General features: G+C 37.8%; 4 protein-coding genes across 10 annotated transcripts in view; 1 reads left to right on the top strand and 3 right to left on the bottom strand.

Annotated features, from left to right (window-relative positions):
* Window positions 1–20395: 20395 nt before the first annotated feature.
* On the bottom strand, window positions 20396–21142 carry LOC145985577 (uncharacterized). Its single transcript, XM_083119647.1, has one exon. The coding sequence runs from the start codon at window positions 21140–21142 to the stop codon at window positions 20396–20398; it is 747 nt and encodes a 248-aa protein (XP_082975773.1).
* A 28232-nt stretch (window positions 21143–49374) lies between these two features.
* TrpRS (Tryptophanyl-tRNA synthetase) lies at window positions 49375–76631 on the bottom strand. Its single transcript, XM_083118867.1, has 7 exons — window positions 76362–76631; window positions 67877–68105; window positions 64564–64746; window positions 62165–62375; window positions 60439–60612; window positions 57760–57900; window positions 49375–52063 (listed from the first exon to the last, which is right to left on the bottom strand). Exons 1-7 carry the CDS (start codon window positions 76510–76512, stop codon window positions 51905–51907), a joined length of 1248 nt encoding a protein of 415 aa, XP_082974993.1. The 5' UTR covers window positions 76513–76631; the 3' UTR covers window positions 49375–51904.
* A 296-nt stretch (window positions 76632–76927) lies between these two features.
* LOC145985855 (protein FAM50 homolog) lies at window positions 76928–98216 on the top strand. The gene is made up of 7 exons (XM_083119957.1): window positions 76928–77037; window positions 79158–79360; window positions 83736–83900; window positions 84597–84842; window positions 85287–85389; window positions 93856–94010; window positions 97648–98216. Exons 2-7 carry the CDS (start codon window positions 79181–79183, stop codon window positions 97867–97869), a joined length of 1071 nt encoding a protein of 356 aa, XP_082976083.1. The 5' UTR covers window positions 76928–77037; window positions 79158–79180; the 3' UTR covers window positions 97870–98216.
* A 16502-nt stretch (window positions 98217–114718) lies between these two features.
* KrT95D (phosphofurin acidic cluster sorting protein KrT95D) overlaps window positions 114719–144179 on the bottom strand; it is a 325608-nt gene continuing 296147 nt past the window's right edge. For all 7 annotated transcript variants that reach the window (XM_083118860.1, XM_083118863.1, XM_083118866.1 and 4 more), the window contains 5 exons: window positions 137918–137960; window positions 134212–134402; window positions 128009–128217; window positions 116880–116996; window positions 114719–115500 (listed from right to left, as the gene is read on the bottom strand). In XM_083118860.1, the coding sequence (XP_082974986.1) occupies window positions 115382–115500; window positions 116880–116996; window positions 128009–128217; window positions 134212–134402; window positions 137918–137960 (679 nt within the window). In that variant the 3' untranslated portion in view covers window positions 114719–115381. The remainder of the gene's footprint in view (window positions 115501–116879; window positions 116997–128008; window positions 128218–134211; window positions 134403–137917; window positions 137961–144179) is intronic.

Raw genomic sequence — 144179 nt, 5'->3', positions numbered from 1 at the left:
GGAGAGAGATAATGGATAAAGAGATAGAGGGAGAGAAATAAATAGAGAAAAGAGAGCGAGATAGAAAAGCAAGAGATAGAAGGAGAAAGAGAATGAACACGGGCCAGAATGAGAAAAGAGAATAAGAGATATAGTATGTGAAAGAAGAGTCAGAGAGAGAGAGAGAGAGAGAGAGAGGTGTACAGTAGATACTGGGTGATCCTGTAAATTGAAGCAAAGTTATTCTTCATCCATTGTAACGATGAAGCAAAAATAAAATCATGGAACCTTTTATAAGTACTTGCATAATGGTTCAAACACGTGATGGATAAAGTTAACTTTTAAAAGTATAATAATAAATATTGATAGGTAGAATTCAAAAACTGTCTCCGCAAAAGAACGTTCTTCGCAATTAGTGGTGTCATGGCACCACAGGTGCTGCCGATGTAAGTACATGCCTATGGTTGAAGTGTGATTTTTACAATACTCTGTATAAATAAGATTCTTGAAGTAGTGCGACAGACTGGGATGCATGAATAGTACCAAGTAAATTGTCCATGATCGTGATTGTTCTCTTCGGTTGACGCAATGAGAGCTTCAATAATTGGAACAATAAACCAAAGAAGCTCCCGACAACCTCTGCAGCAGCATACGAAAAAATATTCCTTAAAAAGCAGGTAGAATGCAAGAGAAAAATTAATGAAAATAGTCATGGACAATTTATCGAGCAATACTTAGTGCATCCCACATAAAATAACGCCCTCATGTATGAATAAAAAGAACTGTGCTACGAACTCCGGCAACTTAGAGAAAACGAAAGCGTGCCACGTCGATTCCTGAAAGTAGAAACACTTTCTTTCCAACCTCCGTCCTGATGTAGTATTCATCAAAATGTCACCGTGTGACTCGCGATTGCACTTCCCTCTGCATTCCCAAAAGGTTGGTCCGTAACTTTTCGCGGGACAGAAGGGGAAAGGGCCCTTCCACTTTTGCTTGATTCGATTTGGACTCATAGAACTCAATCACAGACGACCATGTTTCAATCGACTGCTGCTAATTTCTACGGGACGTGGTCAGCCTCCTGTGCGAGTCTCCGCACAAAGGGAACAGTCCAATCAGCGAGCCTGCAGCGAGGCAGATTGCCACCCTGCCAGGGGACAATTGTGGAATCCACGGGGGGAAAAGACGGAAAGAAATGTGAGAGACTTCTTTCAGGATGACAGAAAACACGTTACCAGTGTTTCAATCTAAATGTTTTATTCTCCTAAGATAGTAACTTTGAAAAATAAATCTGCAAATTTCGTCTTTCACAATAAACTAGGTGTTTATTTAGCAATACTGTCAGTGTGCACCACAAAGTGCATTTTTTCTGGTGGTAAGCCGTACCACCACCTTGTTTCAGGTGAGAATACAATTAAAGGCATGTAATTGTAATGAAATAAACGTGTGTGTGAAACTATGTAGATGCACGATCAGTTACGAACATAGCACAATATTTTGGGTAATTCTTATGATGAACACAGTAATTATAACAGGCCTCCCCGATGGTGCAGTGGTAGCGTCGTCGCCTTGTAATTAAGGGGTCCCGGGTTCGATACCCGGCGGAGGCACATAGTGGTTCGGATTCCACTTTCAACTGTAGGTTCAGTCCCGATTAGCCTTTCTGTGCATAAAGTGGACTTAAAACAATTCATACCATATCAGATATTCATACCATAGTAATTATAACAATACGCCTAAACCAACTTGAAGAGCACCTTGCTTCCCAGAAATAAAGCACACTGTATACATATATAGTTTTCTAGTCTGTGAAGCCTAGCCTTGAGCAGCTAGTAACACCTACAAAAGCTTAGACATAAATGCTAAAAGAAGACCTGCATTACCTATTCAAGTATTCATCTAATAGCAGAAATAAACATGTGAATAGGTTAAGCAGCTTAAGTTTTGCTTATTTCTACTATTCGATGTGTCTGTGAGTAGGTTAGACATGTCAGGTTTAGTGCTTTGAGCATTTATCTCCGAGTTACTATAGATACCGTTTGCCACCACTCGCTTGCTAATCAGTTATAGTTCAGTTCAACACGTACAGATGGAATTGCACGTGCAGTTTATTTATCAATAATAATAAAAATTAACACTCTTTAGAATTAATTAATTTCGTTTTAATGCTTATTTATTTACTTCATAAACATAGTGTTTAATCAACCTTGGTATCGATTACATTAGTAGCTTATCCGCGTAAAGTATTAAAATTTGAATAAAGACAATTATGTCATGACATATATCACTCCGGAAGAGTTCAATATCTTTGACACGAAACACCTTTTTCTTCAATTCGAAACAATATAGAATAACTATTTTATGCACATGAAGACACTAAAGTTATAACCGCAGTTGACGAATATCTAAATTGTATCGCCTATCTCTGAGTGTAAGTAATCAGGAGTGACGTTTCCAAAATTGACACTGCTCTTGTGAGAAATGCTGATATTATTGCTGATACTGATGACCATAGTACGAAAAAACCAACAACGATCAAATCTTCCACTAAAGTACAGCAAGTGATCCTAGAATATACATGCAAAGCATTTTAGGAATGTCAGGAAGTTGAGATATAATATGCGACAAGGTATTGGCTCGTAAAGAACAAGGTTGGTCAGCATGACTGCGCACCAGCGCACAAAACAGCATTTGTATAGTGTACACAACCTTAATGGTCGTTGTCCATAATTCTTACTTGCCAGACTTTGAACCATAAGTAAGAAAACTAGTGAATGGGGTTTGTTCATGCATACAAATACAAATGTTTTCTTCTAAAGACATCCACTGCTGGTAGACATCGTTTAGTGTGTCCAATAGACATGCGTTCATATTTCTTAAATTTCACATGTATTTTATCGGACATTCTCTCATCGTACAGCAGTGAAGACCGCAAGGAAGTACCGGTACGTAGGCATGGGATCCTTGTATTTTTCTTATTTTGGATTGCTGTACTCAGTGACGTGCGGTGACGTCGACACTTGGGGTAGCAATGAGTGGCGTGCCCAACGGGTCATAACCCCCACCTTTTAGGCCCCAGTATTCCTAAAAGAAGAACGTCAAATACAGGAAAAATTGCAAGGTTAGGAATGACTACAAAAAATTGTACACATAACTTCCACCCACTTTCGAAAATCAAAAACCATTTGATATGACTACTGAGCCAGAGATGCAGGGTTTGAATCTCGGCTTGGCAATGGGTGATCTTTGTGTGTGTGTCCCTTCATCAATTTTATCGTATCGTCTTCGCGATTAGCCAAATATGGCGGAAAGAGAAGTAAAATAAACCAAATCAAACAATCAATCAATGAATGATTTGATTTGATTCGCTTTTTTGATACATTTGGTTAATCGCGAAGATGATACGACAAAATTCATGAAGGGACAAACGCAAAGAACACCCATGTCCAGGTAGGGGTTCGAACCCGGAACTCCTGGTGTTGTAGCGTGCTGTGGTAACCACTCCCCCACGGTTGGTTGATTTGATGGTTGATTTGACGTTTTAAGTCCATTTTATACACAGAAAGGCTAATCGGAACTAGACCTATAGTTTAATGTGGGATCCGAACCACTATATACCTCCATCGAGTACAGATCCGGAACCACTTGCACTTCGCCGCAGAGGTCGGCCGACAACAAACATGTGAGGAAGGCGCTAACCATTCGGATACGTGGGTATCGGTAAAGCAAACTGCATTTTTCCTGAGTAGTAATTTTCAATTAAATTTTTGAAATATTATCTTTATGATTAACGTTTTTTTCAAAAATTTTGCATTGCTTGATTTCCCTAATTTCCCCATCTCACGATCTCGTTACTGAAGGATCCGGACTCGAGCCCTGGCCTTTGCATGAGTGTTTCTTTGCATCCACTCTTCACCTGTTTAATTTATTCAACGTTCATCGTCATGGCAGAAATTAGGTAAAGCGATGGAAAAGAGAAGAAAATACAAATAATTTCTTCCCAGTGCATCTGCAGGGCACTGTGAAATCAGGAGCCTAGAATTCTTTGTTTATGATTGTCCCTCACGACTTTCCAAGCTCTTAGCTACTTATTCCGATTAAATCTATACAGCTAGAAAAAGCGATGGGTAACAAAACACACCTTTAAACAAACCTTTTTTCTACTTTCTTCAATGATATTCATTTGGCTTTTGAGTTCTGGGATACATTTTTCAGTTCTAATTTTTTCATTATTCACTGCAGGCAGAGTACAACACATAAGAACAAGAATGCTGGCTCGTCACGAATTCCGGCCTGAATTGTTCTTTGTGAGGTCCGTTCATCAGTTTCGTCATATCATCACTCATCCTCATTTACGCGATAACCAAATGTGGCAGAAAAGCGAAGTAAAATAAACCAAACCAACAACAAGAATTAGAACGCGCGTTCACTTGCCCAAATAAGTACATCCGTATTTATGATTGTTTAGCTTATCCATTTTTTTATTTGAGGCCAAGAGATTAGTATATTTAAATAAAACACTACTAAAACGAGAGCAAGAGAGAGCGTGAGCAAATATTTGTTATTTAATCATTATATATTCCATATTTTAAAAAAAGCATAAAATTTTTGTCTGCACGTAAGACGTTCCAATTGCATAAATATTAAAAGTACATCCCATATTATACATACATATTGTACAACGTGTAAAAAGTAGTGTAAATACAGAGATCATAAGTACTGCAGAAAAAATTCCCCTTAGTTCTTTAGAGGATTTACAAAGGAATCGAAGGGAAACCAATCCCCTATCTGTCCTATAGGAGATAGACTGAGGGACCTGAAAGCACGGGCTTTCAACCATTGCAGCGGGGGCGAGGGGACAAGGGAGGTAGAGGCAGAAATCTTTGCTTTCCCTTCGAAAACCCGTTTCTACCTGGAACTGTGAGGCGGAGAAAGAGCGAGCTAGGCCGCTGAACGCACCGAGGGACGAGAAGCGCGTGAAAAAAAAGTGTTGCATATGAACTGTGGTTTCAACAAAACAATAAATATTGTGATTTGAAAATAATTAGAGATTTGAGATTGATTGATCTATCTCTGCTAGACTAGCTACTCCTCAGTGCACGTCACTGGCTGTACTGTATCTCCACGCTAATCATGACGACGAAGATGAGTGATGAATTTGAGTGCTGATGTACAGCCAACAGCAAAGATAATAGTAAGCGAATTGTTCATTCCCTCTTCTTTCCGCTATGTGAGGGTAATGAATTAAAATAAATCATGCCCATAATCAGATAACAACATCTGATTTAGCATCGGTATAAAAGAAGAATGACAATGGTGATGGGCAATATATCTATTGTTATCTGAGTCGTTGAGATTGTGCACTCACTAAGAGAGAGGAGGGGGGTCGAGCCTGAAACATTCATGAGTCGGATGCTTAATACACTTGGCCACTAAGACGATAATATCATTTCCACTTACAACGAGCAGTGGTTCGCGAATCTTGTGCCCGGTAAAAACACTGACGATGTTTGCAAACACATTTTCGTATCGATTTGCAATCCCACCCATGAACACATTTCGAGTCAGTAATATTTTCGCATTCGCATTTGGCAACACTGCAACTCTCACACTGAAGTACATCTCCATCTGCTCTGCCGCTGGAAATGATGTCCTTTTGGTTTGGCTCCTTTGGTCGAACGAAGCCCTGGGAAATTATTACGTTTCCAGCTGCGACTCCAAAGAACGTCCAAAGCGGGACTCGTTCGTCATTTGTCCGGTAGAGATTATCCAATATTAGGTCTGGCGGAGAGGCTAAACCTCTGGCGGATGAGCCCAGTGCAAGAATTGGCCTCCTGCTCGTTTGCCGTGCCCTTTTGGCCAGCGCTCTGCTTCTCGCAGCTGCGGTTCTTCCTTCGAAGAAGATTAAATTTTTAAGCTGAGTCACATTGGATGTATCTGTCTTGTTCTGGCGTAATTGAGCTCGTTGTGAACTTTCGAGGAACTAGCAAGAATGGGGTTATTCCAGAAATGTTCACGTTCAGGGCCATACCAGAAATGTTCACGTTTGATTAATAATCATTCTTCAGCACTAATAAACTTTCTAAGCATTAATTAGGCCGAAAGAAGAAAGTACATAGTTTATGAACTTATACTTGAAGCAGCGGCGGCGAATAGGTGACTCAGAATATACAGCACCGCCATCTTGAAGTATCCTTTGCTATGCGCAAGATGGATGCGTGAAACCCAACGGGTATAGCAGGCAGAGTGATTGAAATCGATTGTGTTTTGTTGAGACAACGTACATGGCTGCCAGATAAAAGCTATTACGATCACGAAATTTAAATTCATAAATTATGACGTGCACTGTAAAACACTTTACTTCCGAGGCGGAAAGTACATAAGGGAATACGGTACAGATATAAACCACAACCTGCTCGTCTGCTTCGTGCGGCTACCGTTCGAGATTTCGTTCTTTATAGACAGTCAACTTAGTCGATCACCTTTGTGCAGTGGTAGTGGCTAACCTTGAAGACATCCATGGAATGGAGAGGCCAGCATGCTTTCCAGATCTCAACCCAAAAGAGCATGCTGGGGAATTGAGGAATGTATCTGAGAGGCAGTGGCGACTCGTGACTTTTTCGGAGTGTATGTAGAAGTTATTGTAAACCGAAGAAGGTTTTAAATATTCGTTCAATTACATTCACACGTATCGCTTGTACTATTCTTTGCATTTAGAATGTTAGCTGCAGGCCTATGCTCAAGGTAGGACAAGGAGCCCTTGCTCCTCACTTTGAACTATGAATGTATTTAAATGTGAACCTATAAAAACCGACGAAAATAACATTAACGATATTTCAGATTTTTCAAGAATTTCGATCTTCTTCTCCCTCCCTGTCGACGAGTGGATTCACGATAACAAAAAGTGCTGCTTAAACTTCGAAATTATGCTGAATGTTTCTAAATTGTGATAGGATTTATTATTAATTACTTTTTTCGGATAATTATAATTCTGCATCTACTTTTCTAGAGTTTTGAACTTGCGTTACTTATTCTTAACAGTTATGTAATAGTGTAAATTTCCCCCCAAAATTGTTAAAAATTGTGCAACAAACGACATGGGTTCAACATAGAACTTAAAAAGGTTTGAGAACATTGTTTACCTCCAACTTTCTACAGATTTCATACCATAAAATCTCCTGACGAACTAAATCGGGCAGAATGAAGAAAATATAGAGGATGGATCGTGGCATGGTTGTAGAAAAGCTTGCCGCTGGATCGGCATACTCCCTTTCGTTTGAAACATGTCCGCTGGTGAAGTAGAAATAAGATTTGGACATATTATTATTTCTATTTCCTGAAAACATATTCCATTGAATTCGATTTCCTTCTCCCAGGGACTGGCGTTTGCAGATTATTCTAGATTTTACCATTGTGCCAAAAGCAGGGTGCTAAGTGTCAACAAAGATCAAACTGTGCTTGGTTTAGTACCATTTTGCTGGGATTGGCACCGCTGATTGAGGAAAAACTTGCTGGTTCCTCAGTCATCGCCGATCTTCGCAACCTCGCCGTCCATCTCTTCACTGCCCCTTCCACCCCTGACCAATCTGTCTATAGGATGACCGCCGATGTTCCTCAACGAGCGGCAGAAAGCCTATTACCATCGTCTTTGGGCTGCTGCCGGTGTGTGCGAAAGCAGTCAACTCTTGACAGTAGCTAATCTAGTCAATTGTACGTACGTACATTGCGCTCATAATTTTATAACACGCATTAAACTCTTTAAAAAGTATAGAAATCGAAATAAGTACAAATGAACTGTATGAAGTTCTTCACTTCCTACATGAAGGAATCACCCCTGCTGAGAGGAGACTAAAAACCATTAGTGCCAAACCTTTCCTATGGTAGCGCCAGCATAGAGAATTTCAATTTCGTTCGTCATTTGGTTGCCCTAAGCTTTAGATTGGAGAGCGATGCAGTGTGCTATCCCACCATTTTCAAACGTTATATTCACGGAAGTAAAAGAGTTTCTCGCCTAATCGATGTTAAAAAAAATGTGTTTCGTAAACCTTTTAGATAATGACATTCTTGTGAAGCTAAGAATTAATATATTAGCGGTTCGGGAATAAAATTTGATAACCCACACTCCGTTCAAAATTGAGTTAACATTGGATCCAGTTGCTGCACAGTCGAAAGTTATGAAAAATTCAAGATGCTGACCAAGGCAGAAAATTATTTTATTTTAAAACATAAACTAAACGTAACGTTTCAACCTTCTTGCAAGGTCTTCTTCAGACTCTGTATCAAGTACAAATGAAACAAGGTACAAAACAGGTGCAGTAGCTAGATTGTGAAACATCCATGATATTATTATATCTTTGAATATAGATGTACTTCTAATAACCTTGGATGTACAATTGTTTTGTTGATTTGGATTGTCAAGCACAAAGTTAGCCATGTTGTATATTCTTAGTTATGGATTAAATTATTATTTTGTATAAAATCGAACCCACATGATTTATTATATCATATTACCGTGGTTGGGAATACAACAATTTGGCGACTATGTATGGGATTCAAGGACAGATTCTGGAACCTTTCGATGTGGATAAAGGTAACATTGATTCGTATTTGGAGCGGTTTGAACAGATTTGTGTTGCTAATGGCATTCCAAAGGAAAAGCAAATTAGTCATTTTATTGCATTCTGTGGAGAAAATTTATATGATGTTTTAAGGGATTTAGTTACTCCAGATTCTGTTGCTAGTAAAACATACGAAGTAATAAAAGATGTATCGTTGAATCATTTTCAACCGAAGCATAATGTAGTCGCAGAAAGATACCGTTTTCATCTTCTGAAGCAAGAGTTAGGTCAACCTGTGTCTGAATATATAGTTTCTCTTAAACATGCAGCTACTAAGTGTAACTTTGGAGCATTCTTAAATGATATGCTAAGAGATCAGCTGGTGTTTGGAGTTAGCAGTGAAGTTACAATAAAGAAATTGTTATCAGAAGGCGACGTTTCCTTTCTTCAAGCTTGCGACATTGCCGTGAATATGGAAATGATTGAGAGAGATGTACGGCTATTCCATCAAAAATAAGGTTTTGCTACTGATTATAATGTACATAAGCTACATGAAAGCAAGTCTAAACCATTCCAAGCTTTCTCCAATAGGAAAACTAATCAGACTGAAAAGAGAACCGTTAATGAGAAACCGGGAACTTCAAGACAAGGGATTTGTTACAAATGTGGAAAGACGCATGAAAAAGGTAAATGTTATTTAAAGCAAGTTAGATGTAATTATTGTGGATTCCTTGGACATATTCAGAAATTTTGTAGATTTCGTAATAAACCGACAGATAAAAACTTATCAAGTTTACAATTTAAATCCGCTGAATCTAACAGTTGCTTAAGTGAACAGGTTAAAAAGGATATAAGTAAATTGGATTCCGATGGTATACTGTCAGAAGTAACTTATTCTAACTGGGCATCATCACTGATAGTAGTTGTCAAGAAGTCAAATGATCTTAGGTTATGTACTGATTTTAAGACAGGACTGAATACTTTACTTGAGAAAGTAGCTTATCCATTACCGAAAATAGATGATATTTTGAACACATTAGGTGATTCTGATACATATGTGGTTCTTAACATGAAGAATGCATTTCTACAGTTGGAAGTAGATGAAGATTCGAAGAAATATTTGGTAATAAATACAAATTTTGGTTTATTTGGTTACAACAGATTACCTTTTGGGTTGCAGTGTAGTCTTTTGATATTTCAACATGTAATGGATCAGATATTAACAGGAATTCCATTCGCTAAATGTTACTTAGATGATATAATTATCTGTGGTAAAGGACTGGAACAATGTTATAATAACGTGAGGAACGTTCTAGATCGTCTTCTGAAATATAATGTGAAGGCAAATGCTAAGAAGTGTCAATTTGTTGCTACGGAAGTTGAGTATTTACGATTTTGCATTTCTGGTGAAGGAATTAGACCATCTGTGAAGAACTTAGAAGCAATATTAAAAGGTGCTGTACCTAGTAATGTCAGTCAACTAAAGTCATTTTTGGGAGGTATTTCATATTACCATAGGCATATACCAAACTTGTCAATGCATATACCTCATTTGCATGAATTGCTGAAGAAAGGACATAAATGGGAATGGACTGATATTCATCAACAGGTATATAAATTAGTAAAGGAAGTGGTGAAGAAAGCAGATGTCATTTTTCCTTTCGATCAGAATTTGGAAGTTGTACTAATTACAGATGCAAGTCATGTAGGAATAGGTTGTCAATTGTGTAATGTGTACAAAAGTAATTTACGCACAGTAGTTTGTTCATCAGCAACGTTAACTGACGCTCAGAAGACTTATTGTCAGTTTGAACGGGAAGCTTTAGCTCTTATACATGGCGTGAAGAAATTCAACACATACTTGTATGGATGAACTTTTACTGTACATAGCGATTCTCTTCCTGTGAAATATATTTTTGGAGAAAAAGCTAAAATTCCTTCTACGGGTAATAGTAGACTTCAAAGATGGGCTTTGCTTTTATCAACCTATGATTTTAAAATTGAGTACACTAAGCATGTGGAAGTAGCAGATCCAGTGGCGGCTGGCAGCTAGTATGATGGGTAGTGCCAACGTGATCAAGGAATCGAAAACTTCTCGCTAGCATATGTTATAGAAATCTAAGGAAAGAGGTAATTTTAATGGAGCTTTGTTTACTAAAATTGCAGACAAAAATTCAGAGTTCCTAAGATTGGTTTATTTTACTTCGCATTTTTACTACTTTTGGCTAATCGCGAAGATAAGGATGAGTGAACACTCACAAAGAACACCGATGCCCAGGCTGAGATTGGAACCCGCAATCCCTGGCGTCGTAGCATGCTGTGCGGAGGTCGGCCAGAGTTTCTAGGAAATAAATGCGACTATTAAAATTTCCACGCCTGTCACCTTTACCATTTTTTTGGTATTTTTAAATAGAATTGATGTTTAAATCTGGCGTGGGACAGCCAAGTTGTTTAACCTTTAATTTAATATTGCATAGTACCTTGGAAAACGGTGTGTGTAATAATGCTCTAATCTGACTCATCTTTACTAACTATCCTTCCTTTCACACACAATCGGACACTTTCACCTCACTAAAAAGAAAAGCACTGAATAATTAGAGACACTGAGTCGATCACGGTATTCTCGCCTTGCTTTGTTTATAATTTGCAACCCCAGCACCGCAGACGGTACATCAACAATCGGTGATACTAAAAACTGAAATATGATTATCTGCTAAATGAACTGTAGATCTAAAATTTTTAGAATTCAATGCAAGAAATTGAATTATATCTGCAAGTGAAATTGTTATACTGATAGATTTTCCGTGTGATTTTTTTCAAATATTAAAGTAAAAAATCCCCTGGTGATGCGAATTCCCTTTGATATTTAGGCAATTCTTTTGTACAGAAAATGACTTTAATATTGTCAACGTCAGTTGCAACACGTGAGTGTCTACGTACGTAAGAGCAAGGGATATATCTTTTCTTAAGGAAGAAATCGATAACAAAAAAGTCAGGATGGCTCTTTAGACGCATCTATCTAAATGGTTATATAAATTTGGGGAACATATTACGTTCGTTCTTGCCAAGTATGCAGGAAAGTACTTTTCTCGATAATTACTTCTCCAACGAGTATCACAAATCGGTCAGGATTAGTCACTTCTCTGTGAAGTTTGCAACTATGTCAACACAATGCGAAATCTCTCGCGTCGTGCCAGCCGAAAAGGGGCACGGCTGGTTGTCTTATGGCTACCACTGGGCTACCAACTCCTCGCTCGTTAACTGCGGAAACTTTTTCATGCCTCCGCGCATGCATCTGCGCACAGGGCAGACTATGCTGGCCCAGAGCAAGTGAGAGAACAGCTGGAGATGTGGCGCAGGAATTGAGGCGGCCTTAAGCTCGAACGCTTACGAGATTCGAATATCCTCGTTCGTAAATGTTTTAATTTAACTATATTTTGGCAAAGCAAGTGTTCTTTCTTTTTCTGAGGGTAGAGCCATGGCACGGCGGCTCTCCCCTTAGAGCCGCCGCTGAGCAGATCTGTTATCCAGATTACCTTTAAAGAAGTACTTGAAAATGATGTTTCTAGCGTTGAGTATGTATTCCATTTAGAATGTGAACCAGTCTTGTTACAAAGTATTAAGGAAGAAACAGCCAAAGACTTGTTGCAGCAGATAAAGTTGTATGTTACTGAAGGATGGCCAGCAAACCTCAATAAAGATCAACAAGCTTCACCATTTGCACATTTTTTCCGGAGAAGACACGAAATAGTGATTGTAAAACAATGTTTGATATGGGGCAACAGGTTAATTATTCCACGATCGTTTCATGATACAGTCTTGAAAAAACTGCACGCAAATCATCTAGGTTTTTGGAAATGACAATAATTAGCAAGATCTATGTATTGGTGGCCGCAAATTGATATTGACTTAGAAAGATAAGTTATTAACTGTCCACAGTGTCAAGCACTTCAGAACAATGGTCCGCAAAATAAATATGTATCTTGGGAGCAAACAGATAAGCCATTTCAAAGAGTTCATCTGGATTTCTTTTATTTCGCTGGTCACACATGTTTATTGCTAGTTGATTCATGCACATGATGGATAGAGGTTTGGAAAGTTAAGTCCACATCTAGCGAAGAAACGATAAATTGTCTCAAAGAATGTTTTGAAAGATATGGATATCCTAGTGTAATCGCATGTGATAATGGACCTCCATTTTCTGGAAGCGTATTTACAAACCCTAGAGTGCTGCAGAACCAGAGGTATATAATGCTCTCTTATTGGCTGTGCACGCCGGAAGTGTTCATGTTCGATGACCCTCGTTCCTTGTTTGTTTGTTTACAGGGGAAATAAGAAAAAGGAAATAGACTGGTAATTATTTAGTAATATGGTGTGTAATCAAATGAATCGCTCGGTGCAAGAAGGAGCTAACCCTCAAAAAGTTGTTTTCGAGATATTAGCATTTGAAAGTTTGAAAAATTCCATAAATCTGAATTTTGTTTGTATTGTCTTTTCCAGTTTACATGGACACATTCAAATGTGGTACAATTATTGCAAAGATGATTAAATTAGGTTTTTTTCAGTTCATTGTTTCCCATTGTTGGTTAGATCCTTATTGCATCACAATCTTCGGTGTCAGTTCTGTGGAATAACAACAAACAGGAATGCATAACCATTATATTGTGAACAAAAAAATATACATAAGAATGAAAAATCAAAGTTAATTTTGTAGGGAGAAAAAAATGACATACAAGTTTAATTCACATGCAGTGTCAGCCGAAATATTCTCAGCACTGACACCAAATAGTGGCATATGAATGCAGGTCGCACAAACTATTCTGAATTGAACTGATCCAGGCCCTCCTAATGCATCAGTCATCAAGTCCGTCCAGAATTTCTGCACTCTCCTCGGCAGCTACTTCCGTCGGAACAAGGCTGAGATAAAAATTATGGTATATTGGAGGGATCCATTCCAACGGGGACATTATGTCTGAATATTTTCGGACATCTGGGAATCTGTTCCTTGTACTTGCATGGCAAATCACTTAGGGGTACCTCTGGCAGTGGACAGCCTCTTTTCTTTAGGGTGCACCTAGCCCATACTGCCGCTTCTTTCTGGTATGAATAACTCTCATGCAGAATATGGCGAGCAGCGAATTCCATCATGAACACCGTAGCCTCTTTAACCCTGGAATAGTACCTAAAAAAATCTATGTTTAATGGTACCTATACGTCCCATAGACGTACACATAAAAAAAGTTACTATACCCTCTATAAATGATTTAATTTTTTTCCATACCCTTCTCGCTGCATTTTAGATACTTTTTATCGTTAATGAATATAATTAAAATAACATTTTTCCGTAAACTCATACATTTTAAACATTTATAAACTAGGTTGCATAGAAAGAGTCATAATATATATGCAAATACGAGTAGGTAACTCGAACAGCAAGAAAATAATAAACAAATAAAGATTATACTTAGGTATAAGACAATCCCTTTAACTAGGAAATGGATGTAAAAGTATTAATGAAGAATACATGAACTAAAATTTACTCTCTATCACTAACAAACAGTCATTTAGACTAGCCACAATAACTAGAAAAAACTTCATGAATAAAAATGTTCACCCCTCCTTCCACATCCAGAACAGTAAATAGTTACAAACAAATCAGTCTTTAAATTATCATTTTTTACAAATGTGGCAAACGATGAAAGAATGCTCGCCACAGATAGGCTTTTTGCAGTTACAGCAGATCATTTTACTCATCCTTCTCTTTTTATACGAGCAGTAAGTACAGTACTGCCTCTTTCCAGATTTCGCTGCAGGTTGAACCACAACAGGTGGATCCACAACGCCAAGGCAATTTTGTATGCTGCTTCTTAGAGTGTGAGGCATATGTGGCTGTTTCATTCGTTCCTTCATCCATGGAAACGTTAGTTGATTTGCCAATTTGATGAGGAACTGAAATCTTGACAAAGGCTTTGCGTCGTCATCTTTTTTCTTTTTCTTGTAAAAGTTGAGCACATATATTATGTAAGAGTTGTAGCATGCAATATTGAGCATGTTGTAGAACTGGTTCATTGGCCACCTTCTTGTTTTTCGTATGCAAGAAGTATTCGTGACACACTGGTCAAAGGCATCAACTGCTCCCTTTGTTTGATTATAACACAGAATTACCTCAGGCTTCATACTGTTTTCATTTATTGCATCGTCGTCATGCATTGTGGAAATAAGAGTGACCAGTTTGTTAACACGTGGAGTAAATGAAACTGCTGTCAGATCCTCATGAAAAAGAAAAAGCGATGACTGAGGAGGTCGTGAAAGATAACTGGGGTCCACAAACTCCTTAGGAAACTCAGGTTTATTTTTCTTCGTCGTCCCAATCATTCTGAGGCCTCTTTCTGCCATTTTCTTAGCTAACTGGATGCTGGAAAACCAATTATCCATTGTAACATTACGACTTGAATTTTGGATGATGTCTGTTAGCTTTTCAACAAAGTAATCTGCTGCAGGCGTGCCTGAAGGTGTAGTTCCTTTACCAAGGTACAGGATCGCATTTACCATGTAATTCGTTCCTTGGTCGCAAAGCATCACAATTTTTATCCCATACTTTGCTGGTTTGTTTGGGATGTACATTTTGAACCCGACTCGTCCTCGGAATGGCACTAGTTGCTCATCAATTGTCATGTAGGCACTTGGTTCATAATTTGATATGCATTGCTCAATCAGCATGTTCCATATATCCCGTACGGGTGCAAACTTATCAGTTATCTTCCTTTCCTCACGAGTTTCTCGAGAATCAAAGCGAAGAGTGTTGAGCAAGAAGTGATGTCTCTGCACAGAAAATGATGCATGATATTTTTCGCCGCATTCCTTTGTGTCATGTAATGTTTGTAACTTCATATGGTTGTCTTTCTTGGCCCCTGCGAGAATTGTCACACCGAGGAGTGCTCTCAGTTCAGTCAATGAAACGTCCTTCAAAGCAGAAGCATTCTTGTTTTTATAAGACTCCCTTTGTCTTGAAATTTCCTCATTTGTGTTGTGCAGGATCATGTCCAACATTGTTGAGGTAAAGAAGACGTTAAAACATTCAACAGGGTCAGAAACATCTACAGCTTCGTTTTTTGTTTTTCGTTTGACATGTACAATGTTTTTAGCTGCGGCTTTTCCAGATGTGTTAGAAATGGGAACAGTTTTCCAAGCAAACCCGTTACGCCCGAACATATCGTCACATTCAGGTTTTAATCTTTTGTTTGTTGAATGGTCATCATTTCCTTCGGCTGACCTCTTCCTCTTTTCACCTGACTTTGGAGGTTGTTTTGCAGGTCCTGACTTTTGCTTGCCTTCAGCTCTTGACGAACTTGATTTAGAAACAGCTGAAGGCCGAGATGATTGTGCTGCTGATTGAATGATGGCCTCCTCGATATCTTCTTCTTCTGACGAAGGTTCATAGTCTGGGTCCAAGTCGGTATCGTCAGGATCCTCAGGAAAGGCATCTTGATCCACTTCAATTTCGTCTTCAACCTCGCTGCAATCGGATTCATCTAACTGAAGTTGCAGTTCTTGTAAAATCTCATCTACAGTAGTGAATGTTTTGTTTGTGTTTGTGCCAGACATCTGGAACAATAAGGTAGGTACCTATGTAATCATAAACTCATCAACGGTACCAACACGCCTGGCAAACGTAGGAACACTACCTCATGAATGGTACCAACACGTCTGGCAAACGTAGAAACACTACCTCGTGAATGGCACTAATACGTCTGGCAAACGTAGGAACACTACCACATGAATGGTACCAATACGCCTGACAGGCGTAGGAAAATTTACGTTAAATGGTATCAATACGTCTCACAGGCGTACTAGGCTTTGGAAAAAACAAAACACTGATCTTGACGTGAACTGCTCGGCAATCTGAGGAACACTGACTTGCCAAGAGAGTTTCCGTTGAAGCATACCTGGGAGGCGGGAGTAAGGTTCCCCCCGAAACAAGATGGCCGCTGTTCTTCCACTGAACTACGTCTCTTAGACGCATAGGTACCATTCCAGGGTTAAACTTGAGGGTCTCCTTACCATCTGTGGTGGTTTTCTTGGTAATTGATGCCACAAGTGGTGTGAGATCCTTGAAGTCGGTTTGCTGCATGCGTGTTACATGAAATGTCTTCTTCCTGTTTGCACTGCTGATCACATCTGCCCATTCATCTGTTGTAAATTGTATATTATAGGAAAATGTGAATGACCTCCTGGAAGATTGTCCCTTTGTGTAGGAACATTTCGTATTCTGAATTCTAATATTTTGCATGAGGTATGTGTTCTGTGTTGCATAATCAGCCAAGTCCTAGAATGTGTGAAAAATGAACTCTGCATCCCCCTTAATTTTGTTCCAGCATTTCTTTGGACAAGTACATGGCTCATCTATCTTCCTGGCTGGAACAACATCCTTTGTGTGCCCGGATGTGTATTGCTCCCCTTTATTTCTTCTTCTCTTACGTTTCACTCTCTCCCAGTTATCTTGGTCGCATCGTCTCTTTCTGGCTGGAGGATGTTTCACAGGAGATCGCTCTGCCGTCCTTGTGATGTGAAGGTCATTCTGAAATGGATCAGAGTTACAAATTTATTCGAAAATGTAAACTAGCACTAAGCAATAACAGACCAATCCACTCGACAAACAGAAATTTCCGAAACACATCATTTTTGCAAATGACAAAACAATTCTGATTATTTATCTTTACATTATTTCTACAATACCTTTCCTGTTGATTGATTGATTTGTTGTTTTAAGTCTACTTTATGCACAGTAATGCTAATCGGGACTGGACCTACAGTTTAAAGTAGAATCCGAACCATTATGTGCCTCCACCGAAAATTGCACCCGGGACCCCTTTATTACGACGCTACCACTGCGCCATCCGGGAGGCCACCTTTCCTATTCTATACGATTGATCGCAATGTCCTTGATGGTACGTTGTCAGAATTTGTCATTATTAGGGAACCATGTCGATTTCTTCGTGATTAATCATTTCAGCAATATGGTGCTAACCTACATTCATTATGTTAGCAGCAGTTGTCATCAGAATAAGTTCATGATTTTACTGTACCAACTTGCAAGAGGCCTGACGAATGCATAGTGAGCTGATTTGCGCATTAACATGCACATCACGACGCACACTTACCAACCGTTTTCACCGTGCCCAAGTCTGAGACAATAAGGTGTTAACCAACATTTTCAAAAAATATCAAAAATAAAAACTTCTTTCTTATCTCAGAGTCGGTGCTTTCGCTGCTCGACACTCCACACACACAGTCTGGGTCATCAAAGCTGTTGTCACCGCACAGAGGGCCATTTTCCTCATCAGAATCACAAATATATGAGGAGGTGCTCTGCAGACCTTCCTCGTTATCCGACATTTTCCTGTGGCTTGACACCTTGTTGCAGAGAACTTTCCGTTCGCACGTTCCAATTAACCTTAACATTGTACTCATTCAAACGGTTTAAAACTTCAAGTGTTCTGGATACTGATTGTTCTAAACCCTTGCTAACAATAAGTAAGTCATCTTGCTATGGAATGACAAAATTTAATCCCAGTAGTATGCCTTCAATAGTTCTTTGAAATATTTGTGATGCGATCCGTACACCAAATGGCAATCTAGTATGTTGTACCAATCCCCATGGGGTATTCATTACTAGTAACTGTTTGGCTTGATCATCAAGTTTTATTTGAAGGTAAGCACTTCTGAGATCCAAGGTAACAAATACATCACATCCATTAACTTTTGGAAACACTTCGTCTATCCTGGGCAATGGATAAGTTACGTTTTCAACATATTTATTCACAGTGTTCTTGAAATCACAGCAAAGCCTCAAATTACCATCATTCTTACACACAACGACCATAGGACTCGCCCAATCACTTGAGTCAATCTTTTCTAGAATGTATTGCTCAATCAATTTGTCTAATTCAGACTTAACTTTGTCACGTAAACCATACGGAGCATTATAAAATTTCTTAAAAATTGGTGTAATGCCTTGTTTCATTGGAATCGTGGCGGTAAAATGTTTAATTGGCTGCGACAAATCATTATCGAATAACTCTTTATATTCGTGCCTAATAAATTTTATTATTCCTTGCACATCACAAGATGCAATCAGATTTTCACACTTAACCATCTGTGATTTAATCAAGGCTTACCCATGCACAATTTTCAACTTGTCAGCTGTTAACACAGACCAAGCATTAGTCGTATCCTTCGACTTAACCAAAGTTTGCCCTTGAACAAATTTCAACTTGTCAGATGTTAACATAGACGAAACACGAGTCTTGTCTTCATACACTTCCAACGATGACCTAAGTTGAGATAGATTAATGTGACAATCAGGCAATAAATGGTTAATCCATTTTCTTCCCATGAGTGGATATTTTAAATCACATGCGACTACATACAAGTCTAGTGTTTTATCTACATGTTCATAACGAACTCTTACAGCAACCTTTCCTACTAACGGCAAAGTCATATTGATAGCACATCGTAAAACACAGTCTGCTTCTAGATATTGCAAACCATGCAGTCGACTGTCACAAAATGTTTTACTTGCAATCGCAACTTGTGAACCTGTATCTATTTCAAAGTTCAACATAGAATCATTAATATTGAGAGCAATTACATATTCGGACGAAGAAACAAACTTACTAGTAGCTTTATCACAATGAGCTATTTTCATAGGCAATGAAGAATGGTCAGATTTAAGATATGGTTGCGACGAAACTGAACTTTCATTACAGTTGGACAAACTATATTCAATCGATCTTTCTTGCATAAATTTACTTTCTCCATTTACTTCCATAGTAATCATTCCAATCCTTAATTCATTTACATCTAACACCTCGCTGTCCATATCATCCAAAGAAGCAGGTTCAACAGCCTGTACAGCGTTAGCCTTGTACTAGCTATAAGGTTTAGTACTATTAGTTTCTTTATTGCGCTGTAACTTGAAACATTGGGAAACTTCGTGACCGAATTTCTTACAGTATCTGCAATGCTTGAAATATTGTTGATTTCTTTCCCGTTCATTTTTACTTCCCTCATTATCCGATTGATTTTGTCTGAACCTAAGATTGGATCCACTTGACACAATATTTTGGAATTTCCAGCTATCCTGTTTTGGATTAGAATTGGCACCGGAGTTCAAACGCGTATCGCCCTTGCACTTATTTACCTTTACGCGGTTAGTGTTCACAAAATTTACATTGGACTGGACGTAATACTCCTTCATATCCGCTTCTAATTTTTCCATCTGCTTAGCTACCTCAAAAGCTTTGTGAAATTCCATTACATTGTCAGCAATGAGTTTCTTATGAATAGTGTGAGATCTGATTCCGCTAATTAGTGAATCAAATAAAGCAATGGAAAGAAACTCACCATAACCACACTGCTCTCCTATCTTTCTTAATCTCCTTACAAAATCTTCTATTTGTTCGTCTTCTTCTTGTACACATTTTCTAAGCTTTAACCTTTGCAGAATATACCTAGTCATATCATAAATACTGACACAACATTGAAAGTGAATTATGACGAAAGTGTTAAAGATACTTTAATGTCCTGATTGTATAGGTTACTTACAGGTCTAACGAACACATAACACCAATCATTTTTCAAAATGGCCGCCTTTGGCCTTCACACAGGCCTGAAGTCTCTGCAGCCACTCATCTACAGCATTACGCACTGTCTCCGTAGGGAAAGTCGCCACTGCCTTCACCAGGGACCGTTTCAGACTGTCAATATTGGCATGCCTCCTCGTACAGACCATGCCCTCAAGCACTGATCACAATTTGTAGTCTAACGGGTTGAGGTCAGGGCTGCTAGCAGGCCAATCAGCTGGAGCAATGAAGTCCGGGACATTGCTCTTGAGCCACTCCTGGGTAGTGTGCCTTATGGGCTGGTGCGGAATCCTGTTGGAAAGTCCAATGTTGGTTCCTGAACAAAGTGTCACTCAAAGGCTTCACAACAGAGTTCAACACAGTATTTTCGTACACTCTGGCTGACGTTTTCACCCCTTTTTCACAAAAATGCAGCTTGGTGGTGCCATCATACGCCACGCCCCACCAAACCATGACTGAGGCCGGATGATGACCCCTCTGGATCTTCGGGGCTTTCTCCCGAGCTTCGTGGGATGTTGACGCATACACCCAGTCATTTTGGCGATTGAAAGTTTCCTCAATGTTGAATATCTTTTCATCTGTGAAAAGAATTTTCCTGTGGCCATTGTTGGCGTAACGCTGCAGGAGGCGTTTTGCTTTTATCACTCTCTGCTCTTTCAGACGTGCATTGAGGAAGTGACCTGTACTTCGCCGGTAAGCCTTCAACCCCAAGTCACTTCTTAACACACGAGACACTGACATTTTGGGAATGTTCAGCTCACGAGCAAGCACTGCCTGCTTTCGTACAGGATTTCTCCGAATACGGGCTGCCACTGCTTGCACTAACTTTTTGGTTCGTACGCTGCGTGGGAGGCCTTGCCTTGGGCGATCATCAACTGTCCCAGTCTCTGTGAATCGCTTGATGGTCCGACACACGAAAGATTTGCTGATATTCAACTTTTTAAGTGTTCTGAATATCATGGGGGCAGAGGCGTGGCGTGCATGTAGCCGCTGTTACCGCAGGTAACACCAAAATATAAAGAATTGAAGAACCCGTCTTAAAATATTATTACGTACATAAACTGGTAATATTGTCGTAAAGTAAACATTGCAGACTGACATTTTTTCTGACACCGGCAAAAGCGAAGAGGTCTGATCCGGTACCCTCCACAGACAACATGAGGAAAGGGCCCTGAGCCCACGCAAGGAAGACTTCACGTTGCGGCAAAGACTGACCGCGGGAGGAGGAGGCGGGTTTTTGGCATGCCTGTTTAGCCGGCGCAGTTGCCGGTGATCCTTACCGGAAACATACCAGTGTTGCCATATTCAATTGACAGAAAAGAGCTAAGTCGCCTAATCGGGTCTATCTTACTCTGAAGGTGTCCAGTCACACTGGGGAACGATGGCGCAGTGGTAGCGTCGCCGCCTTATAATCAAGGGATTTCGGGTTCGATACCCGGTGGAGGCACAAGTGGTTCGGATCCAACTTTAAACTGTCCCGATTAGCATTACTGTTCATGAAGTGGACTTAAATCGCCAAATCAAAATTTAAAAAAATCAAATCACACTGGGGCAAAAGCAAACTACCAAGTGATATTTTGTATTTACACTAAATATCAGCGATTATGAAAGTCCTCTTTGTCCTTCTTCGACATCATGGGCGAGAAGGAGAGGAGAGGGATGGGTATGGTCAATGGGTCCGCTGTCCTTCTAAAAATGTCAACCTAAAATTCTATATTTCACACATATATTATTTCGGTTACAGGAATTTGTGATAATTGTTGATAATACTGATTGAGATTGACATATGTTGTCGCAGGAATGCAATAATGTCGGATTGAAGCAATGTTTTTGAGGTGGTAGAACTGTTTTTGTGTGAAAACAATACTTACAAGCATAATTTCCCGATTGTTATCTTAGCACGCTCTGAAGTGTCAGGTGTCGCAGGTTCGAATCCTTAGCAAGAAATGGTTATTTCAATGCTCGTTGTTATTATTTTACTTACATAATTATAAAAATTAATAATTACATACACAAAGAAATAATAATTTTATTTCAGTAATTCACCATGCATCCTCATCGTCACGATTATCCTATAAAGCGAAAGCCTTAAAGGTAGCAAAGGACGTAAAATATACGAAATAGTAGTGGTGTCAGAAATGAGATTTCAGTGGATTTAGCGAAACATGGGAGTGGGAGTAGTTAGAAAACAATGAAGACTACATCTACTCTACATACGTCTTATTTGAAACGAAAATTTTCGCGATTTGGGCAAATCTGGTTTCAAAAGAACTAAGATGGCAACATTAGTAGAACTGGACTTCTTGCAGGTTCCGAAGGAAATATTGGGGAAGGGCCGATGCTGAGAGGGGAGGGGGCAAGGAGGGTGCTTCACGTGTTACAAAAGTAAACAACGGTTTGTGGGAGGGACTGTGCAGTGGGAGTTTTGTGACTGGTGTCTTTCGTCTTTATGTTGTTTTCGGGCATTGTCAATTAATTAATGAAGCTTGCTCCGAGTTCCGAGGTGGCGGGTTCATCCTATCTGGACAGTGTGTGTAATCGTGCGATAGAAGATATTTTGAAGCAATCTTTCGGTTCGTTATTTTGCAGAAAAAATCGAAATTGTGGCGAAAGGGAGGCCAAAGCCTATTTTGAACGATTTAAGAACCAAGTCGTCTGCTGGATATGACCGACAATTCAGTGTTTCGTGGTATAACGACTATCCGTGGTTATGTGGATGTGTGCAGTTGTCGAAACTCTTTTGTTGGCCATGTACTCTATTTTCGGGGGAAAAAAACGTGTCGAATTCAGATGTGGATAACATGGACCATGACCATGACGCACCCAAAAATTCAAATTGAAATGAAAAACTTCTCTTTATGACAGCATCATAGAAGTTTTTTGATTTGATTTGATTGATTTTGCTTCGCATGTGCCACTTTTGGCTAATTTGCGAAGATGGGGATAAGTGATGATATGATTAAATTGATGAATAGACATCACAAACGCCCATGCCCAAGCTAGGTTTCGAACCCGGGATCCCAGCATCATATAACTATTTTCAAAGTCGGATTGATCTGCTCTATAAGTAGCCTTCGATGTTTCTGTAAGTATCAAATTACGTATTATTGTGTCAACAACCAATGTTTGCGATTTCACTTTAGTCCTTATGTCAACATTTTTTTTCCTGATTAATAACTTTACCAAAATCTAGTATTGAATTGCATACGTACCAGATTAATATTATATGAACTACTTGGAAGACATTGGGGGGGGGGGCATGAGGTGGGGAGGCGCCCAAGTCTCCCTTAAATGTCCTACTGATAACCGGTAACACTTTTAAAAATCCACGCCACGCCACTGCATGGGGGCTGTTTGACCCACTTTATGAAGCGCTATTACTGCCACACGATTTTCGTAATCGCCCCACTCCATAGCTACACTTTTACGAACACACTTCCTCTATGACAGCTCAACTCACAATGGCCCACTCCAGCCTCGACCTTGAAAACCGGTTGTACACACTGCCTCAAACTTTCTGTCAGTATTTATGATACGACTAGGTAGTTGCTTGATGGACTATAATAAGATTTTAATCTTTGTGCAATTTCCTGATAGGATTTATCAAGAGGCAATGTAGGTGCAAATAATTCACGCAGAACTTCATATGGTTTGTTTCCAATGACAGATATTAATCTAGGAACTTTCTTGTCCTCTGGAATAGCTTGTGTTTGACAATAATTATCAAAGCGCTCTAAGTACGCTACTATCGATCCATCTTGGAGATCATATTTATCAAAACCAGCAACTAAAGCCATTATACATTTACACTATAACACAAAGCTTAGAAGTGAAATATACTTATCCTCGATTTCTAACTAAATTCTCGTCGCCATGTATAAATCTCTGTCGTGTATTCACACGCAGAGGTTAGTTGATTCGCACACGTAGGTACTTCACAGTATAAAGATAAAAACGAGGATACAAAATAACGATTTAATACTAAACTTACAATAACCATTTCTAAGATGGCTGAACTCCCAATTTTATCAATAACAACTTTACAAACAATTGAATATCGATTCAGATATTATGCACACTTAACAGACTTCTATCCCCTTTTTTGCGTAATTTATGAGGATAATCACGTCTTCGATACTACTACTACTACTACCATTAGTAATAATAATAATAATTATTATTATTATTGGTACGTTTATCCTGGTACTTTCCCCCCAGACAAAAATTCGTGGTTGCGACTCTGAGTGACGTACAATATGCTATTCAGATTTTAACAATTTTTATAGTTGCGATATATTTTCTGTTGTGTCAACGATCATATTTTTAAAAAATCGTGCTTTTTAAGCACTGATTATTTATCTGTCGTATTCCGACATAATTTCTCAGGTTAAAATCAAATTAAATGCGAAATTTAATATAGTAACAGCATGTCCAGTATCAAATTCCACATGTATATAACTGGGAGAACAGGACAGTTGCCTGTCTGGACACAACTACCGAGGTGCCACCTACAATTAACTTTGCCTGACTACCCCAATCCTGCGCCGCTTTCCAGAATTCACAGGTGTGCAGACTGATGCATCACAAATGCTTGCTTCAGCGTTCCGAATTTCACTACTGGCCACCAAAGCTTTCACCAGATTAAATAATGACGTCAACCCTTTTGCACCATCCCGCAGAGGTGGCGCGGACTGTTGATGCTTGTGGCGTTTTATTGATGACAACATGACCAGTGCACAATTAGAAATCGCTTACAAATATTACAATACACAGAGTTCACTCCTGGCTACTGAAAGTCAAGCGACAGTACTACCATGTCTGCTACAAGATTCTCACTGATGTGCTACAGTGAAGCAAAATGTTTGATATCATCACACAATAAGCAAACACGTGATCAGTGGCGGCGATTAGGGGTGCGTGGGGGCATTGCACTCCCACTTCTTGCTAATTTTTGCTTCCGCACTATGGTACCAAGAGAAAGCAGCACTGACGTGATTATCATGCACGGACGATGCATCAGAATAGTATCGTTTCATTGAAACTTGCTGGTGGCTCAGTCGGTAACGCGTCTGACTACCATGCTCAAGGTCCCGGGTTCGATCCCCGGCCGGTTCAAATCCGGGAACTTTTCTAACGTTGGAAGCGGCCCCGGCCCCCACCCAGCGTCGAATAACATGGGTACCTGGGGGAAACCCTGGGGGGTAAAGGCGGTCAGGGGCGTGATGCTGATCACATCACCCCCACTCATGACCGGATCAAGAAAGTGTGGGGCGTTACCCCCTATACGCCTTCAGGGCGTGGTGCTAAGCACAGGGGAGCACTTTACCTTTACCTTTTTAATAATAGGCAGTATTAAAGGATGTCACACTGATTTTGTTACACTTGAGGCGAATAAAATGGCGGACATTCTCTGTCCGTATCATAAATATTAGTACTGACTGAGTCCTCGATTGCACATAAAATGAAATCAAATCTTCTGATCCATTCTTGAGAAGTTGTTCCGCTGCGACACGAATGTATTTCTGAAAGCAACCGTGCATAACTGTCCATAACTAAAGAATGTTGATTAAGTTTCATCATTAAATGAGGACTAAAAGTGGTAAACGTTGTAAGTGCCAAAAGCGAAAGTGTTGAGAAATCACATCGTTCCGCACATCAGCCCGTAAGAACGTGCACACTAGTGACCTCTTTACATGCCCTTTGAACTACTTAGAGGGCTACCAGCCACATTTCACGTTTACCACATTATAAAGCATGGCACATTTCACAGTTTAACTTGAAAAACGGTGTTCGAATTATTTTGGCACTTACAGCGTTTACCAATTTTAGTCTTCAAATTATTGCTTGCTCAAGTCTCGTCGAAGGGAGCTTTTGATACTGAAGCGAATAGCGACATGGGTCCCTTCAGTCTGTAAGAAAGCATTTACTGCGTATGAGCGACAGACAGAGAGAGAGAAGGAGAGGCGTTATTGAGAAAACGCACCAGTTCGAGCGACATGCAAGCGATAACCGACACGTGCAGGTTGTCGTGTTACCTTAGTACGAAAGGTAAAGGTAAAGTTCCCCGTGCACATAGCAGCGTGCCATGAAAGCGATGTGGGGGTAAGGCCTCACAAATTCTCGATCTCGGCCTTAGTATCTACGATTCCCTTAGCATTTTTGCTAGCACAAGTGCTTCCAAAAATCTTGTAGCACACAATACTTCCTTTAACAATCTGGTTAGCAATTGCGATTGCGATGCGAACCGTGAAGAGAACGTTAGATAATATGTACAGCACGAAAGGCATACGAGATGAGCCAGTGTCCGGTGTTTACAATTGAAACAACTAATTTATTCTTCTACACGTGTAATGTATACGTTATAAAGTATGTATTTAAGCAGCGCCATTACTTTGTACCTGATACCTTTTTCTAGGAAACGTTATTCCTCTCAGTTGAATAGTTATCGGCTTTTAAAAATGTGAAGTGATAGATTGTTTACATTTCACTCCGCCGCCATTACAACTGCACTCGTGACCTAGAGATCGCTCCTAATTGACTATGCTACGAAAAATGCTACGGAAATACGACCGATTCTATCGTTGAGAAATGTCATGAAATATGCCATGGTATCTGAAATGCAATAAGATTTTTCACTTTACACGGTAGCTTTTTGGTCATGGCATAAAATGATAAGAAAAATTCCGAGGAAAATGCTTTCGTCTAAAGCGGGCCTAAGTCTCGGTCTCGTCCCTGTTTTACACCTATCTCGTTCTCGTCTTGAATGTGGTCTCGGTACCAACCCATCCACGACGATGTAACGTTCAGTCACTGTGTCTGGAGCATAATTTGACTAATGCACAACAGTATGGAAGAACAACAAACTAACGATTCTCTTGGAAAGAAGCGCAGTTGCAAACAAGAAGACGCGAATTCGGAAGAGTAAATGCACATTTATACGAAATGAAAAACTTTTTTATATAGTAGGTCTTCATCATCCTTTTCCAGACAAACTTCTTCCCCTCTTCTCCTTCTCAGGTTTCATTGTTGGAAAAGAGAAAGAAGAGTCGTCCCTTTTCCCAAAGACATGATTCCTTTAATGGAAACTTCCCATACAAATGGATTCTCGTGAGTTCAATTATTTCAAAGGCGAAGGAGGGAGGGCAGCACTAATGGAGAGGGCGAAATATTGGAAAGATGGGGAATCTTGAACTCCACTCTTATTGCGGCTCAGAGATTATATGGAAATGTCTGACTTTCATATCGAAAATTATTAATTTAATAAAAGTTCGGTAACATTATAGTATAGGGGTGACGGATTTCTTCAAATTTACAGGAGAAAGTACTTACGGAAATCATTTTCTGTAACGTTGTGGAAGTTCGTGAATGTAGTTTTGATCCATTTTAATGCGAATACATGTTGTTTTCTGCGAAAATCTCTGTCCGACACGCTGTTTTCTGCTGCCGCCATTTGCTTTCTGCAGGAGAGCACAATGTTCCATGTGTTAAATGACGTAACCTCGTAGTCAGTGTTTCAAACTCGCCGTGTTTTCACTAGAACATGACGTGTCGAGTATTTTTTTTTATTTTTTTTTTAACTATGCTTGCCTAACCTAACTTAACCTAACCCAACCTCACCTTACCTTACAGAAAATGGTTTTTGGGGCTAACGTGAATGGTTTTTGGGGCTAACGTGGATGGTTTGTGGGGCTAACGTGGATGGTTTGTGGGGCTAACGTCAAGAGTTTGCAAGGTATTAGCATAATTTCAAATCCGGGCACGAAAGTAGGTATTTTCCGGTGAACGAAGTTGCAACACTGCATAAATCGACAAAACACTCGCACAACGCCCCCTGAACCAGTACGCTTCGCCCGCCATAATGTGTTACAGAATCGAAATAACAAGTAACAGTAAGTACTCGTAAATATAAGAAATAGACATTATCTTAGTTAGAAATGCATTATTTCACCTTAGGAAATTTTCCGCATTCCAAAATAGTACGTCAGCAATGTAAAAAAAGTGCGAAATATATGATTTATAGGTGTCACCCCCATACTATAATAATACCAAAAGTTTTGTCAGGGTAAAGAGAAAATACAGAATTTACCATGACGCTTCAAGAGAGATCTTTGCACTTCTTGATTTTCTTTATCTCGTGTTTGATGACACGTCAATACAAAAAGGTGGGATTCACGTAGTCATCACAGAAAAACCTAATCCCGTCGTTCATTTTCGAGCGACTTACTACATATTGTCACTGCATCCATAGTGGCGTACTGTTGGGGAGCCGTCAGCCTTCCCAACCGCGAAATTTGGAGTGCTTAAAAGTGGTTTCAGTCAATAAACGGAACGCCAACTACAAATAAATAGACACGAATACTACGTATTACCACCACCACAACCACCAATAATAATAATAATAATAATAATAATAATAATAATAACAACAATAACTGCACATTAAAATGTTAATGGTATTGATTATTATTATTATTATTATTAACATTGATCTTTTCTGGATAAGAAAGATTTCAGTACTCTTAAAGTTGGTTTGTTATTATTATTTGTTATTTTGTCCATCATAAGATGTACTCTAAATATTGTGCTATGTTCGTAAATGATCGTGCATCCATGTTGACACACACACATTTTATTCGTTAAAATGAACTGTCTTTAGCTTTTCTCTGACATACAAAAATATGCCGGTATGACGTACCGTTGCGTACAACGAGAAAAAAAACAGTCATTATTATTATTGCATCCAAAGTAAATACATATAAACAAAAGATCTATCACGTCTGTATTTCATGAAATTAGGTTCTCATTTACGAATAGCACTTATCAAAAAAAATATTTTTTTTCCTAAATTTCCGGGCCGTCAACCGACAGGAGAAAAATTTGGTACACGAACGTTCTATTTTTTTATTTTTTTTGTTTACAAGAATTAATGTAATAGTACTGAGTTCCGGTACCGAATTGCGTTTCGGTTCACTTCAGCCCTTGTGGATAAGATGTCCACTAAGTTGTTATGAGCACGACAATACCATTCAAAAGTTCACTTGCCAATTTTCAAGCCAGGTGTGTTGTTCTTAGTGTTCCATCAGCGTCGCTTTTCTGCCATTTTGGCTAATCGCTGTGATGAGGATGAATGATGCTCGGGCGAAATTGATGAAGAGCTACAAAGAACATCCAGGCCGGGACTCGAATCCTAGAACTCCAGCGACGTGTTGGAGAGTCGACCACTCAGTCGGTGTATTTTTCTTAGTGCAGTAGATGTTAATTTGGATAACAGCATGAACTTTGGCACAATGGCCCCCTAATTAGATAAAGCAACGTCGAGAGCGAAGTCAACCACGCCCAGAAGGTGTGAGAGAAGGGTAATATTGTCGTTATATTACTTAAGTAGAGTATATTGGTTGACACAATTGAATTTGGAAAATATTATACATAATAATAATATAATTAAAATACGAACGAGACCCAAGTTCACCATGGACCTGGAGAAAAGGGAAAATAAAGGTCGCGTTCTTGCAGTGGGAAAACGCTGGTGTTCGTGACGTCATAAACAGTATCACATAAAACCAACCTTAATTCGCTGTTAACGCATCTCCACGAGCTAAAAACAATAGAAAAAGTTCACATTCCGCTTCCTCTAGGAAGTGGACACGGGGGTCACCAGAACCTTTGTATTATATTTCGTTTTTTTACGTATCGTTTCTATCTTTTGGGGTAATCGTGACGATGGGGATGGATGAAGTAGATGATAGGACAAACAGTGTGCAACATCCATGCCCTAAGCAGGGTTCGAGCCTAGGACCTCTGACTTCGTAGGGCGTTACGCTTACGACTTTGCCACGGAATTCGGCTCTCGTACTTGTATTTTACGTCCCTTTTCTGCCATTTTTGACCAATTGCGACGGTGGGAATGTGTGCTGATTAATATCATCCAATCATCACTCATCCTCATACGTCGCGAGTAGTCAAAAGTGACAGAAAAAGCGACGCTAAATAACAAAAATGCAAGTTGAAGGTTTTTACAAGGACTAAGGTGGGCCGCATAAAACCCCATGGATGATCGGATGCGGCCTGCGAGCCGTACTTTGGGCGACCCTAGCGTAGATATTTATTTTTGCAATATTTTCTAGCGAGCAGAGGAATTTTGGTGCAATAGAAACATTCCTACCTTTCGACTCCAGTACCAGCATCACACGCTTGTTCACAGACACCATAAGGCAACTTCGAACGTAACTGCTGCCACCTACTGGCGGGCTGGCAATGTCCACCAGTCTGCTTGCTGCATCAACGCGGTAGCTATCCCACTACGATATGCAAGCACCCAGCAAGGAAGAAAAATTACATGCTTCTTTAGTTCAAATGCATAGGCGTGCGCACGAGAAGGGGGGAAGAGGGGGCAGTTGCTCCCTAATACTCTCACTTAGAAATTTAGTGTAGAGGAATCCTATCACAGTCATTAAACAATAATATACATATATACGTATTTTCAAACCGACGAAAGTTCCAAGCAACTACGGAGGGGGAGAAAGGTGCATTATTTCCCATGAAATTAAACTATCCAACTTCGTTCTCTGGCAAATTTCTTGTTATTAACGCTCTCACACACTTGATTCGTTAGTTGTGTTACCTATATGTGCATAGGAAATCAATAGCGGGGATTTGGTTCCAAAGCTTGAAAAGAGAGTGGGGGGGGGGGGAGCAAGGACAGTTTACTTTTTTTTTTGTAGACAAGGCTTAGCATTAAAGGCCATACTGCTGGGAAAATGGGGACAATTACCCCCACGCCCCCTAATCGCCACCACTGTTCGAAAACAATAAATTATGTGTAGTTACTTTAAATCTGCTGTACGAAGTCATGTTTATACGGAAAATACTCTCTGAAACACAAAGAGGGGAGGGAAATAAAGGAGGGAGGCAAAGAACGTTAGTGTCACGTAAGTTTGCTAATTCAGTGACTTTCGGCGAGTCCGGACACACTCTATATATGCCCCTGTTTCGTACCCATCAATAAAAGAGTGAGATGAAATTAGGTTTTTCTTTCTCAGATTGAACTTTCATCAAGGCTTTTGCCCTCCCCACCCCCCTTCGCACGCCTATGTTCAAATGTACCTCCTTGTGTGGTAATTAGGCGTACTTAATGTTGCTGTGTTGTTTCGATTTGCCATCTCAAACAGTTCCCACTCGGCGGATATCCAGAATGCTTTGCTCTTGAGAAGACCATCATGAGAGCCTGATTTCCTGGGGAAAAGGTAATGTGTGCTTTTCCATTGGCTTCCACATTGCAATATTTCCATAGCTCCTCCCTCAATCAGGAACGGCCCCCGGAAAATGAATGTCTACCTAAAATTATATTTCACACATAATTTCATTTCAGTCACAGTAATGTAAATTATTATAAATTCGTTGAAGAAACATGATAATTTCAGACTGAAGTAATGTTTTTATTGAGGGGGCATTACTATTTTAGGTAAAAATATGTGTCCTTTGCCCCGCATAAAAAAAATTACCTTGCTTGCCCCTCCCTGGAAAAAATCCTTAGGACGTCCATACGGCGCTACATGGAGGGGGGCTAGGGAGGACTGATTCCCCCAAAACACACCTCAGTCCCCGCTTGTAGCTCTTCTAAATTTTTTATAGTATGGTCGACACAGAAAATAAGAACAACTAGAAGGTTCTTTTTACACAATATTTCTCATTATGAAACTTCCATTAGGGCAAAGGATATTACAATGTTGACGTACGTCACTAACTTTAGTAAGATCACAAGATTACTTTAATACGACGTGTTCTAACATCGATATTGTATCCCTTACGTTCAAACCCAACCGTTAAAATATGAGTTTTACATTTTTAAAATGCCCCCTCTATTATGATATGTGCCTCATTTGTGCCAATTATGGGTATAATCATCAGTATTTTACCACGAATAGCATTTATTGGTAGACGTTAATGGACTTCATAATGGAAACAGACTCCAAAGCTAATAGAAGCATGTTTTCTACTTATTGTTACATGAAACTTAGCGTACTCGTATGCCATCTGAAAGTTTTGGGACTACTACTATGGATGGAATAGGTTGGCACAGGCCCGCAGCCAGGCAGGGGCCAGGGGGGCTCAGCTTTGACATTAGATAAAACTATTTTGTATGATTTATTTGCAGTGAAGAGTGAAAATGTATACAGCTCACAACTTTAAGGATAAATCCACAGAACATGAACAGCAGCTATTACTATTACATTCGCTCATCTTTTTTTATGAGCACAAGTCTAAGTAGCTGGAAGTATTTATAAGATTATCTAGACTTTGTAAGTTCTTTCATAGGGGAGCTTCTTTATCTGTACCTTCACTGTCCCTGTTGCGACCTGTGACTTTGACGTTATCATCCACATTACTTCGAAATCTGCATCAAAGGTCAACAGCTCCCAAGTTTTGGGAACGAAGGGGAGTTTCATTGCTTCGGCCGGGGGTGGAATGTACTGTAGGCACTGTGATGGAATACTATGCATTTCTTTGTGTGTGATCTAAAGTAGTATGGAGTGTGTAAGTGATGATTTCAGTATCAGTCGATCAACACTTAAAGTGATGTCTTAAAAGATGTAGAAAAGTGCAGTATTTGTATGATATTTATAAATTGTATATAACTTAATGACCTCCCCCGACACACATCATTTACCTTCATTTAATACTGTTAAAGTTTTGAAAAATGGACTTGGTTTACAAAGCCCCTCCCTGGAGATCGATTCTAGCTAAGGGTATGGAGCAGGAACCAAAATTAACTTTCCCAGAATTCAAACCTTCGATTCGTAAATTGTAACACGAAACGCTAACCTTTGAAGTTTCCCTAACTCGTTATCGTATTGATTTACAAACGTTAAACATAGAGACAAACTGCTATTCCATGTTCTTGTACAGTCAACGGCAAATATAATGGTAAACAAATTGTCCACAGCTATTTTCATTACTTTTTTTATTTTACATCCTGTGTTGTTTTAAGGAACGAAACTGGGTTTCGAAGAAGGCATGGTTTTCTGCTTATTAACGTCTTTATTTCAATTCATTGTCATCACATTGTGTAATTCAGACCGAATGAAAATTATGGTGGACAATTCGCCTACTGTTTCTTTCGCCGTTGGGTGTACCATGGAAACTGCGCACTCAGAACTCAGTTTGAAACAGATTCTCGCGAGCACAACACACGTTACTGCTGTCGAAAAAACATGCTTGCGTTTTTAACCCCCTCACTGGATGTTTTCGTAGACTGGCCGGCCTCGTCTGGACTCCCAGGACCCAGTATCCGCGCTTGGAGGATCCACTTGCGATAATAGGCCCTGACAACGAACTCCACTCCCAGGTAATTTGATGGTGCTTGCCTCGACAGCCGCAATTTGTCCACAAATCGTGAAACACAGACTCCTGATGAAAAGGGCAAAATTGCTGCAATTTCTGGCTTGCTTGGCGGGGGGAACTTGGCTCAAATCCTGCACAAGCATTTGCCGAAACAGCTATTTACGAAGACCGATCATCAAATAATATTGTGTTTACGTTTAATTTTCCATTTCTGTTAGACTTTTACTTTTGAATTATAGGAATTTACACTCTGTCCCAGCTATCTGTGGAGCAGGCGAACGAAAACAAGTCTCTGTGCAAGTAGTGACGCGGGACGGTTCCACCAATGAACAAGAGAGAGGGAATGAGTGGAGGGGGAAAGCGTCTGCAGTTACCACCCTTCGAGCAGCGTGTACTGCTTCGCTCTGACTATGCGCGGCTTCGCTCCAGATAGCTGGGACAGGGTATAGCTATCACACATTATCTAATCTACCCTAATGTAAATCTGGCCTTCCCGATGGCGCATTTGTAGCCTTGTAATCAAGGGGTCCCGGATTCGATACCCGGTGGAGGCACAAGTGGTTCGGATCCAACTTTAAACAATAGATCCAGTCCCGATTAGCCTTTCTGTGCATAAAGTGGACTTAAAAACCAAAACTCAAACTAATGTAAATCAAGCGTAACTCCGGCATCTCATTTCAAATTTGGTACAGTTATTGAGTAATAGCGTACACATGGCATATTATTTAATAAATACATAAAATAAAAGACCAGATTTTGAGAAAATGAATACCCAAATTTTGATTACACCACCTTCACAAAATTTCCCCTCTGACCAGGCACGTATTTAGAAATATGTTTCGGGGGGGGGGGTCCGAACCAAGTGTCTCAATAATAATAATAATAATAATAATAATAATAATGTTTGATTTAAAATAATTGCATTAAATCAAATTAATACTAATTACAATATATACATTAATATTGTATTATTATTACATGAATAGGTAAAGAGACGATATAAGAATAAAGATATAACAACGCATATTCATTATGTAGTTTACCTGTAGTTAATATCGGAATAATTTATGTAAAGACAAGTGCTCTGGCAATGAAATTAATGTCTAATACATGAAGAATTGAATATTTATTGAATAACAAAAAACAATGTTAGATGCAGTTGTAGAAAAGTAAAGTTTCTGATTAATATTTTATGCACATTATTATGAGTAGTCGAGTGTATAAATGTTTCTAATGTCATTCAAAGCTGTATGATCCCAATATAATCCTTGATTTCCAATAAGCTCCGAGGCAATTAATAACCATCGACTATACAACAATTGCTAAACAAGCATATTTTCATTATTTAATTTTAGTACTTGGTAAGCCTTTCGGGGGGGGGGGGGTTCGGCCCCCTGGACAATACGTCCTTGCCTCTGACATAGCATGTAATATCTCGTGTGAAAGAGCTCTTCAAGTCCTCTCCAACAACGCCTCAATCACTTCTATAGGTGCCATTAGTGCCGAAATATTGCAATTTAAATTAACAAGATGGTGAAAAAAATTGGCCCAAATCGAATATTTTGCACCCCTGTAATTTTGAAATTACGAAAAAAAAGAATCTGCAACTTTGAATAGGTTCCTATCTCAAGTAACCCCTTCAGTATACGAAATTAATCAAAATATTTGAGGTTAAAAAGTGCATCTTCATTGGTTGAGTACTAATTTACTATTTCCCGAACAGATTTCTTCATTTTTACACAACAAACTATTTACGGTAATAAGTTCCTGTAGCATTGTCTAACATCTGGAAGGTGTTTTCTGTGATGTGGGAATGTATCATAGAGGAAATTCATGTTTTTTGTTGAAAATTAATTCTCCGACGGACAATAGCCTTTGGCGCGTAGCCCTATACCTTGGTAGATCATCACGCGTCGTGCTTGTGTTTTGTTGATGTTTATTGGTATGCAGTGTTGCAACCTTCTGTGTTTCCAACCAAAAATACAAACATGACGTGTCGTGGATGCGTGGTGAAATTCATACCGTTAGCCCCACAAACCATTGACGGATAGCCCCAAAAACCATTCACGGATAGCCCCACAAACCATTTCCGGCAAGATTAGGTTAGGTTAGGCAAGTATAGTAAAAATTTTGTTCGTAAAACAATGCGAAAAAGTTTTACAAAAATCAACTTAGTATTTTTTTCGGTTACGAAGGTTGAAACACTGCATAGCGGATGAAAATCGACAAAACACAAGCACGACGCGCGATGACGCACGAAGGTGTACGCGACATATTGTGCTTTCCGCAAGCGAAAACTACAAGAAAGAAGTACTCGTAATGTGAAAAATTGTAATTACTTTCATCAAAAAAACGTGAATACATCTTAAACAATGTTCCGCGAAGCAGATAGGTAAGTACGAATGTTAGAAATGACGAAACGAAGAAGTTACAGGTGTTCGGGGAATAGTAAATTTTTACTCCATTAAAATGTGAACGATTAAACGGCTTGGAATTTAGTCTCTTTTCATCACACAGCGAACACATTACATTAAAGCAATTCTATCCACTTCCGGAATGTAGCATTAACGTAAATTGTATCTAATTTTCATTAAGTGAGGATAAAAATGTGTGTAAGTTTACAAAATTGGTCAATATTTAGCTACGTCGAAGAATGCACAATTAATAACAAAACTTACCTTATAGGTTCGGAATTACCTCTGTTCGTCACTGCAACGTCAAAAGCTTCTCTCGACTATCGGAAATAAATCACCTCCACTGTAGCTTCTCAAGTTACACGTATTCAACCAATAAACAGCACAGTTTAACCAAGACTATACAATTAATTTGCACTAAGTAATTTCACAAAACACGTTAAAAAGCGTAAATGTTGGCGACCTCAAAGCACAATCGAACGATGACTCTTTCCACCGACTTCAATTTCCAAGTGCATGCTCCACAACGCCACCTTTTAATAAGGAAACGTACTAAAACAGTCGGATTGCTGTAAGGGGCAGTTGCCAAGGTCGGTAAGGTCGACGACACTTGTCAAAAGATTCGTCGATATCTCGGCAACTGCTGTAAATATAAAAATGAAAATTGGCGGAATGATGAATGACAGACCGGGAAATGTTAGTTTAAGACATAAAAACCACCACGATCGGTTCATTTGTTCATTCGTGGCCGACAATAATAAAAAAATACGCGATCTATCAAATATCTTGCAAATTATCAAAAGTACAACGATCAATTCCTCTGGACTGAAAGATACATGCAATACTATTATCATGTTCCTTCGTCGGTCCGTCTGTCAATTACAGGCAAAAAATCAGAACTTAATTAATGACACATTACATTTTATAACAAAAACTATGAAATTATTTCCAAAGTTAACATTGCCTGCCATTGATACATTCTCTTCTCTTGAAGCATCTTTGTAAATGCGGAAATCTTTTAACACGACTACACCCGGAAAGTAACCTAAGTCTTACTATATTGTCCACCAAAGATCGGGGGGGGGGGGGGGGAGGGGGAAATCATTCAAATGTATGGTTTTCCTCCAAACCCCTCATACACGTTGAATCAATCCTTTCAATGTTACAAGAGTTCTAGCTTGGTCAATTTCTTGCTTCACTCTAAAAACAAGGATTTCGGTTTTGCATCTACATAGTACTTTCAGTGCTTGTCCAGTAGGATGTAAGGGATTATCCTTTCTGGACACCCAAATAGATAGCTTTGGTTTATTTTACTTCGATTTTCTGCCACTTTTGGCTAATCGCGAAGATGAGGATAAGTGATGAAATTAATAAAGGGGCATTCACAAAGAACATCCATGACCGGGCTGCGATTCGGACATCGTATACTCTGTCCAGGCTATCTCTGGAGCACGCGAACGAAAATAAGTCTGTGCGGAAGTAGTGACACGAGATAGATAGTGAACCCGTGAGAGGGAACGGGATTGCGTGGAGTGGGGGAAAGCGACTGCAGTTACCAACCTTCCCAGCAACTGCTTCCCTCTGCCCACTCGATTTCCTCCCCTTCTCTGCCGCTATGCGCGCCCTTGCTCCAGAGATAGATGGGACATAGTATAGCACAGTGGTTTGTAAGTGTGCGCCGCCAAATGTTCGAATATTTTCACCGAAATTCAATCAATGTTCCAAATATGTGCTTATTTAGTACTTTTCAACACACAAAATCTTTCTGAATTTAAAATGTTTATTTTTTAACTTAAGGCAAGCAACCTAACCACACTAACAGTGTTGCAAGTGTTAGATAGGCTACATTCTGACGTTGGGCGGCTAGGAAAAATCTTGAAACACTAAGGCTGCCGTGAAATGAAAAAGTTTGGGAACCCCTATTATAGCACGCTGTGCTAACCACGCCGCCACGTAAGTCGGCTAGACATACACACACATTTCAACCACACTTCCACATAGTACACCCTGGACTGCATTGTTGTAGACTAACGAGGGTCTGGCGTCTGGGCTCACAGCCAGTATAATCATCTGTGGGGCCTGTGTCGTGTCCTTTCCATGTGTGTTAGTGACTGTCCTTACCAATTCCATTTATCAGCATTCATCCCTATCTTCACGATTAGCCAAAGATGACAGTCAAGTAAAATAAATAATTCAAGTACTTTGTAGGGCATCGTAAAGTGCAGCACATTCCATTATAAATAACTAACTTAATAATAATAACTCGTGGTGCAACAGCCTGTGAGGGCCAGGGTCTACCTCCCTACTGCCGGCCTCGCTCCCACTTTACGAGCTGGCAGATCATCCGACCAGTTATGAAGTGATGTGTGGTCAGCATGACAAAACCCCAGACGTTGTTGCAGTTTTCTGTGACCTGGTTACGCTACTCATTCGAAGCTCCCCAATTTCCTCACAATGGTGGGTGGCCACAGGTCCCATACTCAGGCCGAAATCTCGTGATGTCGAAATCTCCCCCCAAGGAAACTCGAACCATTATAAATAACTATTCCCTCTGTCCCATAATTATAGTCCGGTATGCCAAAATGGTAGTACAGGAATGACAGACGAAGAGGTAGATGGAAAGCACAATTTGTACTGATCCTTGAGTAATAAAGTTGTAGGCTATGACTCATTCCCGTGATTCATGTTCTTCTTCTGTATACACCAATGTCACAGTTTGAATATCGGGCAATTATTATGAGACAACAAACAAAGGTGTACCGGACAATAATTATGGGACAGAGGGAGTACATTGTCAAATGTTTTAACAGTCCTTCAAACTTGAACCTTTTGCGAGTTGATAGGAAACTATCACGATTCAGTTTTTTTTAAAAAAGATACAAAACACTACAGCTCCCCCCAAATGCTTGAAAGCACTAAAGGACAAAGCGACCCAATATTATTCAAAACACAGCACAGTTTTGGTATTAGATGGAAAAGTGGTCTGAGAAAATAACGAACACATGGCTCTTGTAATCAGGGACGTAGCTAGGTTGATCAGTTTGGGGGGCCCAAACGTAAGATTTTTCTATCAAACTATTATAAATTAACAAATTTATGTATACACCATATAGGCCTATGCTGTATACATGCATTATATATGTATGTATGTATGTATGTATGTATGTATATATATATATATATATATATATATATATATATATATATATATATATATATATATATATAGTCTTGGAAAGAAAAGGATCAAGGGCTTCTTAAGTGGCGCATGGTAGCATTGTCTCCTTGTAATCAAGGGGTTCCGGGTTCGATACCCGGTGGATGCTCAAAGTGGTTCGGATCCCACTTTACACTGTACAACCAGTCCCGATTAACCTTACTGTGTATAAAGTGGATTTAAAACACCGACTCAATCAATCAATAAATTGGAAAGGAACATCATTTACTTCTGTAGCCCCCAACAGCCTACGGATATACTCTCGCGAAATACACAGCCATTATTCGGGAAACTAAATGCAGAATGAACTCATTAGCTTAATGGCCGATACACCAAGAACAATGTTATTAGTCTTTAGATTTGTAAATTTGCTGGAAAAAAATTGAGAAGTAGATAAAACCCTTTTCCGTGGTTTTGGATATAAAGTGCTGGAACCAGGTTTACAAGTATTGGCAACAGTGCAAATATGAAATGTGTGCGTAATGAGTTCAAGCTAGGCATCTCATGTATACAGTTCATACCGGAATTGAATCCGGTATCTCTTAGTTCAAGCGCGGGCCCAAGTCTTCTATGGTATCCGATTGTTCAGTTGGAAAATGATGAGGATAAGAATTATATGCACACGTCTAATTTCTTAAAATTAATCTTATTTGTGTGTGGAAAACTGAATATATGATGGCACTGGATAAAACAAAGTTCCCACACGCTCAAATAATTACGCTCTCGTCTTTGGTTCGGCTGGTTCAACAACCTGCCCGGGTTCGATTCCCGATGGAGGCACATAATTGTTCGGATCTCGCTTTAAACTGTAGGTTCAGTCCCGATTAGCCTTACTGTGCATAAAGTGGACTTAAAACACCAGTTCAATTAATCAATCAATCGAAAGGTTCAAGGTTCGATCGCTGGTGGTCAGGCCGGTAGCCAGAATTTGATTTTAAAAAAAGGAGCTTATCCCTTATCGGCAGCCGCCATCTAAAGACGAAAAGGTTGGGGGGAATTGTAAATGCTCTGAAGATGAATTTCTTGGTATATTGCAAGTTACCATATACAAGATGTTTAATCCTGTTAATAAAGTAAATTTAATTACTAATACACATTATTAAAATCAGATATTTGTAGGATTTCGGGAAAGGACTGCAGCCCCCGAGCCCCTTCCCTGGGTATGTGCCTGCTTGTATTAGTTCCAAAATGTCTGTGCTGTTCCAACATCGCGAGGACAATTTGGGAAGTACTTGAAAGCGATATGGAAGCAAATTCTGCTCTCGAAACTATGGGACTCGATGTGATGACCACGCGCAACCGAATGAAAGAACTCTTCGCAGGCCTTGTCCCTCAATATTAATTTTACTAACTAATTGTAAGTTTTTCTCGGCCTCCTCGATGACGCAGTGGTAGCGTCGCCGCCTTGCAATCAAGGGGTCCCGAGTTCGATACCCGGTGGAGGCACATAGTGGTTCGGATCCCCGATTAACCTTACTGTGCATACAGTGGACTTAAAACACGAACTCGATAATTGGAAGGTTTCAGAAGAACTAAACATGGCTTTTTATGCATCGTACAACTTTGCTTCTTTTCACCCTACTTTTAAAGTTTTTCTTGCTAAGAATTCCACTGAGTATAACACGCTACGAAACCAGATGTCCAAGGTTCGGACATTGGACAGGTATGGTTGTATCTGTCTGTCCCATCGCCATTCCTTCGGCTCATCATTCATCCTCATCGTCGCATTTAATCCAAGAGGTAGAAAAGCGGTGTAATATAGAAATATATACCTAAATGATTGAATTGGTTTATTTTATTTCGCTTTTCTGACACTTTTTGGCTAATCATGAAGATGAAGATGACAATGAGTGATGGGAAATTGATGAGAGGACCATCATAAAGAACACACACGCCCAGTCCGGGATTCGAACCCAGAACCCCTGGCATCGTAATGCACCTTGTTAACCACTGCACAACAAATAGAAACAAAAAATGCTTGATAAGTTATTTGCTTCTCCATAACTCATGATTATATTACAAGCAGTGCTCGAAAAATTTTCTTCAAAGCTAGGCGCCAGCTCTGAAAATCAGGCGCCAGGAAACCACCTACTAGCAATTGTGCATACTACAGTATGTTTCAAAAGTCGCGCAATCCAAACTTTGAAAATGTATATCATGAAAATCGTAAGATATATTTACACCGGGTTTTCTGCACTAAACTAATCCTGTAGGCTATCACTGGGTTCATAAATTTATGTTAACATTTATCTAAATAAACGCAATTACATTATTTTAAAAAAAACATTGTTAATTTGCTGAAAACATCTGAGAACTGATTTTCAACAATAAATACCAACTCAAACAATTTGTGGGATCATTTGTTGGTGTTCGACTGGTTGTAAAACAGTTGCTTTGTGAGGTACAGCAGAAGCAGGGCATTTTTACTGGAAAACCCCTTGCACATGAGTGTAAGAATGAGTAGTAAAATACTCTTCAGCAATGCACACGCACTGCTCCAATGAATACGCCATGCTGAATCAATTTTAAAAAACAGGCACAGTAGCGGCGAAAGTGAGCGAAGAGAATTCAATGTAACCAGGGGCAGCCTAGGATTCTCTCAAGATTCCTATTTCGGCACAAAATCTTGATTTACGATTTTTGACGTAAATGTTGCATGCGACTGTTGGCAATATTTCGACCTGCTAGTGTTGCCATATACGGAGATATGTCCCAAAAATGGCACTTTTCACTCAACCCATAAAATCGCCAGTCAAAAATTCATCAAATGTTGCACATGACCAATATTTGTCGCAAATGACAGACTGACATGGCATCAGTCATCAAATGTCTAATTATGAACCTCTTACATATTTTTCTTGCTCAGAAGTTCATTTCTGGAAAAATTTAAATGCTGCTTTCCATCAGTTATTAATTTAGCCTATATAATTTCATGATATAGGCTACATTTCCAAAGTTTGGGTTGTGCGACTTTTGAAACACACTGTATAAGATGCTGAGTATCACGGTATTCAAAACATCGCTAAATTATTTGATAAAGCAGGAAATGGGGTGTTGGGGGACAAAGGGTAAGAAATAGTTACTGACACTATGGAATGTTCACAACGTTGATAAAAGAAAAAAATCATTTGCTAACTTACGCTCTACTGCAATTTGAACTTAGAATCATCAAAATTTCGTACATATTACAGCAAAAGATCACAGTCGCCAGGCTGAAATTTTTAGTCGCCATGGCGACCGGAATTTTTCGAGCCCTGATTATAAATATTATTCGCTGTATGACTAGGGATTAATTATATTTGTATGTCTAGCCAACCTAGCCACCTAAGCAGCAGCAGATTCCGCATTTGCAGGTGGAGGCTAAATGAAGAAAAATCACAGAAAGTCAGAAATATATACAAATTTTGTAACATAATACCTGTAGAGCATGCAGACGGCTGTAAAAACAATTGCTACATACCTAGTTTCCTTCCTTAATTGAAACGTGGTTATTATACATGAGATCAACCACCCTGGGAGTCGAACCCAGGATCTTGTGTGGTAGTCCGACTCTCTTTTAGAATGCCAATATGTTGGATATTTGGTCGATCAGTCGATCCTGATCCATTGTTTCCAGAGGAAGACAATCTGGCAGCTTCTCATTCGACATTTTACTCGTGATGTAGAAAAACGAGATCACAAACACTTCGTGATGCTATCTTCTCGCGTTTACAGAAGTTTACCATCGCTCGGACAAGAAATCCTACTTCAAACTGACAAATATCAACTGTCCACCAAATCAACAGATGAACCGACCGCTTCGATGTTTCTCCGAATTTTCAGAAAGTTTATTTCTTCCCTCCTTGCAGGGCAGGTCATTAGCAGGAGGGTTGAGTGCATGTGAGAAGAATCGCTATGTCATTCATTCCTGAAAAAGGGATAAGCAATAGAATTCTGTTCTTGGAATTTGAAACGCATGGGGATATCTTTTCTGAACCATAAAATAATTAATCCAGAAAGTTCGAGCCACCCGTAGCTAAATCTTCCTGTTTGTGTCGTCCTTTCAGCACCCATGGAGTCAGTGCAGGGCCAGATGAAGAGAAAGTGCAGGTTTGGGGGGGGGGGGATCATGGATCTGGTGTGCAGCAGGGAGGAAAAGTGCATTTTCAATAGGCCTCAGACTTCCCTGACTGGGACAGACCACAAAACCATTAACTGCATCCCCTTCCAATGCATCTGTTTGTGTTCAACAAGCAAGGAACAGGGAAATAAGAAAGAAATGCCTTGCTTGGGTTAGTGCTGCTGAAAATTGAAGAAGTGTTTCAAACTGCAAGCAAAATTTACTGAAGAATTATTTTGCAATATTTGTCATCAAAGTAAAATTTCCAGCAAATACAGAACAGTTTCCCGAGGCCACGTGGACGTTTGCCGGGGCCAGTGCCCCCCTCCCTAACGACGTCCCTGCTTGTAATAGTCTTTTATAGATATGGTATGATACACCTCTGCCATAAATTGCTCAACAATTTTTTTACATACACTAATGTAGCTTTAAAATTTAATTTAATGATATAGTTTACTTATCCAGTGCGTGTAAAATAATTATCGATGGTTGGGATGCATCATTCATAACCAGAGTTTGGGATATTCAAGAAATTTCCCCCTTCAAATGGCACTCTACATTCCTGCACCACTGCATGGAATGACCCAACTGTTTTGATAGCGAGATTTTATCAAGACCAAGACCAAGAAAAAGGTCATATCAACAACTCAACTCAACAAAGTTTTATTGGACTTGCAGCTTTACAGGTGGTTGTTAATGCCCAGCATACATTATAAGTACGTAAGATATATTTTTAATATAAATTTTACACTCAAAGTTCAAAAACGCTCTTAAATACAATTTTATATAACTACATTAACTCATTCAGTAATAGAAATATATTACAATTTTATATCGGCTTTTCTCAAAAAAAAGCAAGTATAACATATCCAATTCTAACATCTGGAGCATACAACATTGAAGTCATATTAATGGGAAAAGGAACATTAATTTTAGTAATGTTTTGTATAAAGTCTTTGTTTTCTCTGAGTGAATTGGGCATTCCAAAATAATATGTTGAGCATCACCCCTTAAATCAGCACAGTCACAATTCGGAGATTTTAAAATGTGTATTTTAAATAAATGATGATATGTTCTCGTGTGACCACTTCTTAGTCTATTTATTAAAACAATTGCATTTCTTGAACCTTTACACTTATAAAGCCAATGTTTTTTTCTAGTGTAATAAATAAAAGGATGATAACTTTCACCACCACTTCCTAATGAATTATGATACCATAAGTTCCATTCCTCAAAACGTTCATCTTAAAACTCGGCAAAAAATCTGTGTAATGTAATGGTAACTGGATTGCTTCATTCATCTGAGCAGCTTGTTTTGCATATCTGTCTGCTTGTTCATTTCCGTAAATATTAATGTGTGATTTTACCCAGACACATAATTAACTATATTTCCATTGCTAATTAAGCTATTAGTTGCATGAATATAATTGATGACATATGGTGCCATTTTAAATATTTTTTTTATAAATTAGATTGTATTGCTTGCAAAACACTTTGCGAATCAACTAGTACTAGCAATTTCTGTTCAGGAACTGTACCAATATAAATCAAAGCTTCATAAACCGCATATATTTCTGCTGTAAATATGGATGCCTCCACTGGTAACCTAAACATTTTTGGAATATTTCTTTCAGTATCATAAAGAGCTGCTCCTACTCCACTTTCAGTTTCAGACCCATCTGTATATATGTGATAAAAGCCTTCCCAAGATTCTCTAAACTCACCTGAATGATTATATTTCGGGTATAGATTTTGAATTGGTTGTAATGGAAATTCTAACGAGTACACTGGCAATGTTCTTGCTATGAGTACTTGACTACATTCATGGTCATATTTACTAAATAGTTGTAACCCAGGCATAGCTGATTTATCATTGGTTATTCCTTAATCATGCAGCTCTAAAGAATGTAAAAATTACATATTTTTACATAACATGCTTAGTGCATTCTGTGGAAGATTTCGTACCATAGAATAAGTAACAACATCAATGCCAGGAGCAGAGTCTTTAGACCCTAAAAGAATTTCATGGATTTCATTAACAGTGATAGAGGATGTGAACCCCTTTGAGTATTTTGATGTGAGAACGTATAGAATATATTAGGAAGTTCACAGGCTGATGTAAAGGGTGTAGGAACTACTTTATTAATAAAATCGGTTTTCCATTCAGTGAACAAAGGTAAAGTCCGACTTGCATGTGCTTTTCTAAGTGATCTGAACTTGCGCCAATTGACGTCTAATTTTGTGTTAGGGTTTATTTCTTCGCAATATTTTTGCCATGAAAATCTCTTAGCCTTTATATATACGAGGGCCATTTTTTTTTCAACCTTCAATGGACCATAAAAAAAAAAAGTGTAAGTAACAAAATGAATTTATTACCAACAGTTATGTACATACCTGGTTACTTTTCAACATAATCGCTGTGAAGATACAGGCATTTGTCATATCGTGGGAAGAGTTTCCGATCCTGTCTGCGAAGAACATTGCCGCCACTGATGTGAGATGAGCCTGAATGTTGTTCTGAAGCTCCTCATTGGTCTGGAAGCTTTGGCCTCCTAGCCAGTTCTTCTATCACGAGCCGGAAATAAAATGCTGTGTAATCAAAAATGCCAACACTTCAATGCAGGGAAGAGATGAAAATCACTCGGCTCACAGTGCTGCTGTAACCCAACACCTTCTGGAGCAGTTTAAATGGGAAGTGTTTGATCACCTGGCATATAGCTCCGACGAACTTTGACCTTAAATAATGTAACAATTACAAGACACACAAGACTCAAAATTTTCATAGTTACTAAGTTCCATGCATAGTTTCAACTCCCCAAATTTCATGAAAATCGGAGTTGGTCAGGTTGTGGGCTGTGTTGATTTCATATGGAATGACTCTTTGGCAGTTAAATCTTTCTTCAGTGTGAACAAATTCTCCTCAGTGAAGAGGATCCTGCAATGCAAATTGGTGCTGTACCACTGCAAGAGTCAGTTCCCTCTGATCTTCAGGTGTGGCATCAGGAAATGTCCAGTACTCTGTTGGTAAACTCCAAGTCCAAGGTCTTCATTAAGCACCCTGGACATTGATTGTTGTGAAATGTTCAGCTTCCATGCCATTGTCACTTGCTTCCAGATGGGATTTCGGCAGACGCGAGCCACCACTCCTTTAACAGTCGCCGTTCTTCATACAGTGTGAAGTCGACCAACTCTGGGGCAATCTTTCACACTACCAGTCTCAGTGAATCTCTGCATTGTGCGATAAAGCCTTTTGCTGATCTTCAGGGTTTTTAGGGACTGGAAAATCTCAGTGAGTGACTTTCCAACCATATGCAAAGCAATTACGGCTAATCTGTTTTCATATTTGCCCTGCTCCATGCTAAACACAAGAAGATACACACTTACTCTTTCACAGTTGAACACACAATGGTCAGGAGTAAGCTTCAGCACAAGCATGGTTCATGAGTCTGCCTACAGGAGGTATAGTCCAAATCAAAATTTGTAACAGTATTTATGGCAAGACTAGATAGTAGCAAATTATTTGTTTCGAGAGAGAATAATACCTACTATCAAGAACATAATCATTAGCACGGGAAACAATCATGTGGGGCAGCACTGACATATGGAAAGTTTAGGAGGAAAATAAGACAGTGCATGCAAAATGAGAAAACGTTAATGAGAACTAGTGTATGACATTTAAAACAATGATCAGAATCCAGCAAGGAAACCAAAGGGAAGAATATAAACTGGCACCCACTAGAGTACTGCATTGGACCACTTTCGCTCGAAAATTCTCGATTGAATCTCCCAGGCTCGATCGTACCGCACTCGTAGTGGAATGATTGACAATGTCCCGTATTTCAGAGCTTAATAAGCAGCACTGTCAACCTAAAACACATACATGGAAGGAAACCACTCTATGCAATTACAATTCTAAATCATAATTCCGTATGTTATTATGCAAGACTCAAATACAATACATATTGTGAAAGTATGCAATATCTACAGACCGAAACGTAAAATGGATACACATGCTGACAGACCTGCCTAAGCAATTACAAATATTGTATCACAGTGCAAAAAGTACGTGTCATCATTGTTCACTTATCGAAAAGGATAATCAGATTCTGCGAAATTATAGCATGCAGTTATGACATTCAATTGAACATCATTTCAATCTGAAAATAATCCTAGAAACATAAAATGTCAGTCTTGGTAGTTTCAGCCCATAATCATTTATTTCATTTTCACATATTTCGGTAAGATACACAAAACTAAATTTTAACATGGAGATGATAACTATGTTCACTTATTTTTAAATTTCACTTGATCTTTTACTTCACAATCCATATTCGAGGGCCCACTACCACAGACAAATGTCGGAAATACGTGGACTAATAGAGTTCAAGTGTATTTCACTCAAGCAGAAGACCTATCAATTCTGTATGCCATCTAGCGTTCTCTGTGCGAACTATTTGCCATTCGAGCGAAACATGCTCATTGCAGCACTCAAGTACCACCAAGTCTACCGGGATGAACTAGGGATCCATGCTAAAATCATGGGAGAATCAAGAAACTGGGACTTACAACTCATTCTGTGTCCATCTTCAGGATACTATGTATGTAAGGAGTCACTAAATACATGGTGGTGTGTGGGAGGATCATTTACTGGTGGCTGAAATCTGGGCAAAAAAACCTGGTAATACATGGTATTAATTCCTGCAATTAACATAGGCTCTTAAGAGACTTTCATATTTAGAACTAGTCATCATAGCTATATACAATACAGAATAATTTTGGTCTTGTTTTAACACTGACTATTCTTTATTCTAATTTGTGTCATGAAAATCACAGCACTTCTGAACGATGCAATTAACAGAAACTGCACCAGATCTCCCACCTTACAAGATGTCACAACAGTAGCACTAAAATTGGTTTGTTTCCCACCAAAATGAACCCCACATAAAGCACTCATGAAACACCGATCATTATCTGCTAAATATCATGCAACAACATGCAAGTTACAATTTGCCCTATCTGCAGCTTACATGTTAACTGTATGTAGTGATAAGTCTGTAAAGTTATTACATCTTGAAATAAACTGAATTTACCAATTAAATGTGATTGTACACGTGATGTGTAGTGGATATCCATGAAAAAATTAAATTTCCAAACTCCAGTGCGAGTTCAAAAAATATGTTTTCTAGTTGCAAATGGCACTTTGTATTCTTATGCCAGGTTTGTAGGCTGTCTTGAACCTTTGTTTCTTCAACAATCTATTAATTTTCTTTGAAAACTCCTTTGATAAAGGGCTCTCCTGCACATTATGTTTTCCTCTTTGTTCAACTTATTTCTTAAATGAATTTTCTGGAGTCTGTAACTATGCTTTCTCTCATTTTAATTTTTCATGTGCATGATGCATCTGTGTTTCACAGCTAAACTTTTTAAGGTAGTATTTTTCCCCCAAAAATATTCTTTTTATGTACAAGTTACATGAGCCAAAGTCAAAGTTTTGTCTTTGGGTTACATTATGCACTGATAGGCTAATTGGGACTGGACCTACAAATCAAAGTTGTATCCAAACCACTATTCACCAGGAATCAAATCTGGAACCACACTGATTATAAGGCTTTAACACTATGCCATCAGGAAAAAGAAGATGACATCAGCCCTATATACAAAGTTGCACTCGATATTGATTTTTTGTTGTTTGGGGTGGTTGAACGACTTGTAAATAAAAGCCGAGCCCACTTATATATATATATATATATATATATATATATATATATATATATATATATATATATATCTTAGTATATCTTGGTATATCTTAGTACATATAATCAATACAGTGAAACCCCAATTTTACATTTTCTGGCATTAAGTATTCAATCCTCAAGGTCCCAATAGAGCAAGACATTGTAAAATTTTCCCAGGTTTTAAATTTTTCTAGATTTTAAGTTATTTCACCTTGGTCCCATGAAAAACGTGAAATCAAAAATTCACTGTAATTCTCTGTTAAAGAGTCTTCAAAATTGTTTTTCAGCATATGTAAACTTCATGTAAAAAAAATATATATATACATTTTCTCTTACAAACGGAAGGAGTCACAAAAGAAATAAAATACACCAACACTATACTATACTCTTTAAATCTTACTGTGTATTATCTTACTGCATACAGTAATGTGACCAGCACATAACAACGTTAGATTAGAAATTTTGCAGCAAGCAGTATAATAAATAAAGCTGAGGTTCTATATGTTCTTATTATGATAGCAGTCATAGTTATGAACATAATGAAAATTTACAAAATATATCGTTCATTGCATTGAAATGGGTTTTTTTTCCAGTTATGCAGGTGATAAAATAGGACTACTATATACAAGGCTTTAAACTTTGATCTCTGTAATAAATTTTTCACCTGTAAACACACTTGAATCACACATAGTTGAGAGACATGGCATATTATTTTCAGACATAAAAACAGAGTTAATTTCATATCTACTAATCAAATCCATTTCAAATTCAAATTTGTGAACACCCCTAACGGACATGATGAAGATTTCAAATAGATTATTATTGAATGCATAACTCTTACAGTTTCAACAAACCAGTATGCCATAACAACCATCTACATTTTTTGTTTCTCTCATTGCTCAATTTTCTTAATCAACAAGCTCCTTTCAAATATATATATTATGAAAGTTTCTCTGACACAATGCATCTTAACAACTTTGAATCAAATACATATTTGTTTTTTTTAATGTAATTGTGAACCTTTTACCATACAATCTTTTTATAATCTTACATGAAAATAAAACTTGTTTAGTATACCTTCATATTTCTAACTTGTGACATACCTGAGACATTTCATCTTTCTGGGATAACCACTTGAAGTAAGAGTTGTATGATTTTGTCACAGTGGTTATACAAGTTCTTAACAAGAACAATCATTGAGAATGCCTCACGAAAGCATTTCTTTCACAGCATGGACATATTTAGTGCAATGGATCTTCATAAGCTGATACACTCTAACACAAAATATCTACGTACACTTGAAAAGTGTTTGTTCTTGAATGTCAGATATCCGTTGGTAATAACAGTTCACGCGAAAAATTGATGGCATTGTTGAGACACCTTAATGTGCATTGTATGTAGTAATAATTGAAGGAAGCTGGATATAACTGGATATGAAGGATAAGCCATGTCTGATTTTAACTGTAGATTCAATTTTGTTTGCAGTCGAGATGATATTGAGGAGAACTGGCTACATGCCTTTTTACACTTATCGAGGATGCACTGCGACATGAAGATATTTCTTCACATCATAAAACGTACACGAGGTTTGTTCAAAAAGTATCAGACCTCAATTTTTTGGCATAAACAAATGTAGTTAGGGAGGTGTGGTTTGATGCACATATGTAGGTGATCCTAATGCACATTTTTGTTGTTTTTTCGAACCTGCAGAAGCAGTTAGTCACCGGCAGACTGCCGATGAGTGAGGAGGTGTAAGTGAGCAGCGTCGGAATTTCGTGACAAAATTACTGAAAAATTTGAACAACGCTACTGCATTAAATTTTGTGTCAAGCTTGGAGAATCGAAAGTGGAAACAATCCGCAAGATTCGACAGGCCTTCGGGGGCAAAGCAATGGGCACCACACAGATAAAGGGGTGGTACAACCGCTTCAAAGAGGGCCGCACGTTAGTGGACAGTGAAGCACGTTCTGCTAGGCCCTCAACATACAGAAATGAGATCGTCATTGACCAAGTGAGGACCCTGGTGATGCAGGATCGTGGAATCACGATCACACAACTTTCAGACGAGGTGGGCATCAGCATTTGATCCGTTCATTCCATTTTGACTAATGATTTGGACCTCAGGAGAATCTCAGCAAAGTTTGTGCCGAAGCTGCTAACGATCGAGCAGGAGAAACTCAGCTTGGAGATACAGACTTTCCTGGCCAGACACGGCATACCTGTGCTTTGTCAGGCTCCCTACTCTCCCGACATGGCTCCATGTGATTTCTGGCCTTTTCCCAAGCTGAAAATGCCCCTAAAAGGAACCAGATTTCAGTCCAATGAAGACATCATGCAAAATGAGATGGACCAGCTGCGTGCAATCCCAAAAGAGGCATTCCAGCACTGCTTCCAACACTGGGAGAACAGTTGGAAGAAGTGTGTGGTATCTGAATACACAATTTTTTTATTAATAAAAGTTGGATACTTTTTGAACAAACCTTGTATTTAAGGGCAATTTACTTGAAATGACAAGCAATACATGTTCTCGAAGATGAATAATGAATTGAAACTTTAACACCATAGCATCAAGTCGTGCTGCATGACCGAGTTGGATTGGTATGTTTTGACACAACATGTACACTTCAGTGCTAAACAACGATATAAATTTTCATTATATTCATAATAAATAAAGCTCCTTTGTACAATCAAGTCCACGTTTCTTACAATACCAGTATTACCAAAGTGCGTTGGGCAGGTGGAGGCATAATACTAGAGAATTCCCCACAAAGCCGAATATTATGCATTTCTATGATAACGTATACTTTCAGAATGCCAAAGCATCATAGTGTTCTTCGATGCACACAAACGTTGAAACCGTCACTGCACTTAAAACACTGTAAACCCAGTCACTTATCAATAGTGAAGTACTTTCTAATAGTTGAACTTTAACTTCCGAAGCTTCATGAAGGCAAGCACAGTTTCATCCGTGACCTTTGCTCTCCTATCCTGATGTTCTTTCACTAGTGGCTGGAGTGTTTCTATCAAGATTTTCTTCAGTTCACCCGTGAGCAGAGCTCCACTAGAGTAATCCTACAACATATACAAAGATAAAATAATGTCAGTAAATAATGAACATTTTTTTTTTTTGTAAATGCAGTGAGAAAATCACATTTTCACAGCTTGCACCAAGGACCTCATTCTTGACATACATAATAACCACTACAATATGTCAAGTAATAATATATGAACTTAAAGCAGTAATTGAGTTGGTGCTTAAGTCCACTTTGTGCACAGTAAGGCTAATTAGGACTGGACCTACAGTTTGAAGTGGGATCCAAACCACTATGTGCCTCCACCAGGTATTGAACCCGGTACCCCTTGATTACAAGGCGACGATGCTACCACTGTGCCATCGGGGAGCCCCTAAAATTGTAATTAGAAATACACCATATCAATGTTAATCAAGGGGTCCCGGGTTCGATACCCAGTAAAAGCACATAGTTATTCAGATCCCACTTTAAACTGTATGTCCAGTCCCGATTAACCTATCTGTGCATAAAGTGGACTTCAAACAAAAGCAAGGTATACAGCATGTTGCTGTGTGAATAGGTCATTAAGACAAAACTTTTCCTAATAACGTTTATATTGTTTTATTATTATTATTATTTGAGGGGATAGGGGGTTCTTTGGTGCCTCATTTCAACATTATGAAGCCTCGAAAAACTAAATTTATCCTGGATTATGCAACCGTGGTTTACAGGTTCATAGTTGCAACTATTGAATTAATTTTGTGGCAAGGAACATATGTAATTTGTGTAAACAAACAGGTACATATACGCTTGGCATGTCACTTGGTTGCATAGTCAAGTAACTTTGGTTTAGGTAAAATAGTCAAGTGTTAGATACCGTGGGCACCCTCTTAACCGGCCACCATGGGACCAGACCATTGACGGTTATTAAATGGCTGGTTAAACCGAATTATGTAATGGAATACAGTAAACATCACTTCACAAGATGAGCAGACAAAAAAGCACAGAATACTACTGTATATGTATCACTGTACAGAATGTACACATTTTTAAAACTGAACAATTGTAGAATATATCTTTAAAATACATACAGTACTACATGTATTTAAAGAAGGCTGAATCGTATTCTAGAGTCATTTTCACGTTCAGAAGACACAACGGCGCTTATGGAGAAACCTCACAGTGTTGCCAATACAGCGCTAGCTCATGTCGCCGGGAAATGATGACCTTCCTTCACAATGAAGGTGTTACATATTTTGTATATATAATGATAATTATATGTAATTATTAATATTAATATTATACTGTGAACGTTACAGTTACCCTTTTTACTATGATCCATTGCGATCACTACACACGCGAGTGTAATGCACGAATATGACACTTCAGAAATCACTTAAAAAAGTAAAAATCACTGAGAGCCCACACAACTGAAAACACTTTTTCGGGAGAGGGAAAAAGTCTAAACAGACCAAAGTAGATCTCTCACTTAAATAAGGGGAACCTGGCGCATGGGTTAAATTCAAGTTGCAACCCAAACAAACAAATGAGTTATGGCCCACGTGAACTGATAAGACGTGAATGACTCAAGCAAGGCATGTCATATTTCTATCTTGAAGCCCCATATTTTGTCACGTGTTGGAAAGCCTTTCAAAGGTTAATGTGGTGTCTATGAATTTATGTGTACGTTGGAAACTGAAAGGTGATCTTCATTTCAGTATTAATGTCGACAGTAATGTAAACGAAAACAACGTGTATTTGCGACAGCACTAATGTTGCTCACAACAGCAGCATTGGAAATAATTGTCAATTATTAAATTTAAGTAATTTCAATTCTATTATAACAAACTGCATGAAGTTCATATTTTTACTGAATGGAAATAAAATAACAACTCGAAAACTTGGTGGTGATAGCCGGAATGCTGCGGTGAGTCGGCTCAAGATGGCCAGACGTCGTCTCCTTACTTCGCGCGCGGTTCAGGTTAAAAAGAAAATCCAAATGCATGGAAGTAATATGTCTGGGAACCTTTGAGAGGTTATAAAAAATAATTTCATTATTTTCTCCACAACTTTGTCGCTGGAAGTTTTTACTTGGAATTACAGAACAAAAAATGGCCAGCGACGACATTTTCTACTGCACGAATATAAAAAATCTCCACATACTTTATTTGAATATTTTTTAATGCGAATATGCTTTAAAGTATTGATAAATTCTGATAAATTCATCACCTATGACAATTAAAAAACAGTGTCAATTTTTTTAATAATGAATGCTTCAATTTTACGGCATGTTTCAACGTTAGGAATGAAAACAATGTAAAAATTGTTTTTTCACGGAAAATTTGCATTTTTAATTTATCTAAAATTATGTAAGCAAGTTACCAGTTTTTTGTGTTCACCATCGTATTCTCTACAAAATTTCCTGCAAAACTGCAGGTACCAATTTTACTTAAGCTAAATTTGTAAATCCAGAAATTTCACAACAGCGCGCTCGTATTTCCCATAAGAGCCCATTGTGTCTTCTGAACGTGAAAACGACTCTAGAAGTATTCAATATTTTTTTTCTCAGCTGAGTGGCCGGTTAAACCAACAATCGGTTGAACTGAGACCGGTTAAGAGGGCAACCACTAGAGTGCTCCATCGAGGCCTTTTTGCTCGATCGTCTAATAGTTCACACGGATGACGCTAGATGGCTCACGGAATGGACAGTTTCTTTGCTCAAACATTCAAACGACCGGTATACGCTCGAAGCCCAGTAGTTCACGTATAACCGCAGTTTGTCTGTAGTAGTGGGTCCTCAAATATGTATTGTGAAGTGACACACACAGTGAAATTGAAACTAAAGTGAACATTGTCATCCTCTCCATGTAAAAATGTGATTTAGTCTATCTTACCAATACATATCAATATATGAAAATAAATAGATGATTATGGGCTGAAACTACCAGGACGGATATTGATACTGTACGATTATTGTCTCACTGAAATGATATTTGGTATATATTCGAGCAAATTACGCTTGAGCGTGGGAGATTCGATCGAGTATTTTCAAGCGAAAGTGGTCCAATGCAGAACTCTAGCACCCACTGTATGACTGTTTATCAATCTTTGATTGGTTTGTTTTATTTTACTATGCTTTTCTGCCATTTTTGGCTAATCAATCATGAAGATGAGGATGAATGGTAAGCTAATACGGATGAAGAGACAATCACAAACAACAAACATATATGGATAAAACACAACACAAGGATCACAGAGGATTATCCTGGCTTTAGGTCATGAGTTTGATACCAAGCGGAGGTGCAGAGTGGTTCAGATCGCACTTAAAACTGTAGGTTCAGTCCCAAGTAGCATACCTGTGAATGAAGTGAACTTAAAACAAAAACTCAAACTCAACTGGATGCAGGTCCAGGTGGCAGAGCCTCGTTTGTGTGTAATAAACAGCTTAGGGTGTACAGCATGGAAGAGAGGTTGACGTTTGGGTGTCTTCTCCAAGGGTCACCCCCTTACACCCCTAATGTCTTGAACAAGACAAGAGACTCTGACAATAAGACTGGTCTCATATACATTTTATCAAGGTATGTCATGTTGTCAGCCCCATTGTGACCAGTCTGAAAGGATCTGGTGATGTTCACATCTCGAGTTTTAAAAGGCCATCTTGGTACCACTTCTAGCCAATAATTGTTCATTCGGAGCTTTTGGCTTGCATTTTATAACATTTCATTTAGGGCTGAGCTGATACCGATATCTAGAGGCATGCACATTTTGCTTTTCACGAAATGTGAAATAACACATGGCAATCATCATTTTTCATGTTTCTGAATGGTGTCAGGTGCATTTTCCTAACATATTTTGTCACAAAATGATGAAAAAAAAACTCTTAAACATGAAATTTGGATTATTTTTTTTGTATGTACGCATTGCCTGCATTGTAGAATTATTTTCCTGTAATAAACTGTTTTCTTATGCTTGTAATAACCGTAAACTACAGGAAAATAATGTAATTTAGAGTTTATTTATCGACACAACACTTTCTGAGGTCTGAATTATCCTGTGAATTATGGAAATAATGCAAATCATGGAAAATTGATTATCTGCTGTAAATATTTGAGAAGCAAAAATCGACTCCTTTAAGCAGGAATAAACTTAATTCTCAGACAACTACATAAATGTGATATTAAAAAGGAAAAGTTAATTTAGTGTAATAAGTGTAGTTTCTAAATCAAATTTAGACTTTTATTCACCATTCTAAAGCAGAAATGCAATTTTATGTACCGCATATGTTATTCACCATAAATATGTGGCTCTACTGATACCTTTACAATACTTAAAAATTGTAATAAGTCAAAGTGTAAATTATAATACATAAGGTTTCCACCAGAACTATACCCAAGCAGTTTTGCTTTTAAAAATTCACACATGAGATAATTTTTTAATGACAATATAATTTTTTCACACAACGTCATTGCAAAAAATAATAAAATTGTGCATTTTAAACTATTTCTAGGATATTTAGACTCCACGTAAGATTTCCAGACTCTGAAAAAGTAACGGTGATTAAATACAGTTGAGCCCGAGTTATACATATGCCAAGGTGTAGAGAAAATAATATGTTAAACTGAGAATTACTTACAAATCAGATTTAGATACCATGTCATATCATTATTAAAATACTGTAATTGTATCTATTTTTAGGAACAAGATACAGTTGAATACACGCTATCTTTGTCATAGTGGTAAATTAATTAATCTAAAAGTTTGATTCTTGAATACATTACACTTTATTAGTCTTACGTGGATTAGCATCCACTTCCCATATAAATTTTACTTTCTGACCAAGCGAGTAACTTTTCCTCTTTCTATTCTGCATGGCCGACCAGTAGCAACTGAAAAGGTTCACTGGAGGAACTGCTGTTCTATTTATATTAGGAAACAAGCATGGTATGTCAGCTATCTGCTTCTTTCTAATGTGTGTAGTTTCGTGTCCTGATTACGTAGAAAAGAAAATATGCCTTATGTTATGTGGCAAATCTTTCTCCTCTGATTTCATGCCGTCTCTCCTTGCCTTCTCTGCGACACCATCGCGCAGCACTCGACTCTCTCTCGCAACTTGAAACCAACCACCACCATGCCTGCCTATCCTGCTTCTTATACTCTTCTGTTTTTGTAACGACAAGAAATATATACTTCTGTGACATTTTTGTAGCTTGGTTACGTACAAATCAACTGTATTCTGTGAAAATTAGTATGTATAACACCGAATTACGTACAAATAAGGTGTAATTAACACGTTTTTAAATTATACCTTCCCGGGACCTACAGTAATTTACGTACAAAACAGAATTACGCAGATCTGAGTTACATATAAAGCAGTCTCAACTGTATCAACTCATACTGTTGCAGCAACATTGGCATTGGGTCAGCTATATATACACAGAATTTCTTAGATAATGGGCTTGATGAAAATGCATTGCATGACATTTTGCTGACCATGCAACAGTCCAACTTTAAACAAAGACCCAAAGACAGCCCTACCAACTTTGGCAACCAATTTTCAAGAAAATTACATGCTGACAACAAAAATAACAAGACACACAGTGAATCAAACAGAAATCAAGAGCAACGACTAAGGAAAAAATAGGGTTGCAGTCTTTCATTGATATTGATAGGCAAATAAAGTATGTTTTATCACAGGTTATGTGGAATTATTATTAACATAACCAAAACTTGCAAGAAAATTTAAAAAAATACTATTACCTGTCTTAGTTTCTCTAACTGTTCATCATCTTCTAGGAAAAACCGAAGATACTGATATGAAATATCCACGTCGCAATTCCCTCCTAATTCTCGATGTTCTTCCAGTGTCGCTTGTCCACCAGAGAATGCATGTTTGTTTACCTGTAAATAAAATCAAAGGACTTTCATGCATTATATGTATACTCTATTGTCTCGAAAAAAAAAAAGTAGCGGTTTGTATGGCATTGTTTCCATGAACAATTATTATACTTATGAGAACTTTTATAACTGAATGTGTAATTATAACAGCCATTAAGAATAGTTATTCAGTTGTAAATATGCACATGATCTTTCTAATACTGTGTTCCTCCCTTTGCAAAATTCAATGTAATTAGGAATTCATAATAAATAAATAAATTCAGCTAAAAAAATTTAAGGATGATGATTTTATCTCAGATCATACAAGTGCTGACAACTCACCATCGCGGATTTTGCTGAAAAAAAGATATGTTAAAGGACCACTTGATACATGTCCAAAAATACAATATTTTCCTTTTCTGTTTATTTGTTACAGTGTTACAAGCTCTCAAAGAAAGACAGTATTTGATAAAAAAAAAATTTACACAAGGAAAATAATGCAATATTCAAACTACTATGAATCAAAAACCAAATATGGTAGAGACTTAAGGTTTCCTTTATTTGAAAGCTTGTTCAAAGCACTTCCAAAACCTTATTAAGGAACATACCGTATTTACTCATGTATAATGCGCACTTTTTTGCAAAAAATTTGCCCCCAAAAACTGTGGTGCGTATTATGCACGGAATAATTCAGACAGCCAACATGAAACCGTACAGGTTTCATGTTTACGGAACCATATCATGTTATATATCGTTGTAAAGCTTGAATCCTGCAGTTTCTGAATATGGAAACAGTATTCCATACAAGATAACGACACTAATGTGAATGCTGCTCCTGTTCGTGAGAAACTCATCGAATTTGGGTGGGAGGTGCTCCAGCATCCACCATACAGTCTGGACCTGGCACCATCAGACTTTCATCTGTTTGGTCCCATTAAGAAATTCCTGGCCTGCCAACACTTTGCGACAGATGCGGAAGTGAAATCAGCAGTCCGCAGATGGCTATACTCCAACCAAACAGACTTCTACGAACAGGGCATATTGAAACTAGTACCACGATGGGAGAAATGTGTGAGAAATTTGGTGACTATGTAGAAAAGTAGGTCAAAGATGTCAGTTCATTTGTGATTTGTTTGGTTTTTGTTACATATTAAACTTTTTGCGCAAAAAATTATTGTGCGTTACTTTCCGATCTGCCCTCGGCCAACTCAGGCCGTTCCCCCAGATACTGCGAGCAAAACGAGCAAAATCAAAATTTTACAGAATATATTTTTATTTGTATAAAATTTTATATTGACTGGGGCAATTGTCCCTCTGTGTCCCCCTGCAGGTGCTCTTGGCTGTCTGGAAGAAATAATGAAAGACGTGAAAACTAATTCGAACTTGAGTGTGCTTTTGTTCTGCTACTCTTACATTCTACTAGTCTTGCTTTCTTTTACCTCAATGTTTGCCCCCTAGAATTGATTTCCATTTATGATTGGGGAGGGGCAATGCCCATTGTCCCCGTGGTTGTTGCTTGAACTATAATTGGCTTCAAAATACTTAATTTTCTTTAAGAGTATTATATCGTTTAATAACGGTGATAAGATTCCTCTCCACTAAATTTCTAGGTGAAAGTAGTACAATAATGTAGGAGGGGCATGGACATCTGGAAGGAGGAGCACCTCCCCCTTAGAAATTGAATGTCATCCTAAAAGCATATATTTCACACGTATAATTTGATTTCAGTCATAGAAATTTTCATTAATGCGATAATTTCAAATTCAATTGGTGTTTTCTAAGGGAACAACACTATTATTGGGGAAATATACCCCGTGGAAAAATACATTGCTTGACAATCCGTGGAAAAAATCTGTGAACTTCTATGATTAAGGGGGGGGGGGCAATTGACCCCTGTGCGCATGCCTATGTCTATTATACCAGCAAAACTCATGTCCTGTTGTACTTCACTTTTTTTTTAAAAAAAAAATAGAACTGGAAAAAAATTCAAATTTTAGAATTTTCATTCTTAATTTTAAAGTTAAAGAGAGTTTCATAAATATATTCCTTAATAAGGTTTTGGAAGTGCCTTGAATAAGCTTTCAAATAAAGGAAACCTAAACTACCTACCATTTTTTGTTTTTGATTTATAGTTGTTGGAATATTGCATTATTTTCCTTGTATAAATTTTTTTACCAAATAGTGTCTATCTTCGTGAACTTGTAACACAAACAAATCAACAGAAAAGGAAAATATTTTATTTTTAGACATGCATCAAGTGGTCCTTTTAACATATATTTTTTTCAGATGTATTTGAAATTTGAATGTGACACATTTATTACTTACCCGTACGATTTGAGATGAAATGGCCCGGGAAAATATTTGTGAACAACAGAACTGACATTATTACTTTGTGTAATAAGTGTAAAATTCGGGAAACAAATTTGAACTTTTTTTAAAAAAAATTAAAAACAATTACCTCAAGCATTGTCTTTCTATGTTTACATGTTGTCAATACTATATCAAACTAATTTTCATAACAGAAACAGTGCTCTGTTATATTTGAAACTTGAGGACATTTACCTTTGTTTTGATTTGCTTTGGTGTATCTGTTAAAAATATGGATGTGTTTGGATCACTGGCAGACATTTTTGTCTGTGCCCCTTGAAGGGCAGGGAAAAATGTTGAGTGTATCAAGGCTGGTTTGTGATAACCAATTCTTGGTGCAACATCCCGAGTCATCCGAAAATAAGGATCCTGCAATCAAAGAGAGACGAATTAGATATTTTAGATTGACAAGAACATGCAGAAGTCTTGTACTTTCAGAAATTACACTGTTCATTAGTACTATTTGTAAACACTAGAATGAAGGGAAGAAATTATAAGTGAACCAGCTATATGAAACATTTATGTCACACAAAGTATATGCTGTACCTTATCAAATCGAATGTATTAGAAAATTTGAGTTTTTCCCTAACATGGTTTACTGATGATAAGAGACTTTTCCTAACATGGCTTACACATACTTATGTTTAGAAGCACCTTAGGATTATCACTGTCTAGCATCCTCACGCTGCAGTGCAATGACATCTAGTTCATGTTGTCCTTAAGTGGCAGAATCTTGAGGCATAACGATAAGTGCTTAGAGGAGGACTATGATTTGCCTTAGTCCTTGATCACTGGTCACCCAGAGGTACCAACTCTAGTGCTTGGATCATAAAACTCTCTCTGGCATCAGAACCAAAAGCCCATTCTGCTCCAAAAATTCTACCTCCTATTCCAGGGCTGTGGTTCACATGGTTTGGCAGCATTGCATGGCTTCTTCGCTCACCTGAACTTTCCATTTCAGATTTCTTCTTGTGAAGATATTTGAACGATAGGGTACAAGAAACGTGTGAGGTTTAAGTAGGAGCTGAAAGAAGCCATAATTGAAGTAGCAGCAGCAATTTGTGTGTGTGACTTCATTGATTTGGTGTTTTAAGTCCACTTTATGCACAGAAAGGCTAATCGGGACTGGACATACAGTTTAAAGTGGGATCCGAACCACTATGTGCCTCCACTGGGTATCGAACCCGGGACCCCTTGATTACAAGGTGACGACGCTACTACTGTGCCATCCGGGAGGCCCTTTGTGTGTGAAATTTTATGACTTGTCTACAGCAATACACTGAGATGAAAGCCATGTATGTTATGTTGAAGAAGGAATTTTGTATCTAGGAGTTAATAATAATGGCACGTTCTGTACTTTTAACTGGTATGTTCACTGTCATCTTCACCTCCCCCTGTCACTAAATAAAAGCCTTGTATATGGGGGAATCGGTCACCTGTTATGAAGTGAAAAAATTCTGGGAATGTAAAAACTGGGATGCTGCCTTATCACCTCAGCACTCCCCACCTCGTCTTTACACAAACACACCAAAAAACACGTACATTACATGTGTTCTTCACTTTGGTGCATGTTCAAACAACAATAATATGTATAAAATAAAAATTATGTTTCCTGGTGTCCCTTTTGAAGCAAACAATGTTTGAGAAGTCCTACAGAGTTTCCTCTGCAGGTTCCCTACTGTTCGCAAAGGCATAAAAGAAAGGGTTCTTAAAAGTTTATGATGTTAACAGACTTGCACTAACTCAGTCATTGACATAGACAAAGAACGCATGACAGAAGGTATGTCATTTTCTCTTTCCACACATCAATTTAAATACATAAAGTATATTCTCTGTACACATTCACAAAGATATCCCGTTACACATTTTGTTTGAACTGGAAGGAAAGATAAAATGTGTGTAAAGAGAAAACATATCTCACCTGATCGATTGCACAAGGAATAAGGCAAGGGATGTTGGCCTTGTTGAAGATAAAGGGGAATGATGTTGAAAATGATGGTGCAGCCTGGATTGCAGGGAAGCTTATCTTTCCAATTACATCACTGTCACCAAACCCAAAAATTCCTTTCACTTGGTTAAAAGTAACACACTTCTGAATTCGAACCATATTTTGGTAGAACTGCGGACACTGCCTGCAATTACAAAAAAATATATGTCAACATATTACTCACAGGCAAAATCAAGTTTATATACAACGGTTACAATAGAAAATCAGTTCATATAATAGTAAACAATTCACACTACAGGTACATAGCTAAAGTTGCAATAAAAATCATCTTAGCACATGCCATTAATATCCCCACCCTAGTATGAATTTAATGATGTTATGAAGTCTTTGTTGTAGTATATGCTATGTAAACAAGCTTGTATTTCATTGAATACTAAGATGCATTGTTGGCACATGTAAAAGATAAACACTGCTATTGTAGCAAATATGAGATATGTCACCAATTCAATATTCAATACAAGTTAGTAACAAATTTATGCCAATGACATGAAAATACGTGGGTTGGAAATTTAATAGTGGCAACACTATGAAATGGAACTGGTGCTTCTCAATTATACCACATGTTAGTTTGATATGTACGTTATCTCCCAGTAAATGGACTCCAACACTAGACGCATGCACAGTGTCGAAAGGAACAGAGTATCCTTGGGGTTGGCGGTCTAAAGTTGTGTAGTCAGAACCCCACTAATGTGAAAGTTCTGGTAATTCTCGCCGTACCTCCAGGACAGACCGTCAATGCACAGTATTACTGTTCATTTTTGGAACATAACCTGCGACCTGCATTGCGAAAGAAAAGGGGACACTTTCTGCTGAATCCTCCCATCATTTTGCAGGGCAATGATCGGGCTCATGTAGTGCAACCTGTGGCTGATTTGTTAACAATACCAGCCCCTATTACTTTGTTTTCATTCCTAAGATGAAACTTCCGAACTGTTCCAGAGATTCTTCAGGCAAACCATCAACAGAACAGGCTCTGCTACAGAAATACTACGACTTCCACATAGCTGGCAACAGTTGTACACAATGCTGCTTAATACATCGAAGGGCTTCCAGAGGATCTCTTTAGTATCATTTGAAAATAAATAGTTGCCACTAAATTTCCAACCCACGTATGTTATTAAAATTGGTCCCCTTCATAAACAAGTGCATTTTTGAAGCTTATAATGCAATTGCTTAATCATTAAAAGAATAATCAATGAATCTACGACTAGTTTATGAGCTCCAGAACTGCTTTTGTTGATATGAGGGGACTAAACTGAAAAATTTACAGATTTTTCCTGCCAGTGGCATTAATGGGTAAAAATCGTTTCATTTAAAGTTATTAAGTGTTTCACTACAATTTACATAGCCTAATCACAAATTATTATTTTCTGACATTTGGTGATGTAAAAATCCTGATACACTATGGGAACTGCAGAAATATTCCTCTACACTAAGGATATTGGAAAACAAGAAAGTACACGAACCAGTGGTTTGCAAAATTACATTATTCTGAACAACTACCACATGAAGATACCAACATACTGTAAGTAGGAACATTGAGTTTTCATTAGGGCTGAGCCGATACCAATGGTTTTGAGGAGCTACAAATGCAGCCAAGAGAAATAATTCATCTATCAACATTAGACCTTTTCAAAGGTTTGTTCACCCTTACTTGTGACAGGTTGGAAGGCCAGCGCAAGACCCATGTAGATTTTCCGAGAAACGCTGGTAAGCCTCCACTTTCCTGGGAAACAGATGACAAGATCAAAGGCACAAGTAGTGAAAGCTGCAACCAAACTTGACTTTGGAGGAGTAACAAAAGTGGAGGTATTTAAACCACCATTACTATCATACTGGGCCAAGCAATTACAGAGTTCTTGGGAAAGAGAGACAAATGTTGCTATTGAATTTGCTTTGTTTTTGTCTACGTTCAAGCAGGGAGGGAGAGTTTCGGATTCAGCAATTTCTTCTTGTGCTCCTACCTTCTATGTAAGTCTATGGGCAGATATTGCAAAGACGTGTTTTTATTACAAATAGCAACGAATAACAGACAGCAGGGCATAAATAGAACCAGCCAAATAAGCATTATTTTAATAACTAACTGTATTTGTATATATTTTTATGTCGCTTTTTCTCTCTCCAGGTTAACCCAAATGACGGAAAATGCTAACAATTCTTAAAAATTACCATCAATGAATTCTATAGGAGTGAATTAATTTAACAGAAAAGGGTATTTAACTGCACTTTTTTTGCCTTTTCTCTTAAAAATTGTTTCAAGACTTTGAACAATAACACCACGTCAAAGACAGAATACAAGCAATATAACATACCCTATGAAATCTACATCCGAAAAGATAAATGTCTTTTCCATGTCAAATCCGCAAGCAATTATGTCTTTGGCATTTTCATACGCCATCTGATTGGCTTCTTCTAGCTTTATGTCTTTCCACAGGAACTTCTCATCATCTGTGAGCTGGATCACCAAAGGAACATCAAACACATCCTGCAACCACCTAAAAAAATATTAAAAACTTAATGAAACGTACCTGTAGAGTCCTTGAACGGTGTACTAAAGACCAACAATGTGTCTTAATGCTAAAATGTTATATTATGCCATGTGTAGGACAATCATGTCTGACTCATCTTGGAGCAAGTACATGAAAAACAAAGCACTCGTAAAATCAAAACTTTAATTACGAGCTATACCCCATTTGAAAGCAGTCATCAGGCAAAAAGATATGCAGGTTGAAACAGGAAAGAAATGCTAAGATCACAATTAAAGTTTACTTTCACGTGTGCTGTGTTTCTTAATGTACTTACTCCAAAGTAAGTCAGGCATAGTTTTGAAACATGTGGTACCAAATGTATATTTTCCTTTTCCACTATAGATATTTGCAAAACCAGTGATCAGGAAGTTACAATTTAAAAGTAGCTTCGCTACAGCTACATTCACCAAACAGTAGCTTGCTACATTACTCCTATGCGGTACTCCAGGGTGGCTATTCTACGATCATGATAAAATTCAAGTATAATTCCCGGTTTTCAAGGCAAACTGTCCAAAAATTCAAGGGTGCAACCAGATGTATTCTCTATTTCAAACCTACATATTACCGCCTCTCACCACCCACACAGAAATATGTATTAACAATATGAAGGGTCTGCGCGATTCCAATGTATCCAAAAATTCAAACTCAGTTCAATTGAACGGTATATGTATTTAAGGTGCGGAGTTTATATTTCACATATTCAGACTAGAAATACATCTACAAACACAAGTCAAAAATGTTACGGGATATACTGTAATAATCTACGAAAAATTCTTAATTGCATAAGTATTTCAAATTTACCTAATCAATATAATAAAAAAAAATCAACTTTCAGATATCTTATCTTGCAATAATCCTCCATATGTCAGATAGACTGTTCTGCAAAGGACACTAAGAAAGCAAACGGATTGAGAGAATTTGGTTTCATTTTCCAAGTAGCTTTCTTTTCTTTTCCTTCCTCGATTAAAATAAAAGCTAAACTGTGAATAACTCACCTCAGGGCATTAATAAATATGTATAATTTCAATGGGATCTGGATTAAGAAAAGTTGCAATTTTTCACATCTACAAGAAAAATTCAAGCAGAATTAACACATAATTCCTGGAATTCAATGAATTCCCGGTGAGTAGCCACCCTGTACTCGCTACTTTTGCATGAAAACAATATGGATATTCAAAAGAAGCCCTTAGCAATTGTACTTACTACTGGGTGGGCCAAGATTAACCGAACCCGACATGGGAGAAGATATTCGATGTAGCAACACGCAATAATAATAATATTTCGTTTTCAACGTAGGGTGCTGTGAATGACGCACATTGACATTGACCTGACCTGATCGTGAACGGAGAGAGGGAAGGGGCCGGGAGGGGTAAACCTACACATGTGAAGGCAACCATCGAGGTAAAACTAATCACCAGTGCAGACACAAAAATGAAGCTGGCGAAGGAGGCCAGGATATTCATCGTAAAGGAATATTGCTCAAAGGGCAGATCAGTGAAAGGAGTAGAAGAAAAATTCCGTGTCAACAGGACACCATCCGCCAACTCATCCTTACACGAACTCATAAAGACATTTGAAGGAACAGAATCCGTGGTTGATAAGAAGGATAAATACCCACGTTTGAAAAAGGAGACGGAGAAATGCAAGTGAGTAGGCTTCTGTCTGTGATCTAATTGTATAAAAATAACAATAAAATAGTCTTGCAGTTCATATTTTCATTACTTGGTTGGGTTCGGTTTATCTTGGCCCACCTGCTAGATAATATATACCGTTATTTATTTTCATACCTGTTATTGGATATATTTTGATAGCAGTGTTGCCTCTGTGACTTATTTCTAACATGGTGTTTGAGAACTAGAAGGTGTGCCATATCAATTCAAATTTGATATTTCAGTGCTACAACTACGAGTCCTGCCCAAATTAATGTTTAGAACATACCACAGCAGGTTAAGATGCTAGGGGTCGCAGGTTCAAATCCAGACCTGTACATGGGTGTCCTTTGCGAGTATCCCATCATCAATTTTGTTAGCCAAAAGATGCAGAAAAGCAATGCTAAATAACAAAATTAAAATTGTCAGTGTATCTAAAAATCATCTACCGAATGCTGAATAATAGTAAATCCTGCAGCTTTGAAGATGTAATGTATCTACAAGAAATGAATCGCTTGATTTTTCGAGTTGTGAGGTACTTGTGTTTGAGACAGTCAGTAATCAATGAATTTTTCTGCCGTTTACACTGTCCGCAGGATTTTTCCAGGGAGAGGCAAGCAAAGAATTTCCATCTGGGGGTCGCAAACAGGGGAATATTTCTTCTGAAAATAGCATTGCCAGCTCAAAGAAACACTCCTTCAGTCTTAAGGTACCATGTTCCTGTAATGCCCTTATAATAATTTAAATAATTTCTTGGGAATGAAATGCTATAATATGTGTCAAAAAGATACTTTAGGTTGACATTCACTTTCTGGGTGGTTGCCCCTCCCTGCATCCACCTTAGGATGCCAAAAGGCTTGCACTGCACACCGTCATGAGTGGTAACATCAGCAATCAGATGATGTTTCTATTTCAGTTACGCAGGGTGGGAATTTCAGCAATGTTTGAAAGTGTATTTCTCAAGAACCAAAACAAATATTGCTGCAATATTTTGCACAACTCATTTCTCTATCATTGACCATAAAATGAACGGATTTAAAACATATTTCACATTCATAGAGTAATGCCCATTCATAGGGTCAAAATATACATGTATGCTGGATATCTAGATATTTTTATCTGAGTCTCTGACATTTTGATTTTCCATATAGTGATGCTACAAATATATATCAGTTGGTTATATGGATATCAGAATTATTCGGATACAAGTGAAATACATTAAGCAGCTATCAATAACTGGACATCTATCACCTCGATTATCCATACTTCCATTAACTTGTAATAGGCTTGCTGTTTATGAAGCTCCTGCACAAGTAAGTGTTACTGTTGACAATTTCTTGACCCTATTGCCACTTAAAAAAAAAACAAAAAACAACACCTCAAAGCGGCGAGAAGAAATGTAGCTGTAGCGAGCTACAGTAGTGTGCTACTTCCAACCACATACTTACTTGGTAAAAATAAAAGGTATCAAGTGACCCATGTGCATTGCTTGGGATGATGGACCTCGTCCTGTGTAGAGATAGAAAGGCTTTCCTTGCTCATATTGGTTAAGAATATTGTGTACATCCCGATGAGAGAAGAATATCCCACGGCGCAACAAATGGTGAGCTGGTTTTCCAGTAACTTTCTCAAACCTCTCTACAAGTGCTTGGTCAACCTTGGAGCTCCCAAACCTTTCTGTCAAAAGCAATACACAATTATTAGTACAATTTGATTGATTAACATGTTGAAATACAGGGTATCTATAAATGAACTCCTGGATTTTGAAGCTAAATATTTTATTAAAAATTGAAAACTCAGGAAAAAGTAAATACATAGTTTTGAAGGTAATGCTATCAAGTTTTGTTTACAATTTAGTAAATTCTAATGTGTGCCCCGTTTGTAGCACGGCACACATCCAAACGATAATCGACTTTGCCACGTCCTGGCCAGCATGTCTGGGGTGATGGTTGCCACAGATGCGATAATTCTTTGCCTTAGATGGTTGACATCTTGAATTTTCTCCGCATAAACCATGTTCTTCACATGTCCCCATACGAAAAAGTCTAAGGGAGTAAGGTCCGGACTTCTTTGAGGCCATGGAATAGGCCCTTTTCTTCCAATCAACACTTATAGTATCTTGAAATGCCTTGAGCCATTGACGAATGGTTTTGTCCGAAGGCTACTCTTCCTCATCTCCCCTGCCAGACCAACCCCACCCCCGGTCGGAAGTGGCGAGGGTACTTCCTTCTCTCCAGTAATTTCCTGGGGGAGTATGACCATTATCTTCCCCTTCCATCCCCACCCCTAGGGGTGCAAAAAAAAATAGGGGGTCCAGGAGTATTTTCTTTTCTTCTAATCCTCAATCCCCCAGAGTGAGAAAGCGAGAGAGAGAGAGCTAGGGGGACAGGGTTTGAGGTTCTTCCCTTTCCACGGACAAGAAAAGAAAGCAGAAGAAAGAAAGAAGGCGGCGATGGGTGGGTTATTGATCCACTCTGCCACCAGGCAGGAAGGAGAGAGAGAGAGAGATAAAGAAAGAAAGAGAGGGAGAGAAGGAAATAGAGAGACACTATTCATGACTCTCTCTCTCTCTCCTGCCCATAGGGAGAGAGAGAGATATATATACTTTCTTCTTCTGGTAGGAGGTGGAAGCCCTAAAGAGAGAGAGAGAGAGGCCCACCCTGATGGAGAGAGAGAAGTTAGCAAAGAAAGAAAGAGAAATTAGAGAGAGAGAATATCCTCCCACCCCCAATTCACTTAGTGGTGTAAGGGGTGTGTGCTAAAAATGGATGGCCACCCTCCCTCTAGTAGAGGGGGAAACCTCACTGGGTAGTTTCCCTCTCAGTCCCCATCTGTGTCACGGGTGGGATACCACTCTTTCTTTTCCATTCCATTTCTCTCTCTCTCTTTAATATTTCACCCCCTCTCTTCCTCTCAATATATCTCCCTTTTCTTATCTCCTCTCCGTCCATCCCTCTAAATTTTCTTTCTTTCCATCCACCCCCCCCCCTCCAAGTTATGTCCTCCTGTGTCTCATTTTCTTTGCCTCCTCTTCCAGACATCCCTGGCACCTCTAGGGGTGGGAGTTGGAAGGGGGTGGGGAGCAGCCACATATCTTATAGGAAGTGATACTTGCCTGTCACTCGGCACATGGAGTTAGAAATAGAACTAGCTCCACATGCGAAGGGTGAGCACACAGGAAGTTGATTGTGACTTAGCAATGGATTTAACCAAGGGCAGGACACTGGCCATGAAATTATTCTAGGACGTGTTTCTGCTCACCAGATCTAGATACAGTCTGGCCAAGGAAGACGAAACTACCTGGAAAGGACGATTCCAAACGCGAGAGGGGAAGCAGGGAGAAGCACTCGCCAAACTACCCTGTGGTATTTCGCTTGCGTGGGTTCGCTTGTTGTGTTTATTACCGCTTTCTGTGTTGTGTTTGGGATTTGTGATGGCTCTTACAATTGACAACAAACTGTTTCGAAGTGGAATGAGGAAAATTGGGACGTTTTGGCCCCTGTTGCACATTCTACAAAACACCCTAGTTATGCTAGAAAATGTCACAAGCCATTCAGTTACTACATTTATATTTATAATACTATATACAACAATATTATTATTATTGAATACTATCCTGATTAATGTTGTGTACATTTGTGCTAATTATAATATTTACTAAGAAGATCAATTTAATTGACTGATCTAAAATAAAGCTACTGGCTTACAAACAAGTTTATCTACTAATGTGACGATATGAATACGTTCCTGATATGTTCTGTTTGCTGATATAGTATATGACTGGCCACTGAACGCGTCCCGTTGGCGCATGCGAACTTCCGTCCATGGTCTCAGCTAAGGCAGCCAGACAGTATCACTAAAGATAGCATATTCTTTCTTTGTTACCAAGACGAGATGTGTGACCTGTGAGGTAGCATTCTGGCTTGAATTTGGACTAACTGCAAAAATGGACACGAGGTTTGACCAATAACAATTTTGAAAGGCAAGTTGGGCATCTAAGTAAGGTTAAGACTAATCTACAAATACTAAGGATTCCACTCTATGCCATCCTATGCGAGCAGAAGCACTGCCCATACTGTTAGTAACATGAAATCTTAGAGATTATCATCTTTTCAGAACTTACCATAACAGATTGGGTTAAGAATATAGTTCTTATAAGAGGTTACCAGTGGCATGCCCAAAGGGGGGGGGGGGGGTTGGTGACTTTTATAACCCCCCTCCCTTTCGGTCCAGTATTTCTAAAAAAATGTAAAAGGCAGAAAAATTTAGCAAAATGAGGACTGACTACTTAAAAAATGTACACATAACCCCTCCCTTTCGAAAATCCTGGACACACCACTGGAGGTTACTAACACTTTACATATTACACAGTAACAATAAACAGTTCATCTGAACTGTGAGTGGCTCTACCATTAACCAGACATGAGTTATTGACTTACAAAATATTGCTCACTCTGAGAGCTGCATTTCAATGAGAGTGAAGTGACAACAGCGGTCAAGAGAAACAACACTGAGTGCCAGGAGACCAGAGTTATGGCTATTACTACATAGCCTACCCTTTGTAATGATTAAAATATAAAAAAACTGTGCTGGCATGGTGTATAAAGAAAAGGTACTGCCATAACAGCACAAGTGTAAACTGGTATAAGAAAGGGAAAGAAGAGCTTCCTTTAGTTCCTACAGTTTCCAAAAACTATATATTCTTGGCAAACCATGATCCTATGAGTTAGGTACCCTTGACCCTTTGTACAACCACTAGAAAGTGGGAAAATTTGCATGGTTTAAGAATGTTTTTTGTTGTTTTCAGCTTGTGGAAATATGCTATGGAATGGAAAACGTATTGGAAAGCAAGTAGCATGTGGTTACATTATGTTTAAGTTTATATTGTAGCATTAAAAGTACTTTTATGATTTTGTTAGGTTAGGTGCTTTGCTGTTAGAATCTCCACGCATTTTATGTTTTCTGTGTGCACATAATGATATTTTGTTGGAAGAAAACTATCAAAGAAATGTGCTCTGGAATATGATTGTGGCTGTATTTGCAAAACATCATTCTTGTGCTTCTTTCACCCTGAAACCAGAAAGCGAAAAATGTATATTCTCATGATATGTATGTACATTTAATGATTATATTTTCAATTAAAAATATTATTCCTAATAACACTGAAATTATGATCGACTTGACTTGGTTTGTCTTGTAGATATGGTCTGTTTTATTTGGTTTAGGATTGTTAGACTTAATGGTGTTAATAATTTTACATTGTTATGTTAGGAGTTCTGGGTTTGGTGGTCTTAGTATTTGCACGTTTATTTATTTATTTCTTGTGTGTGAATGTACTTGGAACTGATTTTCACACTTAAAAAAATGGTGACAGTAGTGTGTGGTTTCCACATCACCCTATAAATTTTATGTTACGTAAAAAAATGAAATCTATAGATTGGAAAAAAACTGTCACAATTCTAGAGAGGGGGGAGGGTTTACAGTCGTAAAGGGCCCCCAGCCAATTGTACAGTGGGATCCATGAGTATTACCCTACAAATTGCCCATCATCATGTTCGTGAACCAAATAAGAGTTTCAAGAACTAAAAGAAAACTCAAAACAAGCTGTAGACAACTTCTGCAACAGCACACAAAAAAATCCTTTGCTTAAAAACACATAGGATGTAAGGGAAAAATTAATTACAATAGTCATGGACATTTGCATGGTAATACTGATGGATCCCATTGTACAATGGACATTTCCACTCAATTTTTTTTTACAGCAATTTTAAAAACTACACTCTGGAAAAATGACTCCTGCAAGTTCTCGCGTTTCTCTGCATTCAGTTAAGGCAAAAATGAGACTTCCAAAGTTGAAAGGCTATCTTTGGACTCAAAACATGCTCCGCCATGTTAATACGTCATTGTTTGACATCTGCTCTTCGAGAGTGTTTACGGGTGGCAGCCATGGAGAGCCAACGTCTGGCCAACATGTGCAGCAGTTTTACAAAAAGCAAATCACAAGAAAGAGCAATAGTGAAAGAGAAAGGTATGCTTTGTAATGATCATTCTTCTATTAAATATCCCTGCTGCTCACGTGCGAGATAAATGAAAGGGTTCTGATGCGTGCATGTTCTCAGGTCATGCGAAAAATATTGCTTGTAAAATTGGTTACTGACCAAATTTTCAAGAATATATTTTAAACTTATATTTATCGAAATTTACCATAACCTATGTAGTGCAAAATAAGAATTTTCACATTCTTCACTTTACTTATAAAGCATATTTAACTTTATTTTCCATAAAGCAATTTCAGTTTGTGTTTCATTTCTTTTGCGCAAATGATGATAAAATATTTTTTTTCAGATAAGAGAAAATACACTGAGAAGATTACATCAGTTGCACTGTACATTTCAAAGCTTAGTTTATGAGTAATTATTACGAAGAAATAATGAGTAAAACATCTATCACATACTGAAATTGTATGATATATTTTGAATTTTGTGCGAAGAAAGCTGCCTCATCTCTTTGCCACGAACCTCGCCACTAGGGATCCTATCGAGACGAGACATGGCAGTCTTGGTCTCATTCTCGTTGAGAGTTGTAAATGCGTTTATTTGTAAATGCCTCGTTGACAGTCTCGTTCTCATCTCGGTTTCCGAGAGCAAATCTCGTTCTTGTCTCAAGTCTTGAAAAAATATATAGAATTAACAACGTATGCGAAGGCTTATCGTACAAACTTTCACAGTGCATAGAGATTATAAAGACAAAAAACTTTTCTCAATGATTTTTTTGTTTGCTTTACTCCTAGTTTCAATGCTACGAGCCCTCGAAAACTTGATATGATCCTGCTTATATATGCAAAAAAAACTGCCAATTAAGAATTACCATGAATGTACTGGCGTTGTAATTTTTATGCACAAAATCCATGATTTATCTGAGGAAGTTGCATGTTCCAGGTTTTGACTCTCGACCTGGACATGACTGTACCTTTGTGAATATCCTTTCATTGAAGTGGAAATTATTTGGTGGTGGTGGGGGGGGGGGGTTGCTCAAGACTTTGGGGACAGCTAAGGGAATGCTTCTATGGTTAACATTAGTGTTGCTCATGAGACGAGACATTTCTCGTCTCATCTCATAAAAGGAGACAGGACAAGTGAATGTTTTCGGAACAAGACAGGAGAGACCAAAGTCTCATCTCGTGGGCAGATTGGAGGATACTTAAGATTGTGCTGGTTGTTGGTGGTCTTAGTGTGGGGAGGGGTAGTTTCTCCTCGAATATTGCTTGTAGTCATTCATCTTCATTGTCGCGATTAGCCAAAAGTGGGAAGAAATGTGACGTTAGAGAAGATAGGTACATACTAAATTAACCATGCATTCTCATCGTAGCAGTTAAACAAAGTGACGGAAAAGCAACATAAAAGTAGGATAAATACATAAATCTTGCAATATATATATTAACTGAAGAAAACTGCAGGAAATTTAAAAACTCTGCGAACCTCTCTCTATCTTTTTTTTTTTTTATTATTACGTATTCTTATTTTAAAATTTGCGAAGAAAATATTTGTAATTCCAGAAAAGGCATTCTTGTAACAAAAATTTCTTGTCCATTGATGTCCTGCCATATCACATTCTCAAGAAATTTTTATTTATTTATTTCTCTGTTGACCCTTTGTCAGAGGGCATGGAAAGCGTCATGTTACACTTTCTTACAAAGTATATTCCTGTATCCCTTACAGGTTTATATAATCTCATACATTTACATAGATAATGCTATAGCTACAGCTATGGACAATAATTAGGGATTTGCAGCATTAAGATATGTTATGGGTTCTGCATTTTCCCTTCACACTATGATATACAACAAGTTTTTATGATTTGATAGAAATTCAAATAGATGTATGCATATAAGTACATTACCGGATACATTTCACTACTGTATTACATTTAAAATTTACATAATGTTATAGATACCTGCTTTTTCACTTTTTCTTAAGTGATTAAACTAAAAGTGTAAGAAAAGATAATTCGGCTATGCACAGTGCCTTACTTGTAGTTTCCCATAGTAAACTTCATGTGGGGTGTTCCGTATATTCTCAAATACTGTATAGGGCTCTATTTGTGAGGTAGTTTTTGATTGCCTTCGTTTTCCTATCATGGGAGTTGATGGATTTAATGTCATTTGGCAGTTTATTATAGAAAGTTATTCCGGCATTTACAGGTGATGGATTTGATATCAGTAAAAATTTACAATTCCACAAACACATGTAACTTCTTCGTTTCGTCACTTTAACATTCGTACTTACCTATCTGCTTCGCGGAACATTCTTGAAGGTGTATTCACGTTTTTTTTTTTATGAAAGTACTGTCAATTTTTCACATTACGAGTACTTCTATATTTGCATTGTTTCGTTTCCGTAAGAAACAGTATGGCACGTACACTTTCGCAGATCATCGCGCGTCATGCTTGTGTTTTGTCAATGCAGTGTTTCCAACCTTCATAACCCAAAAAATACTCAAGTGATTTATTTTTAAGCTTCTTCGCATTATTTTACGAACAAAATTTGGTAGCAGTTAGATATACCTGAAACACATTTAACTCGTATATTTTGAAATAAAATTCATTTCTACTTATATGCATAGCAGAACATTTTTCAACTAGGGATTAGTTCTTTCTTCAATGAAAAAAGCTTTATTTTTAACATTATAAGTATTTATTCGTCGTTGCTAATTGGCAGCCAAAATTTGACTCACGTTGTCTATCGTCAGCTGATATGCAGTGTTTCCAAACTTATGAACCAATAAATGACGCAGAAACTATTCACAAAAGTTTTTTAAGCGAAGATTGATCCACAAACCATTCACAGAAGGTTAGGTTAGGTTCAGTTAGGTTAGGCAAACATAGATAATTAAATTGGAAAAAGAAATCCCGCTCACACGTCATCTTGTAAAACTACTGCGTGGTTGCTACACTGACAGGGGGTTACGTAATCGAACACACGGAACATTTGATTCACGTAGTCGACGGTAATGGTGGCACGTGCCATCGTGCAACAGAGATACATGAATGTCGAAAAATACCTTATTTACGGGCCGAATAACTTGCATAATTAAAAAAAAAAAACACTCTTCAAAGCTTCAGAAAGTCCACAAGAACTAAATCCCGTAAGTACTTTCTCGTCTATTCTCCTGTAAATTTCAATGTGTTTTTCCCGTATATCTGATCATTACCCTAAAATTTTAACTATGATTGCCTAACCTAACCTTGTCGGTAATGATTCGTGGGGCTATGCATGAATGGTTTTTGGGGCTATCCGTCAATGGTTTGTGGGGCTACTCATTTTTCAAGTACTGTACAAAATCCACTGGATCTTCCACACCCGGTATGAATTTCACCACGCATCCACGACACGTAATCTTTTCGGAAAACAATGGCGTGGTTGGAAACCCTGCAATAGACAAAACACAAGCACGACGCGCGATAATCTACGGAGGTGTACGCGCCAAAGGCTATTGTGCGTCGGAGAATTAATTTTCAACAAAAATAATGAATTTCCACTATGATACATTCCCACATGACGGAAAACACCTTCCAGATGTTAGACAAATGCTACAGGAACTTATTACTGTAAGTAGTTTCTTGTGCAAAAATGAAGAAATCTGTTTGTGGGATAGTAAATTAGTACCGACAATTTTTATATTTTCTGGAGAATAGCTCTAACAAAAATAGGGCAGTGGTTTCTGTAGGAAGGAGAATAGTGCAGGGACTTTCAACCCGAAAATCTTTTCACTTTACCAACAAAAATATTGATATGCAGGGAGTAAAGAATTGTAACATATTGCAACAAATTTCGCAAGTATAATTTCTAAAGCTACACAATTTTGAGTACGGCAAACACTTAATGACTGCAAGAGCTAATACAATTTTAGTAACAATAAAATGTGAATACTAACTTATAAGTTTATCGTAATCTACTCCGGTTTGGGATTTGCTGACAACATTCCATGGATCCACGACATCGTCATCCTCTTCCACCTGTGCACCATTTACTGTAGACCCTTGTATCTCTAGATCTCCCACTTGGCTTATTAATTCACTCGTCATATTTCTGATCTCAAAGTCCCAACTCACACTTATTACACCTTTAAGGTGCCTGATGCAATCACTTCCTGTTATTCTACGGGGAAATAACACGACGTGTGTAATACGTGTTCTTAGTTTACTTAATACGCGCTACGTTACTATATTGTTTTCGTTCGTCAACGAAACAGTAGGATCCTGCAAACTGTCCTGCGCCGACAGTGTACTGTAGTTCTTTGCTTTATATAACATAATATAGCATTTTAAAGGAAGGTGGACAGGGTATTTTGCATTTTTGCATACACTAAATAGATGAAACTGTTAGAAAATCCTTCTTAGCTTTGTATATACGTAAAAGGAACGAAATGAAATTTCTGGAAATTTGTACTGAAGGAGGAGATATCATTCACTGGTCACTGTTACTTTCTGTGTTGTGTTTCTTATCGACTGTAATCTGTATTATTTTTGTGGAACTTTAATCGCAGAAATATATCCGAGACAAAATTGACGGAACAAATAATTAATACCTTGCTATTGTATCAGTAGAAGGTTAGTCCTTATCTATTGTTATTATTTCCGGAGTATATCTTTATTTTTTTTATTATGTATATATAGGATATTTCAAGATTGATTTTTTGGATAATTTTAAGTTTTTTTGGCACTACTTTACTATACCGGAGACACCTATCAATGATTTATTTTGCAATTTTTTACATTGCTAACGTACTATTCTGCATTGCGGAACATTTCTTTAGGTGAAGTAATGAATTTCTAACGAAAATAAGGTCTATTTCTTACAATAACAAGTACTTACTGTTGTTCCTTATTTCCCACAAACATTCCACGGGCAGCCCCAAAAACCATTGACGTTAGCCCAAAAATTCACGATAGCTCCACGAACCATCACGGGGACGAGGTATGCCTACTAGGTTAGGTTAGGCCTGTTAGGGTTAGGTTCGGTTCTATTAGCACTCCTTTCGTTCAATTTAGCATATACGGACAATACGAGAGCGTATTGTGCTCTCGTGCAGAAAGCAAATGGCGGCAGCAGCAATAGCGCGTCGGAAATAGATTTTCGTAGAAAACCACATGCATTCGCATTAAAATGGATCAAAACTACATTCCCGAACATCAACAACGCTACAGAAAATGATTTGCGTAAGTACTTTCTCCTGTAAATTTGAAGAAATCCGTCTCCGGTATAGTAAAGTGTTAAGTGTAAAGTGTTTTTTTACAACAAGCTGATTATTACAAAGTTCTGCATGAATTTCTCAACGTATTAAACATTTTAAGAGTATTGGGACGTCACAAAAATCAAGACCAAACAGGTTATCCATGATAATGTAATTACCAGGGAATTTTTAATTTTGTTTAGGTACTAATCTGATATTCCCCGAACAGATTTATTCATTTTTACAGAAGAAACTACTTACGGTAATAAGTTTCTGTAGCATTGTCTAACATCTGGAAGGTGTTTTGTGTGATGTAATGGATTTCTTCAAATTTAAAAGTTTGGGGGCAGGTGACTCCGGCCAATTTCTAACATGCCTTTAACAGGGAGTCTATATAGAAATCCGGGGAGCCGTAGCAGAGCGGAGGTGGGGCCGCGTTAGCGGTTGGGGGTGGTAGGTCAATTACCACAGGGGCGGAGCCCAGAATCGGTGGAAAATTTTGACTAAAAATTTCAAACTAAAATAATTTGTTTCTTTAAATTTCCCACCGATTCCGTGACAAAAAACTTGAATACACCTTAAAGAATGTTCCGCGAAGCAGATAGGTAAGTACAAGTGTCAAAAATTGACAAAACGAAGAAGTTATAGGTGTCCGGGGAATATGAGATTTTTACCGTTGAACTTGTGGGGGGGGGGGGATGTTTGGTTGACTTAGAGTTAGCTGGGAAGGGGGAGGGGATGATTCAGCCCAAGTTCCTTTTGTTTTATTGCAATTTCATCATGCTACGAATGTAATTTTTACATGGTTCGATTTCGATGTACGTCTGTTAACACATACTGCGGAGTTTCAGCGATTTGTTCAATATATGTTTTCATGGTTAGGTAAGGCAGGTTAGGTTTGGTTCCCTTAGCATTAAAATAAAGTCCCTAAATGCATTCTACTAAGGTTCCGATTTACTTCTACATTCATTCCCACGCTTCTACGATATTTACTGTCGCTTGTCGATGGAAAATATCTTGTCCATGAGAAGTGCATAATGTAATTTTCAAGTTGTTTTTTTTTTCAACATAAATAACTTTTTTTAGTCCAAACAGCGCTCATTATTTTAAGGAATGTTCAAATTTCGTGCAAATATAGTTTTTGCATAAAAAAATGGGCTGTATTAAAATGAGGGGTCTACATATATGACTTGCTGCAATACAACAACCGTTAATTTTCAAATACCGTCTATATATAGTCGCACCGCAAAATAGTACCGCTTTTCTAGAGTATATATAGTTCCGCCACGCTAACCATAGTCATTTCCAGTAACCTAGCTTTGGAAGCAATAATCCTTATGGCACGCTATCATTACAGATAATGCATAATTGCTCACTCTTGCAATTGTACATAGAGTCGGGGGAAACTTATCAATATAATTTCATTTAGATATTTGTTATTTTTATTAGTAAAATATTGCTTTGTATCTAGTGATTTTTTTTTCATTATGATTTCAGATAAAAAGGTAAAAACATCCAAGATGGCTCACTACAAAGGAGCTGCAAGTGAAGCTGGGAGAGCCATGCAGCTGATGAAGAAAAGAGAGAAGGCTCAGCAAGAGATGGAATTTAGGAAAAAGAAAATTGAAGAAGATCTTCGCATTTCCAACATCGAAAACAAATTTGCAGCACATTATGATGCAGTAGAGCAACAGTTAAAGGTAAATCTGCACAAAACTCTATATATAATCTGTACTGATTTATGGCTATAATTATGAAATAGTTTTAACGTGACAATTCATAGACAGCTTGTGTACCTCACTAAACATGGCAATAAGTGAGCCAATAACTGTTGAATAGGGGAGTGTCTGGTAATAATCACTTCCCTCACCCCAACATATGAGAAAAACCTGATAACAGAGAAAACATATACCCGAAATATGAATTTATCATGTAAATATAAAAAATGTGACAGCCCCTGCCATACAAAATATACCCAGCATAGGTTCTGATGTCATCATGATACAAGTATGTTTTCTACATGAATAATATTTTATTCTTGTCTGCTGGATACAAGTGGCCCCATGTATAGGATGAGAAAGAATGTAATAGATATGGGCAAATAATTTTATTATATTACCATATTACTACAGACACACACGTTGATCCAGCCTCCCTACTGATGTAGTCACCTTGCAAAAAAGGGGTCCTGGGTTCGTTACCTGGTGGAGGCACATGGCACAGTGGTTTGGATCCTACTATAAATTGTAGGTCCAGTCCCGATTAGCCTTCCTGTGCATAAAGTGGACTTAAAACACCAACTAATTCGTCTGTGTTTGCTACATCATATTATGCACCAACAGTCGTCACTTTCAACACGTGTAAATCTGTTTGTGCATTCTCTGGTTGGGACCCACTTTTAAATGATGTGCCCTGTATAAGCACATACAGATTTGGTTTTCTGATTACTTAACCCTTTACCTGCCAATGTTCCCAATTGGGAACATCAACTAATTTTCAATTTCAACTATACTGAAACAAAATTTTTCATAGTTTTCTTGTTTATCTATTAATTTAGGGTGTATATTTACTATAAACAACATTTAATTAATATTTTCATTATTATCGTCTGGATAGTATACTATGAAATTACTCCAAAATGGTTAAAATTGCATTCATAATATTATATATCTTTTATTTACACCCAAAGAAATTGCTTTTTTCATCTTTGTACAATATCGGGCAGAACATAATGCTAGTATTACATGAAATGCATTAGAATGAGTTTTTCAGTGATTTCTATTAGTCTGGACCTAAGTTTATTATCATGTTCTCAAATGGGAACATTGGCGTTTTGCGTGAACAATGGTTACAGACAAAAATAACTCGCACAAAAAACTGAAGAGAAATTTTCCTCTCACAGTTTTGTAACTTCATCAACAATGGAAATAAAATCATGCTTATTGTTGGCTACAAGTACATTTGAAATAATTGTTTTTACATTGTTTGTATAACAAAGATCCCGGCGTGGTTTGTGCCACGTTCTGTCAGCTGCTTCTGTTGATTCATGCCGTCTCGTTGTTATAAAATTCAGTTTTTCAACAACATTTGTACGAACAACATGGCATCGAATTGTTTCATAACAATGGAAGCAGCTTTTCAGTATTTGAATGAAATTTTAGATGACGATACTGAAGACATTGGAGATGTAGTGGATATTTGCCACTTGCCTCCAGAAGAAACTGCAGATCTTACCGATGAGGAAAAAATTGATGACAATGTTTTGGAAGAAGTGCTTCCTTCAGATGTGTGTGGTGAATTGGTTGTCACAACTAAAGTGGAACAATCTACTCCGGAGTCTCTTCATCCAACCACATCAAGAAAGGCTAAAGGGGCATCAAGTAAACAGGTAGGCCATCCTTCGTGGAAGAAGTCTACGGTTATAGAAAACAATTTGCTCCATTGCGATGATTCATTTCAGTGCTTATCTGACAAACACCCAGAATTACTGCCACTGGAACCTATTGAATTGTTTCATAAAATTTTACCAGAGGCATACCTCGAGCATCTCTCTTCAATGACGTGCCTATATGCAGCTCAAAAGGGCAAAATTGTGTCGTTCCTCAAACATGACATAGCTCAGTTCTTTGGTTTGCTTCTAATCAGCGGTTATCACAATTTTCCAAGAGAAGATATGTACTGGTCAACAGCAGAAGACGTGACTGTACCAATTGTCCCAACTGCGATGCCCAGGCAGAAGTTTTGGGGTATAAAGAAATATTTCCACGTTATGGACAATACTCAATTGAAAGAAGGTGATAAACTTAAAAATTTCACCATTATATGATGAGCTAAACAACAATCTTCAGCAATATGGAATTTTTCATAAACAACTCGACGAATCAATGGTTCCCTATTATGGGCATCATTCTTGCAAGATGTTCATAAAGGGAAATCTGGACTCTTAGTTCAAGTGATGGATATCCTTATGTTATGAAAATCTATCAAGGAAAGGAAGAAGATGAATCTAACTCTCCACTTGGGACTAGAGTGGTGACAGCCTTATTGAATGTTGTCACTAATCCTCTGCAAGTTGAAGTTTTCTTTGATAATTTCTTTACCTCATACACATTGCTGAAAGAGCTGAAAATAAAGAGATTCAAAGTAATAGGTACAATATGAGAAGGAAGGACTGGTAGATGTCCCTTGGTTTCAACAAATGAAATAAATAAAAAGAAAAGAGGAGAGTTTGACTTTCAATGTGTGGTGATATTTACATGTGTAGATGGAATGATAATTCCGTAGTCACCTTGACATCCAACTACCAGACACACTTGCCATTAGGAACAGCAAAGCGGTACTCTCGGCAATCAAAGAAGAGGATTGATGTCCCTGAACCTCACTTAGTACGAAAGTACAATAAAGGAATGGGGGGCGTCGATGTCTTCGACCGTATGCTGTCCAGCTACAGACCTCAGCTGCGAGGGAAAAATTGGTGGTGGAATTTATTCTCCAATGCTTTGAATGTGGCAGTTGTTGCAGCCTGGAAAATTCACCAAGAACTTCATGGGAAGAGTTCAAAGAATCACTTGGATTTTCGAAGAGAAGTAGCTACCGTCCTCATTCGCAAAAATCCACGAACATCTTCGAGGCCAGGATCACGATTTGAAATCCCAGGGTCTATGAGGAAAACTGATGGTCATTTTCTGATTGAAGCAGGACAAGGAAGGTGTGCATTTTGCCAAAAAAATGCTCGCCTACAATGTTGCGAGTGTGCAAGAAATATGCATTTACACTGCTTCCCAGCTTTCCATGGCTTATCACCAGTTTAGGACATTCTGTGCGTCTGTATTTTTTTTTCATTTTCAAATGTGTAAACTACATATATTTAAAATTTGGTATTGCTACATTTTCAATAAAACAAATCCTTTTCTCCTTGAGTAAAATTGCACAATGATGTTTTCTCATTTTTATACAATTATGTTATCCTATTATGTATTTGTATTAGTATTTTGTATTTTGAAGGTTGTAATGTTGTCTCACTCTCTGTAAGCTTATATGTAATATTTCTGTACATTTACTATGCTAATAATTAAATGGAAAAGATGCTGGTCCAGTTGAATTATAATTAGAAAACTTTGTAATAATACTTTACATGAAACGCCAATGTTCCTAATTGGGAACACTCCAGTTTACATATAGAGAAAATAAAAAATAACAATTTGTTTGAATAATTCTCTTTAATGTACACCAGAGAGTCAAAAATTACGTATAAACTCATTAATTTCAAATCCAAAGACAATTCGGCGTGTAAAAGGTTAATACTTTTTTTGAGAATGTTTTTTTTTTTTCCATCCTGCTCTTATATCATTAGGCAGGTGACGTTTGGTATTCTTACCAATCCCATCTAGTTTGCTGCACTTTTTGACACTCGGTGCAGTGCAGGTGTAACCAGTTTCAGGGTGGTGCAAGGAAATGACATTCAACCAACTAGACGGAAAGCGGTATTCAAGTTCAGAAGATTCAACAAATGCCTGTCTGCTGCTTTAAACGGTCATTTGATTAGTTAGTACTCATCACATGACCATACACCACACATACACCAACCCAGAACGTGGTGCAGACACCAAATACATTACTTGACTCCAAATCAATGAACTAGACGACTCGGTGTTGAACCGTGCAACCAACTAGACACTTCGGTGCAAAGAGAGTCAAAGCGAGTCAAAAATTGCAGCAAACCAGACGGGGCTACCGTTATAATATGTGCTTACATTGTTTCTATTTATATGTGTTAATTGTTAGGTTTCGTTGAGCTAGTATTTATACATTTTCTTTTATTTCATGAACATGTGTAGAGCATTTTGCCATGAGAAAAGATTATTTATAGGCAACATGACTTTCATGTATGGTCATTTGTGCCACCTATTTTTCTTAATCTAATTCCCTTTTACAAATGAATACTTTCATCATCTTTTAAATGCACAAATTAGATCTGTAACAGTATTACTTTTAATCACTAAATGTATGTATGGTTAATTCTAGTGCTTCCTTAGGCTGATATGGTATTTAACATTATTTTTTCCTCTTCGTTAGAGTTCAACGATTGGTCTTGTAACTCTGAATGAGATGAAAGCAAAGCAAGAAGATATTGTAAAGGAGAGGGAAAGAAAACTGGCCCAGAAACAACTTGAGAAAGAAAGGGAAAAGCAGAGACAACTTGAGGCAAAAAAGGCAGAGAAGAAGAAACAAAAACAACAGGTGAGACTGGTGCAGCTCAGTGTATATATACCTATTTAATATGTAACATTGGATGGATACATTCTTTCTTGCACTTAGTATATCAGGCATTTACATGGCCATATTCCAAGGAGGATTGTTTTTGTCAGAAAGGAACATTGTTAACATTCGAAGAAAAATTAATGAATAAATAAGCATAGGTTATCATTTTCTAGCCTTTCTCCTACAATCAAGATGTATTCATTTCATGTGTTTTCTGTAATTTGGAGGCTGAATATAACAGCCTGCTGGCAGTTGCCACTTGCTACAAACATGTATTGGGAAGAAATACAGGGCAGGACAAAAGTTCATCATCTTTCTGTAGGAATCAAGTGGTTTGTTGTGTCTTTGCGCATTTTATTGTTTTGAGTGATTCTTTGCTTCTTTGGAATAGCAATTGAGTATTTTTCTAAGTATGTAAATCAGATGAAAATAAATGTGTAAAGTGCAGGAAGCCGGTCATATTTTCATATTCTACCACTTCTTGCAAAGAATGGTTCCAAGAATCTTCAAAGTGACAAAATGAGTTTTTTTATGCGAGATGTCACACCATTTACTTTATGACTAAAATTTCCTCCTAATGTTCCAAAAAAATTTTTGCACAAAGTGTGTAAAAGTTATCAAATAATAGAATAAATATGCATTTCAGTATATTAACTGTAAGAGTTTGCTTTTCAGATCCAAGCATTGTCTTTTAATCTGGATGAAGATGAAGAGGAGGAGGATGATGATGATAAGGAAGATGATGACAATGATGAATCTGATTATGGGGAGAAGAGAAAAGATGATAGCAGTGATGAGGATGATGATGATATGCCAGTAATGAAGAAAAAGATTAGGAAGAACCCAGATGTGGATACAAGCTTCTTGCCAGATCGTGAGAGAGAGGAGGAAGAGAACAGACTTCGAGAAGAGCTGAGACAGGTATTGCAGTGTCTCTTTCTACAGAAATTTAGGTTAATAATTTAATGTGTAAAGATGTAGCTCTGCATCTGTCTGAAGGTACTTATTTGTGAGGAAAAAAATGTTGAGCTGTGTCCGTTCAAGCAATTCCGCACTGAATAGGAAGAAATATGGGCAGTTCACCCCAATTGGGAAACTTTGATTGGTGTTGGTGAAATATTTTTCTTTGCACTGTTTCCATTTTTAGTGATAACATCCCTTAACTGGTTTTTTTTATTATAATGTTGCAAAAACTGGTAACTTTACACTTTACAGTACATAATCTACTAAGGTATGATTTGTTTAAAATTACGGTGCCAATTCTAGTTGTGAGGTACATTTTTAATATCCTGCATGCATGATATCTTAGGAGTATTTTTTTCAGATTTGCAGAGTACTAATATGCCTGTTAGCTTTCTTATTCAGGAGTGGGCAGCTAAACAGACAACTCTGAAAAGTGAAGAAATAGAGATCACATTCAGTTACTGGGATGGCTCTGGACATAGGCGGACCGTCAGAATGAAAAAAGGTGAGCAGTGTGTTAAGATTCCATATGCATGTCAGGTTTACTGAAATATCTGAGTTTGGGCAGGCAAACACTACATGCAGTGAGATCCTGATTTTACATTTAGCCCTCAATCATCCTGGTCCCAGCAAAGTAAAATGTTATAAATACAAAGTTTCCCTGCATTTTGAATTCTTTCATCATGGTCCCTTGTAAAATATAAAATCAACATTCCACTGGATCATGTTACATTTTTATCCCAAACTGCCTCGAAGTAAAGTCTTCATGATAAGGTGGTTGTGTGTTTAAGCCCTGTAACTGATCTTCGTGACAGAGATGTTGGGACCTTACGAATAATGGAAGCTGTATGCATCAACTTCTCTCGCTTTCTCGTGGCTAACCTCGCAGTGTAAATGTAAAATGAATTTGTGACAACAAATCAAGTGATTTCTCATACATGAAAGTCTTCTACTTACTTTGCCTTAAGTCACTGGCTAAATCAATTTATTCTCATGCCAAACTTTTCAGTTTCATATTGAATTTCTTTGCTAATTTGTATAAATGGGCAGATATTAAATTTTTGGCAGCACTTGAATAAAATTTACTTATACCAATATTCTGTAATCTGTGATCACACCAATATTAAAAGTAAATCCAAAAAAACAAACTGTGCGAAGTGTGTGAAACGCTTCATAAATGGATAGACAATAATTGGCAACGATGCCGACATAAACAGCAGCATCTGGTAATTGCAGCAGTATTATAATACCTACTAAAAGAAGTATTGCAAGCACGTAGAGATACAGATTAGTGATGAAGCAGATTATGATAAACGAGCTCTATATTATTGGACAGGATTAATTGCTGAAAAAATATTAGAGCAGCTACAAAAAGGTGCTGATTATTCAGTGTAATTTAAGTTATGAAGAGAGGTTCTTATTATTATATAATATGTATTATATTAAATTAAACTGTAATTAGAAATTATTCCATGAAAATTATATTGGAAATGTTCTATGAAGAACCATTTCCTTAATTGATGTATTTCGCCAGGGGAGAGAACTCATTACAAAGAGAAAATATGTATTCAGACACTTATCCTACAAAATGGGACTCCTCTTACCTGAATGATAAGACCTCTTGCATGAAAGCTAAGAGTGCTAAGGTTCCATTGCCAGGAAAGCTCCAAAATTTCGGGGATTGGACAAGGGATAACTAGCACCAAAGGTGAGTGTGTTAATCATCCATATAAACATGAGCTTTTTGGTATGATAAGTCATTACACAGGGCTGGAATATGATCAGTAACAGTCAGTTTTTTCATCTTGGTCTGTAATTTCTCAGTTTTTTTTTCAAAAACTGTCAGTAAAGCCAGTGTTTCTATGTTTATGTGACTACTATTTGCATTTTTTATTTATTTTTTTTGCTCCATTTTGGGTGGCCGTCACTATGGGAAGACTTCACTAAAGTTCAAAGAGATCTCAGTATTCCAAATCATCGTTTCTTGAAACATGTTTCTTCTAGGTAGTTAACACTAGAGAATGCAGCTGAGAGACCAATTGAACAATGGCCAGCAGTTACAAGGTACTTTAAGGAATTTGTTCCTAAAAGTAATAGTATTTTGGTGACATCTTCTTCAAAGTATAGAAATACAATAAATTTCTTAAAACATGAGACAATGAAAGCAGATGTGATGTTCTGTTGCACAAGTGCCTGGTTACAGGAAAACCTCGTTAATACGAACTTCAAGGGACCAAAAAATGTCAACTCCGTATTAAACGACTTCGAGTTATCCAAACTTTTCAAGATGGCGCCTGTTTTCAGGTGTAAATAAAGTAGAGTATAAATTACCCCCACAAAGGATGTTTTATACTTTGTGGTAGCTCAGAAAATAAGCATTATATGTACTATATAATAATATTGTACGTTTTAAAGAAAGTGTAAAAAATGTTACACAAAATGAGAACACGGAGCTTAACGCGGACACAAAGATTCCAAGGAGACGGTTAATACCATTTATCCTGCCTAGCTATACAACCGGTTATGCACGGGATGCATATTGTGGCGAAAAGTCTTTTAAAAAACGGTATTTTCTTTTAATTGTGCAAAGTCGTTGCTCTTCCACGAAATTCTTACAATTTTAGTTCATAAGAAACCCGTTTGCACGGAGACCTACGGAAAGGAAAACAATCTCGTTTATTGCAAGAAGTGAAACTCGGAAGAATCTTGACAGTAGTCACAATGGCGCGAGCAAGAGACGGGAGATAATCGGACAGAATGTATATTGGATTTTATGTGCGTTCACTAGAACATTGTCCGTTACAGGATTAACTGGTAAGAGAAGATTCTCTTGGGAGAGAACACAACCTTTCCCTGGCAGAAAACAAAACAAAAAAATCGGGGCTGTAAATTTCGTTCTGGTTTGGCTGTCTAAAACACATCGTAAAAAAAGTCACGTATTCTTTGCTTCAGTTAACTTCATATTCGCCCCCCCCCCTCCCCCTTTGCAGGGATCAGTTCAAACTCTTCCTCAACTTGCATTGTAATCCACTCTGAAAAAGTGAACACACAACTTGCGATCTGTTTGCACCGAATGTGTATCCTAGGACACATTAAACAGTGCCGCACTCGATAATCACTCTGGTTTGGATCCCACTTTAAACTGTATATTTAGTCCCGCTTAGCTCATCAGCATAAAATGAACTAAAAACAAGCTTTGCGAAACTTGCGTATTTTCAGATTAATCGACAAACACTCGCTCCGCCAAAACTTTTCCTCTCGTATTCCTACATTGAGCATTGCAGGTTTTTTTTTTTTTTCATGCTAATGGTTCTGAAGAAAAGCGGGGATTATATGGCTTTGCGAGATTCAAAACAATGACGCTTATTCCTTCGCACTGGATGAGTCATTGCAGTTATCGGCAAGCAAGCGAGAGCTTTCCATACGCTAGACTAAACACTGGAGCCAGCTGCAGCGTAAACACAATGAGACCGGCTGGAAGTTAGAGCAGCAGGTGGCAGAAGGGAAATCATCGGCATTTTAAAGATAACGCAGTTGTCGAAGACCGAACTTTTATCAGCAGTGTGGAAAAATAAAATTATCCTTGCATTAACTTTTACCATGCAACAGACAATAATACGGGCAATATTTCCTATCCAGACAGCTGCATTCAAACAAGAAAGAGGGACCTGAATTCTGCAATTATCACATTACCATGCACACCAGTGGCGGATAATGAGCTGTTGTAGGAGAAGGAAGGGGGTCACTTTTCTTTTACTTATCATGCTGTGTTTGTTCGTTTTGAAGAAAGTATTCAGAACTGTTTGCTTTTTTTTAGACGCCAAAGGAAAGGAGCCCGTGTGCGCACACGAGCAAGAAATTAGTGGCCGAAACAATTAGCAATTTCAATTAGAAATTTTCAGTGTTTTTAGCTCCTTCACAGTGAGTGAAAAAAGTGACCCATAAAGACATAATGAAAGTAGTAGCACCACTCCCAATGCATATTCCGCTGGACATGATTACAGATCAATGGAAACTTCTTACACTCGATAGTGAAACTGTCAGCGAAACTTGCCACATAGATATGTACTGGAATCAGTTCTTTGAAAAGACAAAATTATTTGGAGATCCTAAATACCCACTATTTACCAAGGTAGTGAAAGCAGCACTGTCATTATCACATGGTAGTGAAGACATAGAAAGAGGGTTTTCAAAATCTGGATGCATTTTGAATGATGAAAGGGCCAGCATGTCAGAGAGAACTTTGAATGCCCACCTGCTAGTCAAAGAAACTTTGTATCACGTATATGAGAACAAGGTGTACCTTGTAAATATCACACATTAAAGACGACAAGCAAAGAGAAAAAGAAATGAATGACAGGGAGAAAGCAGAACAGTTAGAAAAGTTGATGAGAATGAAAAATGAAAAAGTTAGTATACAAGAGAAGGAAGCAAAATTGCAAAAGCTGAGAGAGTAACAGAAAGAAAAAAAAAGTTTCGTCTTGAAGAAGAAGGTGTGTGATGGCTGAATATGGGGATGGTGGAGGCCAGATAATATTATTATTATTTATGATACCCCTTATTTTTTCTAGGTTTGGTGCATATTACACACAATTCCAGAATATAAAAAGACCTTAAAAAATTAATGTTAAAAACTGTACTTACGTATGCGAGTATGTTGTTCCTATTTTCCTTTCTTTAGAACTACGTTTCGGAGACAAACTATCCCCTTCTTCAGGTTCGTATGAAAAAACTAGGTACTTAACATAATACTACGTCGAAATGTAATAAAAGGATTGTGGACAAGGGTTGGTGTGGATACATTTAAGATATTAAGTATATCCCCGCCCTGGACGTATATAAAAAGCTTGTCGTTCACTAAAAACATGCACAATTAACCTATTCTCATGTTAAAACAATTAAAAAAAAATTAAAAAACCTGTGTGTATATACAACTTGCAGCTACAGCCTTTCCTGCTCAACTGTGCTTCCTAATCTACATGAAGGTCACTCCTCCATGGATGCTTTCCTCTCCCCTTTTTGCATCACAAATCCAATGTAAATTCCCGTTCTTCTCGAACAGCTGGGATAACTTCCGGAGTGACGTGAAAAACCGATATTGGGTTCCAGGCTTTATCCCATTTTTTGAGGAAATTGATCCACCCTTCTTCTAAATTTCCTTCATCCCTGTTAAGATTATTCTTCTCCCCTCTACAAATATTCGCTGTTTCCTACACATTTCTTCCTAACTTTCTGTTTTCCTTTCTAATGATTTCCTTTTTTGCAATTCTATGTCCGCTTTCCAAAATGTGTTTCGAGAGGCCTGTTTTGGGAACTTTTTCTTTTATATCTTTTTCATGTTCACTCCATCTTTTACCCATATTTCGACCAGTCTGTCCTATGTATTCCTTCCTACATTGACATTCTATTCGATATACTCCCTTCTGTCTTTCCAGGATTTCCGTAGTCGTCTTTCCTTTTTTTTAATCAGTAAAGTATTTTTCCACATTCTTTGGGGCTTTCATACCGCAAACGATCCCAAAATCTCTTTTTATTTTTCCAATTTTTCACAATCCTTTTATTACATTTCGACGTAGTACCTAGTTTTTTCATACGAACCTGAAGAAGGGGATAGTTAGTCTCCAAAACGTAGTTCTAAAGAAAGGAAAATAGGAACAACATACTATTATACGTAAGTACAGTTTTTAACATCTTTTTATATTATGATACCCCACACCTACTTATAGGATGGCAATTTATTGACATAGTGTAAATAAACTGGTCAGTATTTGGTAAGTTTTTTTTAAAATTTTTGTCACTTAAATCAGTAATTTTGACCACTTGACTAGTTTCCACCCTTGCATTACATAACGTTTGCCACATGCAAAAATCTTATTTCTTATGCAAGATTAGATTTCTCAGCCATGATAAATTCATTCTCGTTACTGTTTTCTGGGCACAAGGAAGGCTACATTTAGCTTTCTAATTCTGAATAAAGTTGCATGAGTCCTGACACAACAAAATAAGTTGTTTTCTTTTTGTGCTTGTAAACCTATTTGTAAAATAGAAAAGTCTGAAATAATTCTTACCTTACACAATACAATAGAGACCAGTACAAACATTTGACAATATCGATAAAATAGAACCAACATATTCCTTACTTTTTGTTACATTGACTGAACTTTTTTAGTAATCTAAATTTCTACACACTTCCCGTGTATTATTTTCAAGAGTTAGGAACAGAATGAAACATAATGTCAGTTACAACAAATAATAAGTAAGAATTGATTAAATAATCTAGTACTACACATATGTAACTAAAAAAAGTAAGTTTTAAACATCGAAAGAAGAAATTACTGAATCTTGATTTATTGCCAGTTTTAGGGAGCAGTTGACAAATATAAGTGATGACATTACAGGGGAATGCTTAATCATTGTTGAAACCATTATTTTCAAGACGTCTCAACTTCCATCTCGCAAAAGGAAGGGAAGATATCAAACGTGAATTCGGTTTTCAGTAATTTAATACAAACTAGTTCAAATGTAATAATGCAGTATTTTTTAAACATATTTTGTTTATTGGCAGCCTGTAAAAATGTAACTGTTTAGTACTAGTAATTGTTACTGGTTATTTGTTGTAACCCACATTACCATTTCATTCTGTTTACAGCTCTTGGAAAAGCACACGTAATGTTGAAATGTTTGCGTATTAAAATAGCCACCAGGTGTTTCGTTACTTTTACTATGAAAGTCCTACAAAAATTTAGTCCTGTCCTGATATAAATTTACTGATACCAATATGCTACCAATCCAATATAAAATTACAAGTGTTCCATGACGAACTGGAGGGGTTCACTCACCTTCCTGATTAATGTACGAGGAGCGCTAAAAAGTAATGCCCCACACTTTTTCCTCAGCTAATATTTAATTGACGTTAATGATATTGCTACAGAATATTGTTGTATGTATCCTCTATACATCTTATTTTTCAACATAATCTTCCTTCACTGCTACGGCCTTACTCCACCTTGGAACAAGGGCTTGTATGCCATCCCTGTACCAGCTTGCGGGCTGTTTCTTCAAACCATGTTTTCGCAGCATGAACCACACTCTCATTGTCCTCAAATTTCATACCGTGCAGTGCATCCTTCATTGGCCCAAAGAGATAGAAGTCGGAAGGAGCAAGATCAGGGCTGTAAGGAGGATGGGGGAGTATAGAGAACCCCAATCTGGCCATTGCCTCTGTGGTTTTCAGGCTCGTGTGTGCTTTTGGATGCAAAAGCAACACATCCTTCACATTTCTGTCTGGTCTCACTCTCCTGTAGAGTTTCTTCAGTTGCTCCATGTTGATGTACCTGTCAGAATTTACTGTTTCACCTTGGGCCAAAACATCAACAAGAACGACCCCAAACATGTCCCAGAACACTGTGATTATCACTTTACCGGCAGAGGCTGTTGTTTTGAACTTCTTCTTTCTTGGTGATTGTGTGTGGTGCCACTCCATCGATTGTTTCTTTGTCTCTGGCTCGTAATGGTGTGCCAACAACACTTTTGTGAATATTCACCACACTTTCGTTCTCGGCCACCAAGAATTCAATTACCGCTCTCTGTTTGTAATGAGTGTCACACAGACCCGTCATCTTTACTCACCGCTACACTGCTACCACCTATCGGTCGAACGTGAAACTCTGCACACAAACTAAGGAAGCATCACAGTCAGACTGAGGAACAGGACACTTCGATATCTTGAACCAGTAATGAGAAAAAAAAATGGGGGGCATTACTTTTTGAGCGCTCCTCGTATATAACCTATGAGAGATAATACGAGTGACTTTTTCCCCTACTTAACTTTTCTTGGTATATGTCACGTTTTTTTTTAAAACATATTTTCAAGCAGTCCACATCATTTGGAAGAATGCCAAGTCTGATGTTCACTAGGCACAGGTTGTGCACTTAGCAATGAAAGTGGAAAAATCAGTAACAGTACTGTTCTCTCATGTTGGTACAAGCTATAAACTATACTTTAATTACATTAGGGCTGATCCGATACTGCTGTTACAGACTGCAATACATGAAAATTGTAACAATTCAAAGTAGTTCAGAATATGTATAAATTTCACATTGGAATTACATTACAACCACCTACCAGAATTTTGCTTTTATAATTGATTGCACATGATATAACCATTTAGTCACAAAATTAATTTATTTGCACAATATTGCAAAATTAATGAAAATCATGAATTTTGCATAATTTCCAAGACATTTATATTCTGCGAAAGTCTCTCATGACATTTTTGGAGACCCCTCAAGACATCCAGACTCTGGAAAAATATCAGACAGCACTGGTTATTAAATTGCAAGACTCACCATCCAAAACCATTGGTATTGATTAATAACGGTACATTGGATTTGGTAGTAGTATTGTCTCAGTTCTAAATTATACCTTTATATTTATAAAATCAACCTATGCCAGAATTTTCACTAAATTACAGGCTATTTATACAATTATGAGATTGGCAATATGTCTATTTTGGATAATACTGATAAGAGCCCAGATTAATCTCTGATGCACATGTGCAGGATTTTGATACAGTGAGTTTACCATGAATCTTTACGTTCAAGTAGCTTTCCACAGGCTGTTAAGTGTTCACTTGCACGTCTGCATCCCTGCAAAGGAACAAGTATAAGTCAGGTTCACAGTGAACTCGCTGCATTAAATTCCACTTGTGTGCATTGGGGCTAATATGTCCTATCCCTTCCAAAATATGTCTCCCCTCACCTTCAGGAATCTAGCACAATAGATTATTACGTATAAAACATTATTTTCACCAAAATTGTCAAGGCCAGTGAAAAAAGTTATAAAAGGTTGAGACTGAAGCTGCCAATATAGAGAACAAGAAAATTAGAGCTTGGTTAAAGTGCAGTTGATTTTACACGTTATCTACACCCTGCTTTGCTCAGCTTCTAACATAAAAACTGCTTTGTTTAGGAAACTCGATGTATCAGTTCTTGCAACGTTGCTTGGAGCAGCTGAGGAAAGAATTCAGCGAACTGAAGACAGTCACTGCTGACCAGTTAATGTACGTGAAAGAAGACCTGATCCTTCCTCACCATTACACATTCTATGACTTCATTGTTACAAAGGTAAGGTGCTCAATTGTAAACAAAATGTGTACAAGTTGGAATATTTCTATTTTAGTCTTGCTTTCTGAGAAACAATTTATTAGTTTGGCACTAGGATATATGGGTCATTCCATATCAAATCAACGCAAAAAACTAAGATTTTGACACCCATAAATTCCGATTTCGATGAAATTTGGTATACATCCTTCCTTTATGGTTGAAAGAAACCCCCTAAATTTTTTTCACTATCTCAAACGGTTTTCATTTTACAGCACTTTGAAATGTCATCAAATCAGTGTTGTCTGTCACTCTTGAGACCCTCGACACAAGCTACCCTTGCTTACATTTTATTTCTTTTCTCCTTAACCAATCATCAGATCTCTTTGAAATTTTACACAAAGTTCTATGAAATAATGAGGATTTCAGAAAAAAATACACCAGCACTCAAAAAATTTACAAATGCCTATAAAAAGACCAATTTTTTGTGGTGGGAAAACTAGGTTACGAAAATCTGAATTATCGTCATGTGGGTATGATGGAACAAAAAACTTTTGATGTTGAAAATCATTGCAAAGACATGCTCTTTCTCTACAAAAAATATATTTTTTTTTTATTCCTTCTAACAAAAATTTTACGTTTTTTGGAAATTGCCTAAAATTTCAGGGTCAATCCGTACCAAATGGTCCAGTACTGGTCGCTCGACCATTTTTAAAATTTTTCATTTGTTTGTCGTAACCCCTGTACAAGAGTAGTTCAAAACAGGCATTATTTTTCTAAAACTAGACTTCATTTGAAAATGGTGGCCATTTTTGTTTCATGACTTGCAACATTTTGGCCTATGCAGACAGTTGCGATAATTATGATAACTCAGCTAAGAAAAATTATAGAAATCTGGGGTAAAAAACATTGTTTTCAGTACATTTCAGGCTACATTTTATATTCCGTATCTTTTTTCACCACATCTAATGCAAATGGCTTAAATTTAGGGTCAAAACTGACTGATATTCAATTTTGAAGGGAAATCAATGTATAGGATATATTTTTTTTAGTAGGTAAGCAATGAAATATCAGAGCTATAATTTTTTTTAGAGGAAACATGTACATCCAAAGTTTCAGCCAAAAATATTTGAGCTCTGTTACTGGTTTCCGCATTGAGATAAAGCTCTTTGAAAATGCTCATTTTTCTCAAAATTTGGGTTCCAAATATATGTCTGGTTGGAAAGGTCTTCCAGATGGCATAGTGGTTACGTCGATGTTTTGTGACCAAGGGGTCCCAGGTTCGATACCCAGTGCAGGCACATACTGGTTCAGATCCCACTTTAATTAACTGTAGGTCCAGTCTCGATTAGCCTTCTATGCATATAGTTGACATAAAACTGAAATCAACCCGATATCTGGTTGGGAACCTAATAAAATTTGATATTTACTGCATAAAGAGGTACCTGTAAAACATTTCGAGATTGATATTATATGATAACAAAGTTACAACAGGGGAAGTTTGGCAAAAGCAGACAAATTTACGTTATTAGTTACAATTATAATTATTTACTTTTAATTCACTATCATGCAATTACAATTATTGTACGTATTACTTAATTGCAACATATGAATGGCATAGAAAGCCCGTTAGTAGCTATTATCAAAGAAAAGGCGTGTACGGCTGTGTGTCAAATATTTTCTGCTGAAACTTTGGATGTACATGTTTCCTCTAAAAAAAATTATAGCTCTGATATTTCATTGCTTACCTACTAAAAACATATATCCTATACATTGATTTCCCTTCAAAATTGAATATCAGTCAGTTTTGACCCTAAATTTCAGCCATTTGCATTAGATGTGGTGAAAAAAGATACGGAATATAAAATGTAGCCTGAAATGTACTGAAAACAATGTTTTTTACCCCAGATTTCTATAGTTTTTCTTAGCTGAGTTATCATAATTATCGCAACTGTCTGCACAGGCCAAAAATGGTGCAAGTCATGAGAAACAAAAATGGCCACCATTTTCAAATGAAGTCTAGTTTTAGAAAAATAATGCCTCTTTTGAACTACCCTTGTACAGGGGTTACGACAAACAAATGAAAAATTTTAAAAATGGTCGAGCGACCAGTACTGGACCATTTGGTACGGATTGACCCTGAAATTTTAGGCAATTTCCAAAAAACGTAAAATTTTTGTTAGGAATAAAAAAACCAAAAATTTTATTTTTTGTAGAAAAAGAGCATGTCTTTGCAATGATTTTCAACATCAAAAGTTTTTTGTTCCATCATACCCACATGATGAAAATTCAGATTTTCGTAACCTAGTTTTCCCACCACAAAAAATAGGCTACAAATCCATTATTGGTCTTTTTATAGGCATTTGTAAATTTTTTGAGTGCTGGTGTATTTTTTTACTGAAATCCTCATTATTTCATAGAACTTTGTGTAAAATTTCAAAGAGATCTGATGATTGGTTAAGGAGAAAAGAAATAAAATGTAAGCAAGGGTATCTTGTTACGAGGGTCTCAAGAGTGACAGACAACACTGATTTCATGACATTTCAAAGTGCTGTAAAATGAAAACCGTTTGAGATAGTGAAAAAAATTTAGGGGGTTTCTTTCAACCATAAAGGAAGGGTGTATAGCAAATTTCATCGAAATCGGAGTTGGTGGGTGTCATGACCTCGTTGAAATGGCGTGGAATGACCCATTTATCATTCACTTTGCTGACATGAGGGACAGCAGCAAAATATTAGGTTGAACATCAGACTCACATGGAAGAACTATGTTCCATTCCTGGTTCATTACTTTGTGTGTGCAGTGCTTGAAATTAGGGAGATTCCTCTGCCCAGCTACTGCACTCTCTCCATGGATACATGCAAGAACCCCCTCCACTTCCAAGCGCTGAATGTGCACACGTAAACTCTTTGTATCTGGGCATTTACTATGTGATGGTGAAGCCGAAAAGACTTCTGACTGTTCCGTGAAAGAACTGGGTCAGATTGATATATTAATTCAGTTTATTTTATTTTGCTTTTCTGCCACTTTTGGCTAATCGTGAAGAATAGGATGAGTGATGATGTTGAAATAGAGGAAGGGACACGCAACGAATGCCCAGGCCTGGATTTGAACTCGGGACTCCTAGCATTGTAGTGCCACTGAGGATAGCTGGGTTTGATTACTAGGAGATGTTCCTGCAGAAAGTGACTCTGGGACTCAAAACATGGAGTACTGGGGGAGATATGAATACATCAACGCCCTCTATGAGTGCAATACATGGGAATAGCTTTATCTTTTTTTTTTTTTTAATCTTTATCATGCAAAACCAGGGTACATAAATTAATATCTTTTTGTGTATAAAAACATTAACAAAATAGCAGAATTTTATATTAAGTTGTGAAGCATTTATAGAAATATCACACTGGTAATTACATGGATAAATCAAAATGCCTGTATCAGCTGATAACTATAGAGAACTAGTTAATTCATCCCACCCGTAGCATTTCATATTCTGAGACTTCTCCTGAATTTCCCAGTCTGTGGGAATGTGGAGAAATCTCAAAGAATTTTACCGTTCATGTACTCTGGAAATATCTAGAAAATGAAATGGCTGAAAACTCCACTTTGCTTATGTTCTCAGTTGTGCTGCATACAAAAATCTTTTTGATCTTGTTTGTAGGCTCGTGGTAAAAGTGGACCCCTTTTCACATTTGATGTCCATGATGATGTGCGATTGGTAAATGATGCAAGCATCGAGAAAGAAGAATCTCACGCTGGAAAAGTCCTTCTACGAAGTTGGTACGAGCGGAATAAGCATATTTTTCCAGCGAGTCGTTGGGAGCCATACGATCCCACAAAGTGTTACGACAAGTACACCGTTGGAGACAGGTGCAAGAAATGACAGGACATTTCAGGATAAAACAATGCAAGGTTTTTCTGCATCACAGGTGTTTCCCCATTAAACTTTAACATCTTTAGCAAGATTAAACTGACAACTAGTAAAATTTTACTATCCTCTGTAATGAACTGTCATTTTCACATAAAAATTTACAAAAGTTGAGAAAATTTGATGGAAAGTAACACTATGTTAGTAAGTTGTACTTTTGTGAATGTTTTTTGTCGGGAGATGTTATCATGCTAGGCCATATCATGTCAATGTGTTAAGATGTTAAGTCATAGAGTAATATGCACCCATAGGTGTAATTGACTACTTGTGTATGATACATTTTTTATATTGAAGTGCAAAATATATACCATAAATACTACTAGTGTTACTACAGTGTTATTCTTGTACTAATTTTCCAAATCTTATATTTTATTACATTTCTTTATTTGCTTCTCGGTGACTTGTGTGTTCTGATTCTCTTGTCATTATGATCCGACAACATGAATGCCATGCTTGTGAAATACAGAGAACGTAACACAAAAGCAGTACTATTTGCAGATGATACACATAAAATGCTGCTGGTCCCTTTGACCTGCTAAAAAAAAAAAACTTCCCCTGTTTCAAAAAATGGCTAAGTTATTCTAAATTCTAAAAAAAAAATATATCTGTTGTGCTCTTCTACTACAGAATATACTATGGATGGGCCGATATGAAATTTTGACCGATACCAATAAAGTACAGATATAAAATTCCAAATGGTCCTTGAAGAACCTGAATGGATCATTGATCTTAATAAATGTGTGTTTCAAGGTGACTGCAGTGAAAAAGTCAGTTTTTTAAAAAGGAGCACATGAAGATTATCCATAAAAAATTACAACAAAATGGCAGAATTTTGCACTAATATAGATATATTGGATGGCTAATTTTACTGATATGCCTATATATAATACCGATGGAGTACCAATTAATCTGCCCCATCCCTAGAACATACAAAATGATTATGAAAGTGAAAGGTTGAGAGCAGAGGTGTCTTCTGGGCACATGCCATGCATGTGGCGCATGCATCAATTGTGGGAAAATAATTTTCTTTCTTTCACTTCAGATCCAAGAAATGTAATATAAGCTTAGTTGAGCACTCTCGTGTAAAATAAATACTTCTCATATATGAAGAGGGCCTCCCCGATGGCGCAGTGGTAGCGTCGTCGCCTTGTAATCAAGGGGTCCTGGGTTCGATTCCTGGTGGAGGCACATAGTGGTTCGGATCCCACTTTAAACTGTAGGTCCAGTCCCGATTAGCCTTACTGTGCATAAAGTGGACTTAAAACAACAAATTAATCCAATCCAATCATATATGAAGAAATTAGAATGTAGAAATGCTCATTAATGTCGTCGCAGAGCAAGCTGTCCGATGTACCGCATCAGCGAAGGAAGTTTTTAACGTGGGCAAGCGCTGCTCCCGTGCTTCTTCCCTCCCCTTTCCTCCTCTTCTCCTTCAGAATTGGTGAATATCGCGTTGGCTGCATGCTGTGAGGTGACAGCTACAGAGAAGTGTGTGCTTATTTCTTTGAAGGAAGAGCCATGGCAGCGATTGTTTTTTTTTTCCTTGGAGGTACAGTGCAATCACATACAGTTTAAAGTTTGGTTTATTTTTATTTCTGGGCATCTTTCAAAGTTCCACATAACTAGTGCAGTATTTTCCCTAAATATTAAAAAAATTACGGAAAATGAAATAGAGGGTGTGATACAGGACCTAATTAAAAAACCATTCACATTTCGCTCTTTCTCGGAAAAACAAGAAATAGTTAAAAATGATAGGCCTTGCCCTTCTTGAACCTGCCTGTGTAGTAATCATAAGAATAAGAAACAGGAGTATGCAAGACATTTTCAAACTGTGCAATACAAGAAAACTAGCTGGTTGGCAGGTTGTGATGTTACAGAGAGATTGTTCTGTTGGACTTGTCTATTGTTTGGTGTTGATAGAACAAGTGTGTGGACTAAGGATGGATTTAGCAATTTAAACGTACTATCTATTTCAAGACATGACAAATCTCTCGGTCATATTAGAGCAAGTTTAGAGCTTTCGACATTTGGGCGAACAAGAATAGATCTTCAGATAAATGCACAAATGAAAATATCTGTGAAGCTTCATAATGAGGCCATAACAAAAAACAGGGAAGTTTTGAAACAAATGATAGACTGTTTATGTTTCTTAGGAAAACAAGAGCTGCCATTTAGAGGCCATGTGGAGTCTACAGATTCCATAAATAGAGGAAATTACATTGAATTGATTAATTTTCTTAGTGAATATGATGTTATGCTTGCCAATCACCTGAAAGAAAATACAGTTTTCCGTGGGACATTCCCTACTATTCAGAATGATCTTATAAATTGCATTTCAAAAGTTCTCATTAGTACCATGAAAAAAGAAATAGCAACTACTCAATTTGTTTCAATCCTTCTAGATGAAACAACAGACTCTGTCAATAAATCACAGTTATCTACGTGCCTCAGATATGTAAATGATAAAGGGGAGCCACAAGAAATGTTCATAGGATTTTCTGATGTAAGATTGCTCTGCTGAAGCACTGTCTGAGCATGTAGTCAAAATTGCAAGAGATTTTAATTTTGAATCAAAATTGGTTCGTCTGACGTATGATGGAGACGCAGTTATGGCAGGCCAAATAGCGGACTACAAAATTGAGTGCAGGAAAAATATCCACAGGCTACTTTCACCCATTCTTACAGCCATGTCTTAAATTTGGTTTTACAACAGTCTGCTTTTGCCTTTAAAGATTGCTGTATATTTTTTAAAAATGCTATCTGGCATATCTGTATTTTTTCAACATCTTCAAAAAGGCACTTAAGAAATTCATGGAAAAAAAGATCCCCAGAGCTGCACCTACACAATGGAACTTTTGTTCAAGAATTGTTAACACAGTGCAAGAAATGAGAAATGAGTTGGCTATGTTTTTTTGAAGACATTATAGTGAATTGTGATGATCACAGGCTCATGGGTTCATTAAATTTCTGTCTGAATACAAGAGTTTTCTTCTTCTTGAGGTGGTTTTTTCAAGGATATTTTCCCACTCAGACAGACTTTTTGAGATATTACAAAATAAAACCCTCGATATTGCTTACTGTCATAAAGAAATTGCAAAATTTCATCTTCTGCTTACTTCACAATGACATGATTTTGAAACAGTACGGGAAAAGGTCAATATACAAGAGACAAATTAATTTCATAGAAAGAGGAAGTGTATTGACAAATGTGAAATGAAGCGATTGTACAGCGTGTCCATAAATATACTGTCATACTTTAAAGTGGTATTACGTCGCTTTGGATAATCGTATTTAAATGAAATTGGTGACATTTGAAAGAAAAACTCAAATATTTTTGTGCATGTCAACAATGGACACCAATATCAGCAATGGACAACAATGAACGAGATCAAACATAGAAACTGAAATAAATTCACTTCTGACAACAATGGACGATGCAGGTTTATTGTTGGATATTTAGCAGGCAGGCAGGTTACATGTGAATGTTTTCCTTTAAACTTGTGTTGTTATTACAGAAGATTTAAGAACGTAGTTGGTCTGTTTTAGAATATCATTCCACGCAGAGTTTGGTGAAGGTCAGCGTGCTTATAGGCGAAGGTTTCAAAATCAGGCTCCTTCACACACGTCAATTTTGAAGTGGTACGGGATTTTGTGGATCGTGGCTGCATATGTCATCAAAGGAAAGGCCATTCAGGGAGACCATCTGTCAATGCGGGAATTGTGGAACAAGTGCGGCAGGCATTTGTTCGTAGTCCTAAGAAGTCTGTATGTAGAGCTAGTCAGCAGTTCAACATCCCTAAATCTACCGTATCTAAGATCTTGCGTACGCGACTGAAGTTTCACCCCTACAAACTGCAATTAGTGCACAAGTTGAAACCTGATGACCCTGTAAAACTGTTAAGATTTCTCTGAACATTTTATGTTACTAATGGAGGATAACGTAATTCTGTCAGGAAAAATAATTTTCAGTGATGAGGCAACATTCCACGTTGGTGGAAAAGTGAACAGACGTAATGTTAGGATTTGGGGGAGTGAGAATCCACATGCAATTTTGGAAGTTGAAAGAGACTCCCCTAAAGTGAATGTCTTTTGTGCCGTATCGAAACGTCAAGTCTATGGACCATTTTTCTTTCGAGAGGCCACTGTGAAAGGTCCAGCTTATCTTGACATGCTCACTGAATGGTTATTTCCACAATTGGAAGAAAATGAAGGCAATGAATATATTTTTCAACAAGATGGAGCAGCACCTCCTCACTGGCATTTACATGTTCGGAAACATCTGAATGAGTGGCTTCCAGGAAGATGGAATGGACGTGCCGGAAATGATGATAATGTCTTCTACAATTGGCCACCGATGTCACCTGACTTGCCTGTCTGCGATTTTTTTTTATGGGGTTACATAAAAGATTGTGTCTATGTACCCCCATTGCCTCAAAACCTGCAAGAACTGCAAATTCGCATCACTTCTGCAATCCAGTCCATCTCTGTGGATATGTTGGAGCGTGTGTGGCATGAATGGGAATATCGCCTTGATGTCTGTAGGGCCACATTCAATGTCTATGAGTTGTGAAATAAAATATTTGAGTTTTTCTTTCAAATGTCACCAATTTCATTTAAATACGATTATCCAAATCGACGTAATACCACTTTAAAGTATGACAGTATATTTATGGACACGCTGTACTATAAGATTGTAGATAACATATCCAATCAAATATCCGAAAGGTTTGGTTCTCTTGCTAAGCTCGAATTCATGACCCTTCTGAATAAAGAGAAATTTCCCTCATACAAATCTAGTTTTCCTGAAAATTTGTTAAGTAAATTTAATGTCAGTCCATACAGCAAATTATTTGACTTTGTAAAGCTAAAGAATGAGTTTGAAAATAAACCTGTACATGCACTAGTACCATATATGAACACAAACAATATTCATAACATTATGAGTGAAACTTACAAGTTGGCTACACTAATTTTGTCAATACCAGCTTCAACTGCATCAGTGGAACGATCTTTTTCAGCATTAAGAAGAATTAATAATTATATTAGAGCAACCCAATCGCAAGAAAGATTAAGTGCACTTGGTATATTATCCATTGAAAAAGAGCTGCTTCTGAAAATTAAAGTATTGCCCTCATTTTACGAAGATGTTACAAGGGAATTTACCACTCAAAACAGAAGAGCAGAATTTACATTTAAATTATTATAATTAAGTCTGGTCTATTGTTCCTGAATCTCTGATTGTAATTTAGGCCTCTACTATAATACTATAATGTTATTTGCATAAGCCAAACAAAACTAAATTGTGAATCTCCAATGTAAATATAAACTGTTTATAAATATCAAGAGATTTTATAATTTTATGAAGACTTCCACATGAGACATCAAACCTGTTAAGTTTTAATCTTTCATTATCCATATTTCATTACTTTATACGTTATGCAATATTTAGTAATGTTAATGTGCAAATCGTCAACTATTGAATACGTATAATGCTATCCCTCATTCTAAAAAATTTGTGTACAGCATGCCCTTTATGAAAATCCTGGATACGCCACTGGTTGAGAGATACTAAACTTGGTTCAGTGGTTGACTGTGTATCTTCCCATCTTGGTTGACACAACAGTTCTACCACAGATGCTAGAAAAACATATTGGATCTAAACTATGCTGCACATTATGTATTTGGTCTAGGAATTAATTCGTGCGCCTGGACAAGAGATGGCGTAAGTAACGTATCGTCCCACAGTTCCGTGTATCCACACATCCGTTGAAAACTCCTGTCAGCGCGCATCGTTCGTAGTATAGGGCAGTTGATTGACGCGTCAACAACAGCATTTTGTAGTCAACTGAACATGGTGCAGTTCGTGCCAGATAAAGTGTTTTTGCGGGGTGTTCTGCTTCATTACTTTAACATGCAGAAAAGTGCTACCGAAAGTCATCGTATTTCGGTGGAAGTGTATGGTGACCATGTGCTAGCTGAGCGAACGTGTCAGAAGTGGTTTGCACGGTTTAGAAGTGGTGATTTCGGCCTGGAAGACCAAGAGCGACCTGGACAGCCAAAAGAATTTGAAGACGAAGAATTGAGAGCATTGCTCGATCAGGATTCGTGTCAAACGCAGGAAGAACTTGCAGAAGCATTAGGCGTTGATCAAACAACAGTTTCCAAACGCCTCAAAGCCATGGGAATGATTCAAAACATGTCACATTGGGTTCCACATGAATTGAAAGACAGAGACGTTGAAAGACGAAAAACCATTTGCGAATTGTTGCTTCAAAGACAGAAAAGAAAGGGGTTTTTGCATCGCATTGTTACTGGCGATGAGAAGTGGATCCATTACGAGAACCCGAAACGAAAAAAGGCCTGGGTGAAGCCAGGTGAACCAGGTCCATCACAACCGAAACGAGATATTCACTGTGCAAAGGTTATGCTGTGCATATGGTGGGATATGAAAGGTGTGGTGTACTATGAGCTGCTGCAACCGGGTGAAACTATTAATGGAGAACGTTATCGACGACAATTAATGCGTTTGAAGCAAGCTCTGGCCAGGAAACGACCAGAATGGGAGAACAGACATGATAAACTTATTTTTCAACATGATAACGCTCGCCCACATGTCGCAAAACTGGTCAAAACCTAGTTAGAAAATGTCTGATGGGAAGTTTTACCCCACCTGCCGTATTCACCAGACGTTGCTCCTTCGGACTGCTACTTGTTCGATTGCATGAATAACGATTTGATTGGACAGCGGTTCACTTCTTCAGAAGATATCGAAAAATGGGTCTCTGACTGGATCGCTTCAAAGGATGAGGACTTCTTTCGCCACGGAATCCGTAACTTGCCTGACAGATGGGCGAAAGTGGTGGCTCACGATGGACAATATTTTTCTTAAGGTATTTATGTATTTTGTGTTTGAACTACAGCGTAACAACCGCACGAATTAATTCCTAGACCAAATAGGATATAATTTTTTTGCCACTATGCTTGGTTAATTATTTTGTCATTTTGTTTATGATTTGTGATGGTTCTCATAACTGCAACAGACACTTTTGCAATTTTCATGGAACCCCCCTTCCCTGTGAAGCTATCACCCCTAATTTGAAAGTGGACTCGTCCATTTAACGCATGCACCCTTGCATTGATGGTCTCGACTGATGTATGTTCACCTTGTAACAGATGATTAGGAAACCTGGAGAATGAGTAAAAGAAACTGAAGAATTTTTGTTTAAACTCCACTTTATGCACAGATAGGCTCTGAACCACTATGTACATCCAGCGGGCATCAAACCTAGCACCCCTTGATTACAAGGTGATGTCATTACCACTATGCCATCTGGGAGGCCCCAAAAAACTGAAGAAAAGAGGTGGACGCAATGGAGATAAGGTCTTTAGGAGTTTAATAGAAAAAGCATTGTAAGAAAAAATACCGATGTGGCATCAAGAAGGCAGGTGAAGTGGTATTGACAAATGAGGAAGATGGAGAAGATAAAGAGGAGACTCATGGAAAAGATGGAAAGAACAAACTGTGAAAAGAAATGGAGGAAGAGTGTTGTGGTGAGACGAGTTTCAATTGATGTTTTAAGTCCACTTTATGCACAGATAGGCTAATCGGGACTGGACCTACAGTTTAGAGAGAGATCCGAACCACAGTGCAATATGCCTCCACCAGGTATTGAACCTGGGACTTCTAGATTACAAGCCAATGACGTTGCCACCATGCCGTCAGGGAGGCCCCTTGTGGTGAAGAAATTAGAACATTGTTGACCCAACTGGAGGCTGGAAACTGGAAAAATGAATTATATAAAATTTACTTTTAGCTGAAAATTTTGCAAAACTTCCAAATTTGTAAAAACTGTCGATGATTTAACCAACATCTTATGTGTTACTGTGGCTTATAATAATATATTGATTCAAACATAAGAAAGGGCTACAGGCTAAAATGTACTGATAACACTGAAAAATGTTAATTGTTGAAAAAAGTGTTTATATACAGAGTGTCCCACAAAGGGGTTTACACTATTTGAATGTTAATAACAGAGAAAGTATTACAGATAACCTGATGGAACTTGTTGTATCTGGATCTGTCATTATTAGTGCTTGTTGCCATTCATTTGTTTTTCTTTAATTTCAGTTCAGTTGCCAGTAGTGACAAGTAATTGACAAGATGGCTGGGAACCTTTCCGTTGAGCAACAGAAGTGGATTTTAAAGTGTTTTTGGAAATGTGAGAACATGAAAGAAGTGCAGAGACGATGGCGGGCAGAATTTGATACTGCCCCACCGTCACATGTAACAATTATGAAATTACGTGACAAGTTTGAAAGGGAAGGAACTCTGTGTGATCTGGGACGGTGTGGCAGGAAGAAATCAGTATCGGACGAAAGAGGGATGGAAACAGTGGTACAAACTTTCACAAGATACCCCAAGAGGTCCATACATCAAATTCTGCCCACCATCGTCTCTGCACTTTTTTCATGTTCTCACATTTCCAGAAACACTTTAAAATCCACTTCCGTTGCTCAACGGAAAGGTTCCCAGCCATCTTGTCAATTACTTGTCACTACTGGCAACTGAACTGAAATTAAAGAAAAATAAATGAATGGCAACAAGCACTAATCATGACAGATCCAGATACAACAAGTTCCATCAGGTTATCTGTAATACTTTCTCTGTTATTAACATTCAGATAGTGTAAACCCCTTTGTGGGACACACTGTATGTTCAGTGAAATGTTCCTAATGCATTTTTATCCATTCGAAATCACAAAACCACATGATTTTGACAAAATGTGAATTGTGGCTCTTTTCCGTGAATTTCAACACATTTGGTGCTTAATAAATATTACCATATTTACATATGTATGACATACGTGTTTCCAAAATTTTATCCCCCAAAAAACTATGATGCATGTTATACATGGAATAATTCCATCAGCTACATGAAAACATGCAAATGTATGTTTTCCACTAGTTTTCACTTTCTATCAAAACATTTTGCCAAGAAAAGTGTTTTTCTTCTTTTCTTAACCCAAAATGTTAGTTCAAAGATTGGAAAAACACAGTGCCATTCTGATCACAACTTTCCAGATTTTCAGGATCGCAAACAGCTGGGAAATTTCAAATGGTTGTGTATTAAATGTGTTGTTACTTCTCAAAAGTTTTGGCAATGTAAAAGTGTCAAAAAATTCTTGGAAATGTCCTTTCTCATCCCAGAACTGTGAAAATAACCATTTCAGAGAGACGTTATGTGTAGAATTTGAGAAGTTTTCAGTAGTTTTCAGTATCAGCAAGTGGTAAATATTTCCCATGCTGAATGCTGGGATGTTTATTCAGGGTGTCTACCAGTCAAGAATGTCAAGAAATCAACAGGTAGGTCAAGAAAGTCAAGAAAAAGTCCAGAAATTATGGTTGTGGTCAACAATTTTTGCTATTTTTTTTTTTTACAGTATAGTGAATTTACATTGTTATATACTAGGGCTGACCAGATACCACCATTTGACTATACCGATACCTTTATAATTCCAGTTTAAAGTAGCAAACGCTAGTAAGTCATAAAACAACACATCACATTCTATTAATGACATTAAATAACTCCCAAATTATTCTCGTGTAGCATTATATCACTTGAAAATGTCTTGAGACATTTTATGTAATGCAAAAAGAAAAAAAAAAGTTTTTCAAATGTTGCAAGCAGTTTTAGTGTTGCCGTTATACCGAAATATTGGTGGATTATTATAAGTGTATTTCTTGTAATTTTGATTAACCTGGAGAGGGAGGAAAACGACTCAACAATACATACAGATATATATAATGCTCATTTGGCTGGCTGTGTATATTTCCTGCTGTCCAATTATTCTCGGTCATTTGCAAAAAGTCAACAAGTCACTGTAGTGTCTGTATTGGCCAGCAGTAGCACGGATGGGTAGAGCATGAAGAAAATCCATAACCCTCCCTCACACAGCGACATTCATCCCTTTCACAACTCCGGAATGAGCCTGATGATAATGCTGGTTTTAAAAACGTCCACGTTCTTACCCTACAAGTTTGGAAGTAGAAATTGGCAATGGATGGTTTCTTTTGTTTCCACATAGTGTTGACTACCAGGCAGTTGCATGCCTTCAATGTCACATTTGGGTGCAGCACTTTCACTTTAGTCCTGCCTTTGATCTCGTCATCTGCTTCCCAGGAGGGTGAATCATTTCTCGGAAATGTATAAGTACATGGCATTCCTGTGTGGGACCCCACCTGTCATAAGGAAGGGTGAACGAGCCTTCGAAAAGGACAAATCTTGACAAATGAGTTGTTTCTCTTGGCTGCTCTAGCCACTCAAGGTCTTTGGTATTGGATGGTATCGGAGAAGAAAATTCAACTGATACCAATACATCGGTATCAGTTGAGTCCTATTATATACCTGTACTAGGATTTGATAAAATTGAATATTTGGAAATCAAAAATTGTACTGGGTTGTGGTTTGTTCACATTGTTTTTTAAGAATTACATTCTTGTATGTGTGAAATTTTGTAAAAATATTAAAGTAACATTGCCATTCCCCATCCAGGATGGAGTCCGAAGGAATAATTTTTACACACATAGCAAGTCTTATTAAAGTATAGCTTCAGTTTTCATCTTAACCCACCTTGTGGTAGAGGTTTTTCATTGAATAAAAATATATATATTTTCTTAATTTCCAACTATACCTACGTAGGTGCAATTAAATAAATGTTAAGGAAAAAAGTCACGAAAAAGGATAGAAAGGGCAAGAAGTCATGAATTTTGGATTTGTTATTTTGGTAGACACCCTGTTATTGTTAGCATTTCCTGTCCCCTAGGACCAGATTGCAGATCAATTACTATTCAGTGATCTCTCTGACTAGCATCAATGCACTCGAAACTACGAGGATCCAACACCATCCACATCTAAAAGAGAAAATAAACAAAAAAGGATGCATCATGTCAATATTTGCATTGATTTTTTACTTTTTCTCAACTGTACATAAATACAAGTTTTATTCTTTCTTCTTTTAAAACAATACCATTGGCATATGTTCACTCACAGCTGTAACACAATATTACTTGTTTCCTTTTCTTAAAGCAGCCATGTTCTCAGCCTAAAGAAGGAATGGAACTTCTCATTATTATTATTATTATTATTACTATGTTAATATGGAAGATACAATACACAGAACATGCTTGAGCCTCAAGAACAAGGAAGGAAGCATTCAGTAGAGACTTCCGACTGCTGCAGAACTGGATTGATTTTCTTAGAGCTTGTTTTAGGCCAAGAACACACACTGCCCGAGATACATGATACAGTATTTTGCACAATAAATTACAGAGGGAGGCAAACTACTATTGAAAAAAAAAAAATGGTTATAATATTGTGAAATATAGATGGCACAGGCTATTGGACGAGATATAATTACAAGTTCATCTACTGTTTGTATTTTTTTAGATCGGGGTAAACAGGCATAACATTCAACAAAAGTCTTCCATTCATATCATATTACAAAATCAGATATCACATTCTTTGAAAAATTTATCAATGACTAACTTTTTTCTGACTATAATATGCACACTTTTTTGCTACCTGACTTCCAACGCATGTCAAAGTCCATTGGTACAAAACAGTAGTTACAATACAACAATGGTTTAAAATACTACGTTACTTCCGACAGATGCAGAATTTGTCATCATCATACTCTGATGTGTTATGAGAACTGAATGAGTTAGAGAGAGGAAAATATGAACAATCTAACCACTTGGTGATATTCCTAAGTGTTACGATATTGATCACAAGTGAGTGTTCAGTGTAGTTGTAGAGTTGGTGTTTTAAGTCCACTTTATGCACAGTAAGGCTAATCGGGACTGGACCTAGTTTAAAGTGGGATCCGAACCACTATGTGCCTCCACCAAGTTTCGAACTCGGGACCCCTTGATTATAAGGCGACAACACTACCACTGTGCCATCAGGGAGGCCAAGTGTTCAGTGTAATTTTTTTGAAACACTATGGCATTACAACCTGATTTTCCGTAGTACCTCAAATATAGAAATTATGCAACGTTGCAGATTGTTTTAATTGGTTTGTTTTACTTTTCTTTTCTGCCACTTTTGGCTAATCGCGAAGATGAGGGTGAGGGATGATATCACGGAATTGATGAAGGGACAATCACAAAGAACATCCATACCCAGGCCAGCAATCGAACCTGAGACCCATGAATTGTTTCAACATTTGCTGCTTGGATTTCAAAATGCCAACAGGAACCTCTTCGTGCCGATCAGGTATTTGCACCAACGCAACGGCAGGCACCCTATGTCCCAAGCAATGTATTTTTAACGGTGACTTTAGGAACATACTGAAGCATAGATAATGTTGCAAAGATTCATGTTTGTATTGATGCATGAACTATAAAATGTGTTATTTGATTCCTGTCATTGATTTAGGGATGGCCAGATCCAGATACATGGGTCCAGAGTAATTCTGGAATCCAATAACGACCTGGATCCAGGTGTTTTCAGAACTGGATAGCCTGAATCCAAAAATGTTGGCCATCCTAGCAGATATATGATGTAACAGGAGAAAAGAGAATCACCAGACATTTTATAATTTCAAATTACATTCTCACAAAAGGTAGAACTGCTGAAAAGACCCTGGGCATGTACACAGAATTATCCTGTACATGCTTAGTTTTTCATTAAAAGTTTTTGTTACACTTGCAAACTGAAATGTAATCTAGATGCCTGATGAGGCGGCCACACGATTTGTGTCCTCCACGGCTATTACACTGCATAACTGCAATTAATATGAGATTTCTCCAAAACCAAAGATGACATTTCAGTTCTGCCTTTTTGTTTCTTGATATGCAGGGTCCAACGTACTCAAATTGCAAAACAAAACATTAAATCTTCTTAAAGATCTTTCCAAGAAAAAAAGGCAATGTTATTAAAGAAGTAACACATGCATGGGTTATTCCTTTCCAACCAGCATTTTTATCATGCTTTATTTTTACATATATTGCCAAAAATGTATTTGAGCCAGTTCCGTGGCGGAGTGTTTAGCACATCACACTACAATGCCAGGGGTTCCGGGTTCGAATCCTGGCTTGGGCATCCCCATCTTCGCAAATTAGCCAAAAGTGGCACAAAAAGCAAAGTAAAATAAAGCAAATCAAACCAAACCAAAAAATGTATTTGAATTTCTTCTTAAATGTTTTGTGTCAACTATGGCATTTGAAAATACATTGATCCGTAATGATTTCAGAGTGCCAGCAACATGTGTACTAGGAGGAAAGGTAAAAGGTAAAGAAAGGTAAAGTGTTCCCCTGTGCTTAGCACCACGCCATGAAGGCGTATAGGGGGTGTGGGGGTAACGCCCCACACTTTCTTGATCCGGTCGTGAGTGGGGGTGATGTGATCAGCATCACGCCCCTGACCACCTTTACCCCCCAGGGTTTCCCCCAGGTACCCATGTTATTCGATGCTGGGTGGACGCCGGGGCCGCTTCCATCGTTAGAAAAGTTCCCGGAGGAAAGGGCTTGTTTGATTTGTTGTTTTGAGTCCACTTTATGCACAGAAAGGCTACTCGGACCCACAGTTAAAAGTGTGGTCCAAACCACTGTGCAATGTGTCTCCACCCGGTATTGGACCCAGGACCCCTCAATTACAAGATGACGACGTTACCATTATGCCATCTGGGAGGCTTTCAGTAGGAAAGGGAATCTGCATAGCTAGGTGTCAATTGCAAGGAGTGCATCTAGCTAACAAAGCAATCCCGATTTTTCACTAATGTGACTGCTTCAAAAGCAAATATGCTGATATCTTAACCATGCATCCCTTTAGTAAAACAGAAGCGAGATAGGATGGGGGTTGCTGAGTTTGGTAAATTCTGATAAAAGAACCGGCTGCTTGTAAATGTCTGGAATGCATGGAAATGACAACAAAATTGCTTCGGCTGAAGCTTGGTGTTGAACTCCTGCAGGTCTCTACATGCTTTATTATTCACGATTAGTTGATGAAACTTTTGATTGTAGATAGATGTATGCACTGCAAGACCTTACTTTTTAAAAGTGCTTATTCCTCCTTTTTTATTTATTTATTATTTTTTTTTTTCAAAGTTGGGGACAGGAATTCTATGTCTATATCTTGTAATGTGGTCTTTTGTTGTGCTTCTCTGCAAATTTCAACACACAATTGCTCATAGGACTGGTGTTACAAAAGAATTCTTGTAACTGTGATCAGTAGAATTGATGCGCTGTTTTTCTTATAGATACATTACACAGTTTTATTGTTTAATCAGAAAAAAAAATTCTCACTTCTCAGTAACAAATAGCTCTCCTCCTATGATTTATTTTCTACATCATGGCACATTTGAAAAGCGTACACCTAAAAATGTCCCACTTGTAGAGGCTTACAGGCAGGAGAAGCTACTGTACACTAAAGGTTAAATAATGATTAACTCGACTGTGACTTGTGATCCCATATATCTATAAATATCTTATTATTGAGTGCAATTTTCAGCTATTTTTTGTTATAATTTATATGGATAGAAACTCCATGCCTTACTTTAAAAAAAATATATATCTAAATGTATACCTTCTTTTGCAATGTAATCACTTGCTAACATACATTCATTAAGGTCAATCAACTTTTCAAGTTCTTCACTGATCATTTTGAATTTTATATTGGATCAGTAGAATATCAGTAGGGACAATGAATTTTCGTGATGCGCGAAATTGCGAAATGTGAAAAAAAGATGCAATTTTGAACATTACCCCCAATGATGAAATATGCATGAGTTTTATTCGCGAAGTAATGCGAAATGTGTGCTTTTCCAGGAAATGAACACTTTTTCGCGAAATAACCGTGAAATATCATCAAATTAAGTAGAAAACACCCCAAAACTGGCAATCGAGGTTGTGCGCGCAAACTGTCGATTTGTAACGAAACGATTGCCTAAAGTTTCCTACCACTTGCAGCTGAAGAACGTTTTATCTTTGATCACATCAGGAAGATGCTGCAAATTGGGATTTCCCATGCACATAATCTCAGTTCGAAAACTTCGCTCCCTGTCAAGCTGCATTTCTTTCTTCCCCTGAATATGCAATTTAGAAATTAAGTGATTTTGTGTTGATGTTTTCTTTTTGGTTGGACAGCTAAGTACTTGTGTATGTATACAGTATATAAAACTGAAGTAGTTTATCAATTTATAGCTCTTTTGTATGTTGTTTCCTCTCATGATGAAAAAGTTTGTGCCATTTTTTTTTTCCACGGCTGGTATATACCGCTGATCTAACATTTTATTTACCGCTCTCCTCAGTTTTTATTTACCATAAATTTGTCTCGCCTAAATATCAGTTATCGATATAAAAAAAGTAAAGTGCTCCCCTGTGCTTCTTGCACCACGCCATTAATGCGTATAAGGGGTGTGAAGTTAGGGTCCCACACTTTCTTGATCACAGCCGAAGGTGGGGGTGATGTGATCAGCACCATGCCCCTGGCTGCCTTTACCCCCAGAGTTTCCTCCAGGTACCCACTTTATACGATGCTGGGTGGGTGCCGGAGCCACTTGAACAGGTGGAAAAAAATACCGGTTCTTCCCTGCTGGGGATCGAACCTGGGTCTCTCGCATGGTAGTCAGACGCCCTAACGACTGAGCTACCGGTTATTGATATAGGTAAAATTTATATTGGTACTTCAGTATCAGCCAAAATTTCATATCAGTCCATCCCTACTTCGAACATAAAACACATACATCTTGCTGTTATAAACAGACACTTGTTTTCCCTCAATTAACAAATAGGATACTAATCAATCTTACTACAAATATGCAAATGTAAAAGAAAACATTGCCAAATAAATACCATAAAATTTTGCTTTGTCATGATAATCTGTTGAAATAAATGATCAGCAGAATTCCTAAGCTATTGCAGCCAATAGCAAATTCAGGATGACGACAACAATAAAAAAAAAAAATGTTAGCAGGACTGCATGAATGTATTCCAGCAAGTACGGAATACATTTTGATTGTCAATCAACAAATTAAATGAAAAGTTGCAACAAAAAGCTCTGCATCTACTGTCCAGGGGAAGCTTATTCACATTTCTCTCTCTTTCTCTAGACTTAGTTTTCATCTATTACCATTAATTCTTGGTTTAGTTCATATGATGATGATTTAAAGTTGTAAACACACAGCATTCTACACAGATCTTTTACTTGCTTGTAACAATAATAAAAAAAGTAATGTTAACCCATTTACTATACATACGCACACACATATTAAATGGGATAACAAATACTGCCAACTTCAGTTTCGTAATTCTATTAAAGTTTAATACATCACAACAGATGCATATATACATATTTTCAATACTCTTTTCTACTGCACTTTTTTTTCTATTTTCTTAATAAAAAGTAACTGGAAGTCAAGAGCACTATCTATTGTATTCAAAGACATGATATAAAATATTTTTCGGTGAAGAAATAAATATTAAACACAAATGTATGTTTTTGTCCTTTTTCTTTTGGATTTAAAACACTGAAAAAAAATCCTATCTCACTATCAGCTTATTGTTATTGGTTCTTTTGTATAATTACTAAACTGAGCACTTTTAAAAATACTGCATGGTACTTATTGTTTGTGAAGTGGGAGGGAAAGAATCACAATGCAATTTCAAAAGCACAATAAAAAATGATTATGTAATAACTTACCAATCCTATCATCAGAGCTGATTGCTTCATATTCTGTCTGGTTCATGTCCTAAAAATTGAACATCACAGCTTTCTTTTTTTATATATGTATATATTTATTATATACACAATGAAATAGCTTAAGGAAGGGGTACGACTGAACAGTGCCCACAATCTTAACAGTACAGACCAGAATAACACATTTTCCGATTGAGTATTCCGTACGTAATCTCGAGGAGATTTCACACAAAGTGACACTTGTCGCGTATCACTTTAAAACTGACAAATCGAACACAGGCTTTTGTAGTGTGTCATGCTGTTAGTGCATGAAACATTCCAACTAGTTGGTTCGTTCCTAAGTGGCATGTGTCATATGTCACTTCAGTGTGAAATCTCCTGTGCAATGACAGTCCAGAGGGGATGCCACATCGTATCTACTTGCTACAACACAACTATAGCCATGCAACATGAACACAAATACTTTTTTCTTAATATGCCCAGCGGATACTTTCCATCTGAACGAATACTCATTGTCGTCTGAATGTCGTAGCTGCCCGTGGCATCGCTTCAAAGTCGCTGAATCATTGCCATTTGCATTTTTTATATTGTACAACACAGTGCAAAAATCGGCTTGCAAAGCCAGATGCATGGATGGGATTTGCTTGTTCCCTACAAATGTCTGTCCGCCCACTGTGAACGCACAGATGATGTGAATGAAGACGAGTCGCTTTTCGAATGAGGAACCGATACTCGCTTCCTGCCAGCACCGGAATTCCTCATCTGTGATGGCTAAAGGGCTGAATCCGGGATGTTGAATAGAGTGATGGGGAAGTTCTTGATATGTGTCTGCCACTGTGCAGAGAGCTGGAAAAACTTCACGCCTGTCCACTCTGTGCCATCAATGCATACTGAAATAAAGAAAGTATAAAATAAATATCAAATGTGGGTTTAGAGTTGACGATCACAAATTAAATTAATCATATCTGGGGAGCTTTTCCATTTGAAAGCAAACATGCCAACAGCAACACAGCAGGCTGCACAAGCCTGTAGTCAATTGTTTTGGTCTTCAAATGGCATGCGACATGTTACACTTTGGTGCAAACTTTCCTTTAGACAATCATTTGTGGTAAATGAAACTCAAAATTTTTGTGCAAAACTAGACTGAATATCAGGTTAAAATTTGACATGTACTCTCCCCTTACTTAATAGTGCTACAATTCGCTTCTTTTTCGTCCAAGGTGAATTTCAATTGATATTGGACAAAAATGCTGTATAAAGAACAGAATTGCCGCACTAGTAAGTGAGGCCAGTCTACAATGATATTTTGGTGTTAAAATGATGAATAACACCTGAAATATATTTTGGAACTAACTTGTCACACAAAAAGATTTTTTATCTGATATTCATAATTATCATGTATGTGAAATCAATGGATGTTCATGTTAATTTTCGAATCCCACTTTCTGCCTTGAAATTGATCAATGCTCTGATAATTTTGTAAACCTTACGAGGTAATTCAGCGTTTTGTTGACAAATACACACTAAATTGTGTGTATACAAGTATATTTTGCATTTTCTAATAATTTCACACATTTGATATTGTTGAGATCACATAAAATGAACACTGAACACCTCCTGTGTGCCAAATTATAACATAATTACAATGTGTAATTTTACATTTCATGTTTATGTAAACAATGAAATGTGGGCATACCTAATATATTTTTTTAGTTTGTTATAAGAACTAAAGAGTTTGTTATAAGAACTAAAGAACAAGTTCACAATGTGCAACAATTAGGGGTCCAGTGGGAAATGCCCAATTCTTGAAACTTCCCAAAAATTACGATACTCGAAAATATTGTGCAATTTCAGTTTTTTTAATTATTTTTTTTTCATAAATGGGGGATGGGTATTATATGCCCTCAAAGAGTGGTATTTTGTTGTGCTTCCATTCCTTGCAAATTTGGTCCATCCAGCATCCACAGGCACAACGCTAGAAGTGATTAGCTGATTTTTTTTCTGTATGCTCGCAACACTACTTCTCTTTTACAATGTTATCCCCCTCCCCAAGAAATATCAACCTATTTCTACTGCCTGGTAGTAATGTACCACTGCTACATGCTACATTTTATTGTTCAATCCAGTCTATTGTGGTGGGTGCATTGGCATGCTGAACGAGAGGGTCAATCTGCTAAAGATTAATAAATGGGTGGGTATCTTGGGGCAACCACTTTTAAGTTTTTATTTCCAGAAACAATCAGCTGCAACTTGTAAAATGTAGCTTTACCTTTGAGAGGAATGTTGTGAGTTTTAGCGGAACAGATGAGACGAGAAACTCCTTCCACTGACTGGCTCTTTGGCTCATTTTCTTTTTCCTTCTCCTTCTTCTTTCCTAATCTCATAACTAAAAGAGATAGAAAGAACATTTTTTTTTTTAGAAAAAGTACATATGAACCAAAAAAACACAATTGCAATAGAAACATTCAATCTGTACCATGGGCATACTGAAGTAATGAGCAACAATTTTTCAATACACACAAACAAAGCAAATCATCGCAAAATACACTTTACTGAATGCTTCGAAGTAGTGTGATGTCATTAGCTTATATATATGGTATATATTAATTATTATTAAATAGCTTATTTTATTTTATTGTTTCATATATATATATATATATATATATATATATATATTACATATATAATAAATATACACTTATTGAATATATGAATATCCACAGTGGCGAAGCCTCATACGAGGAAGGCCCAGAGAGACCTCTATTACGGAATAAGTTTACTTATAATTCCATTAAACAGCGCTTAATACATGAAAACTGAAATTTTAGGTCTTACGATAATTACCGCCCCTGCCTGTTACTCGATCTTCACATGCAGTGAAGCATGATGGTATTGAGGCATTCCTTTAATGATTAGTAACATAACTGAAAACATACTACTTTTAAAAGGGTGTGAAGTACACGTGCAAACGTAGAGAAAATCCATGTTTCTGAAGCTTTCTGATCGATATGTTGCAAAGAAAATTACCCGTGGCCGTGTTCTCATTTACCATTTCATCATTTTATAAATCTTACTATAATTTTCACAAAAACGTCACATACTAAAGAAGAATTACATGAATGAAAGAATTAAAAGGAAATAATTTAATGATAGATTTAGTTTATTTCACTTCACTTTTCTACAATTTTTGGCTGGTTGCGAAGGCAGTCGATGAGATTGGGGCAATATGGTATATTTTATTTGGTAAACGCTAGGGATGTGATGAAGCTGAAAATTTACCAATACCAATGTACTCACCGATAATTTTTGGAACCAATAACGATGCCGATACATAAGATTATTCAACAGAAATGGGGTGTTATTTTCAGCATAACAAAAATAATTTTGCTATGTACATTTCTATTGCATATCACATGTATATACATATATATTCTCAAGAGATGCGAATGTACATTTGCATCTGCAAAAAGTGGTTATGTGAACCTTTAAGATGAACACAGATTCTCAAGAGATTTGACATTAGTACACACACAGTTCTTTGAAATGCAAAACTAATTCCTATTCTTAATGTTGTAAATTTAATGCTGGCAGATGAAACTTTATACACACGGGTTTTGGAAGCACTTCTGGAAGTAACCTACATCTTCTCTTATCGCAAATCTGCCCAGCAACACTGAACACTCGTTCATTGAATACTGATGCAGCAGTTATCCCAAGTATTTTCTCGCCACTTGCTTCAGGTTTGGATACTAATTTTTGAATTTCCAATACAACAGCGGATCCTGGTCAAGAGGAATAGTTGGTTCAGCAATGTACTGTTTTATTTCTGATTTTGAGGTAGGTTTATCCTCTGAATGCGAGTTTGCAATAATATTATTACAAAAACTCTACAATGATGAAGAATCATAACCTAATTTTCAATAAATCTTACAAAACTAAAATATAAAACTTATTAGAAGGTAAAAACTCTAGTATTATCTGTACCGTTTTAAATATCGGATTTTTGCCGATGCTGATATGTCGATTTCTGCCGATTTTTATACATCTGTAATCGGCTTCGACACATCCCTAGTAAACGCTATATTTTTCATATTTCAACATCTAAAACATTTCTGATTCTAAAATGGCGTAACAAAATGGTTATTTCACCTTTTACTGATATTTTCAAAACCCAGACTGCTATTCAGAGATTAAGATTAAGAAATGAAACTATCAGTAATTTTAGAGTGTTTCTAGACTAAAGTTTTGCAACGAAGGCTTTCAAATATAGTGCATGGTTGGATAGGACCAATGTGTCAAATATGGGGCAATGGCCCCTCTTAGATGTTTCAGATTTGAGAGAAGAACCTAAGACTGAAGGCGATCCCCTGTCCCCAATTCCCCTTAACCCCGAGAAGTCTAAAATATCGATCATGCCTTAACCTTGCCACCTAAAACTAACTTCCCAACATAAAAATAAATCACCCGTGAACATAAGAATGAACAGTGTTACCTCTCTCTCTCTCTCTCTCAGGTCTAAAACTAAGCCATCAGCCCTAAACATAATGTTTAACCTTTTGGGTCCCAAGTGTCTCGGTCGAGTTACCCAAATGTAACCCTCGCGGTCCCAAGCATCTCGATCAAGACACTGTATCAAGGTCGTAGTTTTTACGTTATAACTTTTCTATTTTTGGCTAGAATTTCGATTTTTTTTATATTGTTCCTAACACATGTATTTAACAGAAATGTTTCTTGTACTTTTTTTTCTTCATAAAAGTGGAGGGGAAAAGGGAATTATCTTTTGAGTCTCTTTTCAAGGGAAAATTTTTGCCGAAAAAAGGAAGACCGGCTTTGTTGTTCTAAAGCAATGCTTTTCACTCCCACCTGGTAACTGCATTCGAAGGAAGCTTGTTTATCAGTATCCGATCTCAAAATGAAAGTTTTCCGTGCGGGCACATGTAGGGGGTGGGGGGAGGGGGAAGACTGGTTGTTGAATCTGCGTTGTGAGAATGGAATATCGAGGTGTGCTGAAGGAAACCTTTGTTTTTGAGCACAAGTGTTCCACAAGTTGCAACACAGGTTACCCTGCATTGTCTAAAAATAGAATTTCAAGCAGCTGCAAGAATCAGCGCTCATTTTTCACTGCATTCTAGCTTTTCGTCCGTGAAAGTTGTGTGTAGGTGTGTGTCGTTTTGTGCCCAAGTGCGAGGATATTTTTTTCAGTGAAGTGACAGACTTCCAAGGACTTTTTTGTCATCTACGTGTTTTTCTTGTGGTGTGAAAAGTGTGCTAGTGTCGTTTGTGCCTGCTGTGTCCCCAAAAGGCTTCTAAAGTAAGAATCACGAACCTTCCGACCCTCTGTAAACAACCGTATCACTTCGAGTAACGTATCACTCCGTGCCAGCTGTTCGTGAATGGTGCGGCCATCATATGCTGCTCACTCGCAACCTTTAATTTTACGTAACATGGAAAAACGTATTCTTCTTTTAACTGATAATTTACACATTGAAGTATAATAAAATTTCTACAAGTGATTAAATACGTGTTCTTGTTCAAGAATGAACATATTTTTCTACGCCAAAAGTCCCATTTATCTGACACTGGGTTAACAGATCCCCCTCCCCCCTCCTCTCTCAGTATGACAGCACCAAAGTTATACAAGAGAGAGAGAGATTCGTTTCAGTAAATTCAAGCCTTTATTGCCCAACATTGTTGACATGTAGAGTATTGTTTTCTCCTTTGTGCAGCAAATATACCGCAAGTTTTAGCAGAAGCTAAACAAAGATAAGCAGGGTGATGAAAATAGATTGTTTATCTTTCTCTCGGTTTCTCGTGCACAAGAAGGCAATAATAAGCGCATTATTTACGCACGTCTCATGCAAGTAATGTATTTTCTTACCTTGATTCAGCAGTTCCTTTTTGAACTTGAGGCATTTTCGGCGCTAGACATCATCCTGCCAGAGTACGGTCTGTCAAATTTGCTTCCCAAAAAGGAACTCAACGTGGCACAGGATGCGATTTAACGTCGACTGCTAAAATTGGGGAGATCGTCATCAATCATCACTATCAACATCTTCCCCACAGTGCACAGGACGGCTCCTTGATTGAAAGAATACGAAAGCACCTCACGCTGTATTGCGCTTATCTCAAAATCGGTGTACTTGTTTATACGAGCAACAACGTGTTTTTTCGCAGGACTGACAACTTGACCGGTCGTTTTCCTTTCTTTCACCGCACCGAAAACACAAAGACGCAGACACACAATTACACTTGGACACCAACTTCACTGCTTGCTCAGGATAGCACCGACACAACGTCACATAAACGTTAAGAACAACCTGCTTCTTGCCACTTTTCAAACGGCTGTATTTCCGAATGACTACTCTGAAAACACGGGAGACCTTCCTGCACGCATGGAAGTCGCCATGTTCGAAACTGGCGCTATTTTCTTGCTGTTCACGTGATCGATTGTAATTTATATAATAATCACGTATTATTATTATAAATAGAAACCTTTAATGAAAATATATTTTAAAATGTATAATCCAATGTAATTTACACGTTTCTCTTCCATTAGCGTACTTTCATAGAACGGACTACATGATGCGGAAGAAATCCGTTATTAGGCTGTTGCCAACCTCAATACTTCTCACTAAGTCAAGTACAGAAAACGGAAGTGGTATGTCGAATGTCGGCATATGATAATGCGATTTCACATTGTCAGTGACGATCCTCCGGGATGGGGGAGGGGGTGGGACGAAGGAGTCTATCTATAATTCAGAGGTGTTCACCATCCGGATGGTGACATCCTCACACTCCGGAATACTTTTGTGGGTGAAGGAAGGCAGGCCGTAGGGTGAGGGAGGTTGATTTAAAATGAACACCTCTCAACAAGAGAGAAGAAAAATGTGACAATATTTAAAAATTCACCCGCAAATATGCATTTTATTTTATATGTAGCGTACAATAAAATGTGACTGCCTCAAAATATTTCTGTATTCTACAGTCTTCTTTCCCCACTTTTATGCTTCTCTAAGTTGCCGTTTTAGTTTCCCTTGGTGTCTTTCTGCATAATCCATCATTTTTGAACGGGATGAAAAGGACATACGAGTGTGTTTTTAGATGAAATAACTTTAGATATGTTGAAGTACACTCTGGAGGATACTGGAATGTGTGACACTGAGGTGTAGATCGACCACGCTGTGACACGCACATTTGTCATTAGTTACGAGATGATGACGGATAGGTGATATTTGAATTGCAAATTAGTTAGCCGTCCCCGTGACGGAGTGGATAGCACATCGGGCTACGACGCCAGGGGTCCCGGGTTCGAATCGTGGCCTGGGCATGAATGTTTGTGAATGTCCATTCATCGATTTCATCATATCATCATCATTCATCCCCATCTTCGCAAATTAGCCATAAGAGGCACAAGAGGGGAAGTAAAATAAAGCAAATCAAATGAGTTAGTTTCATTATTTTATCTAATTAATAATTATTAATTTAGTCAATCAAATCATATGTAACTATTAGCTTACTTTCATTATCTATAATAATAAATCATAACACTTTCAAACATCAAATAAATTTAATGAAACGACCCCGGTTTCTAAACTTAATTTATCTCAGTGTGTCACATTCTTTTAGCAAGGTTTTTTTGTTTTTTTTTAGTAAAATATGAGAGAAAATTAATCCTTTGGTACGGAACCGTCTTAGTCCTGGGGATAAGATGTCAATTTTGTATTTGATTTTTTTAAATTTAGCGTTGCTTTTCTTCCACTTTTGGCTAATCCCGACGATGAGAATGAGTGATCGTCAGATGAAATTGATGAAGGGACACTCACAAATAATACCCATGCCGGGATTCGAGCCAGGGAACTTCGGTGATGAGTCTGAAAGTCGGCCACCAGGCAAGATGTACATTTCTTTTTTTTTACATACATTCAATAACTTTCAACAGGTCATCAGTGATACACTGCTTATTCCGCATCTGTTGACAAATGGAAATGTTTTTACACCTTGTAGGCTATGTGGATTATTTTTTTCTTCATAAGTTTGCAACACTGTTAGGGTACACGTGCTTTTGTTTACAGAAGGTCTGAAGTTCTATGATTCTCACTTTAGTTGACCATGGCTGCCCCCGGTGATCTCAGTTCTGATGAAATCCAAGATGAGCTGGAGGATATGGATACAGACTCCGAGTGGGATGAAGAAGAGCTTGACATTCCCTCTGATATACCAGAATCTCATTCTGATGATATGTCGACCTTCCCCTTCTCCTGCTCCATACAACTGGCAACCCCCTTCCCGAACTGGTAGAACTGCTCCCAACTGCCAACCTTTCCTAGGACAGACTGAACTGAAGGTTCGACACATTGACGATGCATCCTCTTCCTTAGACTTCTTTTCCTTGACTTTCTCCGAAAAAATCTTCCAGCATCTGGTGACTAAGACCAACAGGTACTACCACCAACATATCACAAAGCACCCAACGTGACGTGACCATTGACGAAATGAAGACTTTCATTGGTTTGACAATACTGATGGGGCATGACTGGAGATTACATTGGCGAGACTACTGGTCCAAAAAAACCCACCTTCACACACAGTTTTACGGACCACAGATTTCACATAACCACTTTTATCACTTGCTCAGATTCCTACACTTTGAGGACAACATGAAGAACCCCTCCTATCCAAGATCCCGATTATGACAGGCTGTGGAAGATGAGGTTTGTCTTTGACAATATCAATGAGCTTAGCTGTAATTGCTACTATCCTACAGAGCATTTAGCAGTTGATGAAGCTATGGTCTTGTACAAAGGGAAAGTCATCTTCAAACAGTATATTCCAAAGAAACACAAGAGGTTTGGGATCAAGATCTACAAACTCTGTGATTCTTTGGGATACACCTATGACATGACCGTATATCTGGGCAAGGACAAGAACAGAGCGACTGCCATGACATCAGCGATGCATGGTTTAGTTGTAGCGTTGACGGAGAAGGTGAAGGGAGTTGGTCATAAATTATTTATGGACAACTACTTCTCTTCTCCAGAGCTATTTAATGATCTCGCAACAAGAAGTATCTATTGCTGCAGGACCGTCAATCCCCAACAAAAAGGCCTCCCACCCAACTTATCAAAGACTGACTTGAAGCTGATGAGAGGTGACCTACGTGTTCGGGTGAAGAATGAGTTGACTGTGATATGTTGGAAAGACAAGAGATAGGTGTACCTGTTGACGAACATCCATCAGTCACCAGCTGAGGGAAATTTCTTGGATGACCATGGGAACGTACTCAAGCCGGCTATTGTATGCGAATACAATAGCCACATGGGTTACGTTGACAAGGCTGACCGCATGACTAATTCCTACGGTGTCCAACATAAGACCATGAAGTGGACTGTCAAGCTCTTCTTCCACCTACTCGACCAATGTATCCTCAATGCCTACCTGCTCTTCAAGACATTTCATCAGAACGTGAGGCACTGTGAGTTCCGTGAGAAGTTGGCTATAAGTCTTTTGGGGACAAGTGGCAGGCGAGGTACTCGAACCCCAGCTCCCCAAGGTGTGGCACAACTTGGTCCATCTAAGTTCGTCTCCATCCACCAACACACGCTACGAGGTTAGTGGCTTCCGTCACTTCCCCACCATGACACGGGAACCACGGAGATGTGTGCTGTGCGGGCCACGAACTTCACGGCAAAGTAGATGCCGCTGCATTACCTGCAAGGTACCCTTGTGTCTGGAGCCATGTTTTATGGAGTACCACCAGAAGTAAGGCATCATGGCTCCAGACCAAGCTGGAGCAGCAAAGGTAAATACAAAGAAACCTTATTTGTACTCTTCTTCCTATATTTTTTAAAATTATTTTCGGCGAGTTTCCTCCCTCCCCCTCCATATATATGCCGAATTTGCATAAATTTTGCATTTTGTGCATTGTGACATCCTTTTTTTCGGGGGGGAGAGAAACCCCATTTTTAAAAAATATATATTTTTCAGAGGATTTCCCCCTTTCCCACCTCCATATGTACGCCGAATGTGCATAAATTATATATCCTCCGAATCTGTGATTCATTCTGCGAACAACGGTATATCGTTCATATCTCTAGGGCGTTTAGTTGCTGAGCTATAGTCATTTCAATGTAACTCTGCATTTCGCTCAATTCCAAAGCTTGAGACAGTGGCCTTTTGTTTCAGGGGTACAACTCATGTTACATTGGTCATATGACAATGATGCAAATATTTTTCTGTTTCTTACATGCCAGCGATAATTTCTATGTGCATTTTGAACTTTTCATATCCTTTTTGGGGGGGGGGGGGGAGAAACCTCACTTTTTTTAAAAAAAATTCAGGTGAATTCCCCCCTTTACCCATCCATACATAAGCCGAATGTGCATAAATTATATATCGTCTGAATCTGTGATTCATTCTGCGGAGAACGGTATATCTTTCATATCTCTAGGGCATTTAGTTTCTGAGCTCTAGTCATTTCAATGTAACTCTGCATTTCGCTCAATTCCGAAGCTTGAGACAGTGGCGTACAAGCCTTTCATTTCAGGGATACAATTCGCGTTACATTGATCATATGACAATGATGCAAATATTTTTCTGTTTGTTAGATGCCAGCGATAATTTCTATTTGCATTTTGAACTTTTCATATCCTTTTTTTTTGAGGGGGGTTCAGGGGATTTCCCCCCTTTCTCCCTCCATATATAAGCCAAATGTGCATAAATTATATATCTATCGTCTGAATCTGTGATTCATTCTGAGTACAATGGTATATAGTTCATATCTCCAGGGCAAATAGTCTCTGAGCTAAAGTCATTTGAAGGTACCGCTGCATTTTGAAGCTTGGATCAGTGGCGTGCCAACCATTCCTTTTGGTTGTACAACTCATGTTACATTGGTCATATGATGATAACACAAATATTTTTGTGTTCCTTACATGTCGGCGATCATTTCCATGTGCATGTCGACACTGTCATGTACTTTTCTCTTGGGGGGAAGGGAGAGACCCCATTTTTTTTCCAGAAATTTTGGAATTTTGAGAGTTAGCCCCCTCCCCCCGCTACATATACACGAATTTGCACAGTAAACTTTTAATAAATCTAAATGACCAAGAAATAGAAGTTCCTCCCTTCCCACAAGAGGAGGTGGTTCATACACTCCAAAGTTTGCAGCGTTAAAGCCCGAAAGAGCAGAGATACTTGTCTGTCTCTAGTCTCGTCTTTTTATGTTCTTTCACACAAAAAATATAAATTACTAAAGAAAATGTAAGGAGAGAAGTAAAACTTGCCAATCTCATGATTCTATGTCAGGCGACAAATTGCAGTGCACTTGAGACGGTACATCAGAGGTGAGGGTTACCTGCACACGATCACGTCACAAGAGCCCCAACAACAAAGTTACTATACCTCAAACTTCCACTACATCAACGTTGAACCTTTCCAATATGGCTCTCGAGTGTCCCACCCGAAACGCTGGTAGCACTGATTGGAGTGTTGTTGCAAGGGAAAGTCCAACCACAAAGATAATAAGCTATTATACCCAACCATACATATCTATAAACAAAGTGCTAACAGAAAATAGCCAATTAACTGAATGATTAATTTATTTCTGTTTACCAAATTCAGGAGCACCCTATGGATATTTAGCACAACTATCTATAATACCACAATGCATTCCCATGTCCCTCTGGAGTGATATTTGAATTCCAAGATTCCAAACTTGCTCCAAATCCATAATATTTCAATACTGCCAAAGGTCAAGGATAAACATAGAACCTAAATAGCTCACTATTATATCCCCAAACATTTGGCGAGTTTGTTTAGAACAAATGATAATACTGAATACATCAATAGCACACCCAAAATTCCCCTTGCTGAAAGAGAATACACATATGAAAGAACATGGATTCATGCATCAAGTACAGATCAATTCTCGTATGTAAATTGCAAGTGAAATAGAATTCGTAAACTATTGAACACGTTTATTAGTATGTTAGTTTTACATAATTGCCACTTATGAGCATTAAGTGACTTCTGTTACTTCCTTAAACAAACGATGTTGTTTATCCCAGCATGAACAACTGATTGATTTACCCTGAAAGATACACTTACTAACAATGTGTATTTGCTGATAAATTAGCAAAAAATTGCCAAAACGTTTAGAAGATTTAATTTCAAAATTGTTTTAAGATCACCAAGAAGTTTGGAATGTACATTTAATGAATTCAAAATGAGAAAAACTCTACCAGATGTGGAAACCACAGGAATATATAATATAAGTTGTTCATGTTCAAAGGATTATGTAGGACAAACAGCAAGGAAAATGGCACGATTTGGTTTGTCAGTTCACATCATCGAAGAGAAGCATTTGATTACAAAGAGAAGGGTTTTAAAAAGATTGACGGGAAACAGAGTTGAATGTCTGGGAAGCTTCGTTCATTGCAGAAGAACACTGGAATAAATTAAATAATGAAAATGGTAACATAGATCCAGTATGGAGTTTTCTTTTTCACAAATAGAGCAAGCCACCATCTTTAAAATTTAATGTAACAGAAAACATCAAGAGACTTTGTGACAACAATGACGACTTTGAATTACCTGATGATATTTGGGATTCATAAGGGGATCCTATATTACAGCAATGTAACATTGACAACATCCATTATATAACATGATTCTTTTTGTTTAAAAAATTGGCAACCATTGTTATAACTGTATCTTTAGTCAAAATGAAAATAAATGTCTGATGAAAGGTGCGTATGTTCTCCTGAAACGTCACAACGAAAAACTGTTTTCTTATGCTTGTAATAACCGTAAACTACAGGAAAATAATTCTACAATGCAAGCAATGCGTACATACAAGAAAAACTATTAAATATCGTATGGTTCAGAAAACTAAAAAATTGGAAAAAGATGCAGGAAATAAAGTTGAGGCTCCTTAGGACGTTGACTGGTCATATAACAAGATAGGAAATTTGCTGATTGTAATGCTAAACCAATGTAATTTTCAGCATGGTAAGAACAAAAATAATATAACAAATAAAAACTGAACCACATCTGTTAAGTTTTCCTCACATAGAATGGAACAAGACTGTACTGCATGACTAACTAACCAACTCTCTAGCCTTCTTAAACCCAAAGGTTTATGGCTGCAGTAACACAAGCCTTCCATCTGTCACTATCCTGGGCAAGATCAATCCAATCTCTTCCGTCCTTACAGATTTCCTTTAGGTCCATCTCAACGTTATCCCTCCATCTTCATCTCGGCCTTCCTACAGAGCTTGGACACTATTCACATATGGAAAAGCAGCTTCATCTCATCCTTATTGCCAACCTATCCAGAGAATGCAAATCACAGAGGATGATGTGGTTAAACAATTTGTTTCATAGAAACTGTATACATACTTTTCTGCTTCTTTTCTTTGGTAGTGTAGTTCATGATGAAGTGTGGTGATGGCTGGTCCCCGGCACATGGAAGTCGTTGGACTTGAAGAGACCGGAAACTTGACTTGAGTGATGACTTTGTGGTCTCCCCTTTCCGTCCAGCTTCACCCTTCCCTGATACAAGCCAGTAGTCAAGCTGTAACTCCATTGGTTCTACTAGAGATTGATCCCTATGGGGAAAAAAAGTAAAAGGGTGAATAGAACACCTACAATGCTTTACAACAGTATACAGAGTGTTTCAAAATGATTTGAACTATAAAAACACGTTCCATGAAGAATACAACTTAATCACTGATCGAATATCCAGTGAAATACATTCAAACTATGTCAGTTTCGTACACAATTACAAAGATCCACCAGCCAAGAACTATATCGCATTAGCACTGTGGTGCAAACCATTGACGAGAACATGCTGATACAGGTCTAGATGGAGTTAGATTACTGTGTGCAGAGTAACAAAGGTTGCTGACATTGCGCATATGTGAGTTAACTTCAAGATAACCACTGGCACTTAAAAACTTGGACAGTTATATTACATATGTGTGAAATTGTATCTCATTTTGACAATTTATAAATAAAATATAACGAGTTGAAATCCTTCACATAATTTTGAAACACTGTAATAGGGATGGGCCGATATGAAATTTTGGCCGATGCCGATAAAGTACCGATATAAAATTTACTGATACCGATAACCGATATTCTACCGATCCGATATAAAATTAGAAATGGTCCTTGAAGAACCTGAAAGATTCATTGACCTCCTTAATAAATGTGTGTTTCAAAGTGACTGCAGTGCAAAAGAAATTGCATATTTAAAAATTTAGTTTTTTAGAAAGTAGGGGCATGGAGAATATCCATAAAAATTACAACAAAATGGCAGAATTTTGCACTAAATTTTCAGATATTTATCGATATATCGGATCGGTAAAATAATTGGTAATTTTACCGATGATAAACTGATATGCCTATATCGGCAGATACCCATAGAGTACTGATTAATCGGTCCCATCCCTACTGTGTAATATGGACACTATTATGAAGTGTTTACCAACATACTTAAAATAATGGCCCCTGCTGTGTGGTTTTTACGCACATTTTGACTCATTATTCCACTTATATGGCAACCAGGAAAAATTAAACATTTTTCAATATCTTTGGAAATGCCCATTCTTTGAAGAGAATACTAAGGTTTGCACCTTCTCCCCAAAATAGCGGGAGAAGAGGGGGCAAACTCCAGATTCTTATATATTTTTTTCATTGAAATTCGGTGGTCGCACCCCCAAACTCCCCCCTTCCTCGGTTCGCCGTTCTATATTGTACACGGTTACATGCTATGATGTTTTAGCTGCGAAACAAAACTTAAACGAAGTAGATTGCTCCCATAGTGCACGAGTTATAACAATTTTCTGAGCAATATGCAAATTAACTATTTTTCGTAAAAAAAAAAAAAAAAATTAAAAAAATCACATTTTGGTTTATTATTCAACTTGTATGGAACCCAAGAACATGAAACATGTTTCATTATCTTGAGAAATGTCCATTCTTTGAAAAGAATACTAAAGTTCGCGCCTTCTTCCCAAATAACGGGAGAAGAGGGGGCAAACTCCAGATTTTTATGTTTTTTTTTCATTGAAATTCGGGGGTCGTGCCCCCAAACGCCCTTTCTCGGTTCGGCATTCTGAATTGTACACGGTTGCATTCTCTGATGTTTTAGCTGCAAAACAAAACTTATCCGAAGTAGATTGCTCCCATAGTGCCAGAGTCATAACAATTTTCTGAGCAATATGTAAATTACCTATTTTTCGTAAAAAACAGAGTTTCACATTTTGGCTTATTATTCAACTTGTATAGCACCCAAGAACATGAAACATGTTTCATTATCTTGAGAAATGTCCATTCTTTGAAGAGAATACCAAGGTTTGCACCTTCTCCCCAAAATAGCGGGAGAAGAGGGGACAAACTCAAGATTTTTATGTTTTTTTCATTGAAATTCGGGGGTTGCAGCCCCCCCCCCACCACCACAAGCCCCCCTTCCTCGGTCCGGCATTTTGAATTATACACGGTTGCATGCTCTGATGTTCTAGCTGAAAAACAAAACTTATCCGAAGTAGACTGCTCCTATAGCGCCCGAGTTATAACAATTTACCTCCAAAAATGCAAATTACCTTTGTTTCGTAAAAAAAAATATCACATTTTGGCTTATTATTCAACTTGTATGGCACCCAAGAATATGAAACATGTTACGTTCTCTTCAGAAATGTACATTCTTTGAAAAGAATACTAAAGTTCACGCCCTCTTCCCAAAATAGCGGGGAAGAACTTGAAGAAGGGGCAAACTCCAGATTTTTACATTTTTCCCATTGAAATTCGGGGGTCGTGCTCCCAAGCTCCCCTTCATCAGTCTGGTGTTCTGAATTGTACACGGTTGCATGCGCTGACGTTGTAGTTGCAAAACAAAACTTATCCGAAGTAGATTACTCCCATGGTGCCAGAGTTATAATAATTTTCCTCCAAAGAGTGTTCGAATTTAAAATTCCCGATGAGAAGCCCAGTCGAGAGAAATTTCTCTCTCCTTCTCTCTCTCTCTCCTCCTGCCATCACTGGTTTCTGGCACCGTGGTTTTATTGCACATAAAAGGGGCCTAAAAGTTGAGGTCGAAACTTACGAACGAGATTTCCTGTTCCCGTGCAGTTCCATAACAATATCTTTAAATAAATAAATAAAAAAAAAATTATGTAGATGAAATTCCCTGACTTTTTTTGACACCTCAATTCCCTGACTTTTCCCGGTTTTCCAGGTCTGTCGCCACACTGATTCACCATGGTTATTTTACGATGAAGTTTGTGAATTTTTTCTTGCATAAAACTTATACTGCTTTGAACTATAATGTTATAATTATTTGCTGCATATTATGTACAATAATAAGGAAGTAACTAAATCGGTGGATCGATATTTATACTCTTGATAGAAATGGATTTTGTTCGGCACTTGTAAGAATTTTCGAACGTACATTAGTCGCCATGCCGAAATACGTCATTTCAACTTCGAGCTAAAACAAGTGAAATACGACGGACCATAAGATTGTTCTATGACTGGATTTAACGTGAATATTGAAGTGTGTGCTTCTGTTATAAAATCTGCACAATGGATTTGATATGGTATGTAAATGAGTATTATTGTGATGAATAATGTGTACTTTGCAACAAGTGAAACAAAGGTTACTCTTGTGAAAACGTGTGTGCCACATTTATTACTTTGTGCAACGATACATGAACCTTGTTATATTGAACGTAATTTGTGAATATAAGTACTACATTGAAGTGACGTAATTTTTGACTTAAATTAAGCACATGCATAATCACGATAATTGCAAATTCAATTAAATCGTTAATCCACGTGCAAAGGATAAGAACGTGATCTATTTGTGAAGGTGCGTTATCTTTAAATTATGCGATCAATCTAAAATTAGTAAAAAACTAAACTTTACGTCCATCTTAAAGATAATAGAGATCCTTCCCAATGAGAAAATAAATAACTGATTTTTCCTTGATTAAAATCAAATACCTATTTTGAGCATTTAGATTTTTGAAAAGTAGAAATGGCAGATATAGTGGCATATAAGTTGTTTTATGATCAGGTGCATGTTTTAAGGAAGTTTTAATGCAATAGTATTTTTAATCGAGTTTTACATGAACGTTCATTAATTGCATTACTAAACGCATAATTTTTGCATGTTAATGTTTGTTGTTAATGATTTAATGCACAATATATTTAGGATTGTTACTTTTGATACAAAATGAATGAAGAACTATACTCATGTTAAACAACCGAGATAATTTGTGTGACAATCAAATATGCATGTAACAAGGATTGATTTTAGCATGTTATTTAACAATGAATAAATCGCTTGGTTCACTATACTTTAAATTCTTTGCTTTCAGTACTAATAGAACACATAGTTTGTTCAGAGGGTGTATGATGGTGGATTTGTTTGGGATTGTGCGAATGAGTGTATCCTTTCACTTGGTTGCTCATGGGAAAATTAATGCTATTGTCTTTCAGCAAAAATCCCTTTTGCAAGTATAAATGTAATTGTTGGTTCCTCGCCGAAAATAGTCATGACTGTATTTGTCTTCTGTATGTATGGTAGCCCAGTACACGCGTTTATTATTATTATTTCAAGTACGCAGAGGAACGACGTTACAAAAATGGTAACAGACCATGGTTACTTTTCCTTTAAGTCTGAAATTAGAAAGAAGTGACTAGATAATTGAGAATTTTTTTGCCCACCCACCCTGTAATTGTGATTGAACTGGAGTTTCTGAGTGTACATGTTGGTATATGCTTTACTTGGCCGGGGAATTTTCCACGGCCTCAAAGGCGTAACTTCCATATTTTTATAGTCTTTGTAGCTGAAATTTGGAGATTTTTTTTAATGATAGTTTGAAAAAATATCAGCTGCCATGTCTATTTACAGTTTAATGATATTAACACTATTTATGGTTTAACATTATTAGTATTTTGTATATTTTTCTACACAAAATGTTTGCTTTTTTGCCCATAAAATTATTGATTTTTAAATCAACAGAAATCCTGGGTTTACATTTCCTTTCGTATGAGCTTCACAACATCAGTACATACATTTTATTTCCTTTATTTTCCTATCTTAGAACCTAATAATTACCATTAAATGATTACGAGAGTAATGTACTTTCACCAAAAGTGTTTCTGATATCTACAAAATCCTTATGTACATTATTCTATAAATTATTTGAATACGGATTTCAATAGCAATTTAAATCAACCTGATTTAAATTAATCCACCTTGCCCAACCATCAGCAGGAAAAGTCATGCTCACTCTCTTCTGGGATGCAAATGGGGAAATTTTTGAACATTACATGGAAAAGGGAGTAACAATGACCAGTACTTCTTATGCAGATCTGCTTCAAAATCACCTTCACCCTGCAATCAGAAGTAAGAAGTGACGAGGACTTTTGAAATCAGGTGTATTGTTACTGCATGACAATGCCAGACTGCATACTGCCCGTTTAACGGTTGCGACAATAAAGGATATGAATTTTGAATATCTCAGACACCCACCTTATTTGCCAGACCTTTTCCCCCGGTGACTATCATGTGTTCGGACAGCTCAAAGAGGCAATGGGAGGCAAGCATTTCTGAAGCGATGAAGAGGTGAAAACCGCATGCACGAGTGGCTACAGTCACAACCAAAAGAATTCTTCTCACGAGGTATCCATGCACTTACGAAGCGCTTGAATATGTGCACATCATGGGGACTACGTATGTATGTATAATTTTCCTGTATTTCCTCATTTGCCTCATAATAAATAATTAAGGTTTTAATTTGAATCACCCTTGCACATTCTCATCTGCCACGTCTGTGGTAGGTTTTACCTGGGCAAAAAAAACTTACCCTGCTCTATCAATCTTTCTATAGTGTCTGGTGAGAGTGTCTGGTGAGTTTTCTTCATTTCCGACATTTGCCAGTCATTCAAGGTTTCTTCTTTTTCCATGTGTGATATAGGGCTAAGCTCATGCCAATGTATCAGCATTTGGTGACAACAGACAATATTTTTCTGGAGCCCAATCATGTGGAGTGAGCAAATTGGCCCATCACACTTTCAGTATAAATATTATGAAAAGTTGAAAACCACAATTCATCATAAATTTGCACTAACATTGTGTAAAAAAAAGTGGATACTCTGTTTCAATGGCAAATAGTTTAATATTATCTCACATTGAGCACATGAATATTTTTAAGCAAAACTCTTCTCGATTGATTACAATGGGCTACCAATACAATAACACTTATGAACATTCTGAGCATTGTTTAGCATTCATGTATATCACCACAGGTATCAATTCACAGTAAAATTCGCTCAGCCCTACATAGAACATATAGAATCTGAAAGGTTAGTATATCCAAAAGAATATATAGGAAGTAACATGCATTCCCAAGATAATATTAACTTGTGACGTATTGTAGACAGGCTGCACCCTCAGTAAACATTGAAAGAAGGCATGGCACAATTTTTATCTGCAGTGAAGATGTAGTAAGGCTCTGAAATATCAAAAACTCTGTACTGTCTAATGAGGAAATACCTTATCGCTTTATATAAAAGTAATAGTTGTGATATACCTTTGTGGAGCTGCATTATATGAACTGTTGAGATTAATGTTTGGAGAGCTGGGAGGCGTGATTTTCTCCTTCTTTTCGGGAGGTGCTCCGTAGCTTGGTGGGGAGCCTGACAGAAGAGGCGCCGACAGCTGATTCTCTTCCAGGTCCACAGAGGCAGATGCTGATCCTTCGGTCGAACCAAGTCTCACATCCTGCAATAGTGTGTGAGTTAGCATAAGAATTATATATCATTTTTCTTTCACAACTAAGGACAGGAGACAGATGAATAAAGCCTGTATTACACGTATCAGTTTGCAGCTCAAAGATTAGACAATGCTGCAAGCTGATATATGTAATAGCATAGGTAGGGGTAGGGTCCCTCACATTCTATCAATCTCCGCCATGTTGGAGGTGATGTGATCAGCACCACACTCCGATCACCCTTACCCCCAGGTACTGATTTATTTGAGGCTGGATGAGCTCCAGGACCGCTTTATGTGCGAACAAGACAGGAAAAATTCTGACCTTAGATCTTCCACTCTCCCGGGTGGCAGTCAAATGCCCTACCGACTACACCACCTCAGCTCCTGATATATGTAATAGCATGTGGATTTTCTCCCCTCAGATTGTTGTGCAGTTGCCAGTGTTCTACCCCAGTCAGTATATTATTCAGATACTCAATTGCATTTACTGAATGTATGTACAAATGCAGGTGACAGCTGTTTCCTGATGGTGTGTACCTTTTTTGCATTTTCTTTTTTTAACAGACTTTGACAGACTTCTGCAACTAATCAAGAGTGATCTTAATTGATGTTATCAAATTGTAAATTTCCACAAAGTGGAGGATAAGTGGAGGTGGGGTTCTACAACAAGTGCCAGCTGTCTTGATCATTTATAGTCGACCCTGAGTACCTGCTGATGAAATGCTAGAGTTGTCACCCACCTTGGAATCGAACCTCAGTCCACTGCATGGCAGACAGAAGCAATCTACAAGGGATGGACAAAAATATGGAAACACCTGCAGAAATGCACATTACCTTTATTAACATCGAGCAGGAACACCTTTGGCACGCAGAACGGCCTGCAGTCAACGTGGAATGGACCTATACAGATCGCGTATGGTTGTCAGAGGGATGTTGTACCATTCTTCCACCAAAGCAGCTGCAAGTTGTTGGAGACGATGGTGGTGGGTAGCAGGCTCGCACCTTTGTCTCCAAAACCGACCACAGGGGCTCAATAATATTGAGATCTGGCGATTGTGGAGGCCATGGCAGATGTGACACTTCATCTTCGTGCTCATCAAACCAGTCCTGGACGATGTGAGCTGTATGAACAGGGGCTCTGTCATCTTGAAACACGGCATCACCATCTGGGAACAAAGTTTCCACCATGGGATGCAGCTGGTCACTCAAAATGGTTATGTAGTCCCTGGCAGTGACATGTCCATGCACGGTGATGATGGGTCCGGCAGAATACCAGGAGATGGCTGCCCAAATCATAACTTAACAACCGCCATGTTTCACTCTCGGTAACAGACAGTCTGTATTGTACGCTTGTTCTGGCGTTCTCCACACGTACACTTGGCGAGCAGTTGGAAACCATGTAAAGGATGACCCATCCGACCAGATTACAGTCTACCACCGCTCCATTGTCCAGTTTTTATGGGCGTTGCAACACTGTCTCCGTCTAGCAGCATGGTCAACAGTCACAAGTGGTTTGGGAATTGCAGATCTGCCATGAATACCCTGCTTATGGAGTTCTGTTCCGACTGTTTTGACGCTAACAGGGTTTGTAAGCACTGTATTCAGCTCAGCACTGACTTTTGGAGCCGTGGTGATCTTCTGCTTGGTCACAATCCTACCCAATGTGCGTCTGTCTCTGTCACGCAACACACACTTGTGTCCACGCTGGTGCTTCACTGATGCGGTTTTTCCGGAAGTCTCGTAGGCAGTCATGAGCTTCGAGACTGTGCCTCTTGATACACCAAACATTTCCGCTACTTTCGTCATGGGAGCTCCCACCATACGCGCACCCACAATTTGTCAGCTCAGACATGATTCACAATAACCTGCACAGACCGGTCGCTGAACTGTAACTGGCCCATCTGTCACGTTGGCCAGGGTGTATACCTCACAGGAAGTGCCAGTGACCACAGCACCACCTACCATTCAGACGCATATAGTGTTTGAAATTGCTACCTGTTTTATACCAGGTGTTTCCATATTTTTGTCCATCCCCAGTACATCTCATGCTGTAAGCACGCATGCACACACACACACACACACGAGACTGCACATTGTAGGTTCATGCGTTTGTTGAATCCCACAGGAAAAAGTGCCACACGTTATCTACTTAAGGAAGTTTCACACTGAAGTGTCAAACGACACATGTCACATGTTACTTTGAGGATTTCACCAATGGAATGTAGACTTATTCAGCATGTTATGCTGGTACAGTGTGAAACCTTTTGTTGATTGGTTCATTCCCAAATGGCATGTGTCACGCGTTGCTTGTCACTTTGGTGTGAAATCTCACTTAGAGTGCATGCATGTAAAATATCTCCCATTATCTGATAATGACTGATACCACTTACATATACCAGGTGTGCCAGTTAATATGAGTATGGCGGGTGGGGCAAGAATTCCCAGCCAAGTGCAGAAACGGTGTCTCTGAAGCCTTTCGCTGTGTGTGATGAGGCATTGTCGTGCTGCAAAATCACTTTTCCGTGTCTTGTTGCCCAATCTTGGCACTTTTCGATCAATGCATTGATGAGTTGTTGACGGTGGCGAATGGCATTCACTGTTTCATCCTGGTTTCAGAAGCTCATAGTACACGACACCCTTCTGATCCCACCAAATGCACAGCATTGTCTTCCTTCCGAAGCAATTTGGTTTTGCAGCCAATGTTGAAGGTTGTCCTGGGTCAAGCCATGACTTCTTGTATTTTGGGTTCTCGCAGTAGATCCATTTTTCATCCCCAGCCACTATCCGATGCAAGAAAGACTTTCTTTCATGATGAGAAAGGAACACTTCACACACAGTTTTTTGCTTTTCCATTTGTCTGTTGTTCAGATGATGTGGTACCGATTTTCCTGCCTTCTGGATCTTTCCCATGTCATGAAGACTATCAGATATGGTTTGGCGACCAACATTTAACTTCTCTGCCAGTTGTTGTTGCATTTGCGTAACGTCTTCATCCAACAGTGCTTGCAATTTGGCATCTTGGAATTCTTTCAGCTGACCCGGGCGATCTTTGTCTTTCAAGTCGAAATCACCACTTTTGAATCATAGAAACCAACGCACACACGCATCTTGCGTTAGGACATTGTCACCATACGTTTCCACAAGGATATGATGACTTTCACTCGCATTTTTCTTTTGATTGAACAAGAAAAGCTGGACGTGGTAATGCATTTGGTGGATATTTAATTTCCAAAATTAGTATACATAAAATGCTTTTTGTGTGCCGCACATGCTCCTTATTTGGTTTGAAGGTCAACATGTTTCCCATACAAACGCAATATCATGATCACTCGCACTCGGTTGCACATCCACTACATTTTGACAGTTACTGTCCTGGCAACACACTGACGTGACAGTTGAGACTGTGCACCAACCCTTGCTTCCAGCGCCATCCAGCAACGAAATTAAGAATTATTAACCAGCACACCTGGTAATTGTTAAATTCTTATGAACTTAAAGATAAATTAGTTATATATTGTACTTACGTTAAGAAACGGGATAAAAATTTGGGAAGACTCGTCATCAGAACTGAAAAATAAATCATTTAATGTAGTTATTTTCATCAAACTAAAATAACAATTCATTCATACTATGGGAATGAGAGACGCAGTAATAGATAATGAAGGTACTCACGTTTTCTGCGAAGCTGTTTTACATTATTTTCTATTAACTTCGGCAGCCACTGTCACCATCCTCGTTGGAATTCTTTGTTGTTGTTGCTTTGCACGTTTCTGTTGTTTTTTCCTAAATCTCCACTAGGTATGCTGCTGTCGCCTGTATGTCTGCGTATATGTTGTCTGTTGTTCACCGGTGTTAATTGCTGCAGTAACGGAAGCCAGATATGGCCGTGGTGGCTCAGTCGGTAACGTGTCTGACTACCATGCTAAAGGTCCCAGGTTCGATCCCCGGCCGGTTCAAATCCGGGAACTTTTCTAATGTTGGTGTCAACCCAGCGTCGTATGACATGGGTAACACCATTAAGCCTTGTTTCCATGATTATGAAAAACTAAATATGCTGACCAAGGCAGTAATTTATTTTATTAAAAACAAACTAAACGTAACATTTCAACCTTCTAGCAAGGTCTTCTTCAGACTCTGTATCAAGTACAAAAGTAACAAGACACAAAAACAGGGCATTATATATACACAAACATTACTCAATCCAGACTATTTAGAAAGTTGTTTGGAACTTTCTAGCAGGTGGTTTTCACTTGCCAACTGTACTTTCACCTAAAAGGCTAAACACAATTACTTCCATATAGAATGTGGTTGGAATTTTTATCTCACGCTCTTTTTCCTTCGTTTTCCTTCCTTCTCCTCTCCTCTTTCTCTCTTGTCCTTTCCACTCTTTCTAACACCTTCTTCCATTCTTTGTTTAACTTCAGTCCCCTATTCCAGTTCATTGTGTCTTCTTCACCTTTCTTCTCTATTTCCTTGGCTTCCTTCCATTTTCTCACTAGCATTCTCTTCTCCCTTCCTATCTGCTTAGCCTCATCCCACTCTATGTCATGTCCTGTTTCTCTCGTGTGTTTAAATATTGCATTTCTCTCTCTCTTAAGTCGTACATCATCCCTATGTTGTTTCAACCTGTCTTTCAGCCTTTTTTTTCGTTTCTCCTATGTACACACACTGACATTCTTTACATTTCACTTTGTAGATAATCCCTTCCTCTTCCTCTTCTCTGTTTTCTTTTTTCTTGTTTGCATTCTTCGCTATTCCTAAGATGCTTCTCCCTCCCTTCCTGTAAGTTTTAATTTCCGCTTTCCTAAGCACTTTGCATATCTTTTCTGTGGTCTTCCCCATACTCCTTACTCCAAACCTTCTCTCTTTTTCTTTCTCTTCCAATTCTCCCCTGCCCGTTTTCTTCCTTCTTCCGTTTATGTCCAGTCTATCCTGCTTCTCATAGCCATTCTTTTCCAGCTGTTTCCATAGGCTATTTATTTTGCCTTCTTTTTCACATTCTTTCATGCATATTTTCTTGATTCTGTCCTCCATATTCTTTATAAAATTTCTTTTTGTCACCTCACATCACTTCTTTTGTGGCAGAATACCCCTGCTGCACACTTCTTCTGATGCCAAGCGGTTTCAATTTCTTGTCCTCTCTTCCTTTTCATCAATATATCTAGATAGCTTAACTTGTCTTCTTCTTCTATTTCAAGTTCCAATAATATCCCTCTTTCTTTGGCAAAAATGTCGAGCTGCCTCTTCGTTCCCTTCCATATGCCAAAACAATCGTCCACATATCTGCAAAACAGAATTATTTTGTCACCTCCTCTTTCTATCACTTTCTTTTCCCATTCATTCATAACCAATTCTGCCAATGCTGGGCTTAGACTAGAACCTATATTTAGTCCTTCACTCATTAACATTATTTTATCTCCCATTATACTGTAACCGTTATTCCAAATGGTTTCCAGCGCCTTCACTACCCTTTCACTATCCCATTCGCCTATAATTTCTTGTCCCATTCTCTTTTTAATAATGTCCAAAACGTGTCCCCTCTTGATGCTCGGGAACATACTTTTCACGTCTAAGCTAAACATTGTCGTCTTCATCTCATTTAACTTAAGTCCTTTTATGAGGTCTACTACTTGTTCACTGTTCTTAATTGTTCTGCTTTCTTGCTGTGTTACTAACACGTCAATAACTTTCTTTAATTTCTTTTCCAAAGGTTCCAAAATATTGTTTCTGCAGTTCATTACTGGTCTTAACTTTATCTCCTCTTTGTGTATCTTTGGAAAGCCTTTCAAACTTGGTAGTCTTCCTGTCTCCTTTATGCATTTCTTGAATCCTCTCCTCCTACAGTCTTGTATGACCCTTTCTTTTATAGTTTGTTCTTCTCCTGTTCCACAAATCTCCTCATATCCGTTTTCTTTTAGGTCTTCAAACTTCCTCTCGTACCATTCTCTTTCCATCACCACAATTGCTCCTCCTTTATCTGCCTGCTCTATCACCACATCATTTCTTGTCTTCATTTTCTTCATCCCTTCCCTTTCTTTTTGACTCAAATTATCTACTTTTCCTTGTTTTCCCATTTCTTTCTTCAGTATGGCTGCTGTTCTTCTTCTAATCTTGTCTCTTTCTGGTTCTTCTTTTATATGGAGCACTGCTTCTTCAATGTCATATATAACTTCCTCATAATCTACATTTCTTTCTTTAACTTTGAAACCTCTTCCTAGTTTTAAAAAAGCTTCCTCTTCTTTTGTTAGGTCTACATTCCCTATTACCACAACTCTTCTTCTGGTATCCTCTTCTTCTTCCTCTTCTCCTCTTTCTTCTTTCCATCCTAGTCCCTCTCACCATTTTTACGAGAGAATATACATTTCATGAAATGAAAATCTGGCAGGAGAAATTTAGAGAGAAAATGAAAATAAAATTGAAGAAGAAAGGAGAGGGACTTCTTCCGAAGAGCCTTCTCCTACTGTTCCAGAGAAGAAGACCTGAGGGACGAGATAGCAACCATCACGGAACTGGCATTAAAACATGGATATACTGAATGTCAACTCTCCGCATGGTGCAGCAAAGCTGAAATCCAAGTCAGACAACCTGCACCATCAACACAACCAGCTCCACAATCGCAACCAGATCCCAGTACCAAAAACCAAGTGGTTTGACTTTCCCTACCATCCTACCACATCCAAATGCCTTACCAAAGCCCTCCGCCCCTACAACATCCAAATAGCACACAAACCAACCTTCAAAATAGCTGACCAACTAAACAAACATAAACGGTACTTCCTCTCCCCTCTCAACATGATGCTGAATGTGAGTGCAAGGCTCATTACATCGGCAGATCCACCAGGCCCATCAGTGAGAGAATTCAGCAGCACCTATCAAATGCAAAAACTGCCCAACCCACCACCGGACTTGCCAAGCATATCAAATTCCACAACCATAAAATTGAGAAAGTACATGTCAAATACAAAGCACACAACCTCATAGACACAAAACTTAGAGAAACGCACACCATCATGCACTACAACCATGAACTGAACATAGATAGTGGTCGCCTGGCTTCCGTTACTGCAGCAATTAACACCGGTAAACAGCAGACGACATATATGCAGAAATACAGGCGACAGCAGCAGACCTAGCGGCCATTTAGGAAAACACAAGAAATGCACCAAGCAACAACACAATGAATTCCAACGAGTATGGTGGCAGTAGCTACCGAAATTAATAGAAAATAATGTAAAACAGCTTCGCGGAAAACATGAGTACCTTAATCAAAATAACAATAATATGTAGATGTCAAAATGTATACACCCTGATCTTTGATTTCTCATGTATGTTAATGCAAATCTACGTTCAAGAACCTGTGGCTTTGAAGAAATGTTTTCTTATGCTCAATTGAATATGAATTGAGATTCATGTAGAAATGGGTTGTACAATGTCATTAAGATTAGAAAATAATGCAGGTCAATTTTGAGTCATGAATTTTATTTGCTGTGCAGTATAATATTGGGTATACCTAGGTAATGCAAACTGGAAAATAGCATCAAGATTTCTACGTAAGTTGTCTGTAGTATGGAAACATCATGGTGTCTGTACAAATGTCACACAATACTTTTGGGAAGTCTACATATCATGCAAGTTGTGCAAAGTGCACAGTTTTCTTTTATTTTTGATACAACATTGTGGGGAGAAACAGATTTTGTGATTAAACAATTGTTTCATGTAAAATTATGAATATTTTAAAACACATCTCTCGTAGGGTGTGATCTTGCCAGTAACTGTTCTGATCAGCAAATCAGTTTCATGAGCAAAGTAATTGACATGGTTTATTCTTGCCATAAGTAAATGCAATGGAGAGGTGGAAGGATGATAGAATGAAGTGTACATGGCCTTCGATAAAGACCCATCCCAGCATTTGCTTGGAGTATCTCAGGAAACCATGGAAACAAAGTGGTTCTGGCTCAAGCCTAATTAAAAGTAACATATCATGTGGACCAGTTTTAAATGTTTCACATTTTCTGGGGGTTATAATTTTAATACTCTCCGATAAATTTCAATATCCCTGATCAAAAATCTCTACTATTATGGCCTGTAACTTGGTTATGAATTGTGCTATTTTGTTACTATTTTTGGGGATTACTCATGTGAAAATTAAACAGATCGTAAGAAAGAACCTATATTTTATATATCTGACGTAAAATTATAAACATTCAATGAAGATCATAAAAGATTCATTAACCAGGCCAATACAACGAATTTTGTCTTCAAAAAATATTGATTTGGTGTTTTAAGTCCACTTTATGCACAGTAAGGCTAATCGGGACTGGACCTACAGTTTAAGTAGGATCCGAACCACTATGTGCCTCCACCGGGTATTGAACCCGGTACCCCTTGATTACAAGGCGATGACATCTTCAAAAAAGAAACTATATGTTTTGACATTACTTTTAGAAATCAAAGTATAAGAATTATACATTTATATTTAAAAAAATAACAAGAAACTTGCAAAATTTTGCACAAATTGCAGACTATTTACAGACATATGGAATAAATGATATGACAATATCAGCTGATATCGATTCAGTACTGATTAATCTAAGTCATCTCTACTATATTTATTAGGGATGGAACAGATTAATCGGTATTCTATCAGTATCAGCCGATATAGGCATATCGGTGTATTGTTTTATCAGTAAAATTACAGATTATTTTACCGATCCAATATATTTATAAATATCTGATAATATCGTGCAAAATTCTGCCATTTAATTATAATTTTTACGGATAATCTCCACGCCATACTTTTTAAAAAAGTAAATGTGTAAATATGCAACTTCTTTTGCACTGCAGTTACCTTGAAACACACATTCGTTAAGGAGGTCGATGATCCATTCAGGTTCTTCAAGGACCATTTGTAACTTTACATTGGATCGGTAGAATATCTGTTATCGGTATAGGTAAATTTTATATCGGTAATTTATTGGTATCTGCCAAAATTTCATAAAGGGTAGGGTTACCAGATCATTATAAGGGAAATGTAGGACATGCTGTCCGAAAATGTAGGACACAAAACATTCTCAATAAATAATACGTATTTCTATAGAACACGTTAGAAAGTAATTGAAAAATGACACTTTTCAGTTTTAAAAAATGAATTCTTAATGATTTTTTAAATGCAAAATTTCAAAACTTGCAATCATACTAAACAATGCACCTCTACTACATGATTTAAGTGGTACCTCTCAGAGAAGCCAATTTCTCTCAAAATTTCAGGTTTAGTCAAAATATATTTATGTTGAGAGTGGACAGTCAAATTCTTTGAAATTTTAGGGACCAGTATTAAGCATTTTACAGACATTATGAAAAAAATAATTTCACTCGTGAGTCTGTTGTGCTGATGGTAATGAAAGTACTCTCTCAACAATTGCATTATGACCTGTAATGGCAAACAAACATTCAGCAATTACCGTAATTTGAAATGGTTCCAGAAGATTCATCTTGGGTAGACTTTTTAAAATTCTTGACCTTTTTCCTGTTTTTCTTTAACATTTATTTATTGCACCCCTACTTAAGTAAAGTTGGAAATTAGTAATTAAGCAAATAAATATTTATTTAATGAAAACCCCTACCAAAGGGCCAGTTAAGATGAAAACTGAAACTGTATTTAAGAAGAGAATTAGACCTACATTATATTTTATTTATCTCGAGTGTTTTTAGCAGATTAGCAAGGCTTTGGTGTTTGGACCCACAGCCAGTATAATCTTATGTGGGGCTTGTGTTGGTTGTCCCTAC

Source organism: Lepisma saccharinum, chromosome 3 (assembly GCF_977018435.1).
Source record: "Lepisma saccharinum chromosome 3, izLepSacc3.1, whole genome shotgun sequence".
NCBI classification, from domain to species: Eukaryota; Metazoa; Arthropoda; class Insecta; order Zygentoma; family Lepismatidae; genus Lepisma; species Lepisma saccharinum.
This window is presented reverse-complemented; position numbering and strand designations above follow the sequence as displayed.

Coding starts and splice junctions, on each gene's coding strand:
- LOC145985577 (XM_083119647.1), bottom strand. CDS start 21,142: ATGATATTCAGAACACTTAAAAAGTTGAATATCAGCAAATCTTTCGTG.
- TrpRS (XM_083118867.1), bottom strand. CDS start 76,512: ATGACGAGTGAATTAATAAGCCAAGTGGGAGATCTAGAGATACAAGGG. Junction 60,613..62,164: donor TTCCTTGTGCAATCGATCAG/GTGAGATATGTT, acceptor CTTTGATTGCAG/GATCCTTATTTTCGGATGAC. Junction 52,064..57,759: donor AGTTAGAGAAACTAAGACAG/GTAATAGTATTT, acceptor TATATGTTGTAG/GATTACTCTAGTGGAGCTCT.
- LOC145985855 (XM_083119957.1), top strand. CDS start 79,181: ATGGCTCACTACAAAGGAGCTGCAAGTGAAGCTGGGAGAGCCATGCAG. Junction 84,843..85,286: donor TTCGAGAAGAGCTGAGACAG/GTATTGCAGTGT, acceptor TTTCTTATTCAG/GAGTGGGCAGCTAAACAGAC. Junction 94,011..97,647: donor ATGACTTCATTGTTACAAAG/GTAAGGTGCTCA, acceptor TCTTGTTTGTAG/GCTCGTGGTAAAAGTGGACC.